General features: G+C 40.9%; 2 protein-coding genes and 1 pseudogene across 2 annotated transcripts; 2 read left to right on the forward strand and 1 right to left on the reverse strand.

Annotated features, from left to right (window-relative positions):
* Positions 1 to 15,318: 15,318 nt before the first annotated feature.
* LOC127485851 (U2 spliceosomal RNA) lies at positions 15,319 to 15,445 on the reverse strand (annotated as a pseudogene).
* A 12,115-nt stretch (positions 15,446 to 27,560) lies between these two features.
* On the forward strand, positions 27,561 to 37,906 carry LOC138847773 (vomeronasal type-2 receptor 116-like). Its single transcript, XM_089315513.1, has 5 exons — positions 27,561 to 27,767; positions 29,214 to 30,209; positions 32,173 to 32,400; positions 35,355 to 35,478; positions 36,993 to 37,906. The coding sequence occupies exons 1-5, from the start codon at positions 27,561 to 27,563 to the stop codon at positions 37,904 to 37,906; spliced, it is 2,469 nt and encodes an 822-aa protein (XP_089171639.1).
* A 26,246-nt stretch (positions 37,907 to 64,152) lies between these two features.
* LOC149121463 (vomeronasal type-2 receptor 116-like) lies at positions 64,153 to 88,981 on the forward strand. Its single transcript, XM_089315514.1, has 5 exons — positions 64,153 to 64,314; positions 66,608 to 67,378; positions 69,323 to 69,583; positions 70,974 to 71,097; positions 88,068 to 88,981. The coding sequence occupies exons 1-5, from the start codon at positions 64,153 to 64,155 to the stop codon at positions 88,979 to 88,981; spliced, it is 2,232 nt and encodes a 743-aa protein (XP_089171640.1).
* Positions 88,982 to 116,910: the final 27,929 nt, after the last annotated feature.

A 116,910-nucleotide genomic window follows, 5' to 3' on the forward strand; every position in this document is an offset into this window, starting at 1 on the left:
TTGGATGTATATTTTGTAGATATTTTCTCTCATTCTGTAAGCTGTGTTTACCTTGATGGGTGTGTCCTTTGCTGAGTAGAAGTTAGTTAGTTTGATGTAATCTCATGTGCTTATCTTTTCCTTTATTGCCTGTAGTTCTGGGGTCTTATCCAAGAAGTCTTTGCCTAAGTCAATGTCTTGCAGTGTTTCCCCAATGTTTTCCTCTAGTAATTTGATGTTTTCAGGGCTTAGGTTTAGATCTTTGATCACTTATGAATTGATATTTATATAGGCTTTAAGGTAGCAGAATGATTTCAAGAGTCTGCATGTGGAAATCAAAGTTTTCCAATACTACTTGTTGAAGAGACTGTCCTTTCTGAAGAGAGTGAGTTTGGCTCTGTGTAGCATTTTGAATTATAATTTAATAATGAGAGGTCATAGAATAATAATATTTCTCACTGTAGGATGAAATGCTATAAAATATCCTAATATAGCTCATTACAAAGAATAGGAAGGAAAAAAATTGCCCAAACATATTCTTTTTTTTGGGAATGTATGCAAAGCTAAGAAATGTGGATTACTGATATATCTCATAGCAGCTATGTCTGCTATAATGTTGTATATATGTATGCTATAGCTCATGTGCTTTGTGAGACATTGTTGGGGAAAATAAAATTGGGTCCACTTTATATCATAAAATGACTCTGAAAAATGAAGCAATGTCACAAAGAAAGCCTGTCACAACCAGTGAGGACAGTCTGTGAGCCTATTGTTAAATACAAGATCACAGAGCTTGCATGTAAGCACAGGGTACATCTGCTGGTTATAGATGGATTTGCCTGGATTTTAAACCTGGCTTGCTTGGATCTATTACCCATATGTAGAACAGTATCAGGAACTTCGCCATACGTATACATGAAAATCCACTAATCAAATTATTTGAGGAAATCAAATTTAATGTGTCACAGAAGGAAAATGTATATATATATAGTACATTATATATGTTTAAATTTACACAGTTTACTGCACTGTGTAATTTTCATGTTTATTTTTTTTTAACTTTTATATAATGAATATAAATTTCCAAAGTACGACTTATGGATTACAATGGCTTCCCCCCCATACCGTCCCTCCCACCCGCAACACTCCCCTTTCCTACTCCCTCTCCCCTTCCATTCACATCAAGATTCATTTTTGATTATCTTAATATACAGAAGATCAGCTTAGTATACATTAAGTAAAGATTTCAACAGTTTGCTCCCACACAGAAACATAAAGTGAAAAATAATAGATGATTTTTTAAATGATGATGAAATCAGATCAGACCTATTGTCATGTTTAATCCCAGTGAGAGTCAAGTTGGGAATTGATAATTTCTTCTTCTTCTTCTTCTTCTTCTTTTTTTTTTATTTTACAGAAGATCAGTTTAGTATACATTAAGTAAAGCTTTGCAACAGTTTGCACCCCCATAGAAACACAAAGTGAAATATAATGTTTGAGTACTTGTTATAGCATTAAGTCTCAATGTACAGCACGCTAAGGACAGAGATCCCACATGAGGAGCAAGTGCACAGTGACTCCTGTCATTGACTTTACTAATTGACACTCTTGTTTATGGCCTCAGTAATCTCCCCATGCTCCAGTCATGAGTTTCCAAGGCTATGGAAGCCCCTTGAGTTCTCCAACTCTTGTCTTGTTTAGACAAGGTCATAGTCAAAGTGGAGGTTCTCTCCTCCCTTCAGAGAAAGGTACCTCCTTCTTTGAAGACCTGTTCTTTCCACTGGATTCTCACTCACAGAGATCTTTCATTTTAGGTCTTTTTTTTTTTTTGCCAGAGTGTCTTGGCTTTCCATGCCTGAAATACTCTCATGGGCTTTTCAGCCAGATGGGAATTCCTTTAGGGCTGATTCTGAGGCCAGATTGCTGTTTAGGACATCTGCTATTCTATGAGTCTGCTGAGTATCTCGCTTCCCATGTTGGATCACTCTCCCCTTTATTTATTCTATCGGTTAGTGTTAGCAGGTACTAGACTTGTTTGCCAATTTAAATTCCTTTGGGTAAATTCCAAGGAGTGGGATGGCTGGGTCGAATGGTAGGGTTATCTTCAGGCTTCTGAGGGATCTCCAGACTGACTTCCATAGTGGCTTGACCAGTTTGCATTCCCACCAACAGTGGGTTAGTGTCTCTTTTTCCCCACTTCCTTGCTAGCATCTGTTGTTGGTAGATTTCTGTATGTGAGCCATTCTAACCGGGGTGAGGTGAAACCTCATTGTGGTTTTGATTTGCATTTCCCTGATTGCTAGTGACCTTGAACATTTTTTCATGTGCCTGTTGGCCATTTGGATTTCCTCTTTTGAAAAATGTCTGTTGAGGTCCTTGGCCCATCTCTTAAGTGGGTTGTTTGTTTTGTTTTTTGTGGAGTTTCTTGATTCTTTGTAGATTCTGGTTATTAACCCTTTATCTGTTGCATAGTTTGCGAATATTTTTTCCCATTCTGTCGGTTGTCTCTTCACTCTCCTGACTGTTTCTTTTGCAGTACAGAAACTTCTCAATTTGATGCAATCCCAATAGTTGATTTTGGCTTTGACTGCCTGTGCCTCCCAGGTCTTTTCCAGAAACTCTTCGCCTGTGCCAATATCTTGAAGGGTTTCTCCAATGTTCTCTAGTAACTTGATGGTGTCAGGTCGTAGATTTAGGTCTTTAATCCATGTTGAGTGTTTTTTTGTGTAAGGTGTAAGGTAGGGGTCATGCTTCATGCTTTTGCACGTGGAAATCCAGTTTTCCCAGCATCATTTATTGAATAGACTGTCCTTACTCCAGGGATTGGTTTTAGAACCTTGGTCAAATATAAGTTGGCTGTAGATGTTTGGGTTGATTTCTGGTGTTTCAATTCTGTTCCATTGGTCTATCCATCTATTTCTGTACCAGTACCATGCTGTTTTGATAACAATTGCCCTGTAGTATGTCCTGAAATCTGGTATTGTGATGCCTCCAGCTTTGTTTTTGTTGTACAAGATTGCTTTAGTTATTCGAGGTCTCTTGTGCCTCCATATGAATTTCAGCATCATTTTTTCTATATCTGAGAAGAATGTCTTTGATATCCTGATTGGAATTTCATTCAATCTATAAATTGCTTTTGGGAGAATGGACATTTTGATGATGTTGATTCTTCCAATCCATGAGCATGGAAGATTTTTCCATTTTTTGGTATTTTCTTCTATTTCTTTCTAAGATTTTGTAATTCTCATCATAGAGATCTTTAATATCCTTGGTTAAGTTTATTCCAAGGTATTGGATTGTTTTTGTAGCTATTGTGAATGGGATTGATCTTAGCAGTTCTTTCTCAGCCGTGGCATTGGTTATATATATAAAGGCTGTTGATTTTTGTGCATTGATTTTATATCCTGCTACTTTGCCAAACTCCTCTATGAGTTCCAATAGTCTCTTAGTAGAGTTCTTTGGATCCCCTATATAAAGAATCATATCGTCTGCAAAGAGGGATAGTTTGACTTCTTCCTTCTCAATTTGTATTCCTTTGATTTCTTTTTCTTGTCTGATGGCTCTGGCTAAAACTTCCAGAACTATGTTAAATAGCTGTGGTGAGAGTGTGCATCCCTGTCTGGTGCCAGAACTCAGTGGAAATGCTTCCAACTTTTCCCCATTCAATAGGATGCTGGCCATGGGATTTTTATAAATTGCTTTGATTACATTGAGGAATGTTCCTTCTATACCCAATTTGCTTAGAGTTTTCATCATGAAAGGGTGTTGAATCTTATCGAATGCTATCTCTGCATCAATTGAGATAATCATATGGTTTTTCTTTTGCAGTCTGTTAATGTGGTGAATCACATTGATTGATTTGCGAATGTTGAACCATCCCTGCATACCAGGGATGAATCCTACTTGGTCTGGGTGGATGATTTTCCTGATGTGTTGTTGTACTCTACTGCCCAGAATTTTATTGAGGATTTTTGTGTCTATGTTCATCAGGGATATTGGTCTATAATTTTCCTTCAGTGCTGCATCTTTCTCTGGCTTAGGGATTAAGGTGATGCTGGCTTCATAGAAAGAATTTGGGAGGACTCCCTCTTTTTTGATTGTTCTGAATAGTTTGAGAAGAAATGGGATTAGTTCTTCTTTAAATGTCTGGTAGAATTCAGCAGTGAAGCCATCTGGTCCTGGGCTTTTCTTTGTTGGGAGGGCCTTTATTATTGTTTCAATTTCTGTCTCAGTTATGGGTCTATTTAGGTTTTCAATGTCTTCCTGGTTCAATTTTGGTAGATTGCATGTGTCCAGGAACTTATCCATTTCTGATAGATTTTCCTGTTTGCTGGCATACAAGTCCTTGTAGTAATTTCTGATGATTCTTTTTATTTCTGTGGTGTCTGTTGTTACGTTTCCTTTTTCATCTGTGATTTTATTGATTTGGGTCTTTTCTCTTCTTTTTTTAGTTAGTTGGGCCAATGGGTGTCATTTTTGTTTATTTTTTCAAAAAACCAGCTTCTCGCTTGGTTGATTTTTTGTAGTGTTTTTTTTTTGGATTCAATCCTGTTAATTTCTTCTCTGGTTTTAATTATTTCTCTTCTCCTACTAGATTTGGGTTTGGTGTGCTGCAGTTTTTCTAGGTCCTTGAGATGCGCTGAAAGCTCATTTATTTGTTGCCTTTCCAATTTCTTGATATAGGCACCTATTGGTATAAATTTGCCTCTCAATACTGCTTTTGCTGTATCCCGTAAGTTTTGATATGTTGTCTTGTTATCTTCTTTTACTTCCAGAAACTTTTTGATTTCTCTTTTGATTTCTTGAATGACCCAGTGTTCATTCAGGAGCATGTTGTTCAGTCTCCATGTGTTTTCATACTTTCTAGGGTTTCCTGAGCTGCTAATTTCCAGCTTCATTCTGCTGTGGTCTGAGAAGCTGCATGGTATGATTCTAATTCTTTTAAATTTGTTGAGACTTGCTTTATGGCCTAGTATGTGATCAATCCTAGAGAAGGTTCCATGCACTGCTGAGAAGAATGTGAAGTCTGTAGATGTAGGATTGAAAGTTCTGTAGATATCTGTTAGATCCATTTGGGCAATAGTGTCGATTAAATCTGCTGTTTCCTTGTTGATCTTCTGTCCGGATGATCTGTCTATTTCTGAGAGTGGAGTATTGAAGTCCCCCAGTACTATTGTATTGGAATCTAAGTCTCCCTTTAAGTCCCTTAACATATCTTTTAAATAGACCGGTGCCCTGTAATTAGGTGCATATACATTTATAATAGTTTCATCTTCCTGTTGAATTGAACCCTTAATCATTATATAGTGCCCCTCTTTGTCTCTCTTAACAGTTTTTGTATTAAAGTTTATTTTGTCTGATATTAATATGGCTACACCTGGTTTTTTTTGGCTTCTGTTGGCATGGAATATCTTTTTCCAACCTTTCACTTTCAGTCTGGATGCCTCTTTGTTAGAGAGATGTGTTTCTTGTAGGCAACAAATAGTTGGGTTGTGTTCCTTAAGCCAATCAGCCAATCGGTGTCTTTTAACTGAAGAGTTAAGTCCATGAACGTTTAATGTGATTATTGATACACAGTGACTTTGCCCTGCCATTTCCAAGAGATATTTTCTAGTATATGCTTTGAGCTTCCCATGCTCTTTTACTGGTAGGTGTTCTTCCTTTCCCTTCTTTCATATTGATGGCCGTGTTTCTGTGTTTCTGAGCGTAGCACATCTTTAAGTATCTTTTGCAGGGCCGGACGAGTGGTGGTAAAGTCTTTCAATTTCTGTTTGCTATGAAAGGTCTTTATTTCACCTTCATTCACAAATGAGAGCTTGGCAGGATATAATATTCTGGGCTGGCAATTTTTCTCTCTTAGCACCTGTGCTATGTCTCGCCATTCCCTCCTAGTCTGTAGTGTTTCTGATGAGAAGTCTGCTGTGAGTCTGATTGGAGATCCTCTGAGAGTAATCTGACATTTCTCTCTTGCACATTTTAGGATCTTTTCTTTATGTTTCACTGTGGTGAGTTTATTTACAATGTGTCGTGGTGAGGATCTCTTTTGGTCATGTTTATTGGGGGTTCTATGAGCTTCCTGTACTAGGATGTCTCTGTCCTTCTCCAAGCCTGGAAAGTTCTCTGCTAGTATCTCACTAAAAAGGCCTTCTAATCCTTTCTCTCTCTCCAGGCCTTCAGGAACTCCTAGAACTCGAATGTTGGTTTTTTTAATAGTATCCTGTAGATTCCCAACAATATTTTTTAATTTCTAATTTCCTCTTCTTTTCTTTGGTTTGACTTTATGTTTTCCTGTTCTCTGTCTTCTAAGTCCGATATTCTCTCTTTTGCTTCACCCATTCTGTTTTTAGGCTTTCTAATGTGTTTGTGATTTGATCTATTGAGCTCTTCATTTCATTTTGATTTCTCCTCACTATCATACTTTCCTGTTCTACTAGTTTCTGCGTTTCATTTTGATTCTTCTTTAAAATTTCATTTTCACAAGAGAGATTTTCAATCCTGTCTAATTAGGATTTCTGTAGTTCAAGGATTTGCTTTTGAAAACTTCTAAATGTTCTTATCATCAATTTTTTGAAATCCGTACCTTGCATTTATTCTATCTCATCATCTTCATAATCTTGGTTTGGGGTGTTTTGTTTATTTGGAGGCATCATAGTGTCATCGTTGATCTTGTTCCCTTGATTTCTGTGTTTCTTGCTTGGCATAGTTAATTGTTCTTTTATCACTGTGCGTTTTTTTTTAAATTTTTTAATTTTATTTATTTATTTATTTTTTATTTTTTTGACAGGCAGAGTGGACAGTGAGAGAGAGAGACAGAGAGAAAGTTCTTCCTTTGCCGTTGGTTCACCCTCCAATGGCCGCCGCGGCCGGCGCGCTGCGACCGGCACACTGTGCTGATCTGATGGCAGGAGCCAGGAGCCAGGAGCCAGGTGCTTTTCCTGGTCTCCCATGGGGTGCAGGGCTCAAGCACTTGGGCCATCCACCACTGCACTCCCTGGCCACAGCAGAGAGCTGGCCTGGAAGAGGGGCAACCGGGACAGAATCCGGCGCCCCGACTGGGACTAGAACCCGGTGTGCCGGCGCCGCAAGGCGGAGGATTAGCCTAGTGAGCTGCGGCGCCGGCCTAATTTTTTTTTTTATTTTATACTATGTCCGTGTTAAGTGGACTGCCTGCTGTTGGAGGAGCCTTGGAGTCTTGAGATGGGTGTGGCCTGAGAGCTCTGCTTGGTTTTTCCAGGTTACGGGTGTGCAAAGGTGACACCCTCAGGTTATGCATGGTAAATCTCTCTCTTTTTATTTATTTATTTATTTATTTATTTATTTATTGAATTTATTTAGGGGGTAAGTAATACCGCACGGCATGGCTGTGCAGAATTGATGGTATTTAGCTTCCAGTCTCTGGCTTCTACCAAAAGAGTCTGTGTAGGCTCCGTTTCTCCTCTGGACTCCCACTGGGTTGCCTAGGCTACTGAATTATAGTGACTCAGTTCCTTAGCTCTTCCCTGTTGTTACGTAAATCCAGAGAGGGGGCCAGCTCTTTGTCTCTTGCAAACTCTTCAAGCCTTGCAGCCTTGCAACCTTTGCAAGGTTGGCGGAGAGAGAATCTCCCAACCTTTTTTTTCCTTCTTTCCGGTAGTGAGTCTGCTGCACTCTCCGGCTCCCCTCTAGATTCTGACCCCCGTTTCCCCGCCAATGTCTCGGGTTATTGAGTTCACCTCCCCTTCCAGCGCCAAAGTGTGGACTCAGAGCCCTGGACGTCCCAGCTCTCCCCGCTGCTGTCTGTGCGACATGCACTCCCCTTCCTGCACTGGTGCGCAGACCCTGCAGCTCCCGTGGCTCCTGCGGCTTGGCTTCCACACGGTGGGCGACCTTGTTCTCCCAGTAGGTCCTCCAATTCACAGCCACTAGATCCAGAAGAGTTTCCTCTGCAATATTTTCCTGGTTCTTTTTCTGAGGCTACCATAACTCCCCTTTTATTAAACTAAATTTTCCCAGACTATCGGTGCGTGCCCACACTATTCTGCCATCTTCTATCTCCAATCAATTTCCATGTTTATTACAATAATAGTTGACATACTATTTTTGCGTTGGTAGCCTCAATATTAGAAAAATAAGTATGTTGTCAAAAAAGGCTTTGGAAGATAAGATTATAGAATATTTATGAAGTTCTTGGTTCAAATTAATGAAGAAATGATGACAGTTGTTTAAAGAATACGCCCTCCAGGAGGAGCTAAGATGACGGGATAGGGAGGGAGCTTACTGAATCCGGGAGAAGACAGATTAATAAAAGTGAAGATAGTGGCTAGCATTACTAGGCTAATCTTCCACCTGCGGTGCCGGCACCCCAGGTTCTAGTCCCGGTTGGGCTGCCAGATTCTGTCCCGGTTTCTCCTCTTCCAGTCCAGCTCTCTGCTGTGGCCCAGGAAGGCAGTGGAGCATGGCCCAAGTGTGTGGGCCCTGCACCCGCATGGGAGACTAGGAAGCACCTGGCTCCTGGCTTCAGATTGGCACAGCACGCAGGCCATAGTGGCCATTTTGGGGGTGAACCAACAGAAGGAAGACTTTTCTCTCTGTCTCTCTCTTTAACTCTGCCTGTCAAAAAAAAAAAGTGAAGATAGTGTAGTCTCAGGGAAGAATTAGGAAAAAATGGCAGAAGACACTCCTCTGTAATTAGAGGGACTTGGTGGACCTATGTGGAAGGCACGGGTACCTGCACAGGTATCTGCCATGGGAGCCTAATCCATTCACATCAAGGTAGCATGTGCCAATGCCATCTTACTTGTTAAAATGATCTGTTTAAGTTCATGATTGATCAAAAAGATAGGATTAAGTGTCAAAGGGATTACAAAAATATGAGCAGTGTCTGAAGATAATAGCTGATAGAATTTAAAGGGAGAGAAAGATCCTACATGGGAAGCAGGATACACATTAGACTCATAGAATGGAAAATGCCCTAAACAGCACTCTTGCCTCAGAATCAGCCCTTATGGCACTGGATCTGGCTAAAGAGCCCAGGAGAGTTTCTCAGGCATGGAAAGTCAAGACACTGTGGCAAAAAATGACCTAAATGAAAGATCTCTGTGAGTGAGATCCCAGCAGGAAGAATGGGCCATCAAAGAAGGAGGTACCTTTCTCTGAAGGGAGGAGAGAACTTCCACTTTGAATATGGCCTTGTCTAAACAAGATCAGGGTTGGTGATCCCTTAATAATTATAGAGTGCCTATCTTTGTCTCTTTAACAGTTTTGCTTAAAGTCTATTTTGTCTGATATTAAGATGGCTACACCAGCTCTTTTTTGGTTTCTGTTGGCATGGAATATCTTTTTGCAACCTTTCACTTTCACTCTGCATGCACCTTTGTTGGAAAGATGTGTTTTTGTAAGCAGCAAATAGATGGGTTTTGTATTTTAATTCATTCTGCCATTTTGTGTCTTTTAATTGGAGAGCTGAGGCCATTTACTTTCAATGTGACTATTGATAAGTAGTGACTTTGCTCTGCCATTTTCCCAAAGATATTTCAAAAATATGCTTTGAACTTCCTGTGATCTTTTACTGAGAGATTTTCTTCCTTTTCCTTCTTTCGTATTGATGATAATGTTTTTTGTTTTTCTGTGTGCAACACATCTTGAAGCATCTTTTGCAGGGCTGGATGGGTGTTTACAATTTCTTTTTTTTTCTTTTTTTTTTAAAACTTTTATTTAATGAATATAAATTTCCAAAGTACAGCTTATGGATTACAATGGCTTTTCCCCCATAACGTCCCTCCCACCCGCAACCCTCCACTTTCCCACTCCCTCTCCCCTTCCATTCACATCAAGATTCCTTTTGGATTCTCTTTATATACAGAAGATCAGTTTAGCATATATTAAGTAAATATTTCAACAGTTTGCTCCCACACAGAAACATAAAGTGAAAAATACTGTTTGAGTACTAGTTATAGCATTAAATCTCAATGTACAGCACACTAAGGACAGAGCTCCTACATGAGGAGTAAGTGCACAGTGACTCCTGTTGTTGACTTTACAAATTGACACTCTTGTTTCTGGCATCAGTAATCACCCTAGGCTCTTGTCATGAGCTGCCAAGGCTATGGAAGCCCCCTGAGTTCACCGACTCTGATCATATTTAGACAAGGCCATGATCAAAGTGGAAGTTCTCTCCTCCCTTCATAGAAAGGTACCTCCTTCTTTGATGACCCATTCTTTCCACTGGGATCTCACTCGCGGAGATCTTTCATTTAGGTGTTTTTTTCCAGGGATTCCAATTCAATCCCATCAAGGTGGCATGTACCAATGCCATCTCACTAGTCCAAGTGATCAATTTCTGTTCACAATTGATCATAATGATAGTACTAAGAGCCAAAGGGATCACATAAACCAGACTAGTGTCTGCAAATACTAGCTGATAGAATAAAAAGGGAGAGAACAATCCAACATGGGAAGTGAGATACACAGCAGACCCATAAAATGGCAGATGTCCTAAACAGCACTCTGGCCTCAGAATCAGCCCTTAAGGCATGCGGATCAGGCTGAAAAGCCCATGAGAGTATTTCAGGCATGGAAAGCCAAGACACTCTGGGTGTTTACAATTTCTTTCAATTTCTATTTGCTATGAAACATCTTTTTTTTTTTCCCACAGGCCAAGTTAGGCAGTGAAGGAGAGAGACAGAGAAGAGAGAAAGGTCTTCGTTTTCTGTTTGTTCACCCCCCAAATGGCTGCTATGGCCGGTGTGCTGCAGCCCACACACTGTGCTGATCTGAAGCCAGGAGCCATGTTCGTTCTCCTGGTATCCCATGTGGGTGCAGGGCCCAAGCACCTGGGCTACCCTCCACTGCTTTCCCGGGCTACAGCAGAGAGCTGGAATAGAAGAAGAGCAGCCAGGACAGAATCCAGTGCCCCAACCGGGACTAGAACCCCGGGTGCTGGTGCCAGATGTAGAGGTTTAGCCAAGTGAGCTGCAGTACCGTCCACTCTGAAAGATCTTTATTTCGCCTTCATTCACAGATGTTTTTTTTTTTCTCTTAGGACTTGGGTACATATTTCCATTCACACCTTTCCTGCAGGGTTTCTGATGAGAAATCTGCTGTGAGTCTAATTGGAGGCTCTCTAAGAGTAATCTAGCGTTTCTCTCTTGCAAATTTTAGAATCTTTTCTTTATGTTTCACTGCGGTGAGATTGATTACAGTGTGTCGTGGTGAGGATCTTTTCTGGTCATATATATTGGGAGTTCTGTGTTCTTCCTCTTCTTGGATGTCTCTTTCTCCAAACCTGGGAAGTTTTCTGCTAGTGCATCACTAAAAATGCCTTCTAATCCTTTCTCTCTCTCCATGTCTTCAGGAACTCCTAGAACCCAAATGTTGGTTTTTTTTAAATGGTATCCTATAGATTCTCAACAATATTTTTTAGATTTCAAATTTCCTCTTCTTTTCTTTGGTTTGACTGTATACTTTCCTGTGCTCTGTCTTCTAAGTCCACTATTCTCTTTTCTGCCTCATTGATTATGTTTTTAAGGCTCTCCAATATGTTTTTTATTTGTTCTATTGAATTCTTCATTTCATTTTATTTCTCTTCAATATCTCAATTTCATGTTGCACTGAATTCCTGATTTTATTTTGATTCCTCCTTAAGATTTCATTTTCATTCTTTCATGTCCTGTTTATTTCAGTAGTTTGTGTGTTTGCATTTTGTTACTTCTAAGTATTCTTATCATCAGTTTTTTGAGTTCCATTTCTTGTATTTCTTCTATCTCACCATCTTTCATAATCTTTTTTTTATAATTTTTTTTATATATTTTTGACAGGCAGGGTGGACAGAGAGAGAGACAGAGAGAGAAAGGTCTTCCTTTGCCGTTGGTTCACCCTCCAATGGCCGCCGCTGCAGCCGGCGCACCGCGCTGATCTGATGGCAGGAGCCAGGAGCCAGGTGCTTTTCCTGGTCTCCCATGGGGTGCAGGGCCCAAGCACTTGGGCCATCCTCCACTGCACTCCCTGGCCATAGCAGAGAGCTGGCCTGGAAGAGGGGAACCGGGACAGAATCCGGCGCACCGACCAGGACTAGAACCCGGTGTGCCGGCGCCGCAAGGTGGAGGATTAGCCTATTGAGCCACGGCGCCGGCCCCATAATCTTGTATTAAAGTGTCATGTTCTTTTGGGAGCATCATGTTGTCTTCCTTATTCTTGTTTCTTGCATTGTTGAATTTATTGTTTGGCATTTGTGGAGATACTTGGTTCACTCCCCAGATGGCCGCAATGGCAGAAGGTGTGCTAATCTGAAGCAAAGAACCTAGAGCTTTTTCCACATCTTCCATGCAGGTACAGGGGTGCAAGCGCTTGGGCCATCTTGTATTGCTTTCCCATGCCATAGCAGAGAGCTGGATCAGAAGTGGAGCAGCTGGGACTTGAACTGGTGCCCATATGGGATGCTGGCACTGCAGGTAGCAGCTGTACCTGATACGTCACTCTTCCAGCCCTTAAAGAGGCCTTCTAGTCCTTTCTTTTCATGACTTCAAGAACTCCTAGAGCCTGCATGTTGTGTTGCTTGATAGTATCCTGTAGATTCCCAACAATGTTTTTTAGTTTTCTAATTTCCTCTTCTTGTTTTTTTTTTGTTCGACTGTATAATTTCCTGCTATTTTTCTTTTGTGTCAAATATTCTTTCTTCTGCTTCACCAATTGTGTTAAGGCTTTCTATTGCATTTTTTTGTTTTGTAAATTCTTCATTTCTGAGATTTCATTTTGCTTTCTCTTAAGATCTCAATTTTGTGGGAGAAATTTTCTCTTATGTTATGTACAGTTTTCACTAGTTTGTACATTTTTTTTTTCAGATTACTTTTAAGTAATCCTATGATACATTTTTTGAATTTTATTTCTGGCATTATTTCAAACTCATCATCTTCACAATCTAGTATTGAAGTGTTGTATTCTTTTGGGGTTTCATGTTGTGTTCCTTATTCTTGTTTCTTGATACATTTGTTATTTGGGATTTGTGGAGATACTAGTTGGTTTCTTTTTTTTTTTTTTCACTGCAGCAGCTTTTATGTTTGGACTATGTCTTTTGCATTAATGGAATGTCTGCTTGCAGCAAATACCTAGAGGTATGATTTGGCTGTGGCCAAGGAGCTCTGTTCAGTGCTCTAGGTTGAAGGGAGTTTTAAGGTGACACCTAGGTTGGCATGGTAAAACTTTGTTATCAGAGGGGAGGTATGTTCTGTGCTGTTGGTGTAGATTCAGCTCCCTTAATCTCCTCAAAGGAGACCAGTGCTGGGTGCTAGCCGCAGTGTGTATAATATTTGTCTCACTTCCACAAGGGCCACACAAAGGATCTGTGCAGTCCTCAGTGTAAGCAGATTTCCCAGCAATGTCCCTCACCAGGGAACCAGGGAGCCCTGAGTGTGTGGATCCTCTCACAGTGACTGCCAAAAGTCCCAGTCACACCCTGAGCCTTCCCACATGGCCTCAGTGTTTTCTCAGTTCTGGCACACAAGCCTCCCACAGTCTCAAGCACCCAGGTGCCTGTCAGTCCTCCCTGCCAGACTCAGGCATCTCCACTCAGCTGGTTTCTGGGTATGGACATGGGCTGGTGCAGCTGTTATGTATGTCCAAAATTGCACCCACTCTCTATTGGCTTCTTACAGGACACTCTTGCAGAGTGATCTGAGAGAAAAACATGCCCCTTCCTCCTTTGTTTCTCCTCTAGTTAGGCAGGTACACTATCTGCCACAGAGCTGCAATCAGGATTCCCTCCAGGATTTTCCTGCAGCTTTATCACCAGTGGCTTGGGCTACTGCAGTCTGGTCTCATCTCTCTATACAAAGCTGGTATGGAGGCTCTTGGCTGCTGGAGTCCTTTTTTGTGTGCATCCACACCCTCCATGTAGGTCTGCTGTGTCCGTCTAATTTGTGTGGCATTTCCCTGCTGTTTTCTAACTGTTCCCTGTGACTGTACTCTCTCCACTTTTTAAAAACTATCTTCTCATAGATTAGAGCAGCAAGCTTCCTCCCTAGTCTGTCATCTGAACCATTTTAAACTGAAGTCAGTTGTATTTAAGTATACTCACATTCATATTTTACATCCATAGTGTAAATAGCATGTTCAAAAATTATGCTATCATCTTCTCTATGTAGATGCAAAACTAGAAGGTACTATCAGTGAAATTTGCATACATTAGTCTTGGAAATGATTTGTAGGATAAGCGTGAAAAGCCATAACAAGAGTAAGACAAAAAACAAAGAAGATTCCTTCTATCTAAAAATTTTCAAAAGAACAGACAATACAGTGAAGAAGCAACCAATAGAAAGCTTTTGCATGGGAAAGGAAATGATCAATAGAGTTAAGAGACATCCAACAAAATGTGAAAAATTATTTGCAAGCCACCTATGTGACAAAGGATTAATAGCCCAAATATACCAGCAACTTAAAAATTCAACAAAACAAAACCCATCCAGTTGGGAAGGGTTCTAAGGACCTCAATAGACAGTTCTCAAAAAAAGAAATACAAATGGCCAAAAAAATATATGAGAAAATGCTCAACCTCAGTAGCCATCGGAAAATGCAAGTCAAAACCCTAATGAGATATGACCTCACCCCTGTCAGAATGGCTAAATTCCAAAACAGAGAGTTACAGATGGTAGAGGGATATGGACAAAAGGGACACTTATATAGTGATTAGGGGGATGTAAATTAGTTCAACCAATGTGGGAAACAGTGTGAAAATTTCTTACAAAGCTAGAAATAGACTTGGCATATGATCCAGCAATTCCACTACTGGGAATATACCCAAATGACTTGAACACTGTGCATCAAAGAGATACCTGCATCACCACATTCATAGCAGCACTGTTCACAGTAGAAAAAAGTGAAATCAACCAAGGTGTTGGTCATCAGATGAATGGATAAAGAAAATATACATTTGTATATTTTATATACATCTTATATACATATGCATTTATATATTTTGTATATTTGTACATTTTGTACAACAAGGAATGAAATTCTATCATATGCAGCAAAATGCACACAACTGGAGGACATCATGTTGAGTGAACTAAGCCGGACCCAGAAAGACAAATACCATATGTTCTCTTTTATGTGGGAGCTAAAATTAAAAAAAAAGAAAAAAAGTAAGAAATGTCTGTGTGTATCATTATTGCTGCATCTATATATATATATATACACATATATATATATGTAAAATTTTGTTTTATACCTGGGTGAAACCAATGGTTAAAAATGTGATACTACTATAGTTTTAATGATCTTTAATTACTTAAAATTTTACTGTATGTTGGAGAAATGGTCATTTTCCCATTCAATAACTGTTTATGGCCATTGTCTATTCCCACTAAACCAGGGTCTTTTTTATTTATTAAACTTCTTATTTTGCAAAGTAATAAGCTTTTTTTACTGTAGTGTAAATTTAAACTGATAAGAACAGATACTACACTTGATCTTAGCCAAAAGGCCGAGAAGTGATGTGTAATATAAATTTAAAATATGTTACCTGAAAAACTAAAAACAAGCAAAAGAGAAGGAAAGAAGGTAGGAGGGAGGGCGAAGAGAGGGTTAAAAAGTAGAGTGCGGGGCCAGCACTGTGGCATAGAGGGTAAAGCCACCACCTGGCATGCTGGCATCCCTTGTGGGTGCTGACTCAAGTCTTGGCTTCTTCACTTCCAATCTGGCTCTCTGCTATGGCCTGGGAAATCAGTAGAAGATGGTCAAAATCCTTGGCCTGCTGTATGTGCATGGGAGACTCGGAAGAAGCTCCTGGCTGTTGGCTGTGCATTGGTGCAGCTCTGGCCATTGTGGCCTTCTGGGGACTGAACCAGCAGATGGAAGACCTCTCTCTGCCTCTGCTTCTCTGTAACTCTGCCTTTCAAATAAATAAATCTTAAAAGGAAAAAAAAATAAATGGTACTCCAAAACTCAATAGAAAGGAAGCAACTAAATGAACTAAAAGTTTGCGAAGACTTGAATAGATATTTCTCAATACAAGACCTATAAATGATCAATAGGTATGTGGATAAATGCTCTTCACCACTAATCATCAAAGAGATGCAAACTAAAGCTATAAAGAGGTTTCACCTCAAACCTGTTAGAAGGGATATTATAAAAAACACAAAAGCATGGCTGGCATTGTAGCACAGCAGTTAAACTACTGCCTTTGATGCCAGCATCTCATATAGGCATCAGTTTCAGACATGGCTGCTCCACTTTTAATCCAACTCCCTGCTAATGACCTGAGAAAGCAGCAGATGTTCCAAGTGCTTGGGCCCCTGCCACCTACATTGGAGATCAGACTGGAAGAAGTTCCTGGCTTCTGGCTTTGGGTTGATTCAGCCCTAGCTATTGTGGTCATCATATGGAATTATACTGTGGCCAGTGTATGGAAGATCTCTCTCTCTCTTTCTCTCTCTCCGACTCCCTCTCTGTAACCCTGCCTTTCATATAAATAAAATAAATATTTGAAAAATGCAGAAGAAATAATTGTTAACAAGGATGAGGAGAAAAGGGAATGCTTTCAAATTGCAGGTAGGAAGGTAATCTAGTGTCAATGTAATGAAAATTGTATGATTAAAAATTAAATATAGAACCTTCATACTATCCAGCAGTTCCAACTAAAGGATGTGAAATTTGTATGTGAAAGGGACATTTGCATTCCCATTTTCAGTGTGTACAGATATCAAATCATTCTCTTGTAGACACACATCTACATAATTTAAAGTAATGAAATTCAAAATGAAAATACACGTTGGACATTCTATTGTTTTCTCTGAAAAGTGGGAGGAAATAGATATGACCACAGGAATTAAGTGGCTGAGAACTAACGCAGTTCCTTTCAGTTGTCACATTGAAACCACTGATGCTGAGAGCTTAAGCTTCTTAATGGGGAGAGCGTCAGGCTTATGGGTGGGGAGCTCAGCTGTGTGGAGGGGTAGGTGTGGGGGATGAACTTCCACCTCTCTCTGGAATGTGGATTATTCACATATTAATCAGGAAGCCCATTTTTTTTTGGCAGCAGGATATTATGGCCCTGGGAGTGACATCAGACACGGTAATGATGAGGATTCCTGTGGTGCATGAAAGGTCATTGTGACTGATGTCAACCCTTCATCTTTTGTCAACAGTATCATGTGGGAAGATGCAGCTGGGTGTTTTTGTCATTCCAACACAAACTTTTTCTAACCCTACCAAATCTATGAAAGCTGTCTCTTCACACAACTCTTGGCCACTGTGCACACTGTTTAACAGGGATGCCGTTCCAGGATGCAATGATTGCCAAAGCCTTGTTGGACTATGATGCAACCCTAGAGGCAAGGAAGGTAGACAAATGCAAAACATGTTTTTCAAAAGGGTTTTCCCCCATAATCGAGGGCAACAGGTGCAGTGCCTCAGGCAGGTGGATCCCCTGAGTTTCTGGATGAGACAAATGGGAAGCATTGAAAATACAGGGAACCCAGAGCAGCTCTGATCACAGGACACTCACAGCCAGGTCTCAGCACTGTGACTTGCTTTGAACTCTGCATTCTGCTTCTAGCTGTGCTCTGGTCTAGCTCACCAGACTGGCACACAGGTTCCTACAGGCAGAGGACACTCGTCAATACCTGGAGTCAGCTGTGCTCTACACAGAGCTCCACTGTTACTGCTGATTGATGAGCCCTCAGACCTGATCCAGCCCTGTGTCTCCTCCTCTCAGCTGAGACTCAGGGCTCTCACTATAGTTTGGGGAGACAGTGACATGTCATTGCCTCTGATTTTTCTCTACCTACTCCTGCAGGCTTTATCTAATTCACAGGTCAAGAATGATGAGAACTGCCTTGATTACCTGAAGCCAAGTGTCTTCAGAGATGGAGACCTAGTGCTGGGAGTGTTTTTTCCCCTGTACTACATGGAACCAGAAAGAGAGATGATCCAATTATCCTTTTTACTCAAGCCTGAGTACAAAGTGGTGGCATCTTGGTAAGTTCAAGGTGTGTGTATCTGTGCTTTTAAAGTTTTATTTAAGGTAGACATATTCATGCATTTCATATATGCAGGATCAGGAATAGTAATCCTTCCCTCCCCGCTGTGCTCTCACTCTTCTTCCTCTTCCCTTTCCCATTCCTACTACTAATTCTACAAACCTATTTTCAATTTTCTTTATACTCATAAGATTAATCCTACAGTACATAAAGAATTCAACGAATAATATGAGGGGAAAAACCCACTGTTCCTCAACAGTAATCCAAGGGCTGTAAATAATCATTGAATCTCAAAATGTCATTTTCAGTCCTATCCATTATATGTTAGATATTCTATATCTGTTAAGCGTTGTTATGCCTGCATTTGAGTACATGCTCATGTCTGTATGTGTTCAGTACCTCTTGAGGCTTCTGACAATTCTGCACAGAATGGCAGAAACACAGTTCCATGAAAGCTAAGGTCCTCTCCTTTCTTTCACGTTTCACTACCTTTCAATTCCATTTGCTTTCTGACTCCTTCAGATACATAGGCAAGGCACTAAGATTTTTGTGCCTATTCCATTGGCCAGCTATCTATGATTAAGCCCTGGGGTTCTTGGAGTCAGATGGTTAGGAGCTCAAGTCCTCTGTTGCTAGCACCTTTGGAGGGAGCACACTGGAGTTCTAAGACCATGTCCTGAGGTCAATGTCGGGAGGGCCTCCGTCTAGGTAGCCACTGATGACAAGGGTGATACTCATTTTGTCTGTGACTTGAAGCCATGAGGCAGACCCTGTGCCCTCACAGATTAATAATTAAATCCTACTACACTAGAGGCATTTGGACCCTCATCCTGAAAATCAGAAGCAAGGGAAATAATCTTCCATATGTGTTTAATGGCTTCTCCTTGGAATCTGACATTTTCTTCTCCAGGAACAATGCAGAAACTGCATGTATTCTGAGCTTTGCATCAGTGGTGTGTCTTTCTGTTAACGGAACACTGTGTTTGTGCCTAAGAAGGGGCTTAGTAGAAGGCCTGTGTCCGCACACTTTGCTGGTGCCAACAGTGGAGTTGGCCTCTCAGTCGACCCTGAGATCCACATGCTTATGTGTTAGGAGAGAGTTTTGCAGTGTGCAGTTTGTTTAAATGATGTGAGTCTGTCCTTGTCAGTTCTTTCTGGTGTGTAACACTTGTTACCTCTGCAGGTTGTGCTGTGCTAGTGAGAAAGAGGGGGTGCTGATCTTTGGGTCAGAATAACACCTTGTATTTTCTCCTAACAGTACCATTACATTCTTGTTCTTTTTCAGTGTTTCTCTTTGAGTTTCCTTACCTCTTTGTATTTTCTTCATTGCTAGTCCCAAAGTGAAATGGCACTTGTGTTGGAAAACGTTTCATGCTTGTGGATTCTCTGCTTAGGTGGCAGCTGATTTCTGTTTGCATTCTGCCAGTGGTGGGGCTCTGTGTAGGGAAAGTGAGGACCTGCCTTGTTCATGAGTCCCAGAGGAGAGTTCTGTTTATGTCACAAGTTTAGAGGCCAAACTCTGCACTCTGCCTTATGTCCTCCAGCCCAAAACATGTCTGGCCACCCTCCCTGTGTGCTGAAGAGTGCCAACCATCATGTGCTTGTTGTGTCCTAGAATGTTCTAAGCCTCAACCAAGGTAAGCCCTGTTACAGGCAGACTCAGTTTCTCCTCTATTATGCTTGCAAACCTAACAATATATCATGAATGTATTTCCCTATAACTGATGGATATTGTTACTGTTTCCATGCCAGCCAAGTTTTATTTTATGTTAATAATGCACACCTGTTTGCTCAGTATTGTATATTTAGGAAATCACTAATTGTGTGTGATTATGAGTAATATATAATGATCATTTTTAGTTAATAAAGCTTGCATTTTTTTCTTACTGAGATAATTAGGCTAATTAATAGGTCATGAGGTATGCTGTTTCATAAATCTTTCAGTGCTTATTGCCAAATACTTGCTGATCAACTGGGAGACTTTCAAATTCTCCATACCTATTTTCAGTGCACCCCCATCCCTCTGACCTTCCCTCCTTCACTGGATAACTCTAATCCATCCTTGGTCTCTGTGGAGCTGCCTATTATGGACATTTTCTGTAAACTGATTCATGTGTTTGTGATCTTTTTGACTGAGCTTTTTGGGTGCACATTATTTTCACACTTTATCCATGGCAGAGCTTATAACAATGCCTAGTATACATTTATCCTAATATCTTAATAACTAAGTCTACTTTTGGCATTAAGATCTTTCTGGTTGCTCGTAGCAGGCAAGGAATATTATTTGTTCCTCAATGTTCTGGGTATTAGTTGTACCACTGGCAATATCTATAATTTAAACAATCAGAAAAAAGTCCTGAGTTTGAGCCATCATATTCTTTTGCCTTTAGAAATTGGATTGTAGATTCAATCTTACTTTATCATTGGTTCCTTAAAGCTGTCCTTTGTTTCTAAAATGTTTGATAGACATGCACTGTTATTCACTTTAGTTGTACCAAATAAATATCTAAAACATGTATATAGCATAAACTGACACTATAATATATTGCATTCACCAATGTATTCTGTGAAATGATTGCATCAAGATTTGTAAGTGGAATCAGAAGAAAATAATTCCTTTAAGAATAGTAATGCCTCTTCCTCTTTCCTCTTCCACTCTTTATTCAGTCACCAGAATTTTATGGGGATTGCAATGAATCTGTAGATAGCATTTTTTTTTACATGCAGAGTGAACATTGAGAGAGAGAGACACAGAGAGAAAGGTCTTCCATTGCCGTTGGTTCACCCTCCAATGGCCGCCACAATCGGCGCGCTGTGGCTGGTGCACCATGCTGATCTGAAGGCAGGAGCCAGGTGCTTCTCCTGGTCTCCCATGGGTTGCAGGGCCCAAGCACTTGGGACATCCTCCACTGCACTCCCGGGCCAAAGCAGAGAGCTGGCCTGGAAGAGTGGCAACCGGGACAGAATCTGTCACCCCGACTGGGACTAGAACCCGGTGTGCCGGTGCTGCAAGGTGGAGGATTAGCTTATTGAGCTACAGCACTGGCAATGTAGATAGCATTTTAACACTATCATTTATTCCAATCCATGAACAAGGGATATCCTTCCATTTTTTGTGTCCTTCATGATGCCTCTCATAAGTGTTTAATAAATTTCACTATTAGTTTCATGCTAGATAAATTTACCTTTTTGGTTTCATTTATTCCTAAATATTCAATTTTTTTGAAGGTAATGTGAATGAGATTTCTTTTTACAAAATTATTATATATTTTTTATTTATTTTCATTTTCTTTGAAATGCAGAGAAACAGAGACAGGAGAGAAGTGATATCTTCCATTTTCTGGTTTACTTCTCAAATGCCAGCAACAGCCAGGGCTAGGCCAGGCCATAGAAGCAGCTCAGAATTCAATCCAGGATGGCAGAGACCCAAGTACTTGAGCTATCACTGCTGCGTCCTAGCGTGTACATTAGCAGGTAGCTGGAATCAGAAGGAGAACCATGGCTCAAACATTGGCACTCTAAAGTGGGTTGTAGGAATCCCAAGCAGTGTCTTTTTTTCCTAAGTGAGAGCCATTATTTTATTTTAACTTCATGTATTTCAAAAGTACATCTTTAGGAATACAGTGATTCTGCCCACCATTGATCATTTTTTCTTTCTATTTGTATCTAATATCTTTTTCAACCCTTTACTCTCAGTGAATGTGTATCTTTACCTGTGAAGTGAGTTTCTTATAGATAATGTAGGGTTGGTTATAGTTTCTTTTTTTAAGATTTTATTTGCTTATTTGAGAGGTAGAGTTACAGACAGTGAGAGGAGGAGACAGAAAGAAAGATCTTCCTTCCTTTGGTTCACTCCTCAAATGGCTGCAATGGCTGGAGCTGTGCTGATCTGAAGCCAGTAGCCAGGAGCTTCTTCCAGGTCTCCCTCATGGGTGCAGGGGCCCAAGAACTTGGGCCATCTTCTATTGCTTTCCCAGGTCAAAGCAGGGAGCTATGTTGTATATGTAAATTCTGAGAACTGATTGTCACCTAATGTATGGTTTATCCTGGACAGTGTTTGATGTTCTAATGAGGAGAATGTATATTCTTGTGGTATTTAATTAAAATGTTCTATCAATGCCTGAGTTATTCATTTGCTCCATGGTTTGGCTCTCTTATATACCTTTGTGGAGTTTCTGGCTAGATGATGTGCCTATTGATGACAGTGAGATATTGAAGTGTATCACTGTTATTGTATTGCAATCTATCTCATTTACTTATAATAATATTTGCCTTATATATTTGTTTTTTATTATATATGCCTATATGTTGTTATTTCTTCTTGCTCCATGAATCCTCTTATTAATATATAATCTTCTTTGTCTCTTTTTTAATTTCTGGATTGAAATCTGTTTTTACTTGATATGAGTACATCTACTCTTGATCATTTTTTCTTTCTATTTGTATCTAATATCTTTTTCAACTTTTTATTCTCCCTCATGGGTGCAGGGGCTCAAGCACTTGGGCCATCTTCTACTGCTTTCCCAGGTCATAGCAGGGAGCTCGATCAGAAAAGGACCAGCCGGGACTAGAACTGGCGCCCGTATGGGATGCCAGTGCTGCAGTGGTGGATTAACTTACTGCACCACAGCACCGGCCCTGGGTATGTTTTCTCTCTTCTCTTCTCTTCTCTTCTCTTCTCTTCTCTTCTCTTCTCTTCTCTTCTCTTCTCTTCTCTTCTCTTCTCCTCTCCTCTCCTCTCCTCTCCTCTCCTCTCCTCTCCTCTCCTCTCCTCTCCTCTCCTCTCCCCTCCCCTTCCCTTCCCTTCTCCTCTCCTCTCCTCTCCTCTCCTCTCCTCTCCTCTCCTCTCCTCTCCCCTTCCCTCCCTTCCCTTCCCTTCCCTTCCCTTCCCTTCCCTTCCCTTCCCTTCCCTTCCCTTCCCTTCTCTTCTTGAAAATTATTTATTTATTTATTTGAGAGGTAGAGTTACAGACAGTGAGAGGAAGAGATAGAGAAAGGTCTTCCATCTATTGGCCCACTCCCTAGATGGCCGCAATGGCCAGAGGTGAGGCCATCTGAAGCCAGGAGCCAGGAGCTTCTTCTGGGTCAACCACATGGGTGCAGGGGCCCAACAACTTGGGCCATCTTCTACTGCTATCCCAGGCCATAGAAGAGAGCTATAACAGAAGAGGAGCAGCTAGGACTAGAACCAGTGCCCATATGAGATTCCAGTGCTTCAGGACAGGTATTTAACCCACTGCAATGTAGTGCTGGCCCCCTATTATTAACTTTTGACAATTTGATTGCAACATTCCTTGTGGAAAGTCTTTATAGTTTGAGTCTGTTCAGGGTTAAACGTCCTTTATCTGGATGTTCATATCTCTTTCAAGACCTAGGAGGCTGGCCGGCGGCGTGGCTCAATAGGCTAATCCTCTGCCTTGTGGTGCCAGCACACTGGGTTCTAGTCCTGGTCAGAGCACCGGATTCTGTCCCAGTTGCCCCTCTTCCAGGCCAGCTCTCTGCTGTGGCCCAGGAGTGCAGTGGAGGATGTCCCAAGTGCTTGGGCCCTGCACCCCATGGGAGACCAGGAGAAGCACTTGGCTCCTGTCTTCGGATCAGCGCAGTGCGCTGGCTGCAGCATGCCAGCCATGGCGCCCATTGGAGGGTGAACCAATGGCAAAAGGAAGACCTTTCTCTCTGTCTCTCTCACTGTCCACTCTGCCTGTCCCCCCAAAAAAGACCTAGGAGGCTTCCAATTATTGCATTCAGGAAGTTCTCCATGGCTTTTTCCTTTAATTATTCCTGTAACAACAAATGTTTGTTACTTATTGATATCCTACATATCACACTGGCCTTTTTATGGTTTTTATGATTGTATTGTTTCAAAAACCTACTCTCAAGATCAGCAGTTTGTTTAGATGGGATGTGGAATGTCAGCTGTGTGGTTGTTACTCTGGCTTTGGTTCTTGGTGAGCCCAGGATTGTAATCTCTAAGTGATCTCTTCAGCTATGACCAATGTCAGCAGTGTCTACAAATCCTACAGTTATCCAGTCTGCAGCAGTTCATGGGGGTAGTGGTAAGATTTTGTAGTGGGTTTGAGCTTCCAAATGTGTCTGTCTTCAGGCCCCAGAGTAAGCTGTGAATTGTAGTAGAGTTTGTGATGTCAGTCCTACCTTTTTAGATTGGGAGGGACACATATGTCTTTCCCTTGTCCCAGACTTGCTGGAACTTGGCACCAGTAGCTTTGTCCCTGTAACTGGGTGATGTGAGTAGACCTTTCCCATGTTTCCTGGCAGTGTGTGGGTAATAGTGGGGCTTATAGCACCAAAAGCTCTACTTCTAGCACTGGGAAATTTGAAAGGGACCATGCAGTTAAATGCAGGCAGGATTTCACATGGTCCTGCAGGCTGTTTACAGGTGATCTAAGAACTATAGTACTAACAATCTCAGTACTGTAGTTTCTGAGCAGGAAGGATATCTTTCATAGGTCCCAGAGTAAAAGTGTAGGTTGTGGTGAGGCTTACACATTGTCAGCCAAGGACTTCCATCAGTGCAATGGAAATAGAGCATTTCCCAGGTCCCACAGGAAAAGCAAGGTACTCCCAGGGCTTATCAATAGTTGCAGTTCTGGTGCTACTGGGTGCAGCTGAGACCTAGAACCTGGGGAACAAAGCACCAAGTGGTAAGAGATGCAGAAGGGGACTTCCTAAGTTTTGGTTTTCTGGGATTGTGTATTGGCTACTTCCAGTTGGCTCCAACACAGAAAAGCTTAAGAGAATTTCCTGAGATTGTGTTGAGGGAGCATAGCTCCAGGCCTGGTGCCCTGGAAATGTGGTCCTTCCTTTGTTCTGTTTTTTTATTTTCTGTCATGGAGCAAATGTTGGCCATCTCTAGCCATCTTGAATATTACTTCTTATATTCTGAATCTCTGCAAGTTTATGGCAGGGTCATTGATTAGAGAAGTATTCACTTTATTATCTGGTACTGGAAAGATTGGCCCTGGTAAAACAACCTTGTTATGGGCTTTGGTGCCATGTGGGGAATAAGGCTGCATATGTCACTTTTTTAAAAAAAGACTTATTCATTTATTTGAAAGTCAGAGTTACACAGAGAGAGGAGAGGCAGAGAGAAAGAAAGAGAGAAAGAGAGAAAGAGAGAGAGAGAGAGAGAGGTCTTCCATCCGATGTTTCACTCCCCAATTGGCTGGAATGGCTGGAGCTGCAGTGATCCAAAGCCAGGAGCCAGGAGCTTCCTCTAGGTCTCCCACATGGGGGCGGGGCCCCAAGGACCTGGGCCATCCTCAACTGCTTTCCCAGGCCATAGCAGAGAGCGGAATTGGAAGTGGAGCAACCGGATCTCAGCATAGGGGATGCCAATGCTTCAGGCCAGGGTGTTAATCCCCTGTGCCACAGTACCAGCCCTGCCACATTTTTTTTTAAAAGAGGACTTTTTTTCTTTGAAGACTTATTTATTTATTTGAAAGGCAGAGTTATAGAGAGGCAGAGGCAGAGGCAGGGAAATAGAGAGCAAACAAGCGAATGAGAGAGGTCTTCCATCTGATGGTTCACTTCCCAGATGACTGCAATGGCCAGAGCTGCACCGATCCAAAGCCAGGAGCCAGGAGCTTCTTCTGGGTCTCCTACATGTGTGCAGGGCCCCAAGACCCTGGGCCATCTTCTACTGCTTTCCCAAGCCATAGCAGAGAGCTGTATCGAAAGTGGAGCAGCTGGGACTCGAACTGGAACTCATATGGGATGCTGGCATTGTAGGTAGTGGCTTTACTTGCTATGTCACAGTGCCAGCCCCAACACATGTCACTTTGATGCTTATGATCTCTGAAGGTTTTCTACCAGCTTATAGCAGTGTTTACAAGTTTACATTAGGAAACAAAGAATTCAGCTGGTCATACTTCACTTGATAGCAGGTACTACAAATAGCTCTAGAGTGAATATAACTTCACTTCAAAAAGGAAAATCATAGCAATAAGGTAAAATGGTGAAAAGTAAAAAAAATCATTAACACTCTTAATTTATCATTTAAAATAATGTAAGCATTGGACAGATCTTCAAAGCCTAATTTTTGTGTTGGATCTACTTTATGTATAACAAATAATCCTGTATATGAGCTCAAATGTTTTTGATTAAATGTTTCCATAAAGGGAACATTTATTTAGGCAATAGAAGAAAAGTTCCAGTTTCATATGTAAGAATAATGCACACAATACTGTGTGACACACATGTAAACTCATTTTTCCTAAATGGAAAACTATGCCTTTTGGGAACTGTATAAAATGCTTTATAAATATTTAAAATAAAGTGACATTATATATTAGTATTAATCCCAACATTGAAACATAAGAATAAATACAAACCTCTAGTCTCATATAACCTATGAAGAAGTGATATTTTTCATAAGATTCAAATTATGGATGAAATGTAGAAATTAGAAAAAAGTTCAGAGCAATTCGCAGGAAGTTATTTTTTTGGCAAAAAATGCATAGAATGTTCAATGTGAAATATTAAGGAAGTTCAATGAAGAGGAAAAAGGACAACAAAATGATATAATTTGGGTTTATGTCACTTAGAAGTCCTAAATCTATTATTTATACTTGTTAAACTGTAGCTATAAATAATCACTATGTTCAGTGATTATAAAGTGAATTGAAACTATGTTATTAAAAATTAAAAGTAAAAAAAGAAAGGAATAAAGGAAGAGGGAAGGAGGGAAGTGCCATGTTCTTAGAATTGTTTCTTTGAAATGCACAATATCAGTCCTCTTTATATTAATAATAAAACAGGAAAAAAGCCCCTAATCAAATGCTTATTTTCAAAGGAAATATAATTTTTAAAGATTTATTTATCTATTTGAAAACCAGAGTTACACAGAGAGAAAAGGAGAGGCAGAGAGACAGAGAGGGAGAGGCAGAGAGAGAGAGAGAGAGAGAGAGAGAGAGAGATAGAGAGATCTTCCATCCGGTGGTTCACTCCTCAGCTGGTCGCAACAGCTGGAGCTGTGCTGATTTGAACTCAGGAGCCAGGAGATTCCTCTGAGTCTCCCACGCAGGTGCTGGGGCCCAAAGACTTGGGCTATCCTCCACGACCTTCCCAAACCATAGCAGAGAGCTGAACTGGAAGAGGAGCTGCCGGGACACAAAATGGACCCATATGAGATGCCAGCACTGTAGGCAGTGGCACCACCCAGTACACAACAGTGCTGGCCCCCAAAGTAAATATAATTTAACAAAGCTTCTTTCACAGGAGCTGATACATCAGAGTAGAAAATTGCAGAAATGGCACATGCAAAATGAATTCAGGTGAATGTGGTTAGAGAGGATAATATTTAAACAACTGGCAAATCAGTTGTCATTTAAACTCTTTCAGAACTAACAGAAAAGAAAAAGTGCATCTTGATTTCTGTCTCTGAGTAAAACTCAGATTCCATATTGGGATACATCCAGGCTTGTCTATAAAGCTCACACAGATGAGTGTGTGCGTAGGCAGTTTGCTTCTTTCTCACATCTGCACTGAAGAACTCACTCCTTTCCCTAAATATGACCTCTTCATAGGTGGTTATGGAAGAACTACCAACATGTCCTGGCTTTTCACTTTGCCATCCAGGAGATCAATAAGAATCCCCACTTACTCCCCAACATGTCCTTGGGTTTCCAACTCTACAATGGTTTTCCCAGTGATCAGTTCAATTTATGGAGCACTCTGCACTGGCTCTCAGGACAGGGTATATTTGTCCCTAACTACAACTGCAAAAAACAAGACAAATCAGTCGCCATCATTGCAGGAACCACAGCAACATTTTCTGCTGAAATTGGAACCCTTTTGGAGCTCTACAAAATCCCACAGGTATGTGTGTTCTGAATTTCAGAGAAGAATGCTTGAATGTCCCCTAACTCCATTCTCACCTGTGTCTAAAATGCAATGTGGAAGCCAAGAATACATATCCCACCGTGATTTAAAGCAGGAAAACCCTGGGTCATGAAATTATTAACAGAGGGAGGGAGAAGGAAGAAAGCGAAGGGGCAGTGAATGCTGAGTCTCCACTCAGATTCCTACCTAGGGCCAATATATCCATCCCCTACTACTGGGCTTATTGACTTCATTGTACTCACAGCTCAGTGCCTCCAAGGAAATATCCACAGCACCAAGCAGTGTCCTGTCCTGGGTAGCATCCGCAGGTGAAAGATACAGATGTGGAGATTTAAAGACCTGGACATTTACTTTTTCTTTGGGACATCACAGAGGGCCATGCCTTCCCTAAGACTGCTGAGTGTTGGAGGCTCAGTTCCAGGGAGATAGGTGTTCCCAGACTCCCTCTTCCAAACCTCTCTCACTCACCTGCACCCAATGATTTCTTCATAGGAATCCCAGTGAGTGTTCAACTATTTACAATTCCTGAAAACACAGATTGTTTTTCATAACTGTTGATTCAAGAGGCAGAAAGAATGATAGCAGAGGTCTTCCTTTCATTGCTTACTCACTGATGTGCTGGGCATCTGGCCATTGCAGGCCCTGGTTCTATAAATTCTGTTCAGGTCTCTCATGAGGGTTAACTATTTCAATTAATCAAAACATCACAGCTGCCTCCCAGGGACTGTATTAGTTTCTCAGAGACTTTTGTGAGATACAGTACACACCATCACCAATATGGGCACATTGCCGCCAGACACATACTAGGATTCTAAGCTGGAAAAATTATTTCATGAAAAATCAGAGTGGGTAATTGTGATTTTCATAACAAGTTTTGCGGTGTTGTGAAAAGAAATGAACTTGTATATCCTAAAAGCCATACAAGTTTTGTCATAGTTTACATGCCACCTTGGTTCTGTCCCACACTGGGTGAGGATGAGGGCAAGGATACTATCAGGGCCGGTGCTGTGGCTCACTTGATTAATCCTCTGCCTGCAGTCATGGCATCCCATCTGGGTGCTGGTTCTAGTCCCGGCTGCTCCTCTTCCAGTCCAGCTTTCTTCTGTGGCTCAGGAAGGCAGTGGACAATGGCCCAAGTGTTTGGGCCCCATACCTGCATGGGAGACCAGGAGGAAGCACCTGGTTCCTGGCTTTGGATTGGCATAGCTCTGGCTGTAGCAGCCATTTGGGGAGTGAACCAATGGAAGGAAGACCTTTCTGTTTCTCTCTCTCACTGTCTAACTCTATCTGTCAAATAAATGAAAAAATAAAAAAGGTTACTATCTTGGTGATATTGCATTCAAAATTCATGCCTTCCCAGTTTGCACTGCAGAATGTGAAGAGCTCACAGGGATATTACACATTTTCATGCTATCATATCAGCTTTCTTCCAAAGGCAAAGGGCATAAGAAGCATGGTGTTCTCTGGGTGCAGAATAACAGAGTTCAGCTATCTCTAGAGCAATTTTTCTTTTTACCCAGTAACATTCTCCTCAAAGGGCTCCCTTGGAGAGAATATCTCAGCCTTACCCCAACAAAGATAATTCACAGTCATGACTACTTTGGCTTTCAGATCACCTATGGCCCTTTTGATCCTCTGCTAAGTGATAAAGACCGGTTTCCCTCACTCTATCAGATGGCCACCAGTGACAGCGCTGTGGTCCATGGAATGATCTCCTTGTTGCTGCATTTTGGCTGGACTTGGGTGGCGCTCTTTGTATCTGATGATATGAAAGGAGAGCAGTTCCTTCGGTACTTCGAGGCAGAGATGGTAAAGAAAGGTCTCTGTGTGGCCTTCACACAAAAGCTCCCTGCTACTAAGAGACTGTATGCCTCCACTGATATCACTTTCATGACTGGGATCAGCCTTTCTTCTGCAAATGTGCACATACTCTATGGTGAAGTAAGGAGCCTCATCAGTGTGGACTTTGCAGGAGAATACTTTTTAACTGTGGGCAAGGTGTGGATCATGGTAGCAAAGTGGGACATCGTTGTGCATGAGACATACCGTGCACTGCACTCTTTCCATGGAGGCTTCTCATTTTCACCACACAAGGGGGAAATCCCAGGCCTCAAACATTTTCTCAAGACAGTGGACCCTTCCCACTACCCAGAAGACTTTTACTTCACTAAACTATGGTTCCACATTTTCACCTGCCTACCTTCTGGGTCGCTATGTGGAGAAATAGGAGACTGCCCACCAAACACATCCTTAGAGTTTTCCCCAGGAGACATCGACATAATGACTCTATCTGACTCTAGCTATTTCATCTACAATGCTGTGTATGCAGTGGCCCACGCCCTCCATAAGATGTTTCTAGAGAAAGTAGAAATGGGATCTCTAGGAGATGCAGCTCAACCTAAGCTTCTTCCCTGGCAGGTAAACCCCCTCCAGAGCAGGATGGGCATGGAGCCACTAATGGCATTTACACATTTTTTTACAGAAGTAGAACTCCATGGTTTTTGTCATATACTTCCAAATAAAATGTAGAAAGTTAATGAGTCCCTCAACTAATAGAGTGAGGAGAAACCCATATGGTATCTATTCTAAACATTATTGAGGTATAAAATTTTATGTATGTAGAATTGAACATATATCACACATATGTTTGTCTTAAGTTGGGTCCTCAGGGACCTCCAGACATCTTTAGTTTTAGAAAAGTGTATATCTTTAACATAAACTAGGCTTATATGTCAAATTTTTGAAACATTAAAAAATAATCTTACTGTTAAGTTTACTTTGTTGAACCCTAGAAAGAACTCAGGTAAGAACACAAATTGTTACGATCAAAAAATCATCCTTCAGCACCACCATCCATGACAAACCCATGTTGAAGTACAAAGCTTAACTTCCATAAAGCCCCAAGTAAACCACCATCCTGGTCAATGACACATCAGAGTTCATACCTAAGTCACTTAATATAATTTACTGATTATATTACATCAGTTCTCATCCTTGTCATCAGGCAATGGTAGAATGGTTCTCTTCACTTGAACCCATGAGATGATGACGACTCAAACCCTGCAAGTCTCTCTGAAGAAGAATTCCTGAGGATAGGGAGCCTGGGAATTGACTTCTTTTTGCACATGCACTGCTACAGCATCTCTGACTGAATTCCATTTCTGGGATTTCTTCAGTCTCATTATCTTCACAATCTAGTATTTACGTGTTGTGTTCTTTCTGGGTGTCATGTTGTCTTCCTTATTCTCTATCTTGAATTTGTTCATATGTTTTTTGGCATTTGTGGAGATAATTGTTCATTTCTTTGTTTTTTTTTTTTTTCACTGTGGTGTCTTTCATCTTTGGACTATGTGTGTATTAGTGGAGTGTCTGCTTTCAGGGGCTACCTAGAGCTATGAAGTAGGTGTGGCCAAGAAGCTCTTTTCAATGCTCCAGTGTGAGAGCTATATCTGCAGTGACACACCCAGGTTTGCATAGTAAATCTCTCTCTCTCTCTCTCTTTTTGATCAGAGGGAAGGTTTGTTCTTGTCTGTTGGTGTAGACTCAGTTGAGTTCCTTTCCTCAAAGGAGACCAGTACCTGGGTGCTAGCCTCAGTGTGTATATTATTTGTCTGCTCTGCCACAAGGATGACACAGAGGATCTGTGCAGCCTCTGTGTGAACTCAGATTGCTGGCAATGTCACTCACCAGGTAACCAGGCAGCCCTGATTGTGCGGAGCCCACTACAGTGACTGTCCAATGTCCCAGCCACACCCTGAGTCCTCCAATGCAGCCTCAGTGTTTGAAAATCCCAGCACACAAGCCTCCCACAGTCATGAGCACTCAGCCCCCTGTCTGTTCTCACCAGGCTCAGGAGTTTCTACATGGCTGTTTTCTGGTACAGCATTTATGTATGTCCAAGAAGATGCCTGCTCTCTATCAGCTTGTTAGAAGGCGCAGTTGCAGGGTGATTGGGGAGAGAGAAAACATGTTCCACCTTTGTTTTTTCTCCTGTAGTTTGGCAGGTACACTATCCCCCATGGGACTCCAAGCTGGATTCCCTCTAAGCTCTTCCTGCAGCTTCTTGCCAGTGGCTTGGACTGCTGCAGTTTGGTCTCACCTCACTCTCCAGTGCTGGTGCAGAGGCTCTCAGCTGCTGGGGTCCTGAGTTGTGCATGTCCTTGCCCTCCACATAGGTCCACCATGTCCCTCCAATTTGTGTAGAGTTTTCTCTGCTATTTTCTCCTTAACTCTTCCCTGAGCCTACAGTCTTTCCACTTTTTCTTAATCTATGTTCTCCTAGACTAGAGCAACAATCACCCTCCCTTGTCCACCATCTTAATCCCATCGCTAGCACCTAAACTTGAATGCTGTCCTTCTTACAATTATGTTTGTCCTCTAGCTTCACCCACTTCTGAAGAAAATCCAATTTAGGAACAGTGCTGGATATGACATATCCTTCCATGAAACAAGGCACGATGTGGTACAATATGATATCCAGAATATTGTGAATTTTCCTGTGGGCCTTGGGTTGATGGTCAACATTGGAAAGTTTTTCTCTAAGAGTTCACATGATCAAGCCTTGGTCATCAATGAAGAGATGATAGAATGGCCTATTGCATTCAAAGAGGTATGGATCCCTTTCAATTTCACAGACCTACATGAAGTAGATTAAATATGAAGCCTTTACGTAAGCATCAGAGTCTCACTTCATATCATGGCTTCCCAATACATAGTAATTCATATATATATATATATATATATGTATGTATGTATATTCTAGGTAATGCATGTTGAAGGAGCAACTTGGAATAATCTGATTTATTTTTAATTTGAGCATATATATTTATGCAGATATTGAGTGAATAGAATAAAGTATAATTAATGAAAGAAATAAAGAGATCAGTGTATAGACACATAAATTCTAAGTATATCTCTCTATGTATTCTGAAGGCCTTAATCACATATGGTGGGGCCTTTATGTTCTGATGCATGATGAACACAGTGGATTATAGGTCGACTTATCATTCACCTCTTTGTAGGTCACATTTCTTTTTTTTGCATTTTGCATGGTACTCAATCTTCCACATTTTATTCTTCATAACATCTTGAGGTATTGACATTAATTTGTGTTGTTTCCAAAATATGATATTTTTTTTGCATGAGCTATTTATAACAACAATGCATTGCACCCAAGTGATGTGTTTATCTCTTGAAATTAATGGCCTGCCTGAATAGAGAATTTCAGAAATGTACTAAACACAATTATTGTTTCATAACACATTCCAACCATTTCTATGTTGACCTGATTTTTTCAGTTACTCTCAGTAGTATGCCTCCGTATCATGTCTTTTGTTTCTTTTATCTGTGATGTAAAATATTCCAATCAACTAAGTATGAGTTCATGGTCAAAGAGTTCTTAGACTTTCTAGTTTCCAGAACCATTGTTATATAGAAACCCACATTAAACATATTTTGGATATAGTGGTTCAATAAGAAGAGATAAATGGCAGAGGATGTTAGCAGGTGATGTGTGAAATAAAAGTGATTAACTGCATTTGTAATATTTGCTACATGTTGATAAAGTACAATGATGACCACAGAAGCTCCAAATTAGCTGCCTAGGTAATGATGACATGGCAGGCATAAGAGGAGACACAGTGATTACCTTCTTTTTTGTTCATGGAAAGAAGGAACTACAATATAAGTTTACTCTTGTACAAAAAATTTGAAATCTATGCGTCCAAGGGATATTCTTTTTTTTAACTTTATTTAATGAATATAAATTTCCAAAGTACAGCTTATGGATTACAATGGCTTCCCCCCCATAACGTCCCTCCCACCGCAACCCTCCCATCTCCCACTCCCTCTCCCCTTCCATTCACATCAAGATTCATTTTCAATTCTCTTTATCTACAGAAGAGCAGTTTAGCATACATTAAGTAAAGATTTCAACAGTTTGCTCCCACACAGAAATATAAAGTGAAAAATAATAGATTATTTTTTAAATGATGATGAAATCAGATCAGACCTATTGTCATGTTTAATCCCAGTGAGAGTCAAGTTGGGAATTGATAATTTCTTCTTCTTCTTCTTTTTTTTTTTTTTTTACAGAAGATCAGTTTAGTATACATTAACTAAAGCTTTCAACAGTTTGCACCCTCATAGAAACACAAAGTGAAATATACTGTTTGAGTACTCGTTATAGCATTAAGTCTCAATGTACAGCATGCTAAGGACAGAGATCCTACATGAGGAGTAAGTGCACAGTGACTCCTGTTGTTGACTTTACCAATTGACACTCTTGTTTATGGCCTCAGTAATCTCCCCATGCTCCAGTCATGAGTTTCCAAGGCTATGGAAGGCTTTTGAGTTCTCCGACTCTTACCTTGTTTAGACAAGGTCATAGTCAAAGTGGAGGTTCTCTCCTCCCTTCAGAGAAAGGTACCTCCTTCTTTGAAGACCTGTTCTTTCCACTGGGATCTCACTCACAGAGATCTTTCATTTAGGTTTTTTTTTTTTTTTGCCAGAGTGTCTTGGCTTTCCATGCCTGAAATACTCTCATGGGCTTTTCAGCCAGATCGGAATGCCTTTAGGGTTGATTCTGAGGCCAGAGTGCTGTTTAGGACATCTGCTATTCTATGAGTCTGCTGAGTATCTCGCTTCCCATGTTGGATCACTCTCCCCTTTATTTTTATTTATTTATTTATTTTTTTTGACAGGCAGAGTGGATAGTGAGAGAGAGATAGAGAGAAAGGTCTTCCTTTTGCCGTTGGTTCACCCTCCAATGGCCGCCGTGGCCGGCGCGCTGTGGCCGGCGCACCGCGCTGATCCAATGGCAGGAGCCAGGAGCCAGGTGCTTTTCCTGGTCTCCCATGGGGTGCAGGGCCCAAGCACCTGGGCCATCCTCCACTGCACTCCCCGGCCACAGCAGAGAGCTGGCCTGGAAGAGGGGCAACCGGGACAGAATCCGGCGCCCCGACCGGGACTAGAACCCCGTGTGCCGGTGCCGCTAGGCGGAGGATTAGCCTAGTGAGCCGCGGCGCCGGCCACTCTCCCCTTTATTTATTCTATCAGTTAGTATTAGGAGGTACTAGACTTGTTTAACACAGTGATGACCTTCAAGTGAAGGTCACATTTTCTTTTTCTTTTTTTTCCTTTTTTTTTTACAGGCAGAGTTAGAGAGAGAGAGAGAGAGAAAGAGAGAACGGTCTTACTTCCGTTGGTTCACTCCCCAAATGGCCACTACAGCTGGTGCACCATGTTGCACCGGATCCGAAGTCAGGAGCCAGGTGCTTCTTCCTGGTCTCCCATGCGGGTGCAGGGCCTAAGCACTTGGGCCATCTTCCAATGCCTTCCTGGGCCACAGCAGAGAGCTGTACTGGAATAGGAGCAACCCGGACAGAACGGGCACCCCAACTGGGACTAGAACCCAGGGAAGCAGCACCACAGGCAGAGGATTAGCCTAGTGAGCTGTGGCACCAGCCAGGTCATATTTTCTGTTGTGTGTGTGGGGGAAGTATTGAAATTCCATTAAAGTGATAATATGCAAAATCAAGATGAATGTTTCTCTTTTCATTTCAGACTCCTCAATCTGTGTGTAGCCAGAGCTGTGGCCCAGGATTCAGGAAAGTGCCACAGGAAGGAAGACCTGTCTGCTGCTATACTTGCACTTTTTGCACAGACAGAGACATTTCCAATCAGACAGGTAGAAACCGTATCCATTCCTACTGATAACTCCACTGTCATAATTATACTACTCAGCCAAAAGAAAGACTAAAATCCAGTCTTTTGCAACAACATTGATGCCACTGGAAGACATTATGCTTGGTGAAATAATTCAGCCCCCAAATGACAACTATCATCATATGTTTTCTCTGATATATAGTAGTTAATATAGAATACAAAAAAGCATTGTATAAGAATGAAATTGACTTCTTAGGGTTTCATTATGTTTTTAGCTCTTTTGTATACCCCTGTGGAACAGTGTACTATTTCTACATTTTACTTCTGGAATATTATGGCTAATGGTGCATTAAGCCTGTGGTTCTAAAGTAATTGAATTTATATTATTGCAACAGTTAAATGAAAAGTAGGAAGGAGGAGTATTCTGGGAGGGAAGGGAGGAGGGAAGTATGGTTACCACCTTAGAGTTGTTTCTATGAAATATATGAAATATGTTCTCTTTACATTGATAACAATGTAAAAAAAGGAAAAGCAACCCAAGAATATTTGTAATGGGATTGCAGTGAACCATTGCTATGAATACATATAATCACTCGCTATCTCCACACATCTATTTTATGATTGCTATGTTTACCACATTATGTGTAGACTGGTATATGGTGGCACTCATCTTATTGGGCTCAAAAGTGCTATTGATTTGACAAGACATCTTATTTTACCCTCCAGTTCTGGGAGAGGCAGCCCTAATCTGAGCTCTTCTAGTGGACCATGCTTAGATCCAAGCAAGACATGTAAAAAGCATCACCACCAAGTTTTGTTATGCTTGCTTAGATGAGCAAATCCATGTATTTTCATGCACAAATACAATGTACAAGGCTGGTGCAAGTTGAAAGAGAAGTATTTTATTATTTTTGTGCCATATCCTTAATATTGTGCAGTGTGAAATATGAAGACAGAATATCATAATACAGGATGCAGTTTGTCATCATTAAACAATTAACATTTAAGGAATTATCTATCAAAGACAAATATATATAATTATGTGAACTGGATAAACACTACTTAGAAAATGCTTCCATTATTCAAAGTACAGAGTAGATAATAGTTTCTATTACTCCAAAAATAATCCTTCAATGACCAATAATGCAGCAGTAGAAATCATTTAATTTTTCACACTTTAGAGAGGGAGCAGATTTTTCAGGTGTAAAGATTATAACAAAACTTATCAGAGTGATGTGCTATACCCATTAAGTATATGAAACAAGAAAGAAAAATAAATTATCATCATATGGGAATTCATAGTTCATCGTATGGGTGCTTATTTGTGTCCAGAATGTCTAAGACAAAAGCCTGGAGCACCTGCTGATTCTAGGAAGAAAGCATTCTCCCTGGATTTGGAATACAGACTTACCCTAGTGCCTGTTGGTATATGATAGAGGCAGTCTGTTCTCAAAGTGGCAGTGCAAAGGTGACCACTTTCCTAAACAGAACAAGTCAGCAATTCAGTGTCAGTGTTGAGTCTCTCTTTTTCCTCAGATGCAGAGCAGTGCATCCCGTGTGCAGATCACGAGTACCCAAACATGGAGAGAAACCGCTGCCTCCCCAAGCTGGTGACCTTCTTAGCGTTTGAGGAATCCCTGGGGATGGCTCTGGCCTGCATGGCTCTGTGCTTCTCTGTCCTCACAGCTGCCATCCTCTGGGTCTTTGTGAAGCACCGAGACACTCCCATCATCAAGGCCAATAACAGGACCCTCAGCTACATCCTGCTCATCACCCTCCTCCTGTGCTTCCTCTGCTCCTTACTCTTCCTTGGCCGTCCTAACACAGCCACCTGCCTTCTCCAGCAAATAACATTTGGCCTTGTGTTCACAGTGGCTGTTTCCACCATGCTGGCCAAGACCATCACTGTGATTCTGGCCTTCAAAGTTACAAAACCTGGAAGAACTATCAGGCGATTTCTGGTATCAGGAGCTTCTAACTCTGTCATTCCTATCTGTTTCCTGATCCAACTGGCTCTTTGTGGCATCTGGCTTGGGACTTCTCCTCCCTTTATTGACACAGATGCACACTCTGAGCATGGCCACATCATCCTGGTGTGCAACAAGGGTTCAGCCACTGCCTTCTACTGTGTCCTGGGCTACCTGGGCTCCTTGGCCGTGGCCAGCTTCACTGTGGCTTTCCTAGCCAGGAACCTGCCTGACACGTTCAATGAATCCAAGTTCCTGACGTTCAGCATGCTGGTGTTCTGCAGTGTCTGGGTGACCTTCCTGCCTGTCTACCACAGTACCAAGGGGAAGGTCATGGTGGCTGTGGAGGTCTTCTCCATCTTGGCCTCCAGTGTGGGGCTCCTGGGCTGCATCTTCCTCCCCAAGTGCTACATTATTCTCTTAAGACCAGAAAGGAATTCTTTGAAAGGCTTAAAGAAAAGAGCAAGTTCTAAGGGATTCTAAAAATTTCCACTTGTTTTCCTGTCTCATTTTCAGGGTTTAGGACCAAGAATGCAGGCTGAGTAGCAATCCAGATATATGAAGGAGCTAAAATGGATTTTTCCTTTATAAATGACTTGTTAGTTGGATGTTTAGCCTAGCAATCTGAGCTCATGGCATCTATTTCTGGCTCTGGTTTTGGCCCCTGACCTGGACTTTTGAGTCCTGGGGGCCCTCAGAAGGAAGTGGTGAATCTTCATGTAACTTGGTCCTGGCACCCATGTGAAAATCCAGGGTCTGAATCCCTGTTGTTGGTTGTAACCTCAGCCCAGGTACAAGCATTGGGGGTGTAGATGTGTGAAGCATAGGATAGGAGGTCTCTTGGTCTCTATCACAAACCTTCTGTTTCTCTCCATCTCAGAGTTAGTAATGGAATTTAGTGAAAATTTTAAATTGAGTAAAAATGAATCATGCTTTAAATGAAACCTCTGATGGCCATCAAGGCTACAACAGCAAGGTTATTTTTTAAAAAGATTATTTATTTATTAATTTGACATGCAGAATTACAGACAGTGAGAGGGAGAGACAGAGTGAAAGTTCATCCTTCCATTGATTCGCCCCCCAAATGGCCGCTACCGGCAGAGCTAGCCTGATCCAAAGCCAGGAGCCAGGTGCTTCTTCCTTGTCTCCTATGTGGGTGCAGGGCTGAAGCACTTGGGCCATCCTCCACTGCCCTCCTGGGCCACAGAAGAGAGCTGGACTGGAAGAGGAGCAACTGGGACTAGAACCCGATGCCCATATGGGATTCTGGTGCCGCAGGTGGAGGATTAACCAAGCAAGCCACTGCGCCTGTCCCCAGCAATGTTATTTTATATTTAATAGCTATCCCTGAAATGGTGGAGACTGAATTAATTTCTATTTATTTATTAATATGCAGACAATGTAAGTGTTCTTATTTGCTAAGACATCTAATTAACATGCTTCACATCCTGTTTCCCCTGGCTGTTGAATGTTTGTCATTTATTTGTTGGCATTGTGATTTAAGTGAGATTTCTTTCCTAGATACAGGAGGTGGTAGGTCATGCAGTATTCCACTGTGGGTATACCCTGTTTTCCAAAATCTTAATAAATACTCATTGTTGAGCTATTTTGAAATGGTATCTTTATCACACATACATGGGATATTGATTTGCACATGTGAATGACTCAGTAACTATATGTTCTTCAGTCAAAATACTGGTTATGTTATTCCCTTGTTTTAATTTTTCTTTTTCCAATAGCATATGGGGGCAGAATGCTGTTTGATTGATGTGAAATTCTTACAAATTGAAACATTTTTAAATTGTTCATGCAACCAACCATCTCCTTCAGTTCCCTCCTTCCCTCCTTCCCTCCTTCTCTCCTTCCTTCCTCCCTCCCTCCCTTCCTTCCTTCCTTCCTTCCTTCCTTCCTTCCTTCCTTCCTTCCTTCCTTCCTTCCTTTCAAGGGAGTAGTGCACTTCCATTTTGATTATGGCCTTGTTTAAATAAGGTCAGAGTTTGTGAACTCTAGAGGCTTCCATAGCCTTGGCAGCTCATGGCAAATGTTTTGGGTGATCACCAATGTCATAAATAAGAATATTAATTGTTAAATCAACAGGAGTCACTGTGCACTTGCTCCCCATGTAGGACCTCCATCCTTAATGTATTTTACTATGAGAATTAACAGTAAAATTAGTCTTTAAAGAGTACTTTATACTTTGTGTGTGTGCATGTGTGTGTTTGCAAACTGCTGAACTCTTTCCTTAGTATAGAGTTGATCTTCTGTATATAAAGATAATTGAAAATGAATCTTGATGAAGAATGGGGTGGTAGAGGGATAGGAGCAGGGATGGTTTGGGGATGGGAGGTCGGGTATGGGTGGAAGAACCGCTATAATCCAAAAGTTGTACTTTGGAAATTTATATTTATTAAATAAAAAGCTTTCTAGTCAGTATGTGGCATAGGAGTGTGGCTTCATTCAATTGGATCCAGATTCCAAACACATCCACATTGCAGTATGCGTCTTTCATTCCTTTTTTAAAAGTGTAGTTTTCCATTTTACTGATTTTCATCATTCTTTTTTTTAGACAGGCAGAGTTAGAGAGAAAGAGAGAGAGAGAGAGAGAGAAAGGTCTTCCTTCCATTGGTTCACTTCCCAAATGGCTCTTACAGCTGGCATGCCATGCTGATCCGAAGCCAGGAACCTGGTGCTTCCTCCTGGTCTCCCATGTGGGTACAGGCGCCAAGCACTTGGGCCATTCTCCACTGCCTTGCCGGGCCACAGCAGAGAGCTGGACTGGAAGAGGAGCAACCAAGACTAGAACCTGGCACCCATATGGGATGCCAGTGCTGCTGGCAGAGGATTATCCAAGTAAGCCATGGAGCTGCCCTGATTTTCATCATTCTGTTTTGCAGTTTTCTTTTCTTTTTTTTTCTTTTGCTGAACCTAATATTTGTTTTGTTATTTTTGTGATAACATAGTTTTAGTTTGCATTATATTCAAAGATTTAATGCTCCAACAAAGAAAATGTTCAACAAATAAGCAAGAAGACCATAGTTCTGCAAGAATATAGGCCAGGGCTATAAACACATGTTTTGGTCCAGGCATTCTGAACCATCTTCATTCTAGAATGCTTCCTGGTCCTCCAAAATTTTCTTGCTTTGGTAACCTTTTAAAAATATGTGTTAGTGGCTGGCGCCATGGCTCAATAGGCTAATCCTCTGCCTGCAGTGCCGAACATGAGTTTCTCTCTCTCCGCTCACCTCTCAAAGGTGAGCAAAACAAAGAGCAGGTGCCATTTTGGTCATTCATAAAAGCTGCGTGACCTTTCGGCTGTGCCCGCCCACAGCAAAGCTGACTCTGGGAGTGTGTGTGTGAAATAATAGGAGATTAGGACCTAATCAATGTGTAATGTGTGGAGCTAATGAACTGAGACTGTGCAAAAGAGACGGTGGGTGAGAGAACTCACAGAGTTCACGTGAGTACTCTCCAGAGACGCTACAAGTCGGTAACCTTGGCAACCCAGTGAGAGACTGCAGGACAATTTGAGCTCACACTGAGAGCAGCACAGATTCCCTCTGTGGTCCTTGGAAAAGAGCAGGCAAATGTTATACCCACAGGAGCCAGAGATCAGAAGCTGAGTACCTTTAATTCTGCTCAGCTGTGTGGAATTACTTCCCTTCTAAATAATAAAAAAAAAGATTTACCATGCCTAACCTGGGAGTGTCACCTTTGGCACACCCATAATCCTCAGGAACCAAACAGAGCTCTCTGGCCACACCCATCTCAAGCCTCTAAGGCTGCATCAAAGCAGACAGTCCACTTAAAACAGGCATAGTATAACAAGAAAAAAAATACCACAGTGAGGGAAGAAGAATCCAAAGAATAACTCTACAATGCCAAGCAACAAATGCAGAATCTGAGGAAACCAGAACAAGGAAGACATTATGATGCCCCCGAAAGAACAAGACACCTGAAGCCAAGATTATGAAGATGATGAGATGGAAGAAATGCAAGATACAGATTTCAAAAAATTTATAAGAACATTTAGAAGTTTCCAAAAACAAATGCTTGAGCTACATAAATCCTTACTGGACAGGATAGAAAATCTCTCTTGTGAAAATGAAATCTCAAGGAGGAGTCAAAATGAAAGGAAGAATCTAGTGGAACAGGAAAGTGTGATAGTGAGGAGAAATCAAAATGAAATGAAAAATTCAATAGATCAAATGACAAACACATTAGAGAGCCTTAAAAATAGAATGGGTGAAGCAGAAGAGAAGATCGGACATAGAAGGCAGAGCACAGGAAATTATACAGTCAAACCAAAGAAAAGAAGAGGAAATTAGAAATCTAAAAAATATTGTTGGGAATCTACAGGTTAGAATTAAAAAACCCAACATTCAGGTTCTAGGAGTTCCTGAAGGCATGGAGAGGAAGAAAGGATTAGAAGGCCTTTTTAGTGAGATATTAGCAAAGAACTTCCAGGGTTTGGTGAAGGACAGAGACATCCAAGTACAGGAAGCTCATAAAAGCCCAAATAAACATGACCAAAAAGATCCTCACCACGACACGTGGGAATCAAACTCACCACAGTGAAACAGAAAGAAAAGATCCTAAAATGTGCAAGAGAGAAACGTCAGATTACTCTCAGAGGATCTCCAATTAGACTCACAGCTGACTTCTCATCAGAAACCCTACAGGCTAGAAGGTAATGGTGAGGCATAGCCCAGGTACTAAGAGAGAAAAACTGCCAGCCCGGAACATTATATCCTGCAAAGCTCTCATTTGTGAATGAAGGTGAAATCAAGACCTTTTATAGCAAACAGAAATTGAAAGCATTTGTTGCTACTCTTCCAGCCGTGCAAAAGATGCTGAAAGATGCGTTACACACAGAAACACAGAAACACGGTCATCAATATGAAACCTTACAGCAAAATATCACAGGAAGTTCAAAGCATATATTAGAAAATATCTTTGGCAAATGCAGGGCAAAGTTACTGCTTATCAATAGTCACATTGAATGTTAACAGCTTCAACTGTCCAGTGAAAAGACACAGATTGACCGATTGGGTTAAGGAACAAAACCCATGTATTTGCGGGTTCAAGTCCTGGCTGCTCCACTTCCTGTTCAGCTCTCTGCTGTGGCTTGGGAAAGCAATAAAGGATGGCCCAAGTCCTTGGGCCCCTGAACCCACGTGGGAGACCTGGAGGGGGCTCCTGGCTCCTGGCTTTGGATCAGCGCAGCTCTGGCCATTGCAGTCATCTGGGAGGTGAACCAGCGGAGGAAGACCTCTCTGTCTCTCTCTGTCTCTCCCTCTCTCTGTAACTCTTTCAAATAAAATAATCTTTAAAAAAAAGGACTGGATCTTATAAAAAAAAAGTCACATTGAATATTAACAGCTTTAACTGTCCAGTTAAAAGACACGGATTGACTGATTGGGTTAAGGAACAAAACCCATGTATTTGTTACTTACAAGAAACACATATTTCCAATAAAGATGCATATAGACTGAAAATGAAAGGCTGGAAAAAGATACAGCATGCAAATAGAAATGAAAAAAGTCATCATAGCCATCTTAATATCAGACAAAATAAACTTTACCACAAAAACTGTTAAGAGAGACAAAGAGGGGCACTATATGATGATTAAGGGATCAATTCAACAGGAAGATATAATGATTATCAATGTATATGCACCTAATTACAGGGCACCATTGTATTTAAAAGATTTGTTAAGGGACTTAAAGGGAGACTTAGACTCCAATACAATAGTACTGGGGGACTTCAATACTCCACTCTCAGAAATAGACAGATCAACCAGACAGAAGATCAACAAGTATACAGTAGATTTAAACGACACTATAGCCCAAATGGATCTAACAGAAATATAGAACTTTTCATCCTACTCTTGAAGAATTTACATTCTTCTCAGTAGTACATGGAACCTACTCTTGGATTGACCACATACTAGGCCATAAAGCAAGTCTCAGCAAATTCAAAAGAATTAGAATCATACGATGCACATTCTCAGACCATAGGGGAATGAAGTTGGAAATTAGAAACTGAGGAATCCCTAGAGCATATGCGTTCACACCCAGGCTGAACAACATGCTCCTGAATGAACAATGGGTCATAGAAGAAATCAAAAGAGAAATCAAAAACTTTCTGGAAGTACATGAGGATAAAAACACAACATACCAAAACTTATGGGATACAGCAAAAGCAGTGTTAAGAGGAAAGTTTATAGCAATAGCTGCCTACATCAAGAAATTCGAAAGGCACCAAATAGATAAGCTTTCACTGCATCTCAAGGATCTAGAAAAACTGCAGTGAATTTGACCCAAATCTAGTAGGTGAAGAGAAATAATTAAAATCAGAGAAGAAATCAATAGGATTGAATCCAAAAAAAATTACAAAAGATCAGCCAAATGAGGAGCTAATTTTTGAAAAAATAATCAAAATTGACACTCCGTTGGCCCCACTCATTAAAAAAGAAAAGACCCAAATCAATAAAAATCAGAGATGAAAAATGAAATGTAACAACAGACACCACAGAAATAAAAAGAATCATCAGAAATTACTACAAGGACTTGTATGCCAGCAAACAGGGAAATCTATTAGAAATGGATAGATTCCTGGACACATGCAACCTACCTTAATTGAACCAGGAAGACTTAGAAAACATAAATAGACCCATAACCGAGACAGAAATTGAAACAGTAATAAAGGCCCTCCCAACAAAGAAAAGCCCAGGACCAGATGGATTCCTGCTGAATTTTACCAGACATTTAAAGAAGAACTAACTCCATCTCCTCAAACTATTCAGAACAATTGAAAAAAATGGAATCCTTCCAAATTCTTTCTATGAAGCCAGCATCACCTTAATTCCTAAGGCAGAAAAAGATGCAGCATTGAAGGAGAATTACAGACCAATATCCCTGATGAACACAGATGCAAAAATCCTCAATAAAATTCTTGCCAATAGAATGCAACAACACATCAGAAAGATCATCCACCCAGACCAGGTGATATTTATCCCTGGTATGCAGGGATGGTTCAATGTTTGCAAATCAATCAATGTGATACACCACATTAACAGACTGCAGAAGAAAAAAACATGTGAATATCTCAATAGGTGCAGAGAAAGCATTCGAAAAAATACAACACCCTTTCATGATGAAAACTCTAAGCAAATTGGATATAGAAGGAACATTCCTCAATGCAATCAAAGCAATTTATAAAAACCCATGGCCAGCATCCTATTGAATGGGTTAAGTTGGAAGCTTTTCCACTGAGATTTGCTACCAGAGAGAGATGCCCACTCTCACCACTGCTATTTAATATAGTTATGGAAGTTTTAGCCAGAGCCATCAGGCATGAAAAAGAAATGAAAGGGATAGAAATTGGGAAGGAAGAACTCAAACTATCCCTCTTTGCAGATGATATGATTCATTATTTAGGGGATGCAAAGAACTCTATTAAGAGACTATTGGCACTCATAGAAGAGTTTGGCAAAGTAGCAGGATATAAAAGCAATGCACAAAAATCAACAGCCTTTGTATACACAGGTAATGCCACAGCCGAGAAAGAACTGCTAAGATCAATCCCATTCACAATAGCTACAAAAACAAATACCTTGGAATAAACATAACCAAGGACATTAAAGATCTCTACGATGAGAATTATGAATTTTAAAGAAAGAAATAGAAGAAGATTCCAAAAAAAAAATCTTCCATGCTCATGGATTGCAAGAATCAATATCATCAAAATGTCCATTCTCCCAACACCAATTTACAGATTCAATGGAATCCCAATCAAGATACCAACGACATTCTTCACAGATGTAGAAAAAATGATGCTGAAAATAATATGTAGGCACAGGAGTGCTTGAATAGCTAAAGCAATCTTTTACAACTAAAAGGAAGCTGGAGGCATCACAATACCAGATTTCAGGACATACTACAGGGCAGTTGTCATCAAAACAGCATGGTACTGGTACAGAAACAGATGGATAGACCAATGGAACAGAATAGAAACACCAGAAATCAACCGAAACACCTACAGCCAACTTATATTTGATCAAGGATCTAAAACCAATTCCTGGAGCAAACACAGTCTATTCAATAAATGGTGCTGGGAAAACTGGATTTCCATGTGCAGAAGCATGAAGCAAGACCCCTACCTTTCACCTTACAGAAAATTCCACTCAACATGGAGTAAAGACCTAAATCTTTGATCCAGCACCATCAAATTATTAGAGAGCTTTGGAGAAACCCTGCAAGATATAGGTACAGGGAAATACTTCTTGGAAAAGACCCCTGAGGCACAGGCAGTGAAAGCCAAAATTAACTATTGGGATTGCATCAAATTGAGAAGTTTCTGTACTGCAAAAGAAACAGTCAGGAGAGTGAAGAGACAACCGACAGAATGGGAAAAAATATTTGCAAACTATGCTATAGGTAACGGATTAATAAAAAGAATCTACAAAGAAATCAAGAAACTCCACAACATCAAAACAAACCACCCACTTGAGAGATCGTTCAAGGACTTCAGTAGACGTTTTTCAAGAGGAAATTTAAATGGCTAACAGGCACATGAAAAAATGTCCAAGATCACTAGCAATCAGGGAAATGCAAATGAAAACCACAATGAGTTTTCACCTCACTCCAGTTAGAATGGCTCACATACAGAAATCTACCAACAACAGATGCTACTGAGGATGTGTAGAAAATGGGACACTAAACCGCTGTTGGTGGGAATGCAAACTGGTTAAGCCCCTATGGAAGTCGGACTGGAGATTCCTCAGAAACCTGAATATAACCCTACCATTCAACTCAGCCATCCCACTCCTTGGAATTTACCCAATGGAAATGAAATTGGCAAACAAAAAAGCTGTCTGCACATTAATGTTCATTGCAGCTCAATTCACAATAGACGTGGAACCAACCCAAATGCCCAACAACAGTAGACTGGATAAAGAAATTATGGGATATGTACTCTACAGAATACTATACAGCAGTAAAGAACAATGAAACCCGGTCATTTGCAACAAAATGGAGGAATCTGGAAAACATTATGCTGAGTTAATTAAGCCAATCCCAGAGGGACAAATACCATATGTTCTCCCTGATCGGTGACAACTGACTGAACACCAAAAAGGAAACCTCCTGAAGTGAAATGGACATTATGAGAAATGGTGACTTGATCAGCATAGCCCTGACTGCTAATGGACAACTTAATACATTATCCCTCATAGTATTTTTTTTTGTCTGTTCTACTTAATATGACTGGTTTAATTCTGTAATTATCACACAGTTATTCTTAAGTGTTGAAAATTAACTGAAATGTGATCCCTGTTAAACATAAAAGTGGGAATAAGAGAGGGAAGAGATGTATAATTTGGGGCATGCTCCCAATTGGTAGAGTTGGAAACATACCAGGGGATTCCAATTCAATCCCATCAAGGTGGCATGTGCCAATGCCATCTCACTATTCCAAGTGATCAATTTCAGTTCACAATTGATCATAATGAAAGGACTAAGAGTCAAAGGGAGCACATAAACAAGTCTAGTATCTGCTAACACTAACCGATAGAATAAATAAAGGGGAGAGTGATCCAACATGGGAAGTGAGATACTCAGCAGACTCATAGAATGGCGGATGTCCTAAATAGCACTCTGGCCTCAGAATCAGCCCTAAAGGCACTCGGATCTGGCTGAAAAGCCCATGAGAGTATTTCAGGCATGGAAAGCCAAGACACTCTGGCAAAAAGATCTCTGTGAGTGAGATCCCAGTGGAAAGAACAGGTCTTCAAAGAGGGAGGTACCTTTCTCTGAAGGGAGGAGAGAACCTCCACTTTGACTATGACCTTGTCTAAACAAGATAAGAGTCGGAGAACTCAAGGGGCTTCCATAGCCTTGGAAACTCATGACTGGTGCATAGGGAGATTACTGATGCCATAAACAGGAGTGTCAATTGGTAAAGTCAACAACAGGAGTCACTGTGCACTTACTCCTCATGTAGGATCTCTGTCCTTAATGTGCTGTACACTGAGGCTTAATGCTATAACGAGTACTCAAACAGTATATTTCACTTTGTGTTTCTATGGGGGTGCAAACGATTGAAATCTTTACTTAATGTACACTAAACTGATCTTCTGTAAAAAAAAAAAAAAGAAATTATCAATTCCCAACTTGACTCTCACTGGGATTAAACATGACAATAGGTCTGATCTGATTTCATCATCATTTAAAAAAAATCATCTATTATTTTTCACTTTATGTTTCTTTGTGGGAACAAACTGTTGAAATCCTTACTTAAGGTATACTAAGCTGATCTTCTGTATATTAAGATAATCGAAAATGAATCTTGATGTGAATGGAAGGGGAGAGGGAGTGGGAAAGGGGAGGGTTGTGGGTGGGAGGGATGGTATGGGGGGGAAAGCCATTGTAACCCATGAGTCGTACTTTGGAAATTTATATTCATTAAATAAAAGATAAAAAAAAAAAGAAGTGAAAGGGACACTATGAGAAACAGTGACTTGATCAGCCCTTGTCCTGACTGTTGATGTACAATGTAATATACAGCACATTAAGGACAGAAATCCTACATGGGAAGTAAGTGCACAGTGACTTCTGTTGTTGACTTAACAAATTGACACTCTTGTTTATGGCCTCAGTAATCACCCTAGGCTCTTGTCATGAGTCGCTAAGGCTATGGAAGTCTTTTGAGTTTGACAACTCTGATCTTATTTGACCAGGTCATAGTCAAAGTGGAAGTTCTCTCCTCCCTTCATAGAAAGGTACCTCCTTCTTTGATGACCTGTTCTTTCCACTGGGACCTCACTCACGGAGAACTTTCATTTAGGTGTTTTTTTTTAACCTTTATTTAATGAATATAAATTTACAAAGTACAGAATATGGATTACAATGGCTTCCCCCCCATAATGTCCCTCCCACCCGCAACCCTCCCCTTTCCCATTCATTCTCCCCTTCCATTCACATGAAGATTCATTTTCATTTCTCTTTATATACAGAAGATCAGTTTAGCATACATTAAGTAAAGATTTGTCTTCTAAGTCCAATATTCTTTTTCTGCTTCACTGACTCTGTTTTTAAGGCTCTCAAATGCGTTTGTCATTTGATCTATTGTATTCCTCATTTCATTTTGCTTTCTCTTCAATATCACCATTTCTTGTTCTACTAGATTCTTCTCCTTTCATTTTGATTCCTCCTTAAGGTTTCATTTTTTACTGTTTTTTTTTTTAAATATTTTATAATTATATTTTATTTTATTTAATGAACATAAATTTCCAAAGTACAGTTTATGGATTACAATAGCTTCCCCCCCCCATAACTTCCCTCCCACCCACTTGAGAGAGATTTTCTATCCTGTCCAGTAAGGATTTATGTAGCTCAAGCATTTGTTTTTGAGAATTTCTAAATTTTTTTTTATTTATTTTTTTTAACTTTTATTTAATGAATATGTATTTCCAAAGTACGATTTATGGATTACAATGGCTTCCCCCACATACCGTCCCTCCCACCCACTATCCTCCCCTTTCCCACTCCCTCTCCCCTCCATTCACATCAAGATTCATTTTTGATTCTCTTAATATACAGAAGATCAGCTTAGTATACATTAAGTAAGGATTTCAACAGTTTGCTCCCACACAGAAACATAAAGTGAAAAATAATAGATGATTTTTTAAATGATGATAAAATCAGATCAGACCTATTGTCATGTTTAATCCCAGTGAGAGTCAAGTTGGGAATTGATAATTTCTTTTTTTTTTTTTACAGAAGATCAGTTTTGTATACATTAAGTAAAGCTTTCAACAGTTTGCACCCCCATAGAAACACAAAGTGAAATATACTATTTGAGTACTCGTTATAGCATTAAATCTCAATGTACAGCACATTAAGGACAGAGATCCTACATGAGGAGTAAGTGCACAGTGACTCCTGTTGTTGACTTTACCAATTGACACTACTGTCTATGGCATCAGTAGTCTCCCTATGCTCCAGTCATGAGATTCCAAGGCTATGGAAGCCTTTTGAGTTCTCCGACTCTTATCTTGTTTAGACAAGGTCATAGTCAAAGTGGAGGTTCTCTCCTCCCTTCAGAGAAAGGTACCTCCTTCTTTGAAGACCTGTTCTTTCCACTGGGATCTCACTCACAGAGATCTTTCATTTAAGTTTTTTTTTTTTTTTTTTTTTTTTTTTTTTTTTTTTTTGCCAGAGTGTCTTGGCTTTCCATGCCTGAAATACTCTCATGGGCTTTTCAGCCAGATCGGAATGCCTTTAGGGCTGATTCTGAGGCTAGAGTGCTACAGAGTGCTATTTAGGACATCTGACATTCTATGAGTCTGCTGAGTATCTCGCTTCCCATGTTGGATCACTCTCCCCTTTTTTTATTTTATCGGTTAATATGAGCAGGTACTAGACTTGTTTATGTGCTTCCTTTGACTCTTAGTCCTTTCATTATGATCAATTGTGAACTGAAATTGATCACTTGGAGTAGTGAGATGGCATTGGTACATGCTACCTTGATGGGATTGGATTGGAGTCCCCTGGTATGTTTCTAACTCTACCGTTTGAGGTAATTCAGCTTGAGCATGTCCCAAATTGTACATCTCTTCCCTCTCTTATTCTCACTTTTATGTTCAACAGGGATCACATTTCAGTTAATTTTCAACACTTAAGAATAACTATGTGATAATTACAGAATTAAACCAGTCATATTAAGTAGAACAGACAAAAAATACTAAGAGGGATAATGTATTAAGTTGTCCATTAGCAGTCAGGGCTATGCTGATCAAGTCACCATTTCTCATAGTGTCCATTTCACTTCAGGAGGTTTCCTTTTTGGTGTTCAGTCAGTTGTCACCGATCAGGGAGAACATATGGTATTTGTCCCTTTGGGACTGGCTTATTTCACTCAGCATGATGTGTTCCAGATTCCTCCATTTTGTTGCAACTGACTGGATTTCGTTGTTTCTTACTGCGGTATAGTATTCTAAAGAGTACATATCCCATAATTTCTTTATCCAGTCTACCGTTGATGGGCATGCAGGTTGGTTCCAGGTCTTGGCTATTGTGAATTGTGCTGCAATGAACATTAGGGTGCAGACAGCTTTTTTGTTTGCCAATTTCATTTCCTTTGGGTAAATTCCAAGGAGTGGGATGGCTGGGTCGAACGGTAGGGTTATATTCAGGTTTCTGAGGAATCTCCAGACTGATTTCCATAGTGGCTTGACCAGTTTGCATTCCCACCAACAGTGGGTTAGTGTCCCTTTTTCCCCACATCCTCGCCAGCATCTGTTGTTGGTAGATTTCTGAATGTGAGCCATTCTAACCGGGGTGAGGTGAAACCTCATTGTGCTTTTGATTTGCATTTCCCTGATGGCTAGTGATCCTGAACATTTTTTCATGTGCCTGTTGGCCATTTGGATTTCCTCTTTTGAACGATGTCTATTGAGGTCCTTGGCCCATCTCTTAAGTGGGTTGTTGGTTTTGTTTTTGTGGAGTTTCTTGATGTCTTTGTAGATTCTGGTTATTAACCCTTTATCTGTTGCATAGTTTGCGAATATTTTTTCCCATTCCATTGGTTGTCTCTTCACTCTCCTGACTGTTCCGTTTGCAGTACAGAAACTTCTCAATTTGATGCAATCCCCATAGTTGATTTTGGCTTTGACTGCCTGTGCCTCCCGGGTCTTTTCCAGAAACTCTTTGCCTGTGCCAATATCTTGAAGGGTTTCTCCAATGTTCTCTAATAACTTGATGGTGTCAGGTCATAGATTTAGGTCTTTACTCCATGTTGAGTGGATTTTTGTGTAAGGTGTAAGGTAGGAGTCTTGCTTCATGCTTCTGCACGTGGAAATCCAGTTTTCCTAGCAGCATTTATTGAATAGACTGTGTTTGCTCCAGGAATTGTTTTTGGATCCTTGATCAAATATAAGTTGGCTGTAGATGTTTGGGTTGATTTCTGGTGTTTGAATTCTGTTCCATTGGTCTATCCATCTGTTTCTGTACCAGTACCATGCTGTTTTGATTACAACTGCCCTGTAGTATGTCCTGAAATCTGGTATTGTGATGCCTCCAGCTTTGTTTTTGTTGTACAAGATTGCTTTAGTTATTCGAGGTCTCTTGTGCCTCCATATGAATTTCAGCATCATTTTTTCTAGATCTGAGAAGAATGTCTTTGGTATCCTGATTGGAATTGCATTGAACCTATAAATTGCTTTTGGGAGAATGGACATTTTGATGATGTTGATTCTTCCAATCCATGAGCTTGGATGATTTTTCCATTTTTTGGTATCCTCTTCTATTTCTTTCTTTAAGATTTTGTAATTCTCATCATAGAGATCTTTAACATCCTTGGTTAAGTTTATTCCAAGGTATTTGATTGTTTTTGTAGCTATTGTGAATGGGATTGATCTTATCAGTTCTTTCTCTGCCGTGGCATTGCTTGTGTATACAAAGGCTGTTGATTTTTGTGCATTGATTTTATATCCTGCCACTTTGCCAAACTCCTCTATGAGTTCCAATAATCTCTTAGTAGAGTTCTTTGGATCCTCTCAGTAAATAATCATATCATCTGCAAAGAGGGATAGTTTGACTTCTTCCTTCTCAATTTGTATTACATTTATTTCTTTTTCTTGTCTGATGGCTCTGGCTAAAACTTCCAGAACTATGTTAAATGGCATTGGTGAGAGTGGGCATCCCTGTCTGGTGCCCGATCTCAGTGGAAATGCTTCCAACTTTTCCCCATTCAATAGGATGCTGGCCGTGGGCTTTTCATAAATTGCTTTGATTATATTGAGGAATGTTTCTTCTATACCCAATTTGCTTAGAGTTTTCATCATGAAAGGGTGTTGAATCTTATCGAATGCTTTCTCTGCATCTATTGAGATAATCATATGAGTTAGATAGTGAGAGAGAGAGACAGAGAGAAATGTCTTCCTTTCGTTTGTTCACCCCCCAAATGGCTGCTATGGCCAGCGTGCTGCACTGATCTGAAGCCAGCAGCCAGGTGCTTCCTGCTGGTCTCCCATGCGGTGCAGAGCCCAAGCACTTGGACCATCCTCCACCATCCTTCACTGCCTTCCCTGGCTACAGCAGAGAGCGGGGCTGGAAGAGGAGCAATGAGGACAAGCTGGTGCCCCAACTGAGACTGGAACCAGAGTACTGGTGCTGCAGGTAGAGTATTAAGCTAGTGAGTGTTGGCACAGGCCTTCTTGTTTTTTTTTTTTTTTCTTTTATTTAATGAATATAAATTTCCAAAGTACGACTCATGGGTTACAATGGCTTCCCCCCCCATACCGTCCCTCCCACCAACAACCCTCCCCTTTCCCACTCCCTCTCCCCTTCCATTCACATCAAGATTCATTTTCGATTATCTTAATATACAGAAGATCAGCTTAGTATACCTTAAGTAAGTATTTCAACAGTTTGCTCCCACACAGAAACATAAAGTGAAAAATAATAGATGATTTTTTTAAAATGATGATGAAATCAGATCAGACCTATTGTCATGTTTAATCCCAGTGAGAGTCAAGTTGGGAATTGAAAATTTCTTTTTTTTTTTTTTTTTTTTTTTTTTTTTTTTTTTTACAGAAGATCAGTTTAGTGTACATTAAGTAAAGATTTCAGTGAGGTGGACACTATGAGAAATGGTGACTTGATCAGCATAGCTCTGACTGCTAATGGACAACTTAATACATTATCCCTCATAGTATTTTTTTTTGTCTGTTCTACTTAATATGACTGGTTTAATTCTGTAATTATCACACAGTTATTCTTAAGTGTTGAAAATTAACCGAAATGTGATCCCTGTTAAACATAAGAGTGGGAATAAGAGAGGGAAGAGATGTATAATTTGGGACATGCTCGGGCTGACTTGCCCCAATTGGTAGAGTTGGAAACATACCAGGGGATTCCAATTCAATCCCATCAAGGTGGCATGTGCCAATGCCATCTCACTACTCCAAGTGATCAATTTCAGTTCACAATTGATCATAATTTTTTTTTTTAACAGGCAGAGCGGATAGAAGGAGAGAGAGAGAGAGAGAGAGAGACAGAGAAAAAGGTCTTCCTTTGCCGTTGGTTCACCCTCCAATGGCCGCCGTGGCCGGCGCACTGTGGCCAGCGCATCACGCCGATCCAAAGCTGGGATCCAGGTGCTTCTCCTGGTCTCCCATGTGGGTGCATGTCCCAAGTACTTGGGCCATCCTCCGCTTCACTCCTGGGCCATAGCAGAGAGCTGGCCTGGAAGAGGGGCAACTGGGACAGAATCTGGTACCCCAACTGGGACTAGAACCCAGTGTGATGGTGCCGCAAGGTGGAGGATTAGCTTATTCAGCCACGGCACCGGCTCTTTCTTGTTTTTGTTTCCTTGGTTTCTGTATTTGTTGTTTGGCTTTTTAGAGTTATTCTTCATTTCTTCTTTTTTTTTTCTTGTTGTGGTGGCTTTTCTCATTTTAGTATGACTCTAGATTAAGTGGACTGTCTACTTTTGTTGAATTTCTGGAGGCTTGTGTTGGGAGTGGCTAGAGTGCTGTATTCAATTCTTCAGGGTTAAGGGTGTGCCAGTGGTGATGCACCCAGGTTTGGTGTGGTAAATCTTCTCTCTCTCTCTCTCTCTTTCTCTCTCTTTTCTGAAGGGACATAATTCTGCTCAGCTGAGGTCTTTTCCTTAATGCAATTAGTGCCTGAGCACTAGCCCCAGTGGGTAGTTTATTCATCTGCTCTGTCTCAAGGACCACACAAAGGATCTGTGCAGTCCTCAGTGTAAGCTCAGATTCCCCTGCAATGTTTCCCACTGGGTTGCCAAGGTTTCCAAGTTTGTGGCATCTCCCACTGAGAATACTCATGTCTCAGGCACACCATAAGTTCTCCCACACACCCTGCTTTTTTTTTCACAGTCCCAGTTCATAAGCTCCACACGTTCACTAGGTCTTTTTTTTTACAGGCAGATTTAGAGAGAGAGAGAGAGAGAGAGAAAGAAAGGTCTTCCTTTCCATTGGTTCACCCCCAAAATGGCCACTAAGGTCGGCGTGCTGTGCGGATCTGAAGCCAGGAGCCATTTTCCTCCTCCTTGTCTCCCATGCGGGTGCAGGGCCCAAGCACTAGGGCCATCCTCCCCTGCCTTCCTGGGCCACAGCAGAGAGCTGAACTGGAAGAGGTGCAACAGGGACAAAATCCAGAGCTGCAACTGGGACTAGAACCTGGGGCACCAGCGTCACAAGTTGGTGATCAGCCAAGTGTGCCAGAGTGCCAGCCACATTCACTAGGTCTTAACCTCGTGTTATTTCTCCCCACCAAAGTCAGGTTTTTCTGCTTGGCTGAGGGAAGTAACAACCCTGAGCTGATGCAGCTGTTATGTATGTCCAAAATGGCGCCTGCTGTATTTTGTTTTACCCCACCTTTATAAGGTGAGTGGAGAGAGAGAATTGTGTCCATACTGGTCCCTTTTCTTTTCTTTTCTTTTCTTTTCTTTTCTTTTCTTTTCTCTTTCTCTTTCTCTTTCTCTTTCTCTTTCTCTTTCTCTTTCTCTTTCTCTTTCTCTTTCTCTTTCTCTCCTCTAGTTAGGCTGGTGAACTTTTCCCCATGGGGCTTCAAGCCTCGTTCCCTCTAAGCTCTTCCTTTCGCTTTTCCACCAGTGTCTAAGGCTACTGCGGTTTTGCCTCACTTCCCTTTCCAGCACTGGTGTGTAGACTTGGCATCTGGGATCTTGAGCTGTGGGCATCTGTGCCCTCTATGTATGTCCACCATGTCCCACTAGTTCCACAAGAGTTTCCTCTGAATTTATTCCCTAACTCTCCCCTGAGACTACAGTATCTCCACTTCTATTAAACTATCTTTTCCCGGATTATCAGTGCACACCCTCCCTATTCCGCCATCTTGGAGCTTCTCCCAAAATTGTTTTACTAAACATAGTTGGTTCTCAAAAACTTATCAACAGGTAAGTTTTTAAATTAAACAATTTTTAACTTATTTTTGTTTTTATAAAGAGAACAAATGTTATATATACACATTTTAAAAAGGATTATTTATTTGAAAAGAGGAGTTACGGAGAGGCAGAGGCAGAGAGAGAGAGATCCATCTGCTGGTTCACTCCCCAGATGGTCGCAATCGCTGGAGGTGAGCTGATATGAAGGCAAGAGCCAGGAGCTTCTTCCAAGTCTTCCATGTGGGACAAGAGTGCTGGATTGGAAATGGAGCAGTTGGGACTCAAACTGGCACCCATTTGGGATGCCAACACTGCAGGCAATGGCTATACCCACTATGCCACAATGCTGACCCCCGCATATGTGGTTTTAATAGATAATGGGGGCCCGGTGCTGTGGCCATTGGATTACTTGGGGAATGAACCAGCAGAATGGAAGAGCTCTCTCTTTCTCTGACAGTACCTCTTTCTGTAATTCTTTCAAATCGATAAAAATAATTCTTTAAAAAAAGCTTAATGATGCTTCCCACTCTACCCTCCCTCCCAGCCTCCTTCTCCTTGAAAGGCAGAGTGATACAGAGTGATGGAGAGACAGGGAGAATAAGAGATCTTTTATCTGCTGGATCACTCCCCAAATGGCAGCAGTGGCTGAGGATGGGTTAGGCTGAAGGCTGATATGTGGAACTCTGGTTCTCCCACATGGTGGCATGGGCCCAAGTACTTGGGTCATCTTCTACCGCCTTCCCAGGTTATTAGTAAGAAGGTGAATGATATAAGAGCAGCTGTGACACAAACCACTGCTCCAATATGGGATGCTGTTATGTCAGATGGTGGCTTAAGTGGCTGTACCACAATTCCAGGTCCAATAAGGAATGGTTCAACAAATGTTGAAAGTATGAATGGATTGAAAAAGCTAACAAAAATAGGGACTAATTCTAAGGGAAGAAAAAAAATGAATTTGTAATGAGAAAATAGATCATTAAATCTTTGAGAAACAACATGTGATAATTATTTTTAAATCCATGAACTCATATTTTTGGTTAAGGTATTTAGAAAAAGTTGAGGATGTTTAAGTATTAAAGCTGAAATGATAAAGAATTGTTTATTACTGAGATAAACATGTAAGAAAACTGAATGAACAGCTTCATATCTATGACAATAAATTAGATTTCATGAATCAAATGCTTATTTTTCCAGGAAAACATGATTGAACACAACTACTTTCCTAAGATTTGATATATTTGAGAATAAATTGTGCAAACTGTCCACACCAAATGCCTCAGGTAGCTGAAGAGGCTTAACTTTTGTTTGACTAGCTGAATAAACCTTAACTTTGATTATTCAACTAGACTATGAATATTTAAGTGAACATTTGTTTCTGCTTAGCGTAAAAATGAGAGTCCATGGTGGAAGCATCCAGGTTTTCTAAGTACTCATGGATGTTAATGCGTATACTCCTAATTTGTGTCCCTGGAGGATATCTTGCTATCTCATCAATTCATTGATGTGTCATGCATTTATAGGACCTTAGAAAAGACAAATCAATCTGGTTAACAGCTGTATCACTCAGCATAATGTCACCTCACCCCACTCACCCTGCAAACCTCTCTCAGTGATTTGGACACTGTTACATAACAGTGAAAGAAGAGCTGTTCCAAGATCTTCCACTACCCTGGTAACCTCAGTCACCCCAGCTTCATGAGCAAGTGCAGGAGAACCACTGAATGACAGCCTGGGTCTGACAGTACTTCAGGATATTGTTAAGGAGCTAGCTCCCTAAATTACATGATCTGACTCCTCTCTCAAATGCTGCTCCTGTCTTTAGGTAGTTGCAGAAGAACTTCTGATAATTTCTGGTGTTTCATTTTGCCATCCATAGGATCAGTGAGGTTCCTCCACCTATCCCCCAGTCTGTCCTTGGGTTTCCAAATCTATAGTGCCTTGTCCAGTGGTCAGTTCCCCTTGTGGAATACTCTGTATTGGTGGTCTGGAAAGCATTGAGTTATCATCAACTACAGCTGCCAGGCACAAGACAAATCTGTTACCATAATAGCTGGAACCATAGTAGCATTTTCTGCTGAAATAGGAACCCATTTGGATCTCTTCAAAAGCCCACAGGTAAATGTGTTGTGAATTCTGGAGAAATCTTTGATTCTCCCCAAAACCATTCTCTCATATCTGATGAGAGGGAAGTGTGGATGTAGACTACACAATTTCCGTGGTTTGAAACATATCCCAAGGAATTTTCCTGGGTTGTGAGATTTTTGATAGTGGTCATGAGAAGGAAGATGTAATCAGCACTGGATGTGCAGAACCTCCCACAATATTCCTGTCTAGAGCCAGTGTGTACTTCCCCTAAACACTGAGAATGTTGGCTGCTGACTGTTCACATCTCTGTATGAAAGTAGTGTCCATAATAGAGGGACTATCCTGTAGCAGGAAATGTCTACCTGAGGAGTCATTCAGTGGCTATTGGCTCTCAGATGTGGGTACAGATATACCTGAATTATTTTTTTAAGGATTTATTTATTTATTTGAAAGTTGGAGTTACACAGAGAGGGAGAGGGAGAGAGGGAGAGGGAGAGGGGCAGGGGGAGGGGGAGGCAGAGTGAGAGAGGGAGAGGGAGAGGGAGAGGGAGAGGGAGAGGGAGAGGGAGAGGGAGAGGGAGAGTGAGAGGGAGAGGGAGAGGGAGAGGGAGGTCTTCCATCCACTGGTTCACTCTAAAACTGGCTGCAATGGTCAGAGCTGAGATGATCTGAAGCCAGGATCCAGAGCTTCCTCCAGGTTTCCCACACAGGTGCAGGGGCCCAAGCACTTGGGCCATCTTCTACTGCTTTCCTGGGTCAGAACAGAGAGCTGGATCAGAAGTGGAACAGCTGGGACTTGGAACTGGTGCCCATAAGGGATTCTGGCACTGCAGGTGGTGGCTTTAACTGCTATGCTATAGCGCTGCCCCCCACCCACACCAATCAGTGTTTTAATATAATCAGTCTAATCAGGATAGGGTTAATCTTTCCACTTGCAAGCCTTCACAAGGACTGAATGCATATTTCAAGGACTGAGTGGCAATCTTGTGATGAGCTTGATGTCTGGCTTACCAGAGATCAAGTAGTGTTTTATGATAGTTGTATAGGATATCCTGCTATGTCCTCCTCATGATAAAGTCAAGCCATCAAGTAAGTTTCCCAGAGCTGTGCTGACATCTGAGATACCCTGTGATCAGACAGCCAGCCAGCTTCCGCACCTTGCTTAGCAGCCCAACTCCTTTGCAGCCTCCTTAAAGACCTCAGAACCTCCTTACTGTGCAGGATGGTCGTTCTTGAGACTCAGAAGTCTACTACCTCCTAATCTGTTGATAGGTTAAACTGTGTCTTTCCTTTACCCTCAAACCTTGTCCTCATCATTTTGATATACCACCAGGAACAAGGACCTAGTTTTCAGTAATGCTACTACTTCAAATCCTCTGTTAAAAGACCAAGATTTCAGTAATGCCACTATTTTAAATCCTGTTAAAAGTTCTTGAAGGGAATCTAGAAAATGTGACATCTTTTCACACCTAATTAGTCCTATACCTTCCTGACCTAATGAACACTTGTCCCCTCTGACTTGTATTGCATTGCACCATTATTCCATCAGTTACTTATCTTTCAAGTGTTTATTGAGTAAGCACTTTTTGTTCCACATCATGAGCAGGTGAGTGAGTCTTGTGGAATGGAGATCTTGTCTATTGATGAAGGCCATGGGGCTGCCACTGCATTTCTCACAGTGAAGAATAACAATCATCAAGGGCACAAGCATGATGAAGAAGCTATAGATAGGGGCCAGCACTTCAGTGCAGTGCGTAAATCTGCCAGTGGCATCCCATATGGGTGCTGGTTTGAGTCCTGGCTGCTCCACTTCCAATCCAGCTCTCTGCAGTAGAAGATGGCCCAAGAGCTTGGGCCCCTGAACTCACATTGGAGATCCAGAAGAAGCTCCTGGCTCCAGGCTTTGGATTGGCACAGCTTCAACTATTGTGGCCAGTTGGGGAGTGAACCAGCGGATGGAAGACTTCTCTCTCTGCCTCTGCTTTTCTTTCTGTGTTACTCTAACTTCCAAATAAAGAAATAAATCTTAAAGAAAGAAGCTAGATAGTAACTGAGGAAGGAAGTGAAATATCTGTAAACTGAAAACTGTAAAATCTTGAGATAAACTTTAGAACACAGAAATAAATAGAAAGAAATCCCATGTTCATGGCCTGGAAGGACTAATCGTGTTAAAATGTACATAATACTGAAAGCCATAAAGTGATGTAGTGCATTCCTGACGAAATTCTTATGTCATTTTTCACAGAAGTAGAAAAGAACCAAGGTTGCCAGGCTGGAAGTTTAGAGACCCAGGGAGATATTGGTCAAAGGAATCAGAATTTCAGTTAGACAAGACCAGTGAGTTCAAGTGCTGTCTTGCACGTCATCATAGGAAAACAGGGACACCATTTTGTCCACTTGCAAAGTGCTTAGTCAGTAGACTTTAAGTGCAGTCAACATATACAGATGAGAAGCATGTGAAGTAAAATACACAGTAAAGACTTGAATGGAGCTAACTGCAATGTATATAGATATCAAATTGAATCATTTCCTTGGAAGCAAAATCAATGAAATTTAAAGTAATCCATTAAAAACATGCAAGGAAATTCTGTTGAGGATGTTTTCTCTGAAAAGTGAGGGAAAATAAGTGTGATGAGGAAGTCAGTGTTTGGAGCAGAGCATAGTTCCTTTCATTTGTCACATGGAAACCATGTAATGCTGACGGGGCTTCCAGAATTTTGGATGGGGAGAGCATCAGTGAAGTGGGAAACTGGATTAATAGTGTGCAGAGGTACATGTGGGAGTGAACTTGTACCCTTTTCTGGATATGCCTACACATTTACAATCACAAAGCCCATTTTTTCCCAGCAGAGTTCTGTAGACTTGAGAGTGATATTAGTTAGATACAGCACTGAAGAGACTGGGTGGGGAGCACAGAGTCATCAGTGATGAATATCAGCCCTTGACTTCTATCCTGCAGATACGTGGAATGATGCAACTGGATGTTTTGTTGATCCCAGCACCAACTCTTTCAGAACTAGCCAAACACACCAAGAAGGGCACTGGACTAACAGCCATTTGTGCGCTGTCCAATCATTCAGTGGTCCCCAGTGCCTTGTTGGGCCATGATGAAATCACACAAGGAGGAAAGGAATGAGAGTCCAAAACATGTTTTTCAAATGTGTTTTCCCCCAGAATGGAGGGTGACAGGTGCAGGGCCCCAGGGCAGGGTGATCCCTTGAGTTTCTGTATGGGACACAGTGAAGCAATGAAAAGGCCGAGTTCCAAGTGCTGTGCTGATCACAGGGACACTAAGGGCAATGTCTCACTGCATGTCTCACTTCCTTAGAAATGACTCCCTGTAGTTGCTAGATGTGCCCCTTTCTGACTCACTAGATTGGCACACAGCAATACTGGGAATCAGCTGCGCCCTGCACAGAGAGCAATTCTCTACAGGTTTTTGAGCCAGCCACCACCTGCCAGCTCCTTGTTCCCTTCTCTCAACTGACATTTTGGGCTTCATCTCTGCATTGTGATAACCCTGGCAAGATGTTGTCTATGAGCCTTCTGTGCCTACTCCTGCACACTATACACACTTCACAGGGCATGACTCACAGGGAATGCCATCATTACTTTAAGCCAAGTATCAACCAAGATGGAGACCTGATCCTGGGTGGATTTTTCCCTCTCTACTACCCAGAACCAGAAACTGAAAAGCTCCAGATATCTTTTATACATGGTCCCCAGCGTAGAACTGTTGTGTCTTGGTAAGTTCGAGATTGTATGCATATGTTAAGTGTGGTTATGATTGAATGTGAATGTATGTCACTATGTCTGTCTTTAATCCTTTCTGAGAATTCTAGAAGGTATGCAGAAAGTGGCAGAAATGCCAATAAAGAAGGGCACAGGATCCCTCCTTTCTTGTTCCTTCCATGTCTTCCTGTTCATTTTTCTATTTGCTTCTTAGTTCTTTAAGGACAGAGCAGTGACATTAATATCTCTGTGCCCAATCCATTTTCTTGGATATCTCAGAAGCAGCCCTGGGCATCTTGGAATGAGTCATAATGTGGGGACTCCAGATCCCATCCTACCTGCTTGCATGGAGTGAGCACAGGTGTCCTGAGACACTGAGACCCTGGTCTGGGGTCAACGTTAGGATTAAGGGGTCACTCTGAGTGTCAGTACTGACAAGAGCATAGTCAAAATGCAACCGAGAGTGAGTCCATCTGTGTCTGAGATGTGCCACCATAACAGACGGTGTCTAACTACATGTCAATAACTGAGCCTCAACAGACTGCAGGCATCAAGTCCCTGAAAGTCATAAGGAGAAAGGGGTTTATCTTCTCCAATTCTGTCACTTGGATCCTGAAGGTTCTTCTCCAGGAACCACACAGAAACTGCATTAATTCTGGGCTTGACGCACCTGAGCAGCATGTGTTTTAGTAACTGTTAACATTAATGTGTGGTGAGGATTAGAAACAAGACATCCTGTCTCTGCACCCTTGGTGGTGGTGACAGTGGAGTGTGCTTCTGACTCACTGCAGAGAACCATATGCTCATGTGTTCAGAAGAGGGTGAGGCAGAGAGATGTTGGTTTAAGTGGTGTGTGTTGGTGCTTGTCAGTGCCTTTTGGAATTTAATGCTTATCAGTTCAGCAGGTTGCCAAGCACTGGGGGCAACTGATAATGGGGCTGGTGACCTTTGAGGCACAGTGTTACCGTGTGCTCTCTCCTAGTCTGTGTTTTCACAGTGTTCTGTCCCTTCTCAATGTTTCATTGATTTTGTCTGTTCTTAATTTGTATATTCTTAGCCAAGATGCCTAATGGGACATTTATGGTAAACATTTTAAGCATGTGAATCTTCTGGTTGTGTGGCAGCTACGGATTGTACTCTGTCTGATATAGGGAGATAGGATGTGATTATCTGAAGGTGAGTTAATCTCTCGTCTCAGGGATGCTGTGTGGGAGACAGGGAGGACCTGCCTTTTGGTAATCTTAGGGTGAAAGCTTTAGATCATGCCATGAAGATGAGGCCAGGCTTTTCTCTCTGCCTTCTCTTCCCCAGGTAGAAAAGTGTCTGGCCACTCTTTTTTGTGCAGACCTGCCAGCCCTCTTGTGCTTGTCACAGTCTAAAATTGGATATGCTTCAATCCCCTTGATGGGCTCAGATGATTGATTCTTTCTGGAGTTTGACTTCAAGCTCCAGCTTCAATACAGGGAAATAACTTCCCTACAGCTGATGGAAGATATATTGTTATTTGCCTGACTGACAGGAATTATTTTATGTGCATATCCCACACTTGTTTACCCAGTATTTGGCCTTTGACTTGGCATTCATTTTGTGTGACTGTAACACTCTGATGATAATTATTATTTAATAAACTGTATATTTTTCTGAGATAATAGGATACATCATTGAATAATGAGATAAAGTTTTTTATCAAGATTCTTTAAAATAGTTACCAAATCATTGCAGATAAAACTGCAGATGTTCATCACCGGATTACAAATCCCCACACTCCTTTTCAGTGTCTCCACATCCTTCATTCTTTCTCTCCTGCATACCACTCATTTGTCTTGTGTCTGTAAGGATCAGCCTGTTATGGACATTTCATGTGAATTGATTCATATCCTTTGTGGTCTTTTGTGATGACATCTTGCAGTGCACCATGTTTTCCTGTTTTATCCATGCTGTGGCTTGCAGCAATATTTAGTATACTTTTCTCAAAATATCTGAATATCTAAGTCTACCTTGGTGTCAGCCACTCCTGTTTACTCAAAATTATATCTCTGCTAAAAAAAACTGACAACATTGTCTTCAGGGACAAAGAATTAAGCTAGCCAACTTTAAGCTGATAGCAAGTGCTATAAATATCCTGGGGTGAATGCGTTATGCCCTTCGAAATGAAATATTATACTACAAAGGCCAAATGTATAAAAGAAAAAAGTTTATTCAATGGTTTTAATGTATCAGTTAAATAAATAGAGCTAAGCTATGGACACATGCCAGGAACACAATTTATTTCCCGGGTCAACTTCATTGTTAACAAGTAAGTAAGTCCTCTGTATGATCTGAAAACCTCATGGGATTATATGTATATAGAAGGGTGATTTTTACCTATCAGATAAAATTAAATTTCAAACTCCACAAATAAGAGTAACATGTACAACACTGTGTGACATAATAGAGAAATACCTTTCAACTGTAAGCAAAGCATTGCCAATTACAAACTGTATGAATATATATTGTAATATTGAGGAAAAGGACAAATTCTTAGTTATGCCCCAAATAGAAACATATCCAAGTGCAAAGGACTAAAGGAATGACTGGATAAATATATTGAGTCCCATGTAACTTATTACCAGAAAGGAATTTTCTTAGCATTCAAATTATGGAAGAAATGTAATAAATTAGAAAAATCCAGAATTCCAAAGGAATGCATAGTGAGATAACAGAACATATACCCTTTTAGGTACATAAAACAGGAAAGCTCTTCTTAAATTCTAAGAAATCAAATTTTCACTTAAGTTACATAGAAAAATGGAGAGAACATGCAAATATAAAATATGAAATGATAATTCGATACAGAGAAAAATGAAAACCAAGTGAACATCTCCAATTATCCAAAAGAGTTTATGAATAAATTCTTATGTTTGAAAGAAAACAAAAAGTTAAAGCTGACTTGAACAGAGTGAAATATTGTATTAGGAAATTATAGCAAGGACAGGGGTCAAATGGCTCAGATGGACCTAGCTGAAGAGGAGAAAGTTCTAAAATTTGGGACAACTGATGAGTCAGGTGGTATTCAGCCTACTCCAGAAATTACTGAAAACAGAAATGCTTGCTCCTGGGTGTTGTCCTTAGGTTGGGACACATCGAGGAAAGGGTTCCTGAAGGTGAGTGTGAGAACAGACATGGTTGATTTCAGAGGAGTTCAAGGGCCATTCCACAATCTTCTAGAGCACTTGGAACTTCACTCACACCTCCTCCTTTTGCCAGAGCTGAGGCACCACTGAGTGGAAACCTGAGTCTGATCATTGCTGCTTCAGGGCGGGGCTGTGTTGTTGCTCCAAATTCCATAGTCTCACCCTTCTCCCTGATGCTGCTCCTCTCTTTAGGTGGCTGTGGAAGAACTACCAATATGTGCTGGCCTTCCGCTTTGCCATCCAGGAGATCAATAAAAACCCCCAGCTACTCCCCAACCTGACCCTCGGTTTCAAATTCTACAATGCCTTTGCCAGTGAACAGTACACCTTATTGAGCATAGTGTATTGGTTGTTTGGGGCCACTATGCCTTTACCTAACTACACTTGCCATACACAAGGCAGACATGTTGCCATCATTGCTGGAACCACATCAGCATTGTCTGTTGAATTTGGAACGCTTTTGGAGCTCTACAAAACCCCACAGGTAATGAGTTGTGAATCTGGAGAACAATAGTTGAATCTCCTCCAACACTATTCTCTCACCTCTGAAGAAAGGGAAATGGGGCATCTCCCTGTGGTCTAAGACTGACCCCATGGGAATTCCTGGGGTGATTAATAGTGGAGGGAGAAGAAACAAAAGGAATTAGCAGGGAATGCTGAGAGCCTCCCCCCAGATGACTGTCTAGGGCCTGTGTATCCATCCCCCACCAGCTGGAGACATTGGCAAATACAGCTCCATACTGCATCAGAAATGTCCACAGCACACAGAGGTATCCTGTCCTAGTGCAGCACTGTCTTGGGAGGGATCCAGAGACCAAGCAATATTAGATGTTAAGATATGAAGTCCTGCTCATATGGTTTCTGTTTGGGGAAATCTGATGGCTATGTGAGTTCCAAAGATTTCCAAGGCAGGTTTTTAAGATGATTGATTTATTTGAAAGCACAGAGGGATTGGGAAAGTTACAACCACCACCCCGACATGGAGTGGGAGAGAGGGAGGGGAAGGGAGAGAGAGAATGGGAGAGAGAGAGCTTCTATTCACAGGTTTACTCCATAAATGCCCACAATAGCCATATATGAGTCAGGTAGAAGCCAGGAGCTAGGAACTGAATGCAGATCTCCCACTTAAGTGGCTATGGTCAAGCACTTGTGTCATGTTCTGCTGCCTTTTCAGGCATGTTTGCAGGAAGGTGGATAAGAAGTGGTGTAGCCAAGCCTTGAACTGGATGGAGTTCTGAAATGGGATGCTGGTGTTACAAGTTGGAACTTAACTCATCTGACCCAAACTGGCTACACCCAGAATGTTGAGGCTCAATTCAAGTTAGACTGGAATTCACCTATTTCCTGTGCCCAATCATCCCTTTTTCACAGGCACACAAATCGATTTCTTTGCAGCATTCCTAGTGATAATTGTGCTTACTAGTCCTCATGTCTTGCTGTTTTTATTTGAGGGCCAGGGAAATACACACATAGACACACACACACACAAACACAGACAGACACAGAATTCCCATCCGCTGGTTCACTCACCAATACTTCCCATGATGTTGGACTTAATCTGCCACAGCAGAAGCATAGAGCCAGGAATGAAACCCCATATGAATGTAATAAATCAAATTACTTGAGCTATAATTATTGTCTCCCAGAGTCTGCACTAGCAACTTAGATATACTTCACCAGTGACCTGCTACACAAGCAAAAATCAGGACATGTATATGCCAAACAGGCCACCTGGTGATCAGAGGATTCTGGTTTGGAAAAATTATTTTGCCCCAAATCAAAGAAGGTTGGTGATTGTATCCTTGGAGACAACGCAGGATTCCTGTGGTAATCAGTGCACTCCAGATACAAAGAGATCAACACAGTAGAGATTTCTGTCTCAGAGTTATCTACAATGGTGGCTGCTGGAGGAGGTGGCTCTGCTCCACCAGTCATCCTGGGAAAGGATGGGGAAAGACCACTGGCTGGGTGAAGTAGCATCCAAAGTTCCTTCTTCTCAGTCCCCACTGCAGCACAGGAAGAGCATACAGAAACTGACAGATTTTCTTTAAATGTACATTTATTAACCTAAAGCAATGGACATGTGAAGCATGGTCTTCTCTGTGGCCAAGATAGCAGGATTTGTCCATTCCTGCCATGCACTTTGTCTTTACTCAGTAGCATACTGCAGAAGGAATCCCTTGTTTAGAATTTTTTTCACTCGCTTCTAAGAGTGAGAACCCAAATCCCACAAAAGTTTGATTGTGTTTTTCTTTGCTTTTAGCTCACCTATGGCCCTTTTGATCCCATGCTAAATGATAAGGACCAGTTTCCCTCACTCTATCAGATGGCCAGCAGTGACAGCTCTTTGGGCCATGGAATGATCTCCTTGTTGCTGCATTTTGGCTGGACTTGGGTGGCGCTCTTTGTGTCTGATGACATGAAGGGAGAGCAGTTCCTTCAGTACTTTGAAGCAGCGATGCTCAAGAAAGGAATCTGTGTGGCCTTTACAGTTAAGCTCCCTGTCACAAAGAAGTTGTATGCGGGTAGTGATCTCACTTTCATGAGTAGCATCAGAGTTTCATCTGCAAATGTGCATATACTCTGTGGTGATGTAAGAGGTCTCATCAGTGTGGACATTTCAATGCAGTCATTTTTAACCATGGGGAAAGTGTGGATCATGACATCAAAGTGGGATCTTGTCATTTCTGAGACAAACCACATTCTGCACTCTTTGCATGGAGGCTTCTCTTTTTCACCCCACAAGGAAGAAATCCCTGGCCTCAAACTTTTTGTCAAGACGGCAAAGCCTTCTCACTACCCAGAAGACTTTTACTTCAGTAAATTATGGCTTTTTCATCTGGACTGCTCACTTGCAGGATCATTTTGTGGACATATTGGAACCTGCTCACCAAATACTTCCTTAGAGTTTCTTCCAGGACACATTGACCTGTTGACCATATCTGACTCCAGCTATTTAGTCTACAGTGCTGTCTACACAGTGGCCCACGTCCTCCATAAAATGATTTTGGAGAAAGTAGAAATGAGATCCTTAGCAGAAACATCCCAGCCCATGATTCTTCCCTGGCAGGTAAACCTCCCCTGGAACAGAACAGACACTACCCACTTGATGGAATCTAGAGATGTTTTTTTTTTTTTATCTTTTATTTAATGAATATAAATTTCCAAAGTACGACTCATGTGTTACAATGGCTTCCCCCCCCATACCGTCCCTCCCACCAACAACCCTCCCCTTTCCCACTCCCTCTCCCCTTCCATTCACATCAAGATTCATTTTCGATTATCTTAATATACAGAAGATCAGCTTAGTATACCTTAAGTAAGTATTTCAACAGTTTGCTCCCACACAGAAACATAAAGTGAAAAATAATAGATGATTTTTTTTAAATGATGATGAAATCAGATCAGACCTATTGTCATGTTTAATCCCAGTGAGAGTCAAGTTGGGAATTGATAATTTCTTTCTTTTTTTTTTTTTTTGACAGAAGATCAGTTTAGTGTACATTAAGTAAAGATTTCAATCGTTTGCACCCCCATAGAAACACAAAGTGAAATATACTGTTTGAGTACTCGTTATAGCATTAAGCCTCAGTGTACAGCACGTTAAGGATAGAGATCCCACATGAGGAGTAAGTGCACAGTGACTCCTGTTGTTGACTTTACCAATTGACACTCCTGTTTATGGCATCAGTAATCTCCCTATGCACCAGTTATGAGTTTCCAAGGCTATGGAAGCCCCTTGAGTTCTCCGACTCTTATCTTGTTTAGACACGGTCATAGTCAAAGTGGAGGTTCTCTCCTCCCTTCAGAGAAAGGCACCTCCCTCTTTGAAGACCTGTTCTTTCCACTGGGATCTCACTCACAGAGAGTCCTGCGGCCAGTGCACCACACTAATCTGAAGGCAGGAGCCAAGTGCTCCTGGTCTCCCATGTGGGTGCAGGGCCCAATCACTCATACCATCCTCCACTGTACTCCCGGGCCACAGCTGAAAGCTGGACTGGAAGAGGGGCTACCGGGACAGAATCCAGTGCCCTGACCGGGACCAGAACCTGGTGTGCTGGCGCCACAAGGTGGAGGATTAGCCTATTGAACTGTGGCGCCGGCCGAGCATTTTATTTTTATTTGTGATTAGATTCACACTTTAGAAAAGTAGACAGAATTCTTCCACAGAAATAACTATGGATTATTTGGAAATCTTCTACAAATTATTTAAGAATTAAATGATAGCTATTTAAATATAAAAACTTAGTTTTATCCTGCAGCAGGTGTGTTGTACCCAGAATGTCAAGGGTTAACATATACTATCAGTAACCTCAGGACCATCAGTATATTTGTTTTTGGCCTTACAGTCCTACCTGGAATGTCAAAGATAATCACACTTACCATAAAAAGTGACCCAAAATATTTAGAGAAAAAACACTCATGTATTATTTCAAGCTCTGTTAAGATATAAATGCATATATCTACGTATCATTGCATATATAGAAGACATGCACACATTTTTATAAATATGGATCTCAGTGCTAAGAGGGGTCTTGAGTCATTTCATGGAAAATGTATATGATGAAATTAGCATACATAGATATCTAATTTTTCAATCAAAATAACTGATATTTCATTCTGTTTTTGAACCTCATGAAGACCCTGTGTATGCACATAACTGTGACATATCACAACTGTCAAGGTATTTAAAAGACCAACCATGTTGTACTCAATTGGTTATATTAGGGTTAGCTTCCATAAAGCCCCACCTAAACCTTCTGGCTGCAGCAGAGCCTTGCAATAGTTCCCCTCTGAACCCCACAAACTACAATTTTTCTGACTGGATACAACCATTCTACTTTTATATTTGGGGGGCGGGGAACAAATGTTCTCTTCACTAGAAGTTGTTGACCATCCAAAGAATTAAACCTCGAACATAGAGAGGAGGGTAGAAAATGCTTGTTCAGTGCATATACATCTCCCTCTAATTTGAAAGGTCTCCCTGTTTCCACTGATTCCTGTTCTCCAGCTTCACCCAATCCTGAGGAAAATCCAGTTTACAAACCGTGCTGGAGATGATGTGTCTTTCCATGAAACAAGACACCATGTGGTACATTATGATATTCAGAACATTGTAAATTTTCCTGCTGGATTTCGGTTGCTGGTTAAAATTGGAGAATTTTCCTCTAAGAGTCCACATGACCAAGATTTGCTGATCAATGAAGACATTATAGAATGGCCTGTTGGATTCAAAAAGGTGCATTTTCTTTTTATATTGGGTAACTACTACAGAGAGATCTGAGTAGAGCCTTGGGAGATTAAGTGTGAAGTGACCATGTGATTCCCATTTCCCATCTTGGCACTTAACTGATGGTGTTCCTTACACATATCCTGAGCTAACACCTATCAGAAGAGCATGAGTGCATAGCCTTACCTTTTCAGTTTTGTCATAATTATTGGTGTAGCAGTTGAGTTAAAACTAGACAAAGTTAATGAATAGAGGCAGAGACCCAAGCATAGATATACAGATCTTTAACATATCTCTGTATATAATCTCAACTTTTTAATCTCATAAGTCACAGTCTTTCTTTTTTTTTTAATTTTTTATTTCAATGGCAGAGTTAGAGAGAGGAGAGAAGTGAGGGGAGATATCTTCTGTCTGCTGGTTTATTCCACCAATGGACAACAGGCAGGGCTGTACAGGTCCAAAGTCAGGAGCCAGGAGTTGCTTGTGGGTCACTCATGTGGGTCAGGGGTCCAAACACTTGGTCCATTCTCTGCTGCTTTCCAAGGCATGTTAGCAGGGAGGTGGATTGGAAGTGGAGCAGCTGGGAATAGAAATGGTGCCCATATGGGATGCTGGTACAGCAGGAGGTGATTTAATGTGCTACACCACAAGACTGGCCCCCCTTGTTTTATATGTATATATATATGTATATATATATATATTTAACAGGCAGAGTGGACAGTGAGAGAGAGAGATAGAGAAAGTCTTCCTTTGCCGTTGGTTCACCCTCCAATGGCCACCGTGGCCAGTGCACCGCGCTGATCTGAAGGCAGGAGCCAGGTGCTTTTCCTGGTCTCCCATGGGGTGCAGGGCCCAAGCACTTGGGCCATCCTCCACTGTACTCCCTGGCCACAGCACAGAGCTGGCCTGGAAGAGGGGCAACCAGGACAGAATCCGGCGCCCTGACCGGGACTAGAACCCAGTGTGCTGGCACCACTAGGCAGAGGATTAGCCTATTGAGCTGCAGCGCCAGCCCTGCCCTTGTTATATTTTCATGCATGATAAGTAGAAATACATAATGGGTTGACTTATTCATCTTCTTGCAGATACTATTCCCATATTCCTTTAGAACATAGAATAATGCATTTTATAGATTTTAGATAAAGTGACTTGATATGCATGACAAATGCCCAAGGGATCTAACTGATACTATATGAAATAAAACTGAGCAGGTATTTTTGTAATACTTGATAAAGAAACGATGAGGTGGGAATGATGATCATAGAAACCTGCATTAAATGTCATAGTCATGGCCTTCACTTGAAGGTCAGTGTTATGCTGTAAGGAGGGAAGTATTGACACCCATTATAATGGCTGATAATGTGGAAAACCATGATCAATGCTTTTCTTTTTCCTTCAGACTCCTCAATCTGTGTGTAGCCAGAGCTGTGGTCCAGGATTTCGGAAAATGTCACAGGAAGGAAGACCTGTCTGTTGCTATACTTGTGTTTTTTGTCCAGAGAGAGATGTTTCCAATCAGACAGGTAGAAAATACAGAATTTCAGATTGACAGCTTTACTGTCCTAATTATTTCTCAATAAAAAAGAAACCAAAGAGATTTGCAGTGACTTCATACTGCACCACGGTTCTCAATGCCAGCTTATTCTCATTCATTCAGTATATCCATGCATGATTATTACTGCTACTTCTTTATGTGTAAGCTGTTGTCTAGTGATATTCCTTCTAAAATATATCTGAAAGTGCTAGGTAAGACAGTATTCTTCTCTGATTTGCAGGTCGAACACACTATATTCTTTTTTTTAAAATTTTTGACATGCAGAGTGGACAGTGAGAGAGAGAGACAGAGAGAAAAGTCTTCCTTTGCCGCTGGTTCACCCTCCAGTGGCTGCCACGGCCGGCGCGCTGTGGCCGGCGCACCACGCTGATCCGATGGTAGGAGTCAGATACTTATCCTGGTCTCCCATAGGGTGCAGGGCCCAAGTACTTGGGCCATCCTCCACTGCACTCCTTGGCCACAGCAGAGAGCTGGCCTGGAAGAGGGGCAACCGGGACAGAATCCGGCACCCAACTGGGACTAGAACCTGGTGTGCCGGCGCTGCAAGGCAGATGATTAGCCTAGTGTGCCATGGCGCCAGCCGAACACATTATATTCTAAGACATATGAGATGTGTAATCACCTAGGCTTCCTGTTGGTGCCTAGAAGTCTTGAAACGAATACATTTTTATACACACATGATAAGCACAAAGCTATTGCACATATTTCATTATATAATTATTGCATTCCTTTTTTTTAAACTTTTATTTAATGAATATAAATTTCCAAAGTACAGCTTATGGATTACAATGGCTCCCCCCATAACTTCCCTCCCATCTGCAACCCCCTTTCCTTCTCCCTCCCCACTTCCATTCACATCAAGATTCATTTTCCATTGTCTTTATATACAGAAGAGCAGCTTAGCATATATTAAGTAAAGATTTCAACAGTTTGCACCCACATAGAAACACAAAGTGAAAAATACTGTTTGAGTACTAGTTATAGCAGTAAATCACAATGTACAGCACATTAAGGACAGAGATCCTACATGAGGAGTAAATGCACAGTGACTCCTGTTGTTGACTTAACAAATTGACACTGTTGTTTATGGCATCAGTAATCACCCTAGGCTCTTGTCATGAGTTGCCAAGGCTATGGAAGCCTTTTGAGTTCGGCGACTCTTATCTTATTTAGACAAGGTCATAGTCAAAGTGGAAGTTCTCTCCTCCCTTCAGAGAAAGGTACCTCCTTCTTTGATGACCTGTTCTTTTCACTGGGATCTCACTTGCGGAGATCTTTCATTTAGTTGTGTTTTTTTTTTTTTTGCCAGAGTGTTTTGGCTTTCCATGCATGTAATACCCTCATCAGCTTTACAGCCAGATCCGAGTGCCTTAAAGGCTGATTCTGAGGCCAGAGTGGGGTTTTGGATATCTGCCATTCTATGGGTCTGCTGTGTATCTCACTTCCCATGTTGGATCATTCTCTCCCTTTTTTATTCTATTAGCTAGTATTTGCAGATACTAGTCTTGTTTATGTGCTCCCTTTGGCTCTTAGTCCTATCATTATGATCAATTGTGCACAGAAATTGATCACCGGGTCTAGTGAGATGGCATTGGTACATGCCACCTTGATGGGGTTGATTTGGAATCCCCTGGTATGTTTCTAACTCTACCGTTTGAGGTAAGTCAGCTTGAGCATGGCCCGAATTGCACATCTCTTCCCTCTCTTATTCCCACTCTTATATTTGACATCTATCACATTTCAGTTAAGTTTCAACACTTGAAAATAACTGTGTATTGATTACCATATTCAACCAAAAGTATTAAGTAGAACAAAAGAAAATACTAAGAGGGATTACGTATTAAGTTGTTCATCAACAGTCAGGGTGAGGGCTGATCAGGTCACCGTTTCTCATAGTGTCCATTTCACTTCAGGAGGTTTCCTTTTTGGTGCTCAGTTAGTTGTCACCGATCAGGGAGAATGTATGGTATTTGTCCCTTTGGGACTGGCTTATTTCACTCAGCATAATGCCTTCCAAATTCCAAACAGGGATCACTTTTCAATTAAAATTTAAACACCCAAGAATAATTGTGTGTTAATTACAGAGTTCAACCAATAGTACTGGAACAAAAAAATACTAAAATGGATAAAGTATTACATTGTATATGAACAGTCAGGACAAGAGCTGATCAGGTCACTGTTTCTCATAGTGTCCATTTCACTTCAACAAGTTTCCCCTTTGGTGCTCAGTTGTCGCTGATCAGGGAGAACATATGATATTTGTCTCTTTGGGACTGGCTTAATTCACTCAGCATGATGTTTTCCAAATTCCTCCATCTTGTTGCAAATGACCAGATTTCATTGTTCTTGACTGCTGTATAGTATTCTATAGAGTACATGTCCCATAATTTCTTTATCCAGTCTACTGTTGATGGGCATTTGGGTTGGTTCCAGGTCTTAGCTATTGTGAATTGAGCTGCAATAAACATTAATGTGCAGACAGCTTGTTTGTTTGCCAATTTCATTTCCTTTGGGTAAATTCCAAGGAGTGGGATTGCTGGGTTGAATGGTAGGGTTATCTTCAGGTTTCTGAGGAATCTCCAGACCGACTTCCATAGTGGCTTAACCAGTTTGCAATCTCACCAAAAGTGGGTTAGAATCCCTTTTTCCCCACATCCTCTCCAGCATCTATTTTTGGTAGATTTCTGAATGTGAGCCATTCTAACCGGGGTGAGGTGAAACCTCATTGTGGTTTTGATTTGCATTTCCCTGATTGCTAGTGATCTTGAACATTTTTTCATGTGCCTGTTGGCCATTTGGACTTCCTCTTTTGAAAAATGTCTATTGAGGTCCTTGGCCCATCTCTTAAGTGGGTTGTTTGTTTTGTTTTTGTGGAGTTTCTTGATTTCTTTGTAGATTCTGGTTATCAACCCTTTATCAGTTGCATAGTTTGCAAATAGTTTTTCCCATTCTGTCAGTTGTCTCTTCACTCTCCTGACTGTTCCGTTTGCAGTACAGAAACTTCTCAATTTGATGCAATCCCAAATGTTAATTTTGGTTTTGACTGCCTGTGCTTCTGGGGTGTTTTCCAAGAAGTCTTTGCCGGTACCTATATCTTGCAGGGTTTTTCCAATGCTCTCTAGTAATTTGATGGTGTTGGGTCATAGATTTAAGTCTTTATTCCATGTTGAGGGAATTTTTGTGTAAGGTGAAAAGTAGGGGTCTTGCTTCATGATTCTGCATGTGGAAATCCAGTTTTCCTAGCAGCATTTATTGAATAGACTGTCCTTACTCCAGGGATTGGTTTAGGATCCTTGATCAAATATAAGTTGGCTATAGATGTTTGGATTGATTTCTGGTGTTTCAATTCTGTTCCATTGGTCTATCCATCTGTTTCTGTACCAGTACCATGCTGTTTTGATAACAACTGCCCTGTAGTATGTCCTGAAATCTGGTATTATGATGCCTCCAGCTTTGTTTTTGTTGTACAAGATTGCTTTAGCTATTCGAGGTCTCCTGTGCCTCCATATGAATTTCAGCATCATTTTTCCAGATCTGAGAAGAAGGTCTCCAGTATCATGATTGGTATCGCATTGAATCTGTAAATTGGTGTTGGGAGAATGGACATTTTGATGATATTGATTCTTCCAATCCATGAGCATGGAAGATTTTTCCATTTTTTGGTATCCTTTTCTATTTCTTTCTTTAAGATTTTGTAATTCTCATCATAGAGATCTTTAACATCCTTGGTTAAGTTTATTCGAAGGTATTTGATTGTTTTTGTAGCTATTGTGAATGGGATTGATCGTACAAGTTCTTTCTCTGCAATGGTATTGCCTGTATATACAAAGGCTGTTGATTTTTGTGCATTGATTTTATACCCTGCTACTTTTCCAAATCTTCTATGAGTTCCAATAGTCTCTTAGTAGAGTTCTTTGGGTCCCCTAAATAATGAATCATATCATCTGCAAAGAGGGATTGTTTGAGTTCTTCCTTCCCAATTTGTATCCCTTTAATTTCTTCTTCTTGCCTAATAGCTCTGGCTATAACTTCCAGAACTATATTAAATAGCATTAGTGAGAGTGGGCATCCCTGCCTGGTGCCAGATCTCAGTGGAAATGCTTCTAACTTTTCCCCATTCAATATGATGTTGGCCGTGGGTTTTTCATAAATTGCTTTGATTGTATTGAGGAATGTTCCTTCCATACCTAGTTTGCTTAGAGTTTTCATCATGAACGGGTGTTGTATTTTATCAAATGCTTTCTCGGCATCTATTAAGATAATCATATGGTTTTTCTTCTGCTGTCTGTCAATGTGGTGTATCATTCAGGAGCATGTTGTTTAATCTCCATGAATTTGCATATGCTCTAGGGATTCCTGAGTTGCTAATTTCCAACTTCATTTCTTTATGGCCCGAGAAGCCTCATGGTATGATTCTTTTTTTTTTTTAACTTTTATTTAATGAATATACGTTTCCAAAGTACGAATAATGGATTACTATGGCTTCCCCCCCATACCGTCCCTCCCACCCACAACCCTCCCCTTTCCCACTCCCTCTCCCCTTCCATTCACATCAAGATTCATTTTCGATTATCTTAATATACAGAAGATCAGCTTAGTATACATTAAGTAAGGATTTCAACAGTTTGCTCCCACACAGAAACATAAAGTGAAAAATAATAGATGATTTTTTTTAATGATGATGAAATCAGATCAGACCTATTGTCATGTTTAATCCCAGTGAGAGTCAAGTTGGGAGTTGATAGTTTCTGTTCTTTTCTTTTCTTTTTTTTTTTTTTTACAGAAGATCAGTTTAGTATGCATTAAGTAAAGATTTCAACAGTTTGCACCCCCACAGAAACACAAAGTGAAATATATTATTTGAGTACTCGTTATAGCATTAAATCTCAATGCACAGCACATTAAGGACAGAGATCCTACATGAGGAGTAAGTGCACAGTGACTCCTGTTGTTGACTTTACCAATTGACACTCCTGTCTATGGCATCAGTAATCTCCCTATGCTCCAGTCATGAGTTTCCAAGGCTATGGAAGCCCCTTGAGTTCTCCGACTCTTATCTTGTTTAGACAAGGTCATAGTCAAAGTGGAGGTTCTCTCCTCCCTTCAGAGAAAGGTACCTCCTTCTTTGAAGACCTGTTCTTTCCACTGAGATCTCACTCACAGAGATCTTTTGCCAGAGTGTCTTGGCTTTCCATGCCTGAAATACTCTCATGGGCTTTTCAGCCAGATCTGAATGCCTTTAGGGCTAATTCTGACGCCAGAGTGCTATTTAGGGCATCTGCCATTCTATAAGTCTGCTGAGTATCTCACTTCCCATGTTGGATCACTCTCCCCTTTATTTATTCTATCGGTTAGTGTTAGCAGGTACTAGACTTGCTTATGTGCTCCCTTTGACTCTTAGTCCTTTCATTATGATCAATTGTGAACTGAAATTGATCACTTGGACTAGTGAGATGGCATTGGTACATGCCACCTTGATGGGATTAAATTGGAGTCCCCTGGTATGTTTCTAACTCTACCATTTGGGGCAAGTCAGCTTGAGCATGTCCCAAATTATATATATCTTCCCTCTCTTATTCCTACTCTTATGTTTAAAAGGGATCACATTTCAGTTAAATTTCAACACTTAAGAATAACTGTGTATTAATTACAGAATTAAATCAGTCATATTAAGTAGAACAGACAAAAAAACTACTAAGAGGGATAATGTATTAAGTTGTTCATTAACAGTCAGGGCTATGCTGATCAAGTCACCGTTTCCCATAGTGTCCCTTTCACTTCAACAAGTTTCCTTTTTGGTGTTCAGTCAGTTGTCACCGATCAGGGAGAACATATGGTATTTGTCCCTTTGGGACTGGCTTATTTCACTCAGCATGATGTGTTCCAGATTCCTCCATTTTGTTGCAAATGACTGGATTTCGTTGTTTCTTACTGCAGTATAGTATTCTAAAGAGTACATATCCCATAATTTCTTTATCCAGTCTACCATTGATGGGCATTTAGGTTGGTTCCAGGTCTTGGCTATTGTGAATTGTGCTGCAATAAACATTAGGGTGCAGACCGCTTTTTTGTTTGCCAATTTAAATTCCTTTGGGTAAATTCCAAGGAGTGGGATGGCTGGGTCGAACGGTAGGGTTATCTTCAGGTTTCTGAGGAATCTCCAGACTGATTTCCATAGTGGCTTGACCAGTTTGCATTCCCACCAACAGTGGGTTAGTGTCCCTTTTTCCCCACATCCTCGCCAGCATCTGTTTTTGGTAGATTTCTGAATGTGAGCCATTCTAACCGGGGTGAGGTGGAACCTCATTGTGGTTTTGATTTGCATTTCTCTGATTGCTAATGACCTTGAACATTTTTTCATGTGCCTGTTGGCCATTTGGATTTCCTCTTTTGAAAAATGTCTATTGAGGTCCTTGGCCCATCTCTTAATTGGGTTGTTGGTTTTGTTTTTGTGGAGTTTCTTGATCTCTTTGTAGATTCTGGTTATTAACCCTTTATCTGTTGCATAGTTTGCGAATATTTTTTCCCATTGCATTGGTTGTCTCTTCACTCTCCTGACTGTTTCTTTTGCAGTACAGAAACTTCTCAATTTGATGCAATCCCAATAGTTAATTTTGGCTTTGACTGCCTGTGCCTCCCGGGTCTTTTCCAGAAACTCTTTGCCTGTGCCAATATCTTGAAGGGTTTCTCCAATGTTCTCTAGTAACTTGATGGTGTCAGGTCGTAGATTTAGGTCTTTAATCCATGTTGAGTGGATTTTTGTGTAAGGTGTAAGGTAGGGGTCTTGCTTCATGATTCTGCACGTGGAAATCCAATTTTCCCAGCACCATTTATTGAATAGACTGTCCTTGCTCAAGGAATTAGTTTTAGATCCTTGATCAAATATAAGTTGGCTGTAGATGTTTGGATTGATTTCTGGTATTTCAATTCTGTTCCATTGGTCTATCCTTCTGTTTCTGTACCAGTACCATGCTGTTTTGATTACAACTGCCCTGTAGTATGTCCTGAAATCTGGTATTGTGATGCCTCCGGCTTTGTTTTTGTTGTACAAGATTGCTTTAGCTATTCGAGGTCTCTTGTGCCTCCATATAAATTTCAGCACCAATTTTTCCTGATCTGAGAAGAAGGTCTTCGGTATCTTGATTGGTATTGCATTGAATCTATAAATTGCTTTTGGGAGAATGGACATTTTGATGATATTGATTCTTCCAATCCATGAGCATGGAAGATTTTTCCATTTCTTGGTATCCTCTTCTATTTCTTTCTTTAAGGTTTTGTAATTTTCATCGTAGAGATCTTTAACGTCCTTGGTTAAGTTTATTCCAAGGTATTTGATTGTTTTTGTAGCTATTGTGAATGGGATTGATCTTAGAAGTTCTTCCTCAGCCATGGCATTGTCTGTGTATACAAAGGCTGTTGATTTTTGTGCATTGATTTTATACCCTGCTACTTTGCCAAACTCTTCTATGAGTTCCAATAGTCTCTTGGTAGAGTTCTTTGGGTCCCCTAAATAAAGAATCATGTCATCTGCAAAAAGGGATAGTTTGAGTTCTTCCTTCCCAATTTGTATCCCTTTAATTTCTTTTTCTTGCCTAATAGCTCTGGCTAGAACCTCCAGAACTATATTGAATAGCAGTGGTGAGAGTGGACATCCCTGCCTGGTGCCAGATCTCAGTGGAAATGCTTCCAACTTTTCCCCATTCAATAGGATGTTGGCTGTGGGTTTTTCATAGATTGCTTTGATTGTATTGAGGAATGTTCCTTCCAAACCCAGTTTGCTTAGAGTTTTCATCATGAACGGGTGTTGTATTTTATCAAATGCTTTCTCAGCATCTATTGAGAGAATCATATGGTTTTTCTTCTGCAGTCTGTTAATGTGGTGTATCACATTGATTGTCTTGCGCACATTAAACCATCCCTGCATACCAGGGATAAATCCCACTTGGTCTGGGTGGATGATCTTTCTGATGTGTTGTTGCATTCTATTGGCGAGAATTTTATTGAGGATTTTTGCATCTATGTTCATCAGGGATATTGGTCTGTAATTCTCTTTCAGTGCTGCATCTTTTCCCGGCTTAGGAATTAAGGTGATGCTGGCTTCATAGAAAGAATTTGGGAGGATTCCCTCTTCTTCGATTGTTCTGAATAGTTTGAGAAGAATTGGAGTTAGTTCTTCTTTAAATGTCTGGTAGAATTCAGCAGTGAATCCATCTGGTCCTGGGCTTTTCTTTGTTGGGAGGGCCTTTATTACTGTTTCAATTTCTGTCTCAGTTATTGGTCTGTTTAGGTTTTCGATGTCTTCCTGGTTCAATTTAGGTAGGTTGCATGTGTCCAGGAATCTATCCATTTCTGATAGGTTTCCCTGTTTGCTGGCATACAAGTCCTTGTAGTAATTTCTGATGATTCTTTTTATTTCTGTGGTGTCTGTTGTTACATTTCCTTTTTCATCTCTGATTTTATTGATTTGGGTCTTTTCTCTTCTTTTTTTAGTTAGTTGGGCCAATGGGGTGTCAATTTTGTTTATTTTTTCAAAAAACCAGCTCCTCGTTTGGCTGATTTTTTGTAATGTTTTTCTTGATTCAATCCTGTTGATTTCTTCTCTGATTTTAATGATTTCTCTTCTCCTACTAGATTTGGGTCTGGTTTGCTGTAAGTTTTCTAGATCCTTGAGGTGAATAGAAAGCTCATCTATTTGGTGCCTTTCCAATTTCTTGATGTAGGCACCTATTGATATAAACTTTCCTCTTAACACTGCTTTTGCTGCGTCCCATAAGTTTTGGTATGTTGTGCTGTTATCCTCATTTACTTCCAGAAAGTTTTTGATTTCTCTTTTGATTTCTTCTATGACCCATTGTTCATTCAGGAGCATGTTGTTCAATCTCCATGTGTTTGCGTATGCTCTAGGGATTCCTGAGTTGTTCATTTCCAACTTCATTCCTTTATGGTCTGAGAAGCTGCATGGTATGATTCTAATTCTTTTGAATTTGCTGAGACTTGCTTTATGGCCTAGTATGTGGTCAATCCTAGAGAAGGTTCCATGTACTGCTGAGAAGAATGTATAATCTTTAGCTGTAGGATTGAAAGTTCTGTATATATCTGTTAGATCCATTTGGGCTATAGTGTCGTTTAAATCTACTGTATCCTTGTTGATCTTCTGTCCTATTGATCTGTCTATTTCTGAGAGTGGAGTATTGAAGTCCCCCAGTACTATTGTATTGGGGTCTAAGTCTCCCTTTAAGTCCGTTAACAAATCTTTTAGATAAACCGGTGCCCTGTAGTTAGGTGCATATACATTGATAATTGTTATATCTTCCTGTTGAATTGATCCCTTAATCATTATGTAGTGTCCCTCTTTGTCTCTCTTAATGGTTTTTGTGGTAAAGTTTATGGTGTCTGATATTAAGATGGCTACGCCTGCTCTTTTTTCATTTCTGTTGGCATGGTATATCTTTTTCCAGCCTTTCACTTTCAGTCTGTATGGATCTTTGTTGGAAAGATGTGTTTCTTGTAAGCAGCAAATAGATGGGTTTTGTTTTTTAACCCAATCAGCCAAACGGTGTCTTTTAACTGGACAGTTCAGGCCATTCATGTTCAATGTGACTAATGATAAGTGGTAACTTTGCCCTGCCATTTGCCAAAGATAAGTTCTAATATATGCTTTGAATTCCCTGTGATCTTTTGCTGTGAGCTTTCCTTCCTTGGTTTCCTTCCTTTACCTTCTTTCATATTGATGACCGTGTTTCTTTGTTTCTGTGTGTAACACATCTTTAAGCATCTTTTGCAGGGCTGGACGTGTGGCAACAAATTCTTTCAATTTCTGTTTGTTATGAAAAGTCTTTATTTCACCTTCATTCACAAATGATAGCTTTGCAGGATATAATATTCTGGGCTGGCAGTTGTTCTCTCTTAGTACCTGGGCTATATCTTGCCATTCCCTCCTAGCTTGTAGAGTTTCTGATGAGAAGTCAGCTGTGAGTCTGATTGGAGATCCTCTGAGAGTAATCTGACGTTTCTCTCTTGCACATTTTAGGATCTTTTCTTTCTGTTTCACTGTGGAGAGTTTAATTACAACGTGCCGTGGTGAGGGTCTCTTTTGGTCGTGTTTATTAGGGGTTCTGTGAGCTTCCTGTACTAGGATTTCTCTGTCCTTCTCCAAACCTGGGAAATTTTCTGCTAATATCTCACTAAAAAGGCCTTCTAATCCTTTCTCCCTCTCCATGCCTTCAGGAACTCCTAGAACCCGAATGTTGGGTTTTTTAATAGTATCCTGAAGATTCCCGACAATATGTTTTAGATTCCTAATTTCCTCTTCTTTTCTTTGGTCTGACTGTATCCTTTCCTGTTCTCTGTCTTCTAAGTCCGATATTCTCTCTTCTGCTTCTCCCATTCTGTTTGTAAGGCTCTCTATTGTGTTTTTCATTTGATCTATTGAATTCTTCACTTCAGTCACTATCCCAGTTTCCTGTTGTACTAGTTGTTTCGTTTCATTTTGATTCCTCCTTAATATTTCATTTTCACGAGAGAGATTTTCTATCTTGTCCATTAAGGATTTCTGTAGTTCAAGAATTTGTTTTTGAGAACTTCTTAATGTTCTTATCAATTTTTTGAGATCTGCTTCTTGCATTTCTTCTATGTCATCATCCTCATAATCTTGAATTGGGGTGTCTTTTTCATTTGAGGGCTTCATGGTGACTTCCTTGTTTTTATTACCTTGGTTTTTGTGTTTGTTATTTGTCATATTGGAGCTATTTGGTTTCTTCACTGTGGTGCTTTTTCTTGTTATACTATGACTCTAGATTAAGTGGACTATCTGTTTTTGATGGAGCCTTAGGGCTTGAGATGGGTGTGGCCTGAGAGCTCTGTTTGGTGTGCCAAAGGTGACACTCCCAGGTTAGGCGTGGTAAACCTCTCTCTCTCTCTCTCTCTCTCTCTCTCTTTTTTTTTTTGATTCAACAGGGAAGTTATTCTGCACAGCTGAACAAAGTTGGAGGTAGTTAGCAGGCAAATGATATACCCACAGGAGCCAGAGATCAGAAGCTCTTTCCCAAGGACCACACAGGGAATCTGTTCGGCCCTTAGAGTGGGCTCAAATTCTCCTTCAGTCTCCCACTGGGTTGCCAAAGTTACGGAATTGTAGCGTCTCTGGAGAGTGCTCACGTGAATTCCGTGAGTTCTCTCCCCCACCGTCTCTTTTTTCACAGTCTCAGTTCAGTAGCACCATAAATTTACTAAGTCCTAATCTCCTGTTAATTCGCCCCACCCAGAGTCAGGTTTTTCTGCTAGGCTCAGGGCCGGTGCAGACCTGAGGTCGCTCTGCTTATGACGTATGTCCAAGATGGCGCCTGCTCTTTGTCTTGCTCGCCCTTGAGAGGTGAGCGGAGAGAGAGAAACCCGTGTCCGTACCAGTCACCTTTTTTTTTTTCCCTCTCTCTCTCTTCCAGTTAGCTTGGTGAAGTCCCCCCCACCCCGGGGGTCGTTCCCTCTAGTCTCCTCTCTCCGCTTGCCTGCCGGTGTCTCGGGTTATTGAGGTTCGGCTCACCTCGCGTTCCAGCGCTGGTGTGTTGAGTCTGCCGCTGATGTCCCGAACTGTGGGCTCCCACGCTCTCCACGCAGGTCTGCTCCCCTTCCAGCGCCGATGTGTGGACTCGGAGCCCTGGACTTCCCAAGTCTCCCCGCTGTTGCACTCCCCTTCGAGCACTTGCGTGCAGACCCTGCAGCTTGCGCAGCTCAGTCCCGCGGCTCGGCTTCCGTGGCTCAGTCCCGCGGCTCGGTCCTGAGGTTCGGCTTTCGCGCGTGGTGGGCGACCTTGTTCTCCCAGTAGGTCCTCCGATTCACGCCCACTGGATCCAGAAGAGTTTTGTCTGCAATATTTTCCTGGTTCTTTTTTCTGAGGCTACCGTAACTCCCCTTTTATTAAACTAAATTTTCCCGGACTATCGGTGCGCGCCCTCACTATTCCGCCATCTTGGCTCCGCCCATGATTCTAATTCTTTTGAATTTGCTGAGACTTGCTTTATGGCCTAGTATGTGGTCAATCCTAGAGAAGGTTCCATGTACTGCTGAGAGAAATGTAAATGCTTTCTGTGTAGGATGAAAAGTTCTGTAGATATCTATTAGATCCATTTGGGCTTTAGTGTCATTTAAATCTATTGTGTCCTTGTTGATCTTCTGTCCTGTTGATGTGTCTATTTCTGAGATTGAGGTATTGAAGTCCCCCAGTACTATTGTATTGGGGTCTAAGTCTCCCCTTAAATCCCTTAAGAAATCTTTGAAATAAACCAGTGCCCTGTAATTAGGTGCATATACATTGATAATCATTATATCTTCCTGTTGAATTGATCCCTTAATCATTATATAGTGCCCCTCTTTGTCTCTCCTAACAGTTTTTGTGGTAAAGTTTATGTTGTTCGATATTAAGATGGCTATGCCCACTCTTTTTTCATTTCTGTTGGCATGGTATATCTTTTTCCAGCCTTTCACTTTCAGTCTGTATGGATCTTTATTGGAAAGATGTCTTTCTTGTAAGCAGCAAATAGATGGGTTTTGTTCCTTTACCCAATCAGCCACTTGGTGTCTTTTAACTAGACAGTTCAGTCCATTCACGTTCAATGTGACTATTGATAAGTAGTAGCTTTGCCCTGCCAATTGCCAAAGATATTTTCTGATATATGTTTTGAACTTCCTGTGATCTTTTGCTGTGAGATTTCCTTCATTTACCTTCTTTCAAATTGATGACCATGTTTCTGTGTTTCTGTGTGTAACAAGTCTTTAAGCATCTTTTGCAGGGCTGGATGAGTGGCCACAAAGTCTTTCAATTTCTCTTTATTGTGTAAGGTCTTTATTTCACCTTCATTCACAAATGAGAGCTTACCAGGATATAATATTCATGGCTGGCACTTTTCCTCTCTTAGTACCTGGGCTATATCTTGCCATTCCCTCCTAGCTTGAAGGGTTTCTGATGAGAAGTCAGCTGTGAGTCTGATTGGAGATCCTCTGAGAGTAATCTGACATTTCTCTCTTGCACATTTTAGGATCTTTTCTTTCTGTTTCACTGTGGTGAGTTTGATTACAACGTGTCGTGGTGAGGATCTCTTTTGGTCACGTTTATTAGGGGTTCTGTGAGCTTTCTGTACTAGGATGTCTCTGTCCTTCTCCAAACCTGGGAAATTTTCTGCTAATATCTCACTAAGAAGGCCTTCTAATCCTTTCTCCCTCTCCATGCCTTCAGGAACTCCTAGAACCTGAATGTTGGGTTTTTGAATAGCATCCTGAAAATTCCCGACAATATTTTTTAGATTTCTACTTTCCTCTCCTTTTCTTTGGTTTGACTGTATATTTTTCTGTGCTCTTTTTCTAAGTCTGATATTCTCTCTTCTGTTTCACCCATTCTGTTTTTGAGGCTCTACTAGTTTTTTCATTTCATTTTGATTCCTCCTTAATATTTCATTTTCATGAGAGAGATTTTCTATCTTGTCCATTAAGGATTTCTGTAGTTCGTGAATTTGTTTTTGAGAACTTCTTAATGTTCTTATCAATTTTTTGAGATCCCCTCTTGCATTTCTTCTATCTCATCATCTTCATAATCTTGAATTGGGGTGTCTATTTCATTTGGGGTTGTCATAGTGTCTTCCTTGTTTTTGTTACCTCGGCTTTTGCCTTTGTCATATTGGAGATATTCTTTTTTTTTCTCTATATACTGTGACTCTAGATTAAGAGGACTGTCTGCTTTTGATGGTCCTTAGAGGCTGTGAAGGGTGTGGCCACAGAGCTCTGGTTCTACAGGGTTAAGGGTGTGCCAAAGGTGATTCACCCTGATTGTTCTCTTGCCCTCTCTCTCTCTCTCTTTTGACTCAGTTGGGAAGTAATTCCACACAGCTGAGGGGAATTGAGAGTAGTTGATGTATGAAATGTGGCCCCAGTGGCTATTCATTTGCTTACCAGAGTCAGGTTTTTCTGCTTGGCTAATGAGGCACACCCACTTTGCATATGCAAAATGGTACGCACCACTTTACTTTCGTAAAATGGCGCCTGCCCTTTGTCTTGCTCGGCTTTGTAAGGTGAGTGGAGAGAGAGGCTAAATGTCCATGCCAGTTCCCCTTATTTATTTGATTTTTTTCTCTCCTCCAGCCATCCTGGTGAACTTTCCCCAATGGGGTTTCAGGCCTCGTTCTCTGCAGGGTCTTTCTGGCTTTCCCCACCAATGTCTCAGGTTACCCAGAGGTTTTTTTTTCTCACCTCCCCTTCCCGTGCTGGCATGAAGACTCTGCAGCTTCGGCAGGTTCGGCGGGTTCAGCGGGTCCGGCGGGTCTGGTGGCTCCAGCAGCTCCTGTAGCTTGGCTTCCATGCAGTGGGCGACCTTGCTCTCCCTGTAGGTCCTCAGAGTCACAGCCACTAGATCTGGAAGAGTTCCCTCTGCAGTTTTTCCCTGATCCTTTTCCTGAGGCTACCGTAACTCCACTTTTATTAAACTATCTTTTCCCGGACTATCGGTGTGCGCCCTCACTATTCCGCCATCTTGCAGTCTTATTTCTGTGCATTCCTTTTAATACTGTATCTTTAATATTATATGTGAGACTAAGGATGACTAATTAAAACCACAACACTTTCTCTCAGGTCTATGGAATTTATTAAGAGAAATGTTCCAAGTGATATATGATTACCACAACCTAATTAAGCACACAATTTAGTATCCCTATAAAAACTTTTGAACAAGACAAGAAATTACCTTTCAAAATTATGAATCAAAATGCATGTACTGAGAAGTATAAAAATATACTAGGTCTCAATAAGAACTATTTCCATTGTTCACAATATTAAGAGATAGACCTTGGAGTCATTTGATTCAATTATGTTATCAGTAGCAACCATTTGGTTTCAATCTTTCCCAAGAGGAAATTTATATTGTTAGTCATTAGAAAGGTAAAGAAACAATGACTTAACTTATCCATAATGGGTTTGGGAATACCCACTAATGTATAAAAAAAATGAAAAATGAATGAACATACACTTGAAGCCCATTGTGCAGCAGCATTTGCTTGTGTGCCCTCAGAATGTCTCTGAGATCACACCTCTTGAATATATGAAGAATGAGTATCTCCAGATAAAAATTGCCAGGGAGAATTATTTTAAAATGTTTCTGAATATTTTATGATTGAATAAGTACCACCTGCAAAAATTGTATAATACCTTTATGATAAAGGTAGCCAAATCAATACCATTTTCTGTATTTAACTGAAATGTCATTGAAGCAGAGAAATACCCATTCATTGACCTCTATTTAGGACTTCTTTCTTGTGTAATGGCACAAGAGTTTTTTCATGAGGGACAATGTGGTGTGCAGAGCTCAAAGTATTCCATTCCTTCCATGAGGCAGAAGGGTAACACGCCCTTATTTCAGGTGAAATTGGAAAGTTTCAAAAACCTAATTTCTCCTTGAAAATTTTGTTGAAAATATCAGTTATACCCAAATGACTTATAATAAAGTCAAACTCCTCCATAAAATCCAAATGTTTTTGATTTGATAAAATATATTTCAACCTTTGCATTGAATAACTGACAAAAATTGTCCCAGAGTTATGAAAATATAAAACAAGGAGAGACTTTTTTTTTTTACCAGATATCAAATAGTATACAATGAAGAAATGCTAGATATTGATTGTTGTAAGGATTTCATAGGCATTTTGCATTTTTATTTCTCTGCAAGAGAAGGTAAGCTCTAAAGCTGATTATCCTAGGCAAATGTTCTAAGCCATGATGATGCAGGATTGAGCATGAGAAAGACTGGAGACAGCAGGGGGAGGAATTCAGAAGAATGCAAATGGACATCACTGTGCCACAGGATGAGCCACCCTAACCACTCATTTGCTAAAGATGCCATTTGAAATAGTTTGTTCCCATTTGTAGATGAGAATTCTCCCTGGGTCCGGAATGTAGAAACTTGCTCTGGTGTGGCCTCATATTTTTAAGAAAACTTTTATTTAATAAATACAAATTTTGAAAGTACAATTTTTGGATTATAGCGGTTTCCCCCCCATAACTACCACCCCATGCACAAACAATCCCATCTCCTACTCTTCCATCCCATTCTTCATTGATTCATTTTTAATTATCTTTATATGCAGAAGATCAGTTTAGTATAAACTAACTAAAGATTTCAACAGATTGCACCCACACAGACATACAAATTATAAAGTACTGTTTGAAGACTAATTTTACCATTAATTATCATAGTACAACACATTAGGACAGAGATCCTACGTGGGGAGTAAGTGCACAGTGACTCCTGTTGTTGATTTAATAATTGACACTCTTATTTATAATGTCAGTGATCAACTGAGGCTCTTGTCATGAGCAGCCAAGGCTATGGAAGCCTCTTGAGTTCACAAACTCTGACCTTATTTAGACAAGGTCATAGTCATAATGGAAATGCCTCCCTTCAGAGAAAGATACCTCCTTTGATGGCCTGTTCTTTCTGCTGGGATCTCACTCACAGAGATATTTCATTTAGGTCATTTTTTTACCACAGTGTCTTGGCTTTCCATGCCTGAGAAACTCTCATGGGCTTTTTATTCAGATTGGAATGCCTTAAGGAATGAATCTGAGGCCAGAGTGCTTTTTATGGCATTTGCCATTCTATGAGTCTGCTGTGTATCCCACTTCTAATGTTGGATCATTCTCTCCTGTTTAATGCTATCAATTATTATTCGCAGACAATGGTCTTATTTATGTGTTCCCTTTGATATTTAATGCTATCTTTATGATCAATTTTGAAGTTAAACTGATCACTTTAACTGGTAAGATGGCATGGTTATCTGGGTGTGGCCTCATATTACATCAGAGTATTTTATACTCAAAGTGGCATTGCAAAGTAACCATTTTTCCCAACAGGGAAAATGTCAGAATTTCAGCAATGGAAACTCAGCCTTTCTTCTTCCACAGATGCAGAACAGTGTATCCAGTGTGCAGAGCATGAGTATCCGAACATGGAGAGAAGTCACTGCCTCCCCAAGCTAATGACCTTCTTAGCCTTTGAGGATGCCCTGGGGATGGCTCTGGTTTGCATGGCTCTGTGCTTCTCTGTAACCACAGCTGCAGTTTTGGGAGTCTTTGTGAAGCACCGAGACACTCCCATCGTCAAGGCCAATAACCGGTCTCTCAGCTACATCCTGCTCATCGCCCTCCTCCTGTGCTTCCTGTGCTCCTTACTCTTCATTGGCCGTCCCAACACAGCCACCTGCCTCCTCCGACAAATAACATTTGGTCTTGTGTTCACAGTGGCTATTTCTGCTGTGCTGGCCAAGACCATCACTGTGATTCTGGCTTTCAAGGTTATGAAACCTGGAAGAACAATGAGGCGATTGCTTGTATCCGGAGCTTCTAACTTCATCATTCCCATCTGTTCCTTGATCCAACTAGCTCTATGTGGCATCTGGTTGGGCATCTCTCCTCCCTTTATTGAGTTAGATGCATATGCTGAGCCTGACCACATCATCCTGGTGTGCAACAAGGGCTCAGTCACTGCCTTCTACTGTGTCCTGGGCTACCTGGGTTCCTTGGCCCTAGCGAGCTTCACTGTAGCTTTCCTAGCCAGGAATCTGCCTGACACTTTCAATGAAGCCAAGTTCCTGACGTTCAGCATGCTGGTGTTCTGCAGTGTCTGGGTGACCTCCCTGCCTGTCTACCACAGCACCAAGGGGAAGGTCATGGTGGCCGTGGAGGTCTTCTCCATCTTGGCCTCCAGTGCGGGACTCCTGGGGTGCATTTTTGCCCCCAAGTGCTACATTATTCTTATAAGGCCTGAAAAGAATTCTCTGAAAGGCTTAAAGAAAAGAGCAAGTTCTAAGGGATTCTAATATTTTTCTGCTTGTTTTGTTGTCACATTTTCAGAGTTTGGTGCCAAAACCAAACTGATATAACATCCCATATATATAAAATAACTAAAATCAACTTTTCCTTTGAAAATGACTTCTAGGTAAGACACTTAGCCTAGCAGATTACATGGGATCAGTTTCTGGCTCTGACACCTGGCCTGTACTTTTGACTCTTGGGGACCCTGGAAGGAAGTGGTGATGGATTATGGAACTTGGTTCTGTCCACGCATATGAGAATCCTGGTTTGACTCCCCATTTTGGGTCTAGCCACAGCCTAAGTATAGGCATTTGGGGTGTAGAAGCATGAGGTATAGAATGAGAGGTGTCTATGCCTCAGTAGTCACTAATGTTCTGGCAGCCAATATCATACTGAATGGAGGGAAGCTGAAAGCATTTCCCCTCAGATCTTGAACACAATAGGCATGTCTACTTTCAACATTCTTATTCAGTACACAACTTGAAGTGTTGGCAGGAGCAATTAGGGAGGAGGAAGAAGTAAAGGGCATCAAAATTGGAAAGGAGGGGGCCAGCACAGTGGCATAGCAGGTAAAGCCACCCCCTGCAGTACTGGCATTCCCATATGGCACTGGTTTGAGATCTGGCTGCTCCTCTTTCTATCCAGCTCTCTGCTATCGCCTGGGAAAGCAGTGGAAGATGGCCTAAGTTGTTGGGCCCTTGCACCCATGTGGGAGACTTGGAAGAATCTCCTGGCTCCTGGCTTCAGATTGGTGTAGCTCTGGTCATTGATGCCATTTGGGGAGTGAACCAGCGGGTGGAAGATCTTTCTCTTTCTGACTCTCCTTCTTTCTTTGTGTGACTCTGACTTTAAAATAAATAAATAAATCTTGGGGCCGGTGCTGTGGCTCAGTAGGTTAACACCCTGGCCTGAAGTGCTAGCATCCCATATGGGCACCTGTTTGAGTCCCAGCTATTCTACTCCCTATCCAGCTCTCTGCTATGGACTGAAAAAGCAGAAGTCCTTGGGCCCCTGCACCCACATGGGAGACCCAGAAGAAGATCCTGGCTCCTGGCTTTATATAGACACAACTCTGGCCATTGTGGCCAACTGGGGCGTGAACCATCGAGTGGAAGACCCCCTCACCCCCACCCCTCCTCTCTCTGTGTAACTCTAACTTTCAAATAAATTAAATACATCTTTAAAATGAATGAATGAATGAATGAATGAATCTTTAAAAAAATTGGAAAGGAGGAGGTCAAACCATGTGTTTGCAAATGACATGGCATTGTACATGGAAAATCCTAAATACTCCACCAGAAAGCTGTAGAACTGATAAACCAATTCAGTAAAGTTGCAGGTTACAAATAAACACCAAAAAGCCCATGGGCTCTTTAACACCCTAATGATGAACTCATCGATAAAGAAATCAAGAAAGAAATCTCATTCATAATATCCACAAAACAATCCAATACTTTGGAATAAATTTAACCAAAGAAATGCAAGATCTCTACAATGAAAGTTATGAAACATTGATGAAAGAAATCATCAAGGACACAAAAATATAGAAAGATATTCCTTGTTCATGAAATCAGTATCTTTAAAATATCTATAGTAACTAAATAAATCTACACATTCTGTACAAAACCTGCCAAAGTACTAAGGGTATTCTTCAGGTAGAAAGGGCAATCTTAAAATTCATATGGAATCACAAAAGATCCAGAATAGCCAAAATGATCTTGAGGAAAAAAAATCAAGTTGGAGGCTTCACAATACTTGATTTCAAAGCATATTACAAAGATACAGTACAGCACACTAAGGACAGAGATCCTACATGAGGAGTAAGTGCACAGTGACTCTTGTTGTTGACTTAACAAATTGACACTCTTGTTTATGACATCAGTGATCACCCTAGGCTCTTGTCATAAGCTGCCAAGGCTATGGAAGCCCCCTGAGTTCACCGACTCTGATCATATTTAGACAAGGCCATGGTCAAAGTGGAAGTTCTCTCTTCCCTTCATAGAAAGGTACCTCCTTCTTTGATGACCCATTCTTTCCACTGGGATCTCACTTGTAGAGATCTTTCATTTAGTTTTTTTTTTCCCCAGAGTGTCTTGGCTTTCCATGCCTGTAATACTCTCATGGGCTTTTCAGCTGGATCCGCATGCCTTAAGGACTGATTCGGAGGCCAGAGTGACTGATCTTCTGTATATAAAGAGAATCGAAATGAATGTTGATGTGAATGCAAGGCGAGAGGGAGTGGGAAAGGGGAGGGTTGTGGGTGGGAGGGACGTTATGGGGGGAAGCCATTTTAATCCGTAAGCTGTACTTTAGAAATTTATATTCATTAAATAAAAGTTAACAAAAAACAAAGATATAGTAATGAAAACATCATGGTACTAGCATGAAAACTGACACATAGATAACTAGAGCAAATTAGAGGGCCTAGAAATTAATCAATGAATATATTACAAACGTATTTTTGACATAAGTATTCAAACCACACATTGTTGAAAGGATAATCTATTCAAGAAATGGTGCTGGCAAAATTGGATGTATATATGCAGAAGAATGAACCAGGTTCCTTACCTCTCACCATATGCAAAAATCAACTCAAGATGGATCAAAGATCCAAGTTGAAGACCTGAGAGTATACAGTTGCTGGAAGAAAATTGGGGTAAGCATCTTGAGACACTGGGTTAGGTGATGACTTTTTGGATAAAAACCCCTAAATCATAGGCAACAAAAGAAGAACTAGAGAAATGGGTTTGCTATAAACTCAGAAGCTTCATTGCAGCAAAGGATACAATCAATAGAGTGAAGAGACATTCAACAGAATGGGAAAATATATGTTAATTTTACTTACAAGTTTCATGTGTTTCATGTATACAGATTTAGGAACATAGTGATACTTCTCCTCGTACCCTCCTTCATGCCCACACTCCAACACTGCTTCTTCCTACCTCTCCCATTCCTACTTTTAATTTTTACAAATATCTATTTTCAATGTACTTGGTGATCATATAGTTAACCCTACACTCAGTAAAAGCGTTCAACAAATTGTGTGAAACAATAACCACTCTTCTGCAACAGAAGAGACAAAGACTGTAAACGATCATTGAACCTCAAAATGTCCATTTTACCCCAATACATTATATTTCAGGTACTGTGTTAGTTACCTTGGGTCAGAGAAAATATGATATCTGTCTTTTTGGGACTGGCTTATTTCACTAAGTATAATGTTTTCCAGTTGCATCCATCTTGTTGCAAAAGACAGGATTTCCTTTTTTTTTAACAGCTGAGTAGTACTCCATAGTGTATATATTCTATAATTTCTTTATCCAGTCAACAGTTGATGGACACATAGCTTGTTTCCGTATCTTAGCTATTAAGAATAGTGATGCAATGAACATGAGGGTATAGATAACTCCTTCAGGTGCTGATTTCTTTTGGTTTGGGTAAATTCCCAGGAGTGGGATGGCTGGATCATATCTAGGTCTATATTCAGATGTCTGAGGTATCTCTCTTGTTTTCCACAATGGCTGCACCAATTTACATGCCCACTGACAGTGGATTAGGGAACCCTTTCCACCACATCCTTGCCAGCATTTGTTGTTTGTTGATTTCTGTAAGAGAGCCATTCTAACTGGAGTGAGGTGAAACCTCATTGTGGTTTTGATTTGCATTTCCCTGATGGCTAGTGATCCTGAACATTTTTTCATGTGTCTGCTGGCCATTTGGATTTCGTCTTTTGAAAAATGCCTATTCAAGTCCTTTCCCCATTTCTTTCTTAATAGGATTGTATTTTTTGTTGTTGTTGGATGTTAAGCTCTTTTTAGATTCTGCATGTTAACCCTTTATCAGTGGCATAGTTTGCAAATACTTTTTCATGTGTCGATTGCCGCTCCATTTTGCTGCGTGTTTCTTTTGTGGTGCAGTAGCTTTTCAGCTTGATGTAACCCCATTTGTCCATCTTGGCTTTGATTGCCTGTGTTTCTGAAGTCTATTCAAAAGTCTCTGCCTATGCCAAAGTCTTGTAGAGTTTCCCTAATATTATCTAGTAATTTGATGGTATTGGGTCATAGATATAGGTCTTTGATCCATTTTGAGTGGATTTTTTTGTAACTTGTATGGTATGGGTCTAGTTTTATACTTCTGCAAGTGGAGATCCAGTTTCCCCAGAACCATTTGTTGAAGAGTCTGAGCTTGCTCCAGGGATTGATTTTAGCTCCTTTGTCAAAGATACATAGTTTGTAGATGCGTGGATTGATTTCTAGGGTTTCTGTTTTGTTCCATTGGTCTACATGTCTGTTTTTGTGCCAGTACCAGGCTGTTTTAAAGATTTATTGGAAAGACAAAGTTATGAGAGATGTAGAGACTGAGCGAGAGGTTTCCATCTGCTGGTTCACTCCCTAGATGGCCACAGTAGCTGCAGTTGTGCTGATCTGAAGCCAGGAGCCAGGAGCTTCTTCCAGGTCTCCCACATGGGTGCAGGGACCCAACAAGTTGGGCCATCTTCTACTGATTTCCCAGGCCATAGCAGAGAGCTAGATTGGAAGAGGAGCAGCCAGGACTAGAACCAGCACCCATGTAGGATGGCAGTGCTACAGGCTAGGGCTTTAACCCGCTGTGGCACAGCTCCAGCCCAATACCAGGGTGTTTTGATTATAAATCCCCTGTGTTAATTCTTGAAATCTGGTATTGCAATGTCTTGTGCTTTGTTTTTGTTGTATAGGTTTGCTTTAGCTATTTGGGGTATCTTGTGTTTCCATATAACTTTTAACAGCATTTCTTTTCTAGATCTGAGAAGAATGTCATTGTTATTTTGATTGGGATTACACTGAACCTGTAAATTGCTTTCAGTAGTGTGGAAATTTTGAAGATATTGATTCTTCCAATCCATGAACATGGGAGAATTTTCCATTTTTAAGGTTTTCTACTCTTTTTTTAAATGTTTTATAATTTTTATCATAGAGATCTTTGGCCTCCTTGGTTAAATTTATTCCAAGGTATCTATTTTTTTGTAGCTATTGTGAATTGAATTGATCTTAAAGTTCTTTCTCGGCTGGTGCCACGGCTCAATAGGCTAATCATCCACCTGTGGCACCGGCAACCCGGGTTCCAGTCCTGGTTGGTTGGGGCGCCAGACTCTGTCCCTTTTGCTCCTCTTCCAGTCCAGCTCTCTGCTGTGGCCCAGGAGTGCAGTGGAGGATGGCCCAAGTGCTTGCACCCTGCACCCACGTGGGAGACCAGGAGAGGTACCCGGCTCCTGGCTTTGGATCAGTGTGGTGTGCCGGCCACAGCATGCCGGCCGCAGTGAACCAACAGAAAAAGGAGCTCTGTGTATCTCTCTCACGTCCATGCTGCCTGTCCAAAAAAAAAAAAAAAAAAGTTCTTTCTCAGCCATGGCATTGTCTGTGTTTACAAAGGCTATTGATTTTTGTGTATTGATTTTTTTCTTTTTTTAATATTTATTTATTTATTTATTTGACAGGCAGAGTGGACAGTGAGAGAGAGAGACAGGGAGAAAGGTCTTCCTTTGCCATTGGTTAACCCTCCAATGGCTGCCCTGGCCGGTGCCCTGCGGCCAGCGCACCACGCTGATCCGATGGCAGGAGCCAGGTACTTATCCTGGTATCCCATAGGGTGCAGGGTCCAAGTACTTGAGCCATCCTCCACTGCACTTCTCTGGCCACAGCAGAGAGCTGGCCTGGAAGAGGGCAACCAGGACCAAATCCGGCGCCCCGACTAGGACTAGAACCTGGTGTGCCAGTGCCGCAAGGCAGAGGATTAGCCTAGTGAGCCGCAGCGCCGGCTAAGATTTATTTATTTATATGAAAGAGTTACATAGAGAAGAAGCGAAGGAGGAGGAGGGAGGAGGGAGGGGGAAGGAGGGGAAGAGGAAGGGGAAGTAGAAGTCTCCTACACGGGTCCAGGGACCCAAATTCTTGTGCCATTTTCCACTGCTTTCCTAGGCCATAGCAGAGAGTTAGATCAGAAGTGGAGCCGCTGGGTCTTGAACTAGTGCCCATATGGGATTCTGGCACTGTAGGCAGTGACTTAACCCACTATTCACAGCGCCAGCCCCTGTGTGTTGATTTTCTATCCTGCCACTTTACCAAAGTCTTTTATGAGGTCCAATAGTCTCTCAGTGTCTTTTGGATCCCATATATCATATCATCTGCAAATAGGGATAATTTGACTTTCTCCGTTCTGATGGGATCCCTTTGATTTCTTTTTCTTGCCTAACTGTTCTAGCTGAAACTTCCAAGACTATATTAAATAGCAGTGGTGAGAGTGGGCATCCTGTTCTGGTTCCAGATCTTAGGGGAAATGCTTCTAGGTTTTTGCCATTCAATAGGATGCTGGCCATGGGTTTGTCATAAATTGCCTTAATTGAGTTGATCAGAGATTCTTAATGGAGGGACCACTTCAAACAAGCTGTGTTCAGGACACATTACTGCCTAACACAGAACACAGTAGTTTTGGAGGATTGTGATCTGGAAATTGATTGTAATTTTCAAGGCAACTTAGGTTATACTGTGAGAATACATGAACCTCAAAGTTGTAAGGGATCAATGCAATAAAGATTTACATCAGTCTCAGAGTGAACATATAACAGTTGTGTACTGCGTGAGTGCAGAGGAGCACCACACACTGATGTTTGATGGCCCTTTATTGCCGGCAGTGGAGAGTGGGTTCACACCCTAAAGAACTCTGTACCCTGAATCCCAAAGCAACATAGTTTATAGAGGCAGAATCCACAGAATCGGGAGGGGAGTACGTGGTTTTTAGGATCAGGGGAGAATACATGGTTACTGGAGTCAAGCTGACCTATGGCCTATGTGATACTAATATCAATTATAATCTTTACAATACCAGTTATAATCTTAACAGTTTCAATTACAATCTTGGAATTAATCCAGGTATTGGCCTAAATCATATGTAGGACATAGACAAATTACATTTTTGAATTACTAACCCAGGTATAGCTTATTCAATTCCAAGCTTGAGCGATCATGCTAGGTGGTTTCTTTGTTTTGCCAGGTGTGATGTAGTAGACTGCTATTGTCTGAGTACTTTAGATTGTAGTTTTAGACCAGAGTCTCATGGTATGTGGGGGGTGCTTTCTCAGGATGGAGTCTCAGGTGCTCTAAGATGGAGCCCCTACTGTCAAGGTGCTACTTCACAGTGATTGCTGGGAGAGGGGTTGTGCTCCCTAGTGACATGGGGTGATGATGAGGGAAAGACCACTGTCCTGATGATGCCACATCCAAACTTCACGCCTTCCTTCGTTGGACTTGCAAAGCATACAGAACCTTTGGGGGATCTTATGTATTTTGTTTCATGGTGTGAGTGGGGAGTCACTTTCCTTAAAGCAATGGTCACATGAAATGTGATCTTCTCTGTGCTCAGAATGACAGAGTGCAGCATGGGTACTGCCTCATTCACAATAACATCCTGCTTTGCTGCCACAATCCTCACCTTCCCGATGTGAAGAAGTATTTTTCCACAATGTGTACATTGACAAGACTCTCTACATCACTGTGTAGTATTTACACATTTGCAGATGAAACTCATGCTTGCCATGAAAGCAATATCACTAGATACTGAGGATGCCTTTTGTTCCTTAGATATAGATGGATTTGTATGAATTTTATCTCTATATATCTGAATCCATCCCTTATATGTAGCATATATTTAGGATTTTGTATATGTATGACATGGGACAAAGACATGTGTTGAGTACACATGTACCTCCTGCCGCATTTGAATGCTTTCTCTTTCCAGTTATACCTGTCCTTCAGCTTCAGTGTTTTCAAGGAAAATCCAATTTGCAAACACTGCTATGCTACAGATAAAGGATTAATAACCAGAATCTACAAAGAGATCAATAAACTCCACAACAAGAAAACAAACAACCCACTTAAGAGATGAGCCAAGGACTTCAATAGACATTTTTCAAAAGAGGAAGTCCAAATGGGCAACAGGCACATGAAAAAATGTTCAAGGTCATTAGCAATCAGGGAAATGGAAATCAAAAGAACAATGAGCTTTCACCTTACCCCGGTGAGAATGGCTCACATTCAGAAATCTACCAACAACAGATGCTGGTGAGGATGTGGGGAAATGGGACACTAACCCACTGTTGGTGGGAATGCAAACTGGTAAAGCCACTGTGGAAGTCAGTCTGAAGATTTCTCAGAAACCTGAATATAACCCTACTGTTCAACCCAGCCATCCCACTCATTGGAATTTACCCAAAAGAAATTAAATTGGCAAACAAAAAAGCTGTCTGCACCTTAATGTTTATTGTAGCTCAATTCACAATAGCTAAGACCTGGAATCAACCCAAATGCCCATCAACAGTAGACTGGATAAAGAAATTATGGGATATGTACTCTACAGAATACTATGCAGCAATAAAAACAATGAAATCCAGTCATTTGCAACAAGATGGAGGAATCTGGAAAACATTTTGCTGTGTGAAATAAGCCAGCCCCAATGGGACAAATATCATATGTTCTCCCTGATCGGTGACAACTAACCTAGCACCAAAGGGGAAACCTGTTGAATTGAAATGGACACTATGAGAAACGGTGACTTGATCAGCCCTTGCCCTGACTGTTGATGAACAACTTAATAGTTTATCCCTCCTAGTATTTCTTTTTGTTTGTTCTACTTAATACTATTGGTTGAATTCTGTAATTAATACACAGTTATTCTTAAGTGTTGAAACTTAACTAAAAAGTGATCCCTGTTAAATATAAGAGTGGGAATAAGAGAGGGAAGAGATATACAATCGGGGACATGCTCAAGCTGACTTGCCCCAAATGGTAGAATTAGAAACATACCAGGGGATTCCAATTGAATCCCATGAAGGTGGAATGTACGAATGCCATCTCACTAGTCCAAGTGATCAATTTCTGTTCACAATTGATCATAATGATAGGACTAAGAGTCAAAGGGATCACATAAACAAGACTAGTGTCTGAAAATACTAACCGATAGAATAAAAAAGGGAGAGAATGATCCATCATGGGAAGTGGGATACACAGCAGACTCATAGAATGGTGGACGTCCTAAACAGCATTGTATAACTCTAATGAGTGAGTTTAAAATAATTTAATTTTCATTTTTTTGGTGACAACTGACTGAACACCAAAAAGGAAACCTCCTGAAGTGAAATGGACACTATGAGAAATGGTGACTTGATCAGCATAGCCCTGACTGTTAATGAACAACTTAATACATTTTCCCTCTTAGTATTGTTTTTGTCTGTTCTACTTAATATGACTGGTTTAATTCTGTAATTATCACACAGTTATTCTTAAGTGTTGAAATTTAACTGAAATGTGAACCCTGTTAAACATAAGAGTGGGAATAAGAGAGGGAAGAGATGTACAATTTGGGACATGCTCAAGCTGAATTACCTCAAACGGTAGAGTTAGAAACATACCAGGGGACTCCAATCCAATCCCATCAAGGTGGCATGTGCCAATGCCATCTCACTATTCCAAGTGATCAATTTCAGTTCACAATTGATCATAATTAAAGGACTAAGAGTCAAAGGGAGCACATAAACAAGTCTAGTACCTGCTCATATTAACCGATAAAATAAAAAAAAGGGGAGAGTGATCCAACATGGGAAGCGAGATACTCAGCAGACTCATAGAATGGCAGATGTCCTAAATAGCACTCTGGCCTCAGAATCAGCCCTAAAGGCATTCGGATCTGGCTGAAAAGCCCATGAGAGTATTTCAGGCATGGAAAGCCAAGACACTCTGGCAAAAGATCTCTGCGAGTGAGATCCCAGTGGAAAGAACAGGTCTTCAAAGAAGGAGGTACCTTTCTCTGAAGGGAGGAGAGAACTTCCACTTTGACTCTCTGTAGATAAAGAGAATCGAAAATGAATCTTGATGTGAATGGAAGGGGAGAGGGAGTGGGAAAGGGGAGGGTAGTGGGTGGGAGGGACGGTATGTGGGGGAAGCCATTGTAATCCATAAATCGTACTTGGGAAATTTGTATTCATTAAATAAAAGTTAAAAAAATTATTTAATTTCCTTAGAAAAATAGCACCATTTGGAAAAAAACTGGTGTTATGAAGAACAGAAATGCAGTGTATTTATTTATTTAAAATGACTTTCCCACTGACTTTAAGTTGAAACTGTTAAGCTGAATAAAACTTAAGCTACAAATTGATAATTTTGCTATATAACAAGGAAATTATAAATGTTTACAAATGGCTTAAAGATTTGCACATGCAGTATGCATTTATAACAAACTTCTAATTGCACAAAACCCATGCCAGCTCAAAGTTTAACATTTACCCAGTTGAGCATTTTTAGAATTACTGCATAAATTGCCAATAGGTCATCCTCTTTTTTTTTCTTTTTCTCCCCTTCTTCCTTACCCTCACTCCCATCCTCTCCCCCATTCCCCCCCCAAAAAAAATCCTCATGAAAGATTGCATGGACTGAGCTGGCGCCGTGGATCAATAGGCTAATCCTCTGCCTTGCGGTGCCAGCACACCAGGTTCTAGTCCCGGTCGGGGTGCCGGATTCTGTCCCGGTTGCCCCTCTTTCAGGCCAGCCCTCTGCTATGGCCCGGGAGTGCAGTGGAGGATGGCCCAAGTTCTTGGGCCCTGCACCTGCATGGGAGACCAGGAGAAGCACCTGGCTCCTGGTTTCGGATCAGCGCGATGCGCCAGCTGCAGCGCAGCGGCCGCGGTGGCCGTTGGAGGGTGAACCAACGGCAAAAGGAAGACCATTGCCTATCTCTCTCTCTCTCTCTCTCACTGTCCACTCTGCCTGTCAAAAATTGAAAAAAGAAAAGAAAAGAAGAAATTGCATGGACTGAAAAATATCCCTAAGCTGAATGGACTGCGCTGCCTTGATTGATATGGGGAAGGGATTTAGTGGACTATGTGTATTGCAGCAGCAGATGCAGCGGCCCAGCGTGTGGTTGTGATGTCCAACACATAGGGCAGAAGGATTTTTCACAGTGTTTGTTTTCCTGTCTTGCACTTACAAATAAGATCTATGTGAATAGTATGGGAAATGTTTGCTGTTTTTCCCTTTTTTAAAAAATTGCTTTTGTTTAAAATTTGATCGCCTTGACTACTGTAAACATAGCCTATTTTTGTGCTTAAGATACTGAATGGAAAACTCTATTGTGTGTTGCTGGACTGTTTTGAAAATATTTGGTCAAATGTGTATTAATTTGGCTGTAATGGAATTTAAAGCAAGCAAAGAAACAAACAAACAAAACCCCGTGAAAATGGCCTTAGAACATTATCCTTAGTTACTTGAAGAGTTTCCAGTTTTTTAAAATACATTTTATGTCAAAATAATTTTTATTAATTTAGAGAAGACAATCAATGTCTGTGAGAAAACAGACTTTTCTTTTGGATTTTCTTTTTGTGGTCATTGTGAGTGATTGATTTTTCCTTTTTTTACTTTCACATTCTTCCTTTGTTCTAAAACTTAGACAGACATCTAGCTTTGACAATCATAGTATGTTTTATTTTTCTGAGGGGGGGATAACGTATAATGCTGTTTAGTTTTGTAGTATTGGTGTGTTGGTGAATTTTTAAACTGTGTGCCAAATGCAATCAATTATATGAACTGAGAAAAAATGCACTTATCCTAAAAATAAAACACTGCAAGTAGAAATTGTGGAAAATATTTCATGAATTTAACACAACTTGAAATGACAGTCTGTTAACCTTAACCTTCAAACACATGAATCAATGAAAAGCAACCAACAGATGATTGCATAAATTTATTTAATCCCACATAATTTTAACAGGTATGAATTTAACACTCAAATTATGGATGAAATATTAAAATAAGAAAAATTTCCTAGAAAGAGGAGCAATGTTATCCATTGTGAGAAAATAAAACATCCACTCTCTTGGGCATGTAACATTTGAGAGCCATTATCAAATCCCAAGAACTCTTATTTTTGCTTAAGATAGAAAAATGCAGAGAATGTTCAACAATAAAATGTGAAATGATAAAATAGAATCCTGAGCAATAGGAAAAGAGTGAATAAAAATTGAGTGAACATTGTAAATATTCTGACAATTAGACGTTCTAAACCAAATGCTTATTTTCAAGGCAAATATAATTGAATGAAATTGCTTCTATAAGAGTTGATACATTACTGGAAAATTACAGAGAGGTCTCAAGAAAATGGCTTTGGTGAATAGATTAGAGATGCTCCTGAATGCTTGGGTAACTGACAAGTCAGATGGTATTCAACCATTTCAGAAGGTACTGAAAAGAGAGATGCTTGCCTCTTGGGTTCCATCCCTAAGTAGAAGTGAAATCGCATGTTGGAACACATCAAGGCTTTCCTGAAGGGCTTGGGAAGGTGAGTGTGATCATGGGCACAGTTTGCTTCAGAGGAGTCTCAGGGTCCTTCTACAATCTAGAGCCCTTGGAACCTCACTCACACCTCCTCCATGTGCCAGAGCTGAGGAACCACTGAGTGGAAGTCTGAGTCTGACCATTGTTGCATCAGGGCATGGCTGTGTTGTTGCTCTAAATTCCATAGTCTCTCCCTTCTCCCTGATGCTGCCCCTCTCTTTAGGTGGCTGTGGAAGAACTACCAACATGGGCTGGCCTTCCGCTTTGCCATGTAGGAGATCAATAAGGACCCCCAGCTACTCCCCTGCCTGACCTTCAGTTTCCAACTCTACAATTCTGTTACCAGTGACACGCTGAGGAGTACTGTGTACTGGTTGACTGGAAAGCATCATCTCATCCCTATCTACATCTGCCAGACACAAGGCAAGACGGTTGCCATCATTGCTGGAACCACATCAGCATTTTCGGCTGAAACTTGAATGGTACTAGAGCTGTACAAAACCCCACAGGTAAATGGGTTGTGACTTCTGGTGAGAAATGTTTCCATCTCCCACCAGATCTGTCACATCTGATGCAAGGGTCATGTGGAAGCCAGTTACACATATACTACTCTTAGTTGAAACAAATTCTGGGGAATTCGTTAGGCTGTGAGAAAGGGAAGGAGGAATGGATGCTGAGAGCCTCAGCCCAGATCTCTGTCTAGGGCCAATGTATCCATCCCCACCTGTTGGGAATGTTGATTGTTGACTCTTCATAGGAAATACCCGCAGCACAGAGATGTCCTAAGATGACTCTATGTTAGTTGTGGGGATATAAAGACCTGGGCTTGTATTTTCCATTTAGGACCCCACTGAAGACGATGACAATCCCAAAGATCATTAATGAATATTTGGGGTTTGGTTACAGTTAGATGAGATTTCACTCTCTCCCTATGCCCAGTCCTGACTTCGTCACATGTAGCAGATTCATTCACAGGGTTCCCAGTTTACTTTCCATGTGCAACTCAGAGATTTAAATCTTTTTGTGTGTTTGAGGGACTTAGAAACAATTCAGGCAGACAGTGTACACCTATTCACTGGTTTAGTCACCAAATACCCACCATGGTGCTGGTGCAGATTGGCTGTGGTGCAGCCAGGAGCCTAGCATTCAATACAAATCTCCCAAGTAGGTGTCAGGAACCCAATTACATGATCCAATTGAGCTGCCTCCCTGGATCTGCATTCACATTTCAGAGATTCTTAAAGGAGACCCACGGGAAACACGTAGCATTGTGCACCCATTACCATCAGGCTCAGACTGGAATAGCATAGCAGGATTCAAACCCTCCGGAGATCAGCACAGTAAAGAGTTGTTTGTCTCAGAGGTAACATGTAATCCCAGTTGTAGTGGGGCTGTTAACCTCTTGTGACATGCAGTGAGAAGTGGGAAACACCAATGTCCTGGTGATTCTGCAACCAGAAATCATATCTCCTTCTCTCCATGGCTTGCCATGAAGATACATGGGTATCTTACTCACTTTCATGCTATGAATGAAGATCTACATTTCTTCTAAAAGCAATAGGCATTGAAGCATTGTTTTCTCTGATCCCAGGTAATAGAACTTGGCTGTGTCTATGCTGGACATTGTCTTCCCAATATCATTGTGTTCAGATGTGCCTGTTGGAGAGCAGTGTTTTGTTTTTTTTTTCTCACTTCCCAAGATTGACAACTCGTAACCCACCTTCATCAGATCATGATGGTTTTCTTTCCTTTCAAATCACATATCATCCTGTTGATCCCATGCTATATGAGCGAGACAAGTTTCCATCACTCTCAGATGGCCAACAGTGATAACTCTCTGGTCTGTGGAATGCACTCGTTGCTACCACAGTTTGGCTGGATTTGGGTGGTAGTCTTTGTATCTAATGATATGAAAGGAGAGCAGTTCCTTCAGAATATTGAAGCTGAGATGGTAAGGAAAGGTGTCTGTTTGGCCTATTCAGAAAAGCTCCCTGACACTAAGTCAAGGTATGCAGAAACTGAAATCTCTTGCCTAGAGGTGATAAACATTTCATCAGCAAATGTGCATATTCTATATGGTGATGTAAGGAGTCTCTATACCATCGAATTCCTAAGTGAATTCTATTTAACACTGGAGAAGGTGTGGGTCATAGATGCAAAGTGGGATATTGTTGTGCTTGAGACACAACATGTGCTGCATTTTGTCCATGGAGGCTTCTCATTTTCACACCACAAGGGAGAAACTCCTGGCCTCGAATGTATTATCAAGACAGTGGACATGGGCCGGCACCATGACTCACTTGGTTAATCCTCCACCTGCAGTGCCGGCATCTCATATGGGCACTGGGTTCTAGTCCCGGCTGCTCCTCTTCCAGTCCAGCTCTCTGCTGTGGCCCGGGAGGGCAGTGGAGGATGGCCCAAGTGCTTGGGCCCTGCACCCACATGGGAGACCAGGAAGAAGCACCTGGCTCCTGGCTTCAGATTGGCAGAGCATGCTGGCCGTAGCCATAGTGAGAGCTGGATTGGAAGAGGAGCAGCCAGGAGTAAAACTGGCATCCATAGGGGATGCTGGTGCTTCAGGCCAGGGCTTTAACCTGCTGCACCACAGCACCACCCCTCAATTTCTTTTGTAACATGTGAAAGTGTGGTATGTTTTTTATTAACTTGATGATTCAGTGAAGCAATATTTTTAACTATATAGCAAATGATCTGAGATCCACACAATTTTTATCCTCTCTGTATATATTTACTAACACATGTAAAAGAAATTATGACATTTTGGATTGGGGAGTATGGTTATTTCATTTAGCTTAATGACTTCCAGTTCCAAGTGTGCACGTTTCATTCTTTCTCATGGCTGATAATTAATATTTCACCATATATATATATATATATATATATATATATACATGTACATCTTGTGTTTCCTTCATCCATTCATCAGTTGATGGACATGTAGATTGATTTCACAGCTTAGCTATTGTGCATTGAGCTGCTACGGATATGAGAGTGCAAGTGACTCTTTCATGTGCTGATTTAATTTCCTTTCTATATCTTTGTTTGCCTATGTGTGGGATAGCTGGACTGTATCTTAGAACTAGTATTGTTTTTCTGAAGAATCCCCATACCATCTTCCATAATGGTTGTAGCATTTTTCATTCATTCCCACCAAGAGTTTATTGTAGTACTTTTCCTGCCACACAGTCTCCAGAACTTGTTATTGCTTGAAGTTTGGATGATAGCCATTCTAGTTGGGGTGTGGTGAAACCACACTCTGGGTTTTATTTCCATTTCCCTAATGTCTTGTGATCCAGAGCATCTTTTCATGTGTTTGTTGGCCATTTGTATTTCATCCTTTGAAAAATGCCTGTTCATATTTCTTACTCCATTTCTTAACTGGATTGTTTGTTTTGTTGTTGTTAAGTTTCTTGCGGTCCTTTTCCCCCCAAAGAAACCTTATGTTTAAGGAATACAAACTCCATGCATTTCACAAGTACAACTTTAGGAATGTAGTGATTCTGCCCAACATTTCTGCCCTCCAATCCTTCCTTCTCCTCCCTCTTCCTTTCCTATTCTGGATATTAATACTTTATTGGATATTGGATGTATATTTTGTAGATATTTTCTCTCATTCTGTAAGCTGTGTTTACCTTGATGGGTGTGTCCTTTGCTGAGTAGAAGTTAGTTAGTTTGATGTAATCTCATGTGCTTATCTTTTCCTTTATTGCCTGTAGTTCTGGGGTCTTATCCAAGAAGTCTTTGCCTAAGTCAATGTCTTGCAGTGTTTCCCCAATGTTTTCCTCTAGTAATTTGATGTTTTCAGGGCTTAGGTTTAGATCTTTGATCATTTATGAATTGATATTTATATAGGCTTTAAGGTAGCAGAATGATTTCAAGAGTCTGCATGTGGAAATCAAAGTTTTCCAATACTACTTGTTGAAGAGACTGTCCTTTCTGAAGAGAGTGAGTTTGGCTCTGTGTAGCATTTTGAATTATAATTTAATAATGAGAGGTCATAGAATAATAATACTTCTCACTGTAGGATGAAATGCTATAAAATATCCTACTATAGCTCATTACAAAGAATAGGAAGGAAAAAAATTGCCCAAACATATTCTTTTTTATGGGAATATATGCAAAGCTAAGAAATGTGGATTACTGATATATCTCATAGCAGCTATGTCTGCTATAATGTTGTATATATGTATACTATGTTCCATGTGCTTTGTGAGACATTGTTGGGGAAAATAAAATTGGGTCCACTTTATATCATAAAATGAATCTGAAAAATGAAGCAATGTCACAAAGAAAGCCTGTCACAACCAGTGAGGAAAGTCTGTGAGCCTATTGTTAAATACAAGATCACAGAGCTTGCATGTAAGCACAGGGTACATCTGCTGGTTATAGATGGATTTGCCTGGATTTTAAACCTGGCTTGCTTGGATCTATTACCCATATGTAGAACAGTATTAGGAACTTTGCCATATGTATACATGAAAATCCACTAATCAAATTATTTGAGGAAATCAAATTTAATGTGTCACAGAAGGAAAATGTATATATATACAGTACATTATATATGTTTAAATTTACACAGTTTACTTCACTGTGTAATTTCCATGTTTATTACAATAATAGTTGACATACTATTTTTGAGTTGGTAGCCTCAATATTAGAAAAATAAGTATGTTGTCAAAAAAGGCTTTGGAAGATAAGATTATAGAATATTTATGAAGTTCTTGGTTCAAATTAATGAAGAAATGATGATAGTTGTTTAAAGAATACGCCCTCCAGGAGGAGCTAAGATGACAGAATAGGGAGGGAGCTTAGTGAATCCGGGAGAAGACAGATTAAGAAAAGTGAAGATAGTGGCCAGCGTTGTGGCTTACTAGGCTAATCTTCCACCTGCGGTACTGGCACCCCAGGTTCTAGTCCCTGTTGGGCTTCCAGATTCTGTCCCGGTTTCTCCTCTTCCAGTCCAGCTCTCTGCTGTGGCCCAGGAAGGCAGTGGAGCATGGCCCAAGTGCGTGGGCCCTGCACCCTCATGGGAGACCAGGAGGAAGCACCTGGCTCTTGGCTTCAGATTGGCACAGCACGCAGGCCATAGTGGCCATTTTGGGGGTGAACCAACAGAAGGAAGACCTTTCTCTCTGTCTCTCTCTCTAACTCTGCCTGTCAAAAAAAAAGTGAAGATAGTGTAGTATCAGGGAAGAATTAGGAAAAAATGGCAGAAGACACTCCTCTGTAATTAGAGGGACTTGGTGGACCTATGTGGAAGGCACGGGTACCTGCACAGGTATCTGCCATGGGAGCCTAATCCATTCACATCAAGGTAGCATGTGCCAATGCCATCTTACTTGTTAAAATGATCTGTTTAAGTTCATGATTGATCAAAAAGATAGGATTAAGTGTCAAAGGGATTACAAAAATATGAGCAGTGTCTGAAGATAATAATTGATAGAATTTAAAAGGAGAGAAAGATCCTTCATGGGAAGCAGGATACACATTAGACTAATAGAATGGAAAATGCCCTAAACAGCGCTCTTGCCTCAGAATCAGCCCTTATGGCACTGGATCTGGCTAAAGAGCCCAGGAGAGTTTCTCAGGCATGGAAAGTCAAGACACTGTGGCAAAAAAATGACCTAAATGAAAGATCTCTGTGAGTGAGATCCCAGCAGGAAGAATGGGCCATCAAAGAAGGAGGTACCTTTCTCTGAAGGGAGGAAAGAACTTCCACTTTGAATATGGCCTTGTCTAAACAAGATCAGGGTTGGTGATCCCTTAATAATTATAGAGTGCCTAACTTTGTCTCTTTAACAGTTTTTGCTTAAAGTCTATTTTGTCTGATATTAAGATGGCTACACCAGCTCTTTTTTTGTTTCTGTTGGCATGGAATATCTTTTTCCAACCTTTCACTTTCAGTCTGCGTGCACCTTTGTTGGAAAGATGTGTTTTTTGTAAGCAGCAAATAGATGGGTTTTGTATTTTAATTCATTCTGCCATTTTGTGTCTTTTAATTGGAGAGCTGAGGCCATTTACATTCAATGTGACTATTGATAAGTAGTGACTTTGCTCTGCCATTTTCCCAAAGATATTTCGAAAATATGCTTTGAACTTCCTGTGATCTTTTAATGAGAGATTTTCTTCCTTTTCCTTCTTTCGTATTGATGATAATGTTTTTTGTTTTTCTGTGTGCAACACATCTTGAAGCATCTTTTTCAGGGCTGGATGGGTGTTTACAATTTCTTTTTTTTAAAACTTTTATTTAATGAATATAAATTTCCAAAGTACAGCTTATGGATTACAATGGCTTTTCCCCATAACGTCCCTCCCATCTACAACCCTCCACTTTCCCACTCCCTCTCCCCTTCCATTCACATCAAGATTCCTTTTCGATTCTCTTTATATACAGAAGATCAGTTTAGCATATATTAAGTAAATATTTCAACAGTTTTTTCCCACACAGAAACATAAAGTGAAAAATACTGTTTGAGTGCTAGTTATAGCATTAAATCTCAATGTACAGCACACTAAGGACAGAGCTCCTACATGAGAGTAAGTGCACAGTGACTCCTGTTGTTGACTTTACAAATTGACACTCTTGTTTCTGGCATCAGTAATCACCCTAGGCTCTTGTCATGAGCTGCCAAGGCTATGGAAGCCCCCTGAGTTCACCGACTCTGATCATATTTAGACAAGGCCATGGTCAAAGTGGAAGTTCTCTCTTCCCTTCATAGAAAGGTACCTCCTTCTTTGATGACCCATTCTTTCCACTGGGATCTCACTCGCGGAGATCTTTCATTTAGGTGTTTTTTTTTTCCAGGGATTACAATTCAATCCCATCAAGGTGGCATGTACCAATGCCATCCCACTAGTCCCAGTGATCAATTTCTGTTCACAATTGATCATAATGATAGGACTAAGAGCCAAAGGGATCACATAAACAAGACTAGTGTCTGCAAATACTAGCTGATAGAATAAAAAGGGAGAGAACAATCCAACATGGGAAGTGAGATACACAGCAGACCCATAAAATGGCAGATGTCCTAAACAGCACTCTGGGCTCAGAATCAGCCCTTAAGGCATGCGGATCAGGCTGAAAAGCCCATGAGAGTATTTCAGGCATGGAAAGCCAAGACACTCTGGGTGTTGACAATTTCTTTCACTTTCTATTTGCTATGGAACATCTTCTTTTCCCACAGGCCAAGTTAGACAGTGAAAGAGAGAGACAGAGAAGAGAGAAAGGTCTTCGTTTTCCATTTGTTCACCCCCCAAATGGCTGCTATGGCCGGTGTGCTGCAGCCCACACACTGTGCTGATCTGAAGCCAGGAGCCAGGTTCATTCTCCTGGTATCCCATGTGGGTGCAGGGCCCAAGCACCTGGGCTACCTTCCACTGCTTTCCCAGGCTACAGCAGAGAGCTGGAATAGAAGAAGAGCAGCCAGGACAGAATCCAGTGCCCCAACTGGGACTAGAACCCCGGGTGCTGGTGCCAGATGTAGAGGTTTAGCCAAGTGAGCTGCAGCACCGTCCACTCTGAAAGGTCTTTATTTTACCTTCATTCACAGATTTTTTTTTTCTCTTAGGACTTGGGTACATGTTTCCATTCACACCTTGCCTGCAGGGTTTCTGATGAGAAATCTGCTGTGAGTCTAATTACAGATTTTCTAAGAGTAATCTAGCGTTTCTCTCTTTCACATTTTAGAACCTTTTCTTTATGGCCGGCGCCGTGGCTCACTAGGCTAATCCTCTGCCTAGCGGCGCCGGCACACTGGGTTCTAGTCCCGGTTGGGGTGCCGGATTCTGTCCCAGTTGCCCCTCTTCCAGGCCAGCTCTCTGCTGTGGCCAGGGAGTGCAGTGGAGGATGGCCCAGGTGCTTGGGCCCTGCACCCCATGGGAGACCAGGATAAGCACTTGGCTCCTGTCTTCGGATCAGCGTGGTGCGCTGGCTGCAGCGTACCGGCCGCAGTGGCCTTTGGAGGGTGAACCAACGGCAAAGGAAGACCTTTCTCTCTGTCTCTCTCTCTCACTGCCCACTCTGCCTGTCCAAAAAAAAAAGGAATCTTTTCTTTATGTTTCACTGCGGTGAGATTGATTACAATGTGTTGTGGTGAGGATCTTTTTTGGTCATATATATTGGGAGTTCTGTGGTCTTCCTCTTCTTGGATGTCTCTTTCTCCAAACCTGGGAAGTTTTCTGCTAGTGCATCACTAAAAATGCCTTCTAATCCTTTCTCTCTCTCCATGTCTTCAGGAACTCCTAGAACCCAAATGTTGTTTTTTTTAATGGTATCCTATAGATTCTCAACAATATTTTTTAGATTTCAAATTTCCTCTTCTTTTCTTTGGTTTGACTGTATACTTTCCTGTGCTCTGTCTTCTAAGTCCACTATTCTCTTTTCTGCCTCATTGATTATGTTTTTAAGGCTCTCCAATATGTTTTTTATTTGTTCTATTGAATTCTTCATTTCATTTTATTTCTCTTCACTATCTCAATTTCATGTTGCACTGAATTCCTGATTTTATTTTGATTCCTCCTTAAGATTTCATTTTCATTCTTTCATGTCCTGTTTATTTCAGTAGTTTGTGTGTTTGCTTTTTGTTACTTCTAAGTATTCTTATCATCAGTTTTTTGAGTTCCGTTTCTTGCATTTCTTCTATCTCACCATCTTTCATAATCTTGTATTAAAGTGTCATGTTCTTTTGGGAGCATCATGTTGTCTTCCTTATTCTTGTTTCTTGCATTGTTGAATTTATTGTTTGGCATTTGTGGAGATACTTGGTTCACTCCCCAGATGGCCGCAATGGCAGAAGGTGTGCTAATCTGAAGCAAAGAACCTAGAGCTTCTTCCACATCTTCCATGCAGGTACAGGGGTGCAAATGCTTGGGCCATCTTGTACTGCTATCCCATGCCATAGCAGAGAGCTGAATCAGAAGTGGAGCAGCTGGGACTTGAACTGGTGACCATATGGGATGCTGGCACTGCAGGTAGCAGCTGTACCTGATACGTCACTCTTCCAGCCCTTAAAGAGGCCTTCTAGTCCTTTCTTTTCATGACTTCAAGAACTCCTAGAGCCTGCATGTTGTGTTGCTTGATAGTATCCTGTAGATTCCCAACAATGTTTTTTAGTTTTCTAATTTCCTCTTCTTGTTTTTCTTGTTCAACTGTATAATTTCCTGCTATTTTTCTTTTGTGTCAAATATTCTTTCTTCTGCTTCACCAATTGTGTTAAGGCTTTCTATTGCAATTTTTGTTTTGTAAATTCTTCATTTCTGAGATTTCATTTTGCTTTCTCTTAAGATCTCAATTTTGTGGGAGAAATTTTCTCTCACGTCATGTACAGTTTTCACTAGTTTGTACATTTTTTTCAGATTATTTTTAAGTAATCCTATGATACATTTTTTGAATTTTATTTCTGGCATTTTTTCAAACTCATCATCTTCACAATCTAGTATTGAAGTGTTGTATTCTTTTGGGGTGTCATGTTGTGTTCCTTATTCTTGTTTCTTGATACATTTGTTATTTGGGATTTGTGGAGATACTAGTTGGTTTCTTTTTTTTTTCCTTTTTTTTTATCTTTTATTTAATGAATATAAATTTCCAAAGTACGACTCATGTGTTACAATGGCTTCCCCCCCCATACCGTCCCTCCCACCCACAACCCTCCCCTTTCCCACTCCCTCTCCCCTTCCATTGACATCAAGATTCATTTTCGATTATCTTAATATACAGAAGATCAGCTTAGTATACCTTAAGTAAGTATTTCAACAGTTTGCTCCCACACAGAAACATAAAGTGAAAAATAATAGATGATTTTTTTTAAATGATGATGAAATCAGATCAGACCTATTGACATGTTTAATCCCAGTGAGAGTCAAGTTGGGAATTGATAATTTCTTTCTTTTTTTTTTTTTTTACAGAAGATCAGTTTAGTGTACATTAAGTAAAGATTTCAGTCGTTTGCACCCCCATAGAAACACAAAGTGAAATATACTGTTTGAGTACTCGTTTCAGCATTAAGCCTCAATGTACAGCACGTTAAGGACAGAGATCCTACATGAGGAGTAAGTGCACAGTGACTCCTGTTGTTGACTTTACCAATTGACACTCCTGTTTATGGCATCAGTAATCTCCCTATGCACCAGTTATGAGTTTCCAAGGCTATGGAAGCCCCTTGAGTTCTCCGACTCTTATCTTGTTTAGACAAGGTCATAGTCAAAGTGGAGGTTCTCTCGTCCCTTCAGAGAAAGGCACCTCCCTCTTTGAAGACCTGTTCTTTCCACTGGGATCTCACTCACAGAGATCTTTTTGCCAGAGTGTCTTGGCTTTCCATGCCTGAAATACTCTCATGGGCTTTTCAGCCAGATCCGAGTGCCTTTAGGGCTGATTCTGAGGCCAGAGTGCTATTTAGGACATCCGCCATTCTATGAGTCTGCTGAGTATCTCACTTCCCATGTTGGATCACTCTCCCCTTTATTTATTCTATCGGTTGGTGTTAGCAGATACTAGACTTGTTTATGTGCTCCCTTTGACTCTTAGTCCTTTCATTATGATCAATTGTGAACTGAAATTGATCACTTGGAGTAGTGAGATGGCATTGGCACATGCCACCTTGATGGGATTGAATTGGAATCCCCTGGTATGTTTCCAACTCTACCAATTGGGGCAAGTCAGCCCGAGCATGCCCCAAATTATACATCTCTTCCCTCTCTTATTCCCACTCTTATGTTTAACAGGGATCACAAATTTAGTTAATTTTCAACACTTAAGAATAACTGTGTGATAATTACAGAATTAAACCAGTCATATTAAGTAGAACAGACAAAAAAAATACTATGAGGGATAATGTATTAAGTTGTCCATTAGCAGTCAGGGCTATGCTGATCAAGTCACCATTTCTCATAGTGTCCATTTCACTTCAGGAGGTTTCCTTTTTGGTGTTCAGTCAGTTGTCACCGATCAGGGAGAACATATGGTATTTGTCCCTTTGGGACTGGCTTACTTCACTCAGCATGATGTGTTCCAGATTCCTCCATTTTGTTGCAAATGACTGGATTTCGTTGTTTCTTACTGCGGTATAGTATTCTAAAGAGTACATATCCCATAATTTCTTTATCCAGTCTACCGTTGATGGGCATGCAGGTTGGTTCCAGGTCTTGGCTATTGTGAATTGTGCTGCAATAAACATTAGGGTGCAGACCGCTTTTTTCTTTATCAATTTAAACTCCTTTGGGTAAATTCCAAGGAGTGGGATGGCTGGGTCGAATCGTAGGGTTATCTTCAGGTTTCTGAGGAATCTCCAGACTGATTTCCATAGTGGCTTGACCAGTTTGCATTCCCACCAACAGTGGGTTACTGTCCCTTTTTCCCCACATCCTCGCCAGCATCTGTTGTTGGTAGATTTCTGTATGTGAGCCATTCTAACCGGGGTGAGGTGGAACCTCATTGTGGTTTTGATTTGCATTTCCCTGATTGCTAGTGACCTTGAACATTTTTTCATGTGCCTGTTGGCCATTTGGATTTCCTCTTTTGAAAAATGTCTATTGAAGTCCTTGGCCCATCTCTTAAGTGGGTTGTTGGTTTTGTTTTTGTGGAGTTTCTTGATCTCTTTGTAGATTCTGGTTATTAACCCTTTATCTGTTGCATAGTTTGCAAATATTTTTTCCCATTCTGTCGGTTGTCTCTTCACTCTCCTGACTGTTTCTTTTGCAGTACAGAAACTTCTCAATTTGATGCAATCCCAATAGTTGATTTTGGCTTTGACTGCCTGTGCCTCCCGGGTCTTTTCCAGAAATTCTTTGCCTGTGCCAATATCTTGAAGGGTTTCTCCAATGTTCTCTAATAACTTAATGGTGTCAGGACGTAGATTTAGGTCTTTAATCCACGTTGAGTGGATTTTTGTGTAAGGTGTAAGGTAGGGGTCTTGCTTCATGCTTCTGCACGTGGAAATCCAGTTTTCCCAGCACCATTTATTGAATAGACTGTCCTTACTCCAGGAATTGGTTTTAGATCCTTGATCAAATATAAGTTGGCTGTAGATGTTTGGGTTGATTTCTGGTGTTTCAATTCTGTTCCATTGGTCTATCCATCTGTTTCTGTACCAGTACCATGCTGTTTTGATGACAACTGCCCTGTAGTATGTCCTGAAGTCTGGTATTGTGATGCCTCCGGCTTTGTTTTTGTTGTACAAGATTGCTTTAGCTATTCGAGGTCTCTTGTGCCTCCATATGAATTTCAGCATCATTTTTTCTAGATCTGCGAAGAATGTCTTTGGTATCTTGATTGGGATTGCATTGAATCTATAAATTGCTTTTGGGAGAATGGACATTTTGATGATGTTGATTCTTCCAATCCATGAGCATGGAAGATTTTTCCATTTTTTGGTATCCTCTTCTATTTCTTTCTTTAAGGTTTTGTAATTTTCATCGTAGAGATCTTTAACATCCTTGGTTAAGTTTATTCCAAGGTATTTGATTGTTTTTGTAGCTATTGTGAATGGGATTGATCTTAGTAGCTCTTTCTCAGTCATGGCATTGCTTGTGTATACAAAGGCTGTTGATTTTTGTGCATTGATTTTATATCCTGCCACTTTGCCAAACTCCTCTATGAGTTCCAATAGTCTCTTAGTAGAGTTCTTTGGATCCTCTAAGTACAGAATCATATCGTCTGCAAAGAGGGATAGTTTGACTTCTTCCTTCTTGATTTGTATTCCTTTGATTTCTTTTTCTTGTCTGATGGCTCTGGCTAAAACTTCCAGAACTATGTTAAATAGCAGTGGTGAGAGTGGGCATCCCTGCCTGGTGCCAGATTTCAGTGGAAATGCTTCCAACTTTTCCCCATTCAATAGGATGCTGGCTGTGGGTTTTTTATAAATTGCTTTGATTATATTGAGGAATGTTCCTTCTATACCCAATTTGTTTAGAGTTTTCATCATGAAAGGGTGTTGAATTTTATCAAATGCTTTCTCGGCATCTATTGAGATAATCATATGGTTTTTCTTCTGCATTCTGTTAATGTGGTGAATCACATTGATTGATTTGCGAATGTTGAACCATCCCTGCATACCAGGGATGAATCCCACTTGGTCTGGGTGGATGATTTTCCTGATGTGTTGTTGTATTCTATTGGCCAGAATTTTATTGAGGATTTTTGCGTCTATGTTCATCAGGGATATTGGTCTGTAATTCTCTTTCAGTGCTGCATCTTTCTCTGGCTTAGGGATTAAGTTGATGCTGGCTTCATAGAAAGAATTTGGGAGGATTCCCTCTTTTTCGATTGTTCTGAATAGTTTGAAAAGAAATGGGATTAATTCTTCTTTAAATGTCTGGTAGAATTCAGCAGTGAATCCATCTGGTCCTGGGCTTTTCTTTGTTGGGAGGGCCTTTATTACTGTTTCAATTTCTGTTTCAGTTATGGGTCTGTTTAGGTTTTCGATGTCTTCATGGTTCAATTTTGGTAGATTGCATGTGTCCAGGAATCTATCCATTTCTGATAGGTTTCCCTGTTTGCTGGCATACAGGTCCTTGTAGTAATTTCTGATGATTCTTTTTATTTCTGTGGTGTCTGTTGTTACGTTTCCTTTTTCATCTCTGATTTTATTGATTTGGGTCTTTTCTCTTCTTTTTTTAGTTAGTTGGGCCAATGGGGTGTCAATTTTGTTTATTTTTTCAAAAAACCAGCTTCTCGCTTGGCTGATTTTTTGTAATGTTTTTTTTGGATTCAATCCTGTTAATTTCTTCTCTGGTTTTAATTATTTCTCTTCTCCTACTATATTTGGGCTTGGTTTGCTGCAGTTTTTCTAGGTCCTTGAGGTGCGCTGAAAGCTCATTTATTTGGTACCTTTCCAATTTCTTGGTATAGGCACCTATTGCTATAAATTTGCCTCTCAATACTGCTTTTGCTGTATCCCATAAGTTTTGATATGTTGTGTTGTTGTCTTCATTTACTTCCAGAAAGTTTTTGATTTCTCTTTTGATTTCTTGAATGACCCAGTGTTCATTCAGGAGCATGTTGTTCAGTCTCCATGTGTTTGCATACTTTCTGGGGTTTCCTGAGTTGCTAATTTCCAGCTTCATCCCGCTGTGGTCTGAGAAGCTGCATGGTATGATTCTAATTCTTTTAAATTTGCTGAGACTTGCTTTATGGCCTAGTATGTGGTCAATCCTAGAGAAGGTTCCATGCGCTGCTGAGAAGAATGTGAAGTCTGTAGATGTAGGGTTGAAAGTTCTGTAGATATCTGTTAGATCCATTTGGGCAATAGTGTCAATTAAATCTGCTGTTTCCTTGTTGATCTTCTGTCCGGATGATCTGTCTATTTCTGAGAGTGGAGTATTGAAGTCCCCCAGTACTATTGTATTGGAATCTAAATCTCCCTTTAAGTCCCTTAGCATATGTTTTAAATAGACCGGTGCCCTGTAATTAGGTGCATATACATTTATAATAGTTACATCTTCCTGTTGAATTGAACCCTTAATCATTATATAGTGTCCCTCTTTGTCTCTCTTAACAGTTTTTGTATTAAAGTTTATTTTGTCTGATATTAATATGGCTACACCTGCTTTTTTTTGGTTTCTGTTGGCATGGAATATCTTTTTCCAACCTTTCACTTTCAGTCTGCATGCCTCTTTGTTAGAGAGATGTGTTTCTTGTAGGCAACAAATAGTTGGGTTGTGTTCTGTGAGCCAGTCAGCTAAACGGTGTCTTTTAACTGAAGAATTCAGACCATTAATGTTCAATGTGACTATTGATACGTAGTGACTTTGCCCTGCCATTTTCCCGGAAATATTTTCTAGTATATGCTTTGAGCTTCCCATGCTCTTTTACTGGTAGGTGTTCTTCCTTTCCCTTCTTTCATATTGATGGCCGTGTTTCTGTGTTTCTGAGTGTAGCACATCGTTAAGTATCTTTTGCAGGGCCGGACGAGTGGCCACAAAGTCTTTCAATTTCTGTTTGCTATGAAAGGTCTTTATTTCACCTTCATTCACAAATGAGAGCTTGGCAGGATATAATATTCTGGGCTGGCAATTTTTCTCTCTTAGCACCTGTGCTATGTCTCGCCATTCCCTCCTAGCTTGTAGGGTTTCTGATGAGAAGTCAGCTGTGAGTCTGATTGGAGATCCTCTGAGAGTAATCTGACGTTTCTCTCTTGCACATTTTAGGATCTTTTCTTTATGTTTCACTGTGGTAAGTTTAATTACCACGTGTCGTGGTGAGGATCTCTTTTGGTCATGTTTATTGGGGGTTCTATGAGCTTCCTGTACTAGGATATCTCTGTCCTTCTCCAAACCTGGAAAGTTCTCTGCTAGTATCTCACTAAAGAGGCCTTCCAATCCTTTCTCTCTCCATGCCTTCAGGAACTCCTAGAACTCGAATGTTGGGTTTTTTAATTCTAACCTGTAGATTCCCAACAATATTTTTTAGATTTCTAATTTCCTCTTCTTTTCTTTGGTTTGACTGTATGTTTTCCTGTGCTCTATCTTCTAAGTCCGATATTCTCTCTTCTGCTTCACCCATTCTGTTTTTAAGGCTTTCTAATGTGTTTGTCATTTGATCTATTGAGCTCTTCATTTCATTTTGATTT

Source organism: Oryctolagus cuniculus, chromosome 16 (genome assembly GCF_051225735.1).
Source record: "Oryctolagus cuniculus isolate XC-2025 breed Fujian yellow rabbit chromosome 16, ASM5122573v1, whole genome shotgun sequence".
NCBI lineage: Eukaryota > Metazoa > Chordata > Mammalia > Lagomorpha > Leporidae > Oryctolagus > Oryctolagus cuniculus.

Excerpts from the sequence above, each read along its gene's own strand:
- LOC138847773 (XM_089315513.1), top strand. The coding sequence starts at position 27,561 with ATGTCCTTGGGTTTCCAACTCTACAATGGTTTTCCCAGTGATCAGTTC. Across the intron at positions 27,768-29,213 it reads AGCTCTACAAAATCCCACAG|CTTTCTTCCAAAGGCAAAGG; the intron begins GTATGTGTGTTC and ends CTATCATATCAG. Across the intron at positions 35,479-36,992 it reads AGACATTTCCAATCAGACAG|ATGCAGAGCAGTGCATCCCG; the intron begins GTAGAAACCGTA and ends CTTTTTCCTCAG.
- LOC149121463 (XM_089315514.1), top strand. The coding sequence starts at position 64,153 with ATGGCTCAGATGGACCTAGCTGAAGAGGAGAAAGTTCTAAAATTTGGG. Across the intron at positions 69,584-70,973 it reads GGCCTGTTGGATTCAAAAAG|ACTCCTCAATCTGTGTGTAG; the intron begins GTGCATTTTCTT and ends TTTTTCCTTCAG. Across the intron at positions 71,098-88,067 it reads AGATGTTTCCAATCAGACAG|ATGCAGAACAGTGTATCCAG; the intron begins GTAGAAAATACA and ends CTTCTTCCACAG.